Consider the following 141,428-nt stretch of genomic DNA (forward strand, 5'->3'; position numbering starts at 1 on the left):
GCCCAGATGGGCTCAGCTTGGAGTTTCTGCCTCTCCTGGTGGGGATTAAAAGGGGGAGTGGGTGGGGAGGGAAAGTGGCCACACCTCGGGGGGGGGGTGGGGGTGGGAAAGTGGCCACACCTGGGGGGTGGGAGGGTAGAAAAAGATAACAACTTAACTACAAATTAACTCACAGGTGTTTGTACTTAAACCCTTCATCTTAACAGATCTTAAAATCAATGATATTGTAGATTTGGAATCATAGCATCATTAAGGTTGGAAAGACCTTTAAGATCAAGTCCAACCTTCTACCCAGCACCTCCATCACCACTAGAGCGTGATGTGAAGTGCTACAACTACTCATTTCTTCAGCGCCTCCAGGGATGGTGACTCCACCACCTCCCTGAGCAGTCTATTCCAGCGCCTTGCCAGTGAGGTTATCTACAAACTATCTTTCTTCTCTCATGCTTTAAAAACTGTCCCTGACAAAACACAGAACAAACTCTGAGCAAAATAGGCTGACTCCTGAACTGTTTTTCTTCTTCTTTCCCTCTCCTGCTTCTCTTTTTCTTTTCCATAGAACGGTCTGGGTTGGAAGGGACTTCCAAAGGTCATGAAGTACAACCCCCTGTACAGTAAGCAGGGGCATCCTCAACCAGATCAGGTTGCCCAGAGCCCTGACAGGCCTCACCTGGAATATCTTCAGGTGTAGGGCCTCAACCTGGGCAAATTGTTCCACTACCCTCATGGTTGGGCTTGTTGATCTTAAATATCTTTTCTGACCAAAGCAATTCTACAATTTTATGAGCCCATTCTGTTCCAACATCATATGGATTCTATTTCTTCCATATCCTTGTTCTTCTTGTGTTTCAAGGATAATTAATACGCTGTATTTAGCTCTTATTTTTTTATGCAAGCCTCACATTTGCTTTCTTCTAGCGGTTTTGCTCCTTCCCTTTCCCTTTTGAATGTACTTCCACCTTTGGATTATTTCCTCTTCCTCTCCAACTTCACCTTCCTCTGAGCTGATCTCCTTGCATTCACTCCTTCCCTATATTGACTTGCACATTTCCAACTCCTCACCTGTGTCAATTCATTAATCCTTTATCTAACCACCTGGACACCTCCTGAAGGTGTCTTGTTCAAAGTCAGTGCATCTATACCTAAATGCATGTTGCTGCCTCTGAAACCACTGTCTGTAGCTGTGGTCTGAAGGGTTCCCTATACCACTGTTAGCAGACTGCATGCTAAAAAAGCGAGTTCCTCATTTTTGCATCAACTTGAGGTAGCTACACCACTGAGTTCCCCATTTGGAGAAGCCTTTAGAGGGCCTCTGCTGACAAGTGGAGGTTGACCCTTTAAATCCTGTAGGCATCCTTTTATAGCACTAATTTGTTCTCTATAGGTGACTCACCATCCCTTTGCAACCCTCAAGTAATCAAAACCCTCCCATTGTTTGGAGCTAACAACTGTTAAATAGTAGCTTTTAACCAGCCTTCCGTGAGTCCTATCGATGCACTGCATCCATTTGTTAGGAAATAAAGTTAAAAAGGCAATTTTAGATGGCACTGATTAAATTCTTTAAAGCAACAACAACAGCAAAAAAAACCCACCCAAATCAAACCAAACACTTGCCGCTGTAACACTTCCTATTTTAGCACCATCCTGGTTTAATTATGAGTTTGTAATTACATATTCTAATGAGAACTTTGCAATCCCTTGCCGTACACAACAGTGCCTTCTCAGTCACTGTTTTCAACACAGAGTTATCAAAATGTTCTCAGGATGTAATTAGTTTCTCTGTTTTCTTACGATTAAAGCCGCTGCAGAGGATGTTTCCCACAAATCTGCGATCTGAAAATGAACATGCTTAGTGCTGTGGATCCTATATCTGGAGATTCATTTGGGGCACACAGCCAAATCTGGCAGTTGTCTAGGATTTTAGCTTCATTGAGCAATCAGTTGAACGTTCATTCAGCGTGTTTCCCTATTTTGACAGCAAAGCAGCACAATCAACTGCTGCTTCTCTGACAGGAATCTCAAGCATGAACAGCCAAGAGAAGCTGTGGACACCTCAACCCTACAAGTGTTTAAAACCCAGCTGGATAAAGCTTTGAGCAACCTGGGCTAGTGGAAGGAGCAGGCTGAGAGAGGATGTCCTCCCTCTCTACTCTGCCCTGGTGAGTCCTTGTCTGGGGTACTATGCCCAGACTTGCTCCTCAGCTCAAGAAGGACAAGGACTTACTGGAGAGAGTCCAGTGGAGACCTGCTAAAATGATGAGGGGTCTGGAACATCTACTTTATGAAGAAAGGCTGAGAGAACGGATGTTGTTTAGACTGCAGGATATTGAGAGGACACCTAATTAGCACTGATCAGTATCGAAAGGGAGAGCACCAGGGGGATGGAGACAGACTCTTCTCAGTGGTGTCCAAAGATAGGACAAGTTCAATAGACACAAACTGGAACACAGGAGGTTCTATGTAAACATATGGAAAAACTTTACTGGGAGGGTGGGCAGAGCACTGGCACAGGCTGGTCAGGGAGGTTGTGGAGTCTCCTGGGGAGGCATCCAAAACCCACCTGGACGTGCTCCTCTGCTATTTACTCTGGGTGATCATGACTAGGCAGAAAGAAAAGACTAGATGGTCTTCAGAGGTCCATTCTGTGGTTCTGAAGTGGGCTCCTGGGGTCTCCTACATCATACGTAGGCAATGAGTCCCTCGTAGGTCTCTCGATGGTCTTTATTAGTAAGCGTGAACCACACCCAGTCTTGACAGGAGGTAGCCATTTTGTGGCACTCAAACTTTGGCTGTCTCCTGGAAATGAGGGCTGCTTTGCATAGAGATCTAGAGACCTGTTGTTCCAGAAGGTTCTTTTCATTCAGAAGGGAGAAGGGCTGTCAGACCACCCTGTGAATGAACAGGATAGCACCAGAAGGCCGTGCCAGGGGTGTTGGTTGAGCCTCACCCCCTGAGGCAGCACTCACTGTCACCTGAGAAGGACAGGGTTTGCAGCTGGGCTGATTGATGATTGATCTTCACAAGTGGATTTTAGTGGGGGAACAAATTAGATTTCTCTAATGGGAGCTCTGCCATTTATGGGAACAAGCTGCCAGTTTTCTGCTGGTATCAGAGGAAAAGACTGGTGCCAAGAAATGCTGCCTCCATTTAACAGGAAAGAACCCTGCACGATACATTTTCCTAATAGCAAAAAGCCCAGGCAAGGTGCAGGAGAGATAAAAGAACAAGCCAGACAAGTATTTACCTGTGCAAAGATACAAAGTCAGTCCAAACTATCAGCCTGGCTTGTGGACTGTTTGGAAACCAGAACATCTTCTTCAAGGCTCTCGCCACAGTCTCTTGTGTGGTGCTGAGCATCTTTCAGTGTAAATCTTGTAGCTCCGAGAGAAGTTTGAGGTATGCTGTGTTTTGGCCTGGTGGGTCCTTTTGGCAGCCATGCACAAACCGCTCCAGTACTTGTTTGGTAGAGTCACAACTGACTCAACAGGACCATGAAACAGTTGCCTCAAGCCCATCTTGAAATGAGCAAAGGCAGAAAAGCCAGACGACAGCCATGTGTTCCCAGGTTCTCGGATCAATAGTGCTGCTTTCAAAACTGCCTTTCCATAAAGCCTTCAGGCGCCTGCATGGTCCTGATAAATGAGATGCAAGTTTCATTTGAATCATTAATCTCCCCTGAACTGAGCTTTATGAAAATTGAATTCCCAGAGAGCCATGAGATCAGCCTTGCAGTAAGTTTCTGCCAGCAGGGACCTGCAGAATCTCAGTCACATTCTACAGAAACAGGTGCTGAGAACTCACAAGGACACGCATCGGGGAATCACAGAATGTTAGGGGCTGGAAGGGACCTCAAAAGATCATGCAGTCCAACCCCCTTGCCAGAGCAGATCATGCTGGAATGCATCCAGGTGGGTCTCAACTATCTCCAGAGAGGGAGACTCCACAACTCCCCTGGGCAGCCTGCTCCGGAGATCAGCTTCTCATCCCAACCCAGCATCACCCAGGCTTCCTGCCTTCACACTCTGAATTTTCTGGATGTTAAATCAGTCAGTGACAAAACTTCTGAAGGAATCCTGTCCAAAGACTAACAGATCAAAGTTAGCATTGCCAGCCACCTGGCTGGTCTGAAAGATTCCCTACACTTTAAGCATACTTTGTAGCTCCTTTTCCTGCAAAACAACTACAGACTTAGGTTTGCCTTCCAGTTGGTGAGACCACATTGGGAGTCTGAACTATCCTTATGCAAGTTTCCTTTGCATCCAGGTTTTTATTTATTTATTTTTAAACGAAAGCAGGCAGAGGGAGAAAAAGATTTTATTTCCAGACAGCAGATCATTTTATTTTAAGTAGTTCTGTGAGCCAACTAATTTTCAAGCTGTGCATCACACTTGTTAATGAGACCGTAGCACCTAACACTGTTCCTTCTCGCTGTTAAAGACTATCGGTTTTATTAGTGGCTCTTACAGCTGAGTTATTCCTATTTTGCGATCACGTGCTGCCAAAAAGCTTTAATCCAGAAATTTATACTTCCCCCCCTCCCCATAAGGGTAAGCCCTCATTATCTCCAGCTGCGCACCCAGGCAGGTGCCCCACAATTCAGCGCTGCCCCACAAAGCCTCCGAGCTGCCTTTCCCTGCGGGCTGTTCTGGCTGCTGCTTGGGGGACTCCGTGCCCAGGCGAGGGCTAAGAGTGGAAGGAAGAAGGCCTCTCTCGCTTTCCAGCGTACGCCATGAAGGGGCTGGGGGGCGTGGGGCCGCGGCTAGCGGACAGCCAAGGCTAAGCCCGGTCTGGGTCACGTCCCGCTCGCAAGTGGCCCAGCCTGGCCTGTCCCAGCCACCACCCCCTGGAGACTCCTGGCCTTTCCCCTTCACCGCCGCCCGCCCGGGGCCGCCCCAGCTCGGCCCCGCGAAGCCGCAGGAGGAGCCCGAGCCGTGGGCCGGCCCGGCGGGGCAGCAGGGGGAGCACGATCCCGAGCCGGGTGTAGGCGCGGGGCGAGCCGCGGCTCCAGCTGCCAGCAGCCGCCGCAGGAGCCGGGAGGGCGACAACTCGGTGCCGGAGGCGGCACGAAAAGCCCAGCGCAGAAACCGAGGATGCGGCGAACGCGGGCTTCGCCGCCTTCAGCCTCCGCTTAGCCGCGGGGCGCAGAGTCTCCGGCGGCAGCTGCGAGGCTGCGGCAGCTCCCAGGCTCCGGCACCCACCAGGCTCTGGCACCCGCCGCCCCTCGGCGCCGGGGAGCAGGAAGCGGCGCTTGGCCGGCGCGGCCGGGTCCCAACGCTCCCCCCACCCGCGCTCCCTCCCCCTCCCCGCCCAGCGCAGAGCGGGCGCCGGCGGCACGGGCCGCCGCGGGAGCAGCAGGCGCTGGCGTCGGATGCCTGCGCTACGCCATCCCGGTGCTGCCGCGGCCTGGACTCCGCGAGGAGCGCGGGCGAGGAGGCGGCGGACGATCGGCGGGCAGCTGCGGGCACTCCTTTGTGTCACAGGTCGGTATGGGGGAGCGACGAGGGGGCGTGGGGCGGTGGGAGGGAGAGCCGCGGGACGCCGGGGGGAGAGGGGAGCGGCGGGGCGGGCTGGGACGGGCTCCCTCCGGATACCCCAGTTCCTCCCGCAGGGCTGAGGCTGGTGGGCACTAAAACGTGCCCCTCTGTGCCCGGCCTATGCCCGCTGCGGGCATGGCGGGCGGGGGACTTGTTTGTGTTGGGCTGACTGAGGGTAGCCCTGGCAGGAGAAGTCCCAGAACCTCTCCGTAGGTCGGTGGTGGCGGGGGGAGGGGGAGCGGGCGGAGGGGCTCGGCCGCTTCTGCCGCGGGGCAGGGGATACTGGACCATTCCTCCGGGCCCCTCGCCCCCCGCACCTTCCCCGCTGCCGGTGGCTGGGAAGTTTCGGCCCAGGCACCGTTTGGCCGCCGCTGTTGATTGTTTATCGCGGTGAGGCGGCACCGAAAATAGGTCAGAAATAACGTCCAGCTCGTACCCGCCGTTAAAGTCCCCCAGCACCGGCCGAGGAGCTGGGGCAGGAGGAGGCGTTGCTGCTTTCTCCCTCCTCGCCTTCCTGAGAAGTAGTCGGATTCTCCCAGCGTTTGAAACTGTGCTTGGTTCTTTATTTATTTTCAATACCTTCTCCCCACCCCCCCAACCCCGTGGAAAGTTGCTGGCCGAGCGCTAGGAATAGCTCCCAGCTATTTCCTGGTGCGCGGAGGACGGCACTGGCGGTTCCCTCTTCCCCGCTCGCCCGGTGGGGCCGGCCGGGCTCTCTGTTCGCTCCGTCCGAGCAGGGCAGAGCCTGGGCTCCCAAACGCAGGCAGAGCGTTCCCATGCCTGCGGCAGGGCACTGCAGACGCTCGGTGCATGCTCCTGACTCCTCTTACCACCATCCGTAGGATATCTTCAGGGATGAATTAACCCTAGGACTCTTAACAGCATGATCAGTAAGCACACTCGTGGAAGTCATCTCTCCTTTCTGCCTTGTGTAAAGTCTTTCCTTTCTGTCTTGTGTTATTTTAAGCGTTTTTTTTTCCAATAGAACTTATTTGAAAACTTTTGATGATTGTATGTTGCAGACATATCACTTAGAAGGGAAACTGCATAGCATTACAGAATATAACAATGAGAATTGGGAAGATGTGCAGTCATGGTGATATAACTAAAGAGGTGTCCGTGCTGAAGTGTTTAAGCTCACTTCCCCATTCTTCCGGTTGCAGTGGGTTTTTCAGTGCGAAAGGTGAACAAAACTTCAGGTTGAAGTGTTACATTTTATCAAGTAAGTAGCACTAAATGTTTTGGTTTACTGGGTTTTGCTTTGTTTTTGAAGGAATCCAGACAGCTGGCTTCATGTTGGCTTTTGCATGGGCAAAGCCTGAGCTGAAAGGCACATGCCCCCCCCCCCCTTAGTTTGCTATGTTGGTAACAAGTAGGGAACGCTGCTGGTGTGATCTTTATTGCTCTGGAAGGGAATTTATTTACACATTCATAGTGGTGAAAAAACTGTTTGGCCTTTACTAGAGGTTAATTGCCACAATCCACACCTGATTCTCTACAGCTGTGTGACACTGAAACAGCCTTTTCAAGAGTTCTAGGTTTGTGGAAGAGCAAATTCAGTACTTGGGTATCCTTTTTATTATTCTGCTTAACAGCTCACTGCCCATTAGAACCAAACACTACTGTTTTGTAGGAAGCAAACAGTAATCCAGTCTCTGGCTGTATCTCTCTGAGTGCTTTAAATGAATGAAACACACAATCATCAGCTTGCTCCGTTTCTTCCATGTGACCGTGGCACTAGTCAGAGTCTGAGTACCTGCTTTTGGTATGTCAGAGCACAGCTCTAAATCTGAGTCAGCATTTTCCTTGGATGGACCAACTTGTTTTCCTGCCTCTCGTTTCTTCCCCTGTAAGCAGCATGAGTCGGTGCTTTGGCTTTCCTTCAGTATGAACGTGAGCTTGTTCTTGGGAATGGCTAAATTTCCCTCATGTGAAATAAAATCCTGGAAAACTGCAAGGACTGACTGATACAATATGTACAAATACTAATTTTGTGCCAGGCAGCCCAACACACTTGGTGATTCAATGGAATTCCATTGCTGTGGCGTTTAGTTGCAGGTTGAGTTCAGCAGAACCTCAGAAGCAACACCTCGAGGTCTGCTGGCGTTTCAGAGTTAAACTTCGGTGTCTCTTCTGAAGCCCCAGTGATGGATGTGCAACTGCTGCCTGGCACTCTAGTTTTGTGGTTTGAATGTTTCCTTTGGAAGTGCTTGGTTTCCAAAGCTGGGCCTTTTATATTTCTATCCCACATGGAAGAATCGGGGGATGCAATTCCCAAGCAGGGAGACGTGTGAAAGTCAAGATCTATAGGCTCTCTCCAGCATTCCCTGTTGACTTTGCTAGTCAGTTCTCCACTGAGGAAGACTCTTGACAAGTTCTGGGGGCTTGATTGTTGTGGCTTTATGACCTTGTGATCACCCTGTGACAGGATGTTTCTGTCAGTATCTCGCTCTCAGCATGGAACAGTCTCTGTGAGAGTGCTGGAAGTTATTAGGATGGGATATCTATGCTGCAGCCCTTTGGCTAGCTGTGGAGATGGATAGGAAAGCAAAGTCTGGCAGAGAGGGGGAGGCAGATCAGTGTGAGTGGCAAGCTTCTGAGCTACTGCAGTTAGAGATATGGGAACCCTTCCTGACCTCTGAAACTTGTGCTGTTAGTCCATTTCTTTGAAGAGAACCAACCTCAGAGGCAGGTGACTAAATGTGTTTTTTAATGTAATACTGAGTGTGATGATGCCTGACTCTCTTTTGGCCTGGGTGCTGTCCCCAACAAATGTAAAAGTTAAACTGCTACCAAAGGTGGAGCTCAGTGTGAGATTGCAGTAAATGATTGTGAATTCTTGTTGCTCTTGACCTTGTTTCAGTGTTTGAAGTTGTTGCTGATGCAGACCTTCTCACCCTAGCTTGCTAAATGATTCACATTATGCTTTGTGTTTTCTGTCTTGAAACCCTTCTGTTCTTCTTCAGCCCTCAGTCCTTACAGACTGTGGAGTAGGCTTGGCAGAATCTTGTTAACCAGGATGGAAGAGTTGCATTTTTTTGTTGTGTGGTGTTTCCCTCCCTCTCCCTGTGTGGAAGAATACAGTCTTGCTAGTGCTTAATTGTTTTCATGACAGGACAGACGAGTACCATCTGCATATTGACCAGCAATTGCTGGTGATGGTTATTTGTTTTCCCAGCCTGCTGTTGGATGCCTGGTGCTTCTGACAGGCCATCAGCTCATTTTGGCCATGTAGCCAAAATAAAGTATCCATGGGAAGTAGCAGCACATTTATTTTTCCTTTTGGTTAAACTATGACTGTAACTTTAGAGTGTCTTGAACGAATGATTTAATCTTGTGTTGCTTTTTTTTCTCTCCTAGTGAAAAAGCTTGGGAAATGTGATTTTTTTGTTTTTAAATGGAAAGGTTGTTTACATAGCAACCTTTAAAGGCTTTATGTGTAGGATATAGAAACACAGAGACACGGAACAATAAGGGTTTGAAGAGGCCTTTAAAGATCATCTAGTCCAACCCCCCTGTCGGAGCAAGCTCACCTAGAGCAGATTGCGCAGAGCAGCACCCAGGCAGGTGCTGAATGCTTCCAGAGAAGGAGACTCTACCACCTCTCTGGACAGCCTGTGCCAGTGCTCCACCACCTTCACAGGAATGAATTCCCATCTCCAAGTTTGCATGGAACTTCCTGTGGTCAATTTTGATGAATTTCCTTCTCCATGCTTGGGTGGAACGTTCTATGTTCAGTGTAGTGCCTGCCCTTCAACCTTTGAGTCGTGATCTGGCTGTTTTAAATCGGGAGCGAGAGACTGGGTTTGACTGGTTAAAGCCACTCAAAAGCCACTTCTTGTGAGCTTACTACAATCAGACTACACTTCAGAATAAATGCTACTTCTGTGGTTTTTCTGCCACAGCGAGGCAAAACAGTAAATTATGTCTTTACATTCTGTCAGCATTCATTCACTCTGCCTTTTCAGTGTGGCAAGATGCATGCTGTTACATTTGATAAGCATCTGCTGATCTTGGCCTTCTCTAGCATTTCACCAAGCACTTTTTGATCACTTTCATTCAGGAGATACACCTCAGAAAATGTTGTGCATAGAAACCGATGTCACTGTAGAAGTGTGAAGAGAGCAGTTAAATATTTATGCGTTCTGGTGGACAGCAAGGTCTGCATGGGACAGCCATGTTCTCTTGTGGCCAGGAGGGCCAATGGGATCCTGGGGTCTATCAAGAAAAGTGTGTCCAGCAGGGCTAGAGGAGGTTCTTTTCCTCCTCTAGTCTGCCCTGGTGAGACCACACCTGCAATACTGCGTCCAGCTCTGGCCTCGCCAATTCAAGAGAGACAGGGAACTGCTGGACAGAGTCCAATGGAGAGCCTTGAAGATGATTAGGGGACTTGAGCATCTCTCCTATGAGGAGAGGCTGCGAGCCCTGGGGCTGTTTAGTTTGGAGAAGAGAAGGCTGAGAGGGGATCCGATCAATGTCTATCAATATCTGAGGGGTGGGTATTGAGTGAAGGGGGCCAAGCTCATTTTGGTTGTGCACAGTAACAAGACAAGGAACAATGGATACGAATTTGTACATAGAAAGTTTCAGCTCAAGGCGAGGAGAAAACTTCTTTAGGGTGAGTGACAGAACACTGGAACAAGGCTGCCCAGAGAGGTTGTGGCTTGTCCTTCTCTGGAGCCTTTCAAAACCTGTCAGGATGCATTCTTGTGCAGACTACCCTAGGGGATCCTGTGCTTGTCAGTGGGCTTGGGAGTTGATGATCTCTGGGGGTCCCTTCCAACCTCTGACATTCTGTGGTTCCTCTCTAGCAAAAGCAGTTGGTATGTGGGTAATGTGGCAGTGTCACTGGTGTTTGTCTGTCCTACGAGCTGTCTTCCTCAAAGAACAATACCTGGAACATTTGTGGTAACAAGAGTGTAGAACAAAGGAGTATACAAGAGAAAAAGAAATCAGAAAGGGAGGAAATAAGGTTACCATAGTTTAGGGTCGGGGAGAAGTCAGGTGAGCAGACTTTGTTTACTTCCAGCAGGAAATCAGCGACAGCACTATTCTTGGAAAGAGCAGGCAGAGAAATGAGGAACAGGATGAAACCTCCCAGAGTTCAACTTAGAAGCAGAACAAATTGAAAATGCTAAAGCAGATTGAAATGACATGGCTTCTATTTCTGATTCGGTGGGTTCAGTTTCTTGTTTTGTTTAATGGATTTTTCTTGAGAAGTTTTGGATGCCTGAAGAAATTTAGTTGACACAGGAGCTGCACTAAAACTTGGTGCAGTGACAGAGCCAAGCATCAACTGGGGGAGCAAAAAGTTAATTCATGTGTCAGCTGGGGACGTCTCGGGCTGAAGCGTGCAGCAGCGGCAGGGACTCTTGAGCATCCTTGTCAAGCTGGAATTTTGTTGCAGGCTCAGCTCTGGTGTATTCCAGAACGCTGGCTCCTGGCCCTGCAACGAGCAGCAGCGACTCTCTTTTGTCCTGTCACCTCAGCACAGGTGTGCTAAGAATCCTGAACTTCCTATTTTGCAACAAGAAGATAAGGAGTCTTTTATCAATATTTCCTACAAAAAAAAAAAACAACAAAAGATCCCTCACTTTTGAATTGCATGGCTTCTATCAGGGGAATTGAAAGCATGTACTTCTTACTGTTGTGATTTTTCAAGGGAAAAGCTACACATTTGTTACCTCTCATCCTACAGAAACATATTTATGCAAATAGTTTGCCAGATCTCCGCTATTGAAACAAAACCTGTGCACACCACATCCCCAGCTTCTCAGAATTAAGAAGAATGAGCCTGCAGCATTCATCAGTGGTGCAGGAAGCCTGATGCTTGACTTCTGACATTTTGAAAGCATAAACTGGCTTGTTTTTCAGATCTAGCTCTCCTTATGATAATCACTGCCTTGTTCACCTGGTGTCATGTCATGAATCTGTCACAGAACCATTAAGGCTGGAAAAGACCTTTAAGATATCCCTATTAGTGATCATGACATGGATTACCTCTTGTGTACAGCATGTGAAGCCAGATAAGCTTACCAGACTTTTTAGCTATAAAATGTATTGAAATCTCTGTGTGCTTTAGAAGATTTTGTTTGGGGGTAAAGTTAACAAGCAAGGGTTTGGCATTTACTAATTTATTTTTTTTTAAGGTATCAAGAGTGGCTTGCAGTTTATCTTTTTATCTTCTTTCTATTTTAGCTCACGAGAGCAATGTGGTAGTATTTGCTCTTCTGCAGGTTTAAGAGGCATCATTCTAAGAGGCAGTACTTGCTTCCCAGGCTGTCAATTCAGTTGTCACTTGATGAGTTTTCTGCATAATGAATGTACATTTCCATGTATAAAAATTCCATCTAGATACTGTATTTAATGCTGCTGTCTTTTAGTAGTAGAGATGTTTGTTTATCTAGTGCTTTTATACTACATTATATATATATTGCTTGCCTGCCTATTTATGGGGCCCATCAAGCTTTCTATAAACGTGAGAAATATTTTTCTGGGCAAACTCTGAAATTCAAGCAGCTATGAGATAATTCCAGGGCCTATGGGTTCATCCACCTCTGACTTTTAAACCCCCTTCACCTTAGAGCAATTATTCAGATCAAAATGTGCCAAGGGAGGATGTTTGAAGTACCAAAACGCTGAGGAGAAAAACATAGATTTTACTGCTTTACCTGTGGCACAGCACAGCATAAAGGTTGTAACATTTGAGGTCAACACAAGGTGGAGGTCAGTACTTGGATCTGCAAGTTTGTGGCCATTCTGTCAGGCTGGACTTCTTTTTCTAGTGAAAGGTCTTGCTGCCGGGGTAGAAGTTCTATGCCACTGGGGTTTACCTGCTGCTAATTTTACTTTGCATGTTCTTAAGATAGGACTTCTGTGAAAAGTACATTGTGTGACTTGGAAATTAACTTGAAGGACAGCCAGTGCTACAAATGTTTGGTGTGAGGTAGGGCTGGTGACTAGGAGCTCTGATAGGTGTCCTTTTAGCTTGTGAAAAGTGTAACAGCTGATGGAGTTTAGGTGGGAAAATGAATTTTCCTGGCTGCTCAGTACGGGCAGCTGCCAGTTTGCTTTTCTCGGGCAGGACAGGAGGGAACAAGGACCTGGTTGAAAACAATTAAGTACTCCCTTTTTACAAAGGCTTGTAGTGGCAAGACGAGGGGAATGGCTTTCAGCTGGAAGAGGGGAGATTGAGACTAGAACAGGTGGCTCAGGGAGGTGGTTGAGGCCCCATCTCTGGAGATTTTCGAGGTGGGGTTCAACAGGACTCTGGGCAACCTGATCTAGTTGAGGATGTGGCTGCTGACTGGGTGGCCTTTGGAGGTCCCTTCCAGCCCAGATCATTGTATGATTCTAACCCATCTTATGCTATTGCAGGATAGTCGTTGAGCTTTCTTCCCCACGTATATTATGTTGTATTTAATGGGTATTTTACCTTTTAATTGTATCAAATGTGAAAGCAGCATGTAAGGAATTTAATACCTCTGAAATGTTAGTACAAGAATTGCTGACTAAATATGACAAGGAAATGGTAGGAGAAAAGGAGTGAAAATAACCCCAAAAGCTCTTTCATGTAAAACATTGCCCAAATTGTTTTAATAGCATTGGTAAAGACTCAAGGTAATCAAAAAAATCAGTTTCCTGCTTTAGTTTGATGGGGCCCTTCAAGTCTAGCCCTTGAAGCTCCTGGAGATGATGATTAGACTTGTTTTGTTTTGAATGTGTTCTTTGGAAAACAAAGCTATGCCATTTTAGGTTGGTGTCAGTTGCTTTCGCGGCTTCTCACCCATCACTGTTGTTCTGTCAGTTAAATGCCAGGCGGGGAAGGGGAAGGTAAGAGGGGCAGAAAGCTTTCAAGCTGCAAAGTAAACAATTGCAAAACTGGAATTTGATCAAGCTGTTTAATAGAGACTTGAGTAGTAATTTTTATTTTGGCACTGTAGTTTGGAAGGAAGCAGTGCCAGTGCTGTTAGGGTTGCAGGCTGTAGGGCTGGAGCAAGCTCGGGTGACCCTGTCTCGCTTGCTCTGTGACAAGGAGTGGAAGGGCCCTTCCTCAGCAAAAATTATTCCTGTTACCCAACAGGAGCATGTTTCAGGGTCTGTGTGGACAAAAAGCTCTGGAAGCTGCTCAGTTTTCAGTCTCCTGTGCCTCCTTTGGGAAAGAAACATCTCTGATTCAAGTTGCCAGGGCAGGTCCCAGGTGAGTGGCTGCCTCCCTGGGCAGCCAGGCCTGTGAGCAGGACAGAGCTTAGACTGGGCTGGTGTCTGTGCTTTGGGGCTGTGGCCCTCCCTAGGTGGAAGAAGTGCTGTCTCCTTCCTCTTTCAGCATTTCAAGTGCATCTGAGGAAGGAATAGAGGGTATTTTACTTAAGGAATGGGCAGTTTATCTTGCTCAGCTCTTTCTTTTCCTGTGCCAAGGCAGTGGCTTAAGGAGATGGGCACACTGTGGGGACAGCTAGCCAGAGCAACCGCTGTGTTCACCTTCCCTTCCCTGTCATCCTGATGGCACTGCTATTTGTGGCTCTGTGCTTTGAAACAGGATAAGGAAGGGATCTGATCAAGCTCTGCAAAAATAGATGATTCCAGTATGGTAAGTAATTCATTTTAAAATGCTGTCCCACGAGCACTGTGTTGGCAGTGTTGTGGGGGCGATCCACTGATGCTGCGAAGATGGGAATGAGCACCTGGGGCAGAAACTTCTGAAGCTGTTGCTGGTGTGGAAGACTTCCTATAGGTTCAGAGGCAAAGCTGGCTTAAATTCTTACCGTGTCCTTGCTTACATCTTCAGGGTTAGATGTTGATATTGGTGTACTCTCTCAGGTGTATCAGGGCAGCTGTTTGCAGAACTCTCCAGGATAGGTGAGATGCTGCAATGTAAACAAACCAACCCTTGCAAAGTAACCCCAAAATCCTTGTAAAGGTTTGCTTTGATGATGGTAGGTTGTTTTTTGCTCTCCACAACTGCCAGTGCAATTGCAGAGAAAGCTGTTTGGGGTGGGTGGGAGCAGGTCTGCAAAGGTAGCAGAGGGAAATCCTTCAATGACTTTGCTGTTGATATATTGTAATGTGCTCTTTTCTCCTGGTGCTTACTGACATAAATTCCTTCCTGCAGCATATATGCTGCATTGAGCACCTCCTGGGCTATCATAAAGTCCTCATAAATGTCTCCTCTGGAGACATTCAAAACCCACCTGGATGTGTTCCTGTGTGACCTGATTACTTAGAGCATTCTCTGGTGCTCCATCCAACTTAAGGCTGTCTCAACGTATTAACAAGTGTTGTCTCTCACAGATGAATTGGAAGTAAGTTGAGGAAGTAAGTGGGTGGAAGGGCCTGGCTAGATCACTTTGAGCTCTACACATCATACTCTATTTTGCTACTGCAGCAACAGCTCTGTCTGCTGAAAGAAGAATCATAGAGTCATTAAGGTTGGAAAAGGCCTCTAAGATCCTCAAGTTAACCCAACACCCCCCACACCCCTAAACCATGTCCTGAACTGCCACACTTGAATCTTTTTTGAACACCTCCAGGGATGGTGACTCCCTGGAAGCCTTCCACTTCTCTCATATCTAGAGAATCAATATGGGCTTCCACACATCCAACAGAGAACCATGAGGATGATTAGGGGACTTGAGCATCTCCCCTATGAAGAGAGACTGAGAGCCCTGGGGCTGTTTAGTGTGGAGAAGAGAAGACTGAGAGGGGATCTTGTCAATGTCTATCAATATCTGAGGGGTGGGTGTCAAGTGGAGAGGGCCAAGCTCTTCAGGGGGGTGTGGAGTGATAAGGAACAACAGGTTCAAGCTTCAACATAGAACAATTCACCTCAACACAAGGAGAAACTTCTTTTCAGTGAGGCTGACAGAACACTGGAACAGGCTGCCTAGAGAAGTTGTGGAGTCTCCCTCTCTGGAGACTTTCAACACCCACCTGGATGCATTCTTATGCAGGCTACCCTAAGTGATCCTGCTCTGGCAGGGGGGGTTTGGACTTGATCTCTTGAGGTCCCTTCCAACATCTAATGCACTGTGGTGCTGTGATACATGACTCCCATGTGTTTCTAAAATATATTTGTGTGAAAGCCTTAGTGCACCTTTTCCGTGCTGCACATGCAGCCTATCACCAGAGATGGTAGTGTAGAAACTACTGAGGAAGTGGGTTTGTGACCACTGAGCCCAGATCAGGTTTACCACCAGATTATCTCCTAATGTAACTTCGATCAGGCAGGCAAACTAAGTTCATAAGAGTACACAACATATCATTTGCTCTGACTTAATGCTTACTGTGGGGGGAAATAGGTAACTGGATGGCATAAAGCCTTCCAACACAAAGCAAACCTGTCAAAACTAAGCTGTAGTTACCACCTTGACCTCAGAGCAGATATTGGAACAAAAAGGCAACTCTGTAAGTAGTGCTCTGTTTTATTTACAGAGGACAGTAATATGGAATGATTGCCTCTTAAAAATAATCTATGGTTAGGTTTATTTTTCATCTCTCTTGGAATCAAAGCTTTATTTATTTTAATTTTTTTCCAGTAAGTTTGAGATGGGAATGGAAATAACTTTCTCTTGGATACTCTTGTGGTTCATAAAATATGGCAGAGTAATGTCTTTAACAGTCATAGCAGATGTTTTAATGCCCAATTCATTCATCCATGTGAGACCTATTCTTCATCTAATGGCAGTCCTTAGTACATGAGATTCAAAGAGATACTGCTTTCATCTTTTGTATAAGTAGGAGAATGAAGTGTGTGTTAAGTACCTTAAAGAAACCCTTCACATTTTGTGAGGAACCTATTTGCTTAGACTGAGTAAAATCATTTTATTAGGTTGGAAGGGAACTTAAAGATCATCTAGTTCTAACCTCCCTGCCATGGGTAGGGACACTTTCCATTAGCACAGGTTGCTCGTGGCCTCATCCATCCTGGCCTTGAAGACCTCCAGGGAAAGGGCATCCACAACCTCCCTGAGCAGCCTGTTCCAGTGTGTCACCACCCTTACTGTCAAGAATTTCTTCCTTATTTGCAATGTAAATCTGCCCTCCTCTAGCTTCAGTCCATTCCCTCTCGTCCTGTTGCTACAAGCCCTTGTAAGAAGTCCCTTCCTGGCTTTCTTGTAGGTCCCCTTCAGGTACTGGAAGGCTGTTCTCAGGTCTGCCCAGAGCCTTCTCTTCTCCAGGCTGAAAAACTGTAAATGTCAATGCCTGTCCCCATATCCCTCTGATCATCTTTGTGGCCTCTTCTGGATCTGCTCTAGCAGTTCCATGCCCCTCTTACACAGAGGGCACCAGAACTGGCCACAGTACTGCAAGTGGGGTCTCATGGCAGCAGAGTAGAGGAGCAGAATCACCTCTCTCCTCCTGCTGGTCACACGTCTTTGGATGCATCTCAGGACATAGTTGGCCTTCTGGGCAACCTGATGGTGAGTGGATAACTAAATTGATGATTTACACTGTCCACCCTCCTTGGATCTTAGCATGAGAGTTGTAGTATTTGGTTCGTTTTCTCTCCCTGAGCTGGTACACAGGAACAAACTGGGGCAAAGAGCTGGTAGCACATGTCCTGAACTGCCCCTGCTTCCCTGCTCAATGGTGCATTTTGCTAAGTCAGACTCAGAGGCAGTCAAATTTGTGCCAGTTATTTCATAATCTTTTAATCATAACTTCTGAAATGTGGGGTTTGTTTTTAGGAGAACTCTTTTGCAAAAGACAAATAAAGCAAATTGCTGATGAAACTGTTGCTCATGGAGAGGAGAAGAGAGTTGGTTTTTTTTTAAGCTTTTTTAGAGAGCCCTCAACACAGGAAGGGCATAGACCTGATGGAGCAGGAAGGCCACGAAGGTGATCAGAACACCACTGCTACAAGGACAGGCTGAGTGAGCTGGAATTGTTCAGCCTGGAGAAGGCTTTGGAGAGACCTAATAACAACCTTCCCATACCTGAAGGGGGCTGCAGAGGGACTGTGTGCAAAGGCCTGCAGTGCTGGGACGATGAGCAATGGCTTCAAACTAGAGAAAAGCAGATTTAGATTGGATGTTAGGAACATGTTCTGCACCATGAGGGTGGTGGAACACTGCAACAGGTTGCCCAGGGAGGTGGTTGAGGCCCCATCCCTGGAGATACTCAAGGTGAGGCTGGACAGGGCTCTGAGGCAACCTCATCGAGTAGAGGATGTCCCTGCTGACTGCAGCAGGTTTGGACTGGCTGACTTTTGGAGGTCCTTTCCAACCCAAACCATTCTGTGAGTCTATAATTCCGTGATGAAGTATTTTTGTTCAGTGGCTGAGGAAAGAAGACACTGAAGCCAGTGTCCAAACTGGGGGCAGTGATCAAGCGTGTGGGGTCTGTTTTGCAAGCAGCTGGCCGGGTGCTGTAGATGAATCCTCATTGTAGCTGTGGGATACAGGATCTTGTGCCTAATCTAGTGGCCATGAAAGGTTAGGAGTTGCCATCGTGGAGGGAAGAGGGCATACCAGTTGGGAAGCAGACTTACAACTGTGCTGCTCACAGAACTTTTCATGTTAAACTTTTTAATGAGGAAGCTTGGAAGTGACATGTCATTTGTCAGAGCAGACAAAGACCAATGCTAGGGTAGAAGGGAATAAGCCTAATAAATGTTCAAGATGAATTACTGTATCACATCCATAATCTATTAATAGGGGAGAAGAAAAGAAATAAATGCAACATATTAATGACTGCCATCCTCAGTGGGAATAATCAAGCTGTCAGCTCAAAGTAGTGAGTGTGTTGTTTTTATCAGTGTGCTGCATAGTGGGCCAAGATCCTGGTGCTAAATTTAAAGCCAAAAATGTAGGCAAATTTGAATTTTAATGCTTGATGAAGCTGGTTGTTTATCTAGCCTGTTAAAATGTCATAGATATCTCACATTAGCTGTGTTAGAAATGGTGAATCAAACCTTGCAGTGGCTGGCTGGCAAGTCATCTAGGCTTAGAGAAGCAGCCAAGAAGAAAACTAATAGTTGAGTTTTGCCCTGAGCCCTGGAATTAGGTCATTTTTTAAAAGCTGTATTTAAGTAGCTGTGGTTATTTACATGGATAGAATTATTTATGACTGGGAAGCTTTTCAAAAGAATATATTGAATAAATCTTGATCCTCAGGTGGCCAAGAAAGCCAACGGCATCCTGGCTTGTATCACAAACAGGGTGGCCAGCAGGAACTGGGAGGTGGTCATCCCCCTGTGCTCAGCATTGGTGAGGCCCGCACCTCAAGTACTGTGTTCAGTTCTGGGCCCCTTGCTATAGGAAGGACATTGAGGTTCTGGAGCATGGCCAGAGAAGGGCAACAAGGCTGGAGAAGGGCCTGGAGCACCTGGGCTGTGAGGAGGGGTTGAGGGAGCTGGGGGTGTTCAGGCTGGAGGAGGCTGAGGGGTGACCTCATTGCGCTCTGCAGCTCCCTGAAGGGAGGTTGGAGTGAGGAGGGGGCAGCCTCTGCTCTTTGGTGGCAAGTAACAGGAACAGAGGAAATGGTTGCAAGCTGCAGCAGGGGAGGTTCAGGCTGGATGCTGGGAAATACTTCTTCCCAGAGAGGGTTCTCCGACATTGGAATGGTCTACCCAGGGCAGTGCTGGAGTCACCATCACTGAGGGTGTTCAAGCAGCCTGAGGGCCTGGTGCTTGGGGACATGGTTTAGTGTTGACCCTTCAGTGCTGGGTCAAAGGTTGGACTGGATGAGCTTGGAGGTCATTACCAACCATATGTTTTCTGTGATTCTGTTAGGCAGCCTTTTCTGCTGTCTTTTTCTAAGTGATAGTCAGGTTGTCTTTAAAACTGTGGCAATGAACTGAATCACAGAATGCCAGGTTGGAAGGCACCCCAAAGATCTTTTGGTCCCACTTGTACCTCTCTAGATACCTCCACTTAAGGGCCAGGGGTTTCTGTTTGTTTCCTTGTTTTCCAACATGATGGTTATGCCATCCAAAATTCAATCAGCCTTTGTTTTCTACACCCTCACCTTTTTAATTACAGAGAACCAGGCTTTAGTTGTAGTGCTGGGAAGCTCAAGTCTTCACCCAAAACCCTGTGATGCCAGGTGCTGCTGCACAGCTGCAAAAGGCATTTTAAAGGAGTGCAAGAGGGCTGTGATTGATGGATGCAGTAGTCCAGGCTCTCTCTGCAGGAGATGCAAAGAGAGAGGTGAAATGACCAAAATAAAAGGCTGATTCTTTGCTGAATTAACACATCCAGTGAATTATGCTTCCCACCCACCCACCCCACCCCCCAGCCTCACAATAATTAAAACAAAAGAGGATATTGACTTGGATGAGTTTTGGCTGTCTGCATAGAACATATTTCTAATCACAGGCAGAAAAATTTGGCAGGTCTTGTACATGGGCTTGCCAAAGGCTAGGTTTACAGTCAGGTTGTGCTGTCATGCACTCCCAGAAAGCAGGTATTAGAAGCTGCCTTGCAGATCAGGTCAAGAGCTCTGTTTTCACCACACTGAGTTTCAACAGAAGGCTGTGTCCAAGAAACAGCTAAAATTGGACTTGGAAGATAGTTCTCAGGTAGGGGGACAAACCTGTGAGTCATCAGCACAGAGATAGATGGTGGCTGAATTTGCATTGGCAGCTGCTGGATCCCTTGAGCATAAAGGAGAAGAGGACAAGGGGAAAAAGGTTGGGGATGGAGGTGTACAAAGCTCCTCCAGAAAATTAGAAGGGGAAACAAAATGACCTGAAGACTGTGTTAATGAGCAGCTAGGGGGAAAAAAACCACAGAGGAAAACAAACATTTTGTTGTACTTTTATTTGCAGGGTTCTCTGGTTTTGTTTTTGTCTTCCAGCAGATAAAAATATTAAGTCTAAGGCTGGATCAAGTTCAATTACTCAGAATTTTGTATCTCTTCTCTCTGTTCAAAAAGAGCTTAGCCTTTTTTAAAAGGAAGCTGGAATGACACAGGCTGTATGGCAAACAAATGGAATCGGTGTTGGTGCCACTTGGGGTGGCTTTGTGGTGTTGGGATTGTACAAGGAGTTATTTGAGGGAAGGGCTGCTATCCAGAAGCATCTTGACAGGCTTGAGAAGTGAGCCAGTGCCAGCTGCATGACTTTCAACAAGTCAAACTGCAAGGTCCTGTGCCTGGGTTGGGCCAAATCCAGGCTGGGTGCAGAGTGGGTTGAGAGCAGCCCTGAAGAAAGAGACTTGGGGCTTTTGGTTGAGAAGCTCAACATGAATCAGCAGTGCCCTCATGCAGCCTAGAAGGCAAATTGTGTGCTGGGCTGCATCAAAGGGAGTGTGGCCAGCATGTCAAGACAGCTGATTCTGCTCCTTTGCTCTGGTCTGGTGAGACCTCACCTCAAATACTGCCTCCAGTTCTGCTGTCCCCAGCATAAGGAGGACACAGAGCTGTTGGAGTGAGTCCAGAGGAGATCCAAGGGCTGAAAACACCTCTGCTGTGAGCATATGCTGGGTTCAGAGGAGGTCATGAAGATGATCAGAGGGCTGGAACACCTCCCCTGTGGGGAGAGGCTGAGACACCTGGGGTTGCTCAGCCTAGAGAAGAGAAGACTCTGAGCAGACTTTATAGCTTCCAGTATCTGAAGGGATCTTACAGGAAGGCTGATAATGGTGTGTAGAGACAGGATAAGGGGGAATGGTTTGAAGCTGAGGGAAAGCAGGTTCAGCCTGGATCTTAGGAAGAAGCTCTTCAGTATGAGGGTGGTGAGACTCTGGAATGGGCTGCCCAGGGTGGTTGTGGATACCTCCAACCTTTGGGGGGTGTTCAGGGCCAAGGAGGGATGAGGGCTCTAGCTGAGAGGTGTCCTAGCCCATGTTGGTGAGGTTGGAGTAGATGGTCTCTAAGGTCTGTTCCAGCCTAGGATAGCCTGTGATTAATAATTTGTAATGTCACACATCACATTTTTTTAATGCCAGATAATGTCTTTTTTTCTTTCTTCACTTGTTCTGTTTTCATCTCTTCAAAGCTAAGGCAAAACCAGTTTATTTCCTGACTTGCCTGCAGAAGCTGTGACAGATTTAGTGTCTGTAGAAGACACTAAGTTCCTCTAAGAAGGGATAACTAAGTCTTCTCATTTGTTTGTGTCTGAAATCTAATGGTTGTCAGACAAAAGGGAGACTTGAGTTATTTTGTGTAGGGCTTTTATTTTAATGCCCTAATGGTTTAAAAACCACAAGGGACTGAATCTGAACAGGCAGTTCTGAGGTAGTGGTTTAGCAGGAGCTTCAAGGAGAGCTTCAGAACGTGAGGTGGTATTGACCTACTTAGGGTATTTGCTCTGAGAAAGTGGGTTCTTGGGTTTAAGGCCCTCCCTTGCATTTTGTCCTCAAAGGAGAGGGGGCACAGGATTTACTAGGAGGGTTTCATCTGACCTGTTCCTGTGAGTTTTCTCCCTGGGAGCTATGTAGGACTGCGTGGGGGCATGAGCTGTATTTGATGACTCAGGCCAGAATATCTTCCTACCTCCTCATCACTACATTGCTGCTGATGAGCTGAGAGTCCCACTGGATGGAGATCATGGAGGCTGGTGGGTGGGTGGGGGTGGACCCAAGTCCTCTGAGAGCTGGATTTTAGAATCCCTTAGTGGAGACAGTAATGGTTGGGTTGCCAGCTCTCCTGGTTGGTTCATCAGCAGATTCAACTTAACCCATGACACAGCTTTGCCAGGGCATGGACTTCATGAGATTTATAGAATGGGTTGGGTTGGAAGGGACCTTAAAGGGCATCTAGTTCCAACCCCACTGCCATGGGCAGGGATGCCTCCCACTAGCCCTGGTTGCTCAAGGCCTCATCCAGCCTGGCTTTGAACACCTCCAGGGAGAGGGCATCTACAACCTCCCTGGGCAAATCTGTTCCAGTGTATCTCCACCCTCACTCTAAAGAATTTCTTCCTGATCTCCCATCTGAATCTCTCCTCCTCGAGCTTCAATCCATTCCCTCTCATCCTGTCACAAGGCAGTGGTTTTTTTTTAACTTCATTTAGCAAAAGTAGGCATCAGACACTTGGAGAAAGCTGGAAGTTGAAGTGCAGGAACTGAGGGCACACAAGGATGATCCAAAGGCTGCAGCACCTCTGCTGTGAGGATAGGCTGAGGGTGCTGGGGGTGTTAAGGCTGGAGAAGAGAAGGCTCTGGGGGGAGTTTAGAGCTGCCTTCCAATACCTGAAGGGGTACTACAGGAAGGCTGGAGAAGGACTTTTCATAAGGGTGGCAGTAGGACAAGGGGAATGGTTTGAAACTGAGGGAGAGCAGGGTTAGACTGGATTTGAGGAAGAAGTTCTTCAGTATGTGGATGATGAGACTCTGGAGTAGGCTGCCTGGGAGTCTGTGGATGCATCCTGCCTGGGGGTGTTCAAGGCCAGGTTGCATGAGGCTTTGAGCAGCTGAGTCTAGTTGAGAGGCATCCCTGCCCACAGCAGGGAGGTTGGATTAGGTGATCTTTCCAGGTCCCTTCCAAACTAAGCCAATTTCGGATTGTAGAAGGCAGGGGCTGTTGCTGGGACCCAGGAAAAGAAACTGAAGACCATGAGCACTGAAAAATTCTAGAGAGAATGCTATTAGTGAAATATTTGTGTGTGTTTGTTTTTCAGTTCAGACAGGATGGTTTTGACAGCAGTAGTGAAGAACTGGAAGACTGGTTAATGAAGATACTAAAATGGAGTATCTAGCAGTGGAGGTAAGACATTCTTTGACCCTGTTGTGGTTTTGTATCTTACTGTCTTGCAGTTCCTACTACAAGGAGCTGGATTCATGGCAGTGTTGCCCAAGCATTTCTTGGGAGAACAAAGCTGGTTTAGGAGGTTTCTGTGCACCTCCATCTGCCTTTTCATTGCACTCTTGGGTGCTCTGATGCAGCTACCGTGAAGTCTCACTGAAATGATCAATTTAGAAACACAAGAGAGTCAAGAAACATTTATTTTCTTTTCCTTCTGATGGTCCTTTAAAAATCTGCTGTCCTGTGATGCCTTTTGTCCTGTGGCTTCAGAAAGAGGTGAATTTGGATAACCAAAGAAGTGGTGAGTTGGTGTGAGGAAAAGAGGGTCTGGCCAGGGTGTGAAGGAGGTTTTCCAACTGAAGAAGATAAATAAACACCTAGCATGTGAAAGAAAGTACATTGGTGGCCCTCAAGATGGGATCAAGTGGCTTTAGCTGACATTTTAACTGGTCAATGTTCAGTCTCAGTGCTTAAATACTTTGGAATATTGAAATGCTGTTTTGATTCTGCTGAGTAGTTCCTGGAATTCGTGAAACCACCTTGCTCTAACCTTCTGCTTTCTTCTCATTTATTATCAGATCTTGATAGGTGTTCCCTGTGCTGTGTTAAGCTCTGTTGCTCACAGGTAGTTAAGTTCCTCCTGAAGGCTGCTTCTGCTTCTTCCAGGCACACAAAGCAATAGCTTGGTTTGTGAATGCTAATTATATGCTTGAAAATACAGCAATGAACTCATTAAGTATTAAAATGAGCTGTGGCCATGTAATGTCATTGAAGTTAGTGAAGCTTAGCTGTAATTTCAAATGGAATCTGCACAAATAAATACTTTTAAAGGAGTTTAGCATTAGGTTTTTGTGTGGTTGGCATACAAAACATGGAGCCATTGTCCAAGTTCTGATTTGCCCCTTTAAAATACTTAATCACTGTTACCCTTTCTAGCATGGGTTTCAAAACAGTGTTTTCCTTGGTGTTCATGGATTCATCAACTGATAGAACGGTTTAGGTTGGGAAGGACCTTGAAGATCATCTAGCTCCAAAGCCTCACCATAGGCAGGGACACCTCCCGCCGGCCCAGGTTGTTCAAGGCCTCATCCAACCTGGCCTTGAGCACCTCCAGGGAGGTGGGCAACCTGTTCCAGTGTCTCACCACCTTCACTGTAAAGAATTTCTTCCTAATCTCCAGTCTCAATCTCCCCTTCTCAATCTTCAATCCATTTTCTCTTGTCCTATCACTACAAGCCCTTGTAAAAACGCCCTTCTCTTGTTGACAGGAAAGATGTTGACAGAAAAGTAAAGGCTGTGTTGATGTCAGCCCAGGGCTGGCTTTGCAGTTGCTGCTGGAGCAAGGGTTGGGTGCCCCTTTTTCAAATGCTGTTGCTCTGTTTCTGAACTAAAACACATGCTGCTGCGTTGTGCAGGTGACCCTGCATTGGCAGGGGGGTTGGACTCAATGATCTGCAGAGGTCCCTTCCAAACCCTAGCATTCTGTGATTCTGTGTTTGCTAGGCCTGCAGATAGTGCCTGCCCAGGCAGTTTTTAGTGGGCTGGCTGGGAATGTCAGCTTGACAGAGGAAGGAGGGAGTAGCCCCAGCTAGAGCCGTGCTAGGCACAATAGAAATGCCACAAGTTCACTGGACAGCCCTTTTTGGCAGCTGTGCTTTTCTTGGTGAGTTAACTCATTCATAAAATGGACCTTTGAACTTGTCTAATTGGACAATTTCTAGATTGTTCTGAGCTTTCCTCCAAGGGGCCTGAGGGACCTTGAAGCTCTTGGGAGTGACTGCTTGGCCCAGCAGCTCCTGCAGGAACAGATTTTCTTTCTCTCAGCAGTGGCAAACTGTTCAGGGCCAGGGTGCCATTCATTGTGCTGGGAAGTCAGAGGCATGTGATGTCTTCCTCCCTTGAAAATAAGAGTTTCATCAAATGCAACCTGCATGAGACTGCCCCATGGCATCCTCTAAGATGTTTGACTTTTTTTCCTGAGTGTTTTAAAGTGAGCTTCTTTCTGAGGTATTGGACAGATCCATCAAACAGCCCACAAGGGTCATGGTGGGTCTAGGATCTCGGGATCTCTGCTCTGTGGCAGATTAGGTTCCATGTGCTTGCATTTTGGTACCTGGTGTGCATAGAATCATAGACTGCATTGAGTTGTAAGGGACTTTTCAAGGCCATGTAGTCCAACCTCCCTGCAGTGAGCTGGAACGTCTTTAACTGGATCATGAAGCTCAGAGTCCCAGCTTGACCTTCAGTGCTTCCAGGGATGGGGCCTCCACTGCTTCCCTCATAGTGAAGAACTGAAATACTACAGATGCTGTAGTTTGGATCTTGCAAACTACAGGGCCCTCGATCTGAGTTCTTCATATTGTCCCTACAGCTTCAGCAGCAGAATTGCTCTTTCTCTGTCCCTGTTACTTCAGTAATGTATACTGTTTCTGGTTTTGTCAAGTGCACAAACAGTCCTTGTGTTGACTGTTAAACAAGAAGTTGATTCTGACCTTGGTTTATAACTATAAAATCTAAACCTGTGCTGTGGTGCTTGAAGCCTTCCAGCTTCTCTAGAGTGAGGACAGAAAGGTAAATCTTATCTTGAGTCATTTGCCAAGATAATTCAGTTGGTAGGCTGGAGGTAGCTCCTAAAGGTAACTTTGCATTCAGGTGACTGATATCTGCTGTGGCAAGGACTTTTGGTGCATGCTCCTGTGTTTGAGTCTCAGTTGTGCACTTGCAGCCCAGAAACCAAATCATGTCCTGGGCTGCATCAAGAGAAGCATAGCCAGCAGGTCGAGGGAAGTGATTCTCCCCCTCTACTCTGCTCTGCTGAGACCCCACCTGGAGTACTGCCTCCAGTTCTGGAGCCCCTATTACAAGAGGGATCAGGAGGTGCTGGAAGGTGTCCAGAGAAGGGCCACGAGGATGAGCAGAGGGCTGGAGCACCTCTGCTATGAGGACAGACTGAGGGAGTTGGGGCTGTTCAGTCTGGAGAAGAGAAGGCTCCGAGGAGACCTAATGGTGGCCTTCCAGTATCTGAAGGGGGCTACAAGAAAGCTGGGGAGGGATTTTTTAGGGTGTCAGGGAGTGATAGGACTGGGGGGGCATGAAGCAAAACTAGAAATGGGTAAATTGAGATTGGATGTTAGGAAGAAGTTCTTCCCTATGAGGGTGGTGAGACACTGAAACAGGTTGCCCAGGGAGGTGGTGGAAGCCTCATCCCTGGAGGTTTTTGCAGCCAGGCTGGATGTGGCTGTGAGCAACCTGCTGTAGTGTGAGATGTCCCTGGCCATGGCAGGGGGATTGGAACAGGATGATCCTTGAGGTCCCTTCCAACCCTAACAATTCTGTGATTCTGTACTGCCTGCTCCTTCACAGACACATTTGTAGTGGCTGCTGCTTCACAGACACCCAAATGCATGCTCAAAACTCTGGAAACAAAAGAAACCCTTAACCCATTCAGGTTTGAGCCAGGCTACCTTTTTTGTCTTCACTGCTTCTTCGTGGACTGATGTGCATGAAGGATAGAGTGGTTTAGGGTTTGGGGTTTGCTTACTCCTCAAACCAGAACAGTGCTTGCAAGGAGTGGGAAGTTTGAAGGCAAGTGTTTGCAAAAAGTGTAGGCTATTTTATTAACGTAGTTGAGTGCTGTTGAAGGAAAACCAGCAAAATCCAGACAAGCCTGTGGGATTTTAATTAAAGTATCAGCAGGCAGTTGTAAATTAGCAAGAATGTGCCAGTCTGTGGCTGCAAGGAAGACAGTGAGAAGTAACACTTTACTACTAACAGAGTGACTAAACATGGGGCATGTTGCCCTCCTTAACTCCTGCCTTCCCTCTAGAGCTTTACATAATCTGGGCAGGCACTTTCTCTGCCCTGCTTGGCCACACTGTAATTCAGCTCTCCCTGTCCTCATGGCAGAGCTGAGGCACTGCTGCTGCACAATCATTCTGCTTCAGCAAGGGCTGGAAGCAGCCTGTGCTCAGTCTCTCCTTGTTGGCAGTATTTTTCCATCTCCAGCCAAGTATCAGAGCTGAGCTGCAGTTTGTAGGTATCAGTGAGTGCCAGGATTGTATTATGCTGATGGTGTGTTGTGAAACTCCTCTGATAACAACTTGATTCCTTCAAGACAAAGATAGAAGTTACTGTGGGCAGGATTTGGTGCATCCTAGATTCTTGGTTACCCCAGGGGCTGTGTATTTAAGGAAGCTGTGTAAAATTGTGTATAGCACTGCTCTTTTGAAGGACTAGCCCAGGTGTTATCCCCAGCTTGTGTTCTAAACCAACTTTTGTTTTCTGTTTGTTTGCAGTAACTAAGGTGCTGACAAGTTTTGACTTCTTCATCCTCCTAAACATGAGTGAAGTTCAGGCTATGGTAGAATTCTCCGTGGAGCTCCACAAGTTCTTCAATGTGGATTTGTTTCAACGAGGGTAGGTGGTGCCTCCTTTCAAACGTCACACTGATGTTGGAAAGACTGTAATGGGTATTGTCCTGTAGTGTTGCTTCCTATTTTATTGGCTATTTTTATGGTGACCTGAGAAAATGTCTGTTCCATCTTGGAAAGCTGCATGCTTTCTAGGAATTAAATACTCAAATGAGTTGGTCTGAAACTTAAGTTGTTATAAAATATTTTCTAATTGGGGAAGAAGGAAGCTCTGTAGATTTAGAGGGTAGATTGTATTCTTATCCTTTATATATCTTATCCTTTACCCTTTCATATCTTAATTTCTGTAACCCTTTTACTCTGTCCTCATCGTAAGAAGGACACAAGAGCTGTTGGAGTGAGGCCAGAGGAGGGCTACAAAGATCATCCCAGGGCTGGAGCACCTCAGCTATGGGGACAGGCTCAGGGAGTTAGGGGTGTTCAGCCTGGAGAAAAGAAGGCTCTGGGGGGACCTTAGAGCTGCCTTCCAACACCTGAAGGGACCCTCCAGGAAGGCTGCAGATGGACTTCTCATAAGGGTGTCTAGAGACAGGGGGAATGGTTTGAAGCTGAGGGAGAGTAGGTTTAGATTAGATCTTAGGAAGAAGTTCTTCAGTATGTGGGTGGTCAGACTGTGGAATAGGCTGCCCAGACAGGTTGTGGATGCCTCCTCCCCGGTGGTTTTCGCAACCAGGTTAGATGAGGCCTTGTGCAGCTGAGTCTAGTTGAGAGGTGTCCCTGCCCATGGCAGGGAGTTTGGAGTAGATGATATCTGAGTTGCCTTCCAACCTAAGCCATTCTCAGATTTTGTTGGGAAGGTGATAGGTGTTGCTCTTGAATGATTTAAAACTCTTGCTGCCTCAATGAACTTACACCTTTATCAATTTGGCAGCGGAGAATTTCACCAGGTTCTGTCTTCATCTCACTCTTCTGGCCCTCCACAGTTGCAGACAACTCCATACTGCCTTATTAGACTCTCCTGACCAACTCTTTCTTACTCCACCAGGTCTCTGTAGAAGGTTTTTTCCTATTCCTTTCATTTGACATTACCTGATTGTCCCCAGCTGACTTTCTAAGGTCCTCCTTTCCCATGGCTGCATAGGAAATAATGCTTTGCAGCTGATTTTTTGAGTTATTAAAGATTGTTGGTCACCTGGCACTGTGGGACATTGCCCTTCTGTCAGTCTTCTAACAGATTACAGTGAAATTAGATTGTCAGTGCTGGAGTTGTTCTGTTTGTTTTGGGTGGGTGAGGCTGTGTCAGTGTTTACAGTCAGGGAACAATATAGATCAGGGTTGATTTATGATAGCTCCTTTTTCCAAAACATTGCAGAAGAACTTTGAAACATGGGGGTGTTTTTTTTTTTTGCTGGTAAGCTTCACTTAACTCAAGGCAGAGGGCAGTGGGGAAGAAGGTCATTATTTTTTGTAGGGTTGGGGTTTAGGTGGTCTTGTTTTATGTGTTTGGTTTATTTGAGAGAGTGAACTGATGAAGGTAAAGTAACAGGAAAGTTTCATTGCTTTGGGATGCAGATAGTTCTGCCATCTTTTATGAACCCTCTGAGGTGGATGTTTTAGAGAGGAGTGATACAAAGAAAAGGCGTCATTGAGAAGGAGCTCAGGAGAAACAGGTATAAAATACTCTTAGAGAAGCAGGTCCAGGTTGGACCACAAAGGTGATGAGAGGGCTGGAGCACCACTCCTGTGAAGACAGGATGAAAGATTTAGGGCTGTTCAGCCTGGAGAAGAGAAGGCTTCAGGGGGACCTTAGAGCAGTATTTCAATACCTAAAGAGGACCTACAGGAAGGCTGGGGAAGGACTGTTCAGAAGGGTCTGTGGGGATGGGATGAGAAGCAATGGTTTGAAACTGGAGCAGGGCATATGTAGGCTGGACATCAGGAGGAAGTTCTGTGCAATGAAGTTGCTAAAATACTGGAACGGGTTGCCAGAGGTGTGGGTGAGGCCCCATCCCTGGAGACATTCAAGGTCAGCCTTGATGTGGCTCTGTGCAGCCTGATCTGCTTGGAGGTGTCCCTGCAGAATGCAGTGGGGTTGGACAAGATGACCTTTGAGGGTTCCTTCCAACCCAATGCAATGTGTGAATCTGTAACTAGCTAGCCTCTGCCACTGCCATGTTGCTGTTGGTTTTCAGCTCTTCTTTTATTAAAGCTAGCTTTGCTCTAAATTTGACCTGAAGCTGGTAGTGCCAGAAGTGACCACCCATTATATTTGCTACCATTTGTTATCAAAGTGTATGCAACAAACCGTTTTAAGCCTCCTTTTTTAGGGAAAATTTGTATTTTTACTCTTCATTAGAAGAGGAGCGCTAAGGAAGGTTTAAGAGCTCTGGGAGAACACTGCATCTATTCAAATGACTACACCAAAAAAGCCCAGTCTGTGCTTTTTCCCCTTAAAACTGTAGCCTTTTTTAAATCTCAGAAATAGAATCAATAAGGTTGGAAAAGACCTCAAAGATCATCCAGTCCAAATAGGTGGGAGAGTGTGGAGTATGGGCAGCATGTTAAGTCTAATAGGGAAGGGCCTGACGAGAAGTCAGTATTTTTGTTGTCTTAACCTACAGTTCAAGTAATTCCTCAGAAAGCCAGTTGAGAAGCAAAGTGCAGCAGTGGAATTACCAGGGCTCTACTTGCCTTGTTTCTTTTTAGCTTACTCATTCAAAAACAGTAAATTCAGAGGGCAAGTTCAGAGAGGTGGGATGCTGACACCATGAGAAAAGTGATGTGAGCAGATGCTCTTTCCTTTCAAGCTGAACCTTTAACTCTGGGCAGGGGCCAGGAAGGAGAGGGGGCTTCCAGTGTAATTTGAAAGACTTGAGTAATGTGACTTAACTGGGTTGGACTTGATGATCTTTGAGGTCCCTTCCAACCTGGGTGATACTGTATTATTTCTGTCAGTTTGGGTAAGTTCTGGTATTGTTCTGTAGAACTCTCTTTGGTTTTTGGAGGCAGGCTGTAATAATTACATTGTCAGAGGAGCTCTTGGATGATGGATTGAGCCTGCAGGAAAGAAAAACCTTCAGCTTCATTGTCAGCTTCCCATTTTTGAGCTACCACTGTGCTTAGCATGGTTTGTCTCACCAGAAGCCAGGTGCAGAATTGACTGTGTCCTGCTTTTGTCTGGGATTGTGTGCATTCAAGCCTAGCCAGTTTAGCATGCCAGCCTCGTGGGGCTGGAAGCATAACGACCTTCTGAACTGTGGAAAAGAAAATGTTGGCTATTGCAGGTCATCACATCGGTGTGAGGCGGCTCCCGCTTTGAGGCTTGTTAGATTTTTATCTCAACTGGTTGGCTAAGGAGTGACTCCAGATTCTCACTCATTTGCTTATTGGAGACATCACAATTTCCAGCCTAAACTTCCTTCTGATCAGTTGCTAGTTTTGGGTTGTGGTTTGGTTTTTCTCCTAACAGCTTTGTCCTGTGCTTTGAACGATTTTATCAGTCCCAGTGTTCACCCTGATGTATTTTTAGGTGTCAGTCCTCTCTCTCTTTGATGAGACAAGAACTGAATCAGTTTGGTAATTTGAATTTGTGGCACATTCCCTTCCTCCACTCCCTATCCCAATACCCAATCAAAACCATCCTCTTCTCTTCCTGGGTTTGGAGCTGATGGAAGGAATCTGCCAGCTCTTGCATGCAACTGCAGCATGTTTTCTTGGATCTGTATCTGTAGTGACAGCATTGCCAGAAGCACTTAGGACTGTGTTTAGACTAACAATTAATTTGTACTTCAGGAATGAATCACTAGATGTGTTGATGTCCCTATATCTTTGTGGTTCCAGGGTTACTTCAGACTAGATTTAATCATGTCCTCTGGACCAGATGTTTGCCTTCGTGCCTGGGTTTTGAAGCTGTTCGAAACCTTTTTGTGTCCCCAGGGGCTGGAGTGCATTTTGTGACTTGGAGATTGGAGCCTGTGGTTTAGCTTTCTCCAGGAGACATCTAGGAAAGCTTTCAGCAAACTGAACCAGCATGCAGCAGACTGGGATCATTGGGGAAAGTGGCTCAAACTCACTTCACTGAGCAGGGTGTGTGGGCATGATCAAGATGCTTCAGTCTTACTGAAGGCATAATGGTGGCTACCTGGAGGAGGTGCTCTCTGCACCTACCAAAGTGGAGATTGGCATCCAGGCCACAGGCTGTGAGGAATACCACAGCCTTTTACAGGCAGCAGGGGGCAACACTATGGGTATGTGAGGTGTGAGCAGGTTTTTGACCTGCTTAGCTGGTTGGCACAGCTCCAGGATGAAGTGATGGAGCTCAGGGAAGAGGTGAGTAGGTTAAGAAGCATAAGGGATTCACTATTCAGTCTGAAAAGAAGGCTCCAAGGAGACCTTATTGTGGCCTTCCAGTACCTGAAAGGGATACAAGAAAGCTGGGGAGGGACGTTTTAGGGTGTCAGGGAGTGATAGGACTGGGGGGATGGAACAAAACTAGAAATGGGTAGATTGAGATTGGATGTTGGGAAGAAGTTCTTCCCTATGAGGATGGTGAGACACTGGCACAGGTTGCCCAGGGAGGTGGTGGAAGCCTCATCCCTGGAGGTTTTTGCAGCCAGGCTGGATGTGGCTGTGAGCAACCTGCTGTAGTGTGAGGTGTCCCTGCCCATGGCAGGGGGATTGGAACAGGATGATCCTTGAGGTCCCTTCCAACCCTGACAATTCTACGATTCTATGATCTAAACCAGCCTGTAGTGCAGACTCATCCAATATGGCTCATAGTATTTCACTTGAGGTCAGATTTACCTGAAGGGTAACTCAGGTTACAACCACATTATTTTCCTAACTGATCCTTTAAAGCAGACATTATTTTCTTTACTTGTAGGCAACTGTAACTGTTCTAAATGGAGAAAAAAGGCACAGAGCAAACATCTCATTCTAATACATGAGACTTATCTCTCTGTGGCTCCTTGTTTCTCATGTAGTTAAGGAAAGGTTTTTCCTGTGTCTGTGGTGATTTTGGTTGTTGGCTTCTTCTGAAAGTTGCAGAAATAGGTAATATAGTTAAATTGTAGATCAGTAGCATCCTTGTCCAGCTATTTCATTGTGTTTCCTTGTTATATAAGAGAAGCAAGCTGGCTTGAAAGCCTGTTTGCTCCTGGTAGCTCTGTTGGGTTATTCTAATCTGTTGTTACATTCAACTAAGGCTTCAGCTATTTTTCCAGTTTGAACAGCTGGAATGTGATGATAGGAATTTTTGCCCAAGCAGTGACTGGTCACAGAATCACAGAATGGTAGGGGTTGGAAGGGACCTCTGAAGATCATCTCGGCCAACCCCTTCGTAGAGCAGGATCACCCAGAGTACACCCAGGAAGACACCCAGATGGATTTTGAATGCCTCCAGAGAAGCAGATTCCAGAAGCTCTCTGTGCAGCCTGTTCCAGTGCTCTGCCACCATCAAAGGGAAGAGCAGCAGTCTCCATACACTTGAGAACCATTAGAGATACAAGGCTTCTGTCATGAGTTACTGACCAGAGCCTGGGAGTTCTGGGCATGTAGAGAGTTCTTAGATTCATGGAATGGTTTGGTTTGGAAGGGTCCTTGAAGATCATCTAGTTCCAACGCCCTGCCATGGGCAAGGACACCTTCCTTCAGACTAGGTTGCTCAAGGCCTCAGCCAATGTGGACAGGACAACTTGTTCCATTGTCTCACCACCCTCACTGTGGGGTGTGATCAGCTTGATTGCTCAATCTGGTTGTGAGCAGGCATCCACAACCTCCCTGGGCAACCTGTTCCAGTGTCCCACCACCCTCACTCTGAAGAATTTCTTCCTAATCTCCAGTCTAAATCTCCCCTCCTCAAGCTTCAATCCATTCCCTGTATGATCAGTTTAATGGTACTTCCTCTGCTGGGGATGGGCAAAAGTGGTCTTGGTGCTTTGCTTTGTTGGGGCCTGGGGCTGGTGCTTTGCTTTGGGGTTGGTGTTGGGGGCTGGTGCTGGTGCTTTGCTTTGGGGCTGGGGCTGGTGCTTTGCTTTTTGATGCTGGTTTTGTTGTTTTGTTTTGGCTTTTTTTATCTCTGACCAAAAGCTGTTTCCTGAACTCATTTTTTGCTGCACTGGCAAATCCTATGTCTGTGTCACTGTGCTTCCCTATTTATGTTCCCATTCAGATGCTGTCTCTTACTCCTGTACTACTTTAGCAGAAGGGCTCTTCTCTGTTTGCACAACAGACAGCTAGTTAATTTATCAGGTTTATTAGTGAAAGGCCTGTTCTGCCTACTTAAAATAATCACTAATGAGAATAACCTTTTAGTACTTTGTCAACAAGCTTGTTCCAGGGAACTGAAATGAAAATGGGGTTTGGATGTAGAACAGATGACAGTATTCTCTTCAGACACATTCATATGCACTGAGAGCACTGCATGCTTGGTGGGGTTTTTTTTTATCATCTAGTGGTGCTAATATCAGCTCTACATGGACAGTTAGAATATGTGATTTTCATAGAATCACAGAATCAACCAGGTTGGAAAAGACCTCAGAGATCATCAAGTCCAACCTAATACCTAACACCTCCAGGGATGGTGATTCCACCACCTCCCTGGGCAGCACATTCCAATGGCAAATTACTCTTTCTGGGAAGAACTTTCTCATCACCTTGAGCCTAAACTTCCCCTGGCACAGCTTGAGACTGTGTCCTCTTGTTCTGGTGCTGGTTGCCTGGGAGAAGAGACCAACCCCCATCTGGCTACAACCTCCCTGCAGGTAGCTGTAGAGAGCAAGAAGGTCTCCCCTGCCTACCTTTCGCAGGCTGGGAGACAGCAGAGGCAATTTTAGCAGTGTCTGTAGAGAAGTTTGGGATGTTTCCCTAGATAGAACATTTGCTCCTCTATTTCCTGCAATTGCCTGCTGGTGATTGTGAATGTTATTTACAGTCACAGCATTGTTTGGATTGGAAAACCCTTTAAGATCATCAAGTCCAACCTTTCTGCAACTCTGCCAAGTCTGATGCTAAACCATATCCCTCAGCACTGCATCTCTGCCTCTCTGAGGCACCTCCAGGGATAGGGATTCAATCACCTCCCAAGGGAGCCTCTTCCACCCTTTGAGAACCCTTTCAGTGTAGAAGTTTCTTCTAATACCCAACCTAAACCTCCCCTGGTGCAACTTGAGGCCATTTCCTCTTGTCTTATCCCTTGTTACTAGGGAGAAGAGACCAAGCCCCACCGCACTGTAACGCTGTTCTTCAAAGAGGTTGTTAGAATCATATGATTACAGTACGGTCTGGGTTGGAAGGGACCTCTGAAGGTTATGTATTCTAACCCCCTCTGCAGTCACCAGGGGCATCCTCCACTAGATTAGGTTGCCCAGAGCCTTTTTGAGCCTCACCTTGAGTATCTGCAGAGATGGGGCCCCAATCACCTACCCAGGCAACCTGCTCCAGTGTTCCACCACCCTCATGGCAAAGAACTGTAAGGGCAAGTTGCCTCTCACTTGTTCTTCTGTAGTGGGCTGTGGGTGCTGACCCTCCACCTTGATGTACATGTTTTTTGTATGTCAGCATCCTGAACTGAGCTGGGAATGCATTGAGTGCTCCTGAATTCAAACAAGTGGTTACTCCAGGTGCCACAGCCCTTGGTGTAGCGCTCAGCTGAAGCTGCAGTGTCCCAGCACTGCCAGATGATGAATGCTGATGTCTAACCTGGGACAGTTATGCCTTTCCTCTGGGTGGTGAGAGAAGTTTCCTGGTAACCTTCAGCTGTGAGCAGATAAAGCTTTTGTTTCTCTGCAGCTGTGTATTGTTTTTTCACCTGTGAGACGGCAAGTCTGGTGAGCTAAAGAAACTTAGCTTCATTTTAGCACAGCTCACACATTGCTGCAATTTCTGCTTTGGGAGCAGCCTTAGTCTGGTTTCCCCTGTCTGCATACATCATTATAATCCCAGTGTTAAATTCTTACCTTGTCACTAATCCTTTGTTGTGTTATCAGTAATATGCATGCACACACAACCTGCCAAAGCTGCATTGAGATGGTTTTAGATGGTTGTTAAAAGCTTTGTCTCTTCTTTTGGTAGCAGTTTCTCTGTGAAGTAGAATATCTGCTCTTCTGTCATGGGTGTTAGGAACGGAGCTTGGCAATGGTTGTTTCAGCTAAATGGAAATTTGTTGTTGACCCAAAGTAAACTAAAGTATGAACAGGAGCTGTAGGTTTCTATTTTTGCTCAGTGTGTCAGGTTCTTGGTCTGTTTGATTTTTGTTTTAAAGATCCTTGCAAAATAGTATCATGGCTTTACATCAGTAATGAGAGACAATGACACTACTAAAGCATTTTTGCATCACAGAACTGTTGTAGTTGGTAGAGATCTCTAAGATCAAGTCTAACATCAAACTAAGACTACCAGGCTCGTTAAACCCTGTCCTCAAGTGCCATGTCCACAAATTTTTTTGAACACCTCCAGGGATGGTGACTCCACCACCTTCCTGGGCAGCCTCTTCCAATCCCTGTCTGCTCTTGCAGGAAAGAGATTTTTCCGAATCTCCAACCTAAACTTCCCCTTATGCAACTTGAGGCCATTTCCTCTCATCCTATCACATGATACTAAGGAGAAGAGACTGACCCCCACCTCACTCCAGCCTCCTTTCAGGCACATAGAGAGAGAGCAATGAGATCTCCCCTCAGCCTCCTCTTCTCTGGACCAAACACCCCCAGCTCCCTCAGCTGCTCCTCACCAGCCCTGTTCTCCAGACCCTTCTCCAGCTTACTTGCCCTTCTTTGGACCCACTCTAGCCCCTCAATGTCCTTCTTGTAGTGAGGGGCCCAAAACTGAACCCAATATTCAAGGTGTGGCCTGACCAGTGCTGAGTACAGGGGCTTGATCACTTCCCTGCTCCTGCTGACCATACTATTGCTGGTCCAGGCCAGGATGCTGGTGGCCTTCTTGGCCACCTAAGCACATCCCTCCAGACAGTCATCAAGCAACACTGGACGTGAGGAGGAGGTTCTTCACCATGAGAGTGGTGAAGCCCTGGAATGGGTTGTCCAGGGAGGTGGTTGAGGCCCTGTCCCTGGAGGTGTTTAAGAACAGGCTGGATGAGGCTCTGGCCAGCCTGATCTAGTGTGGGGTGTCCCTGCCCATGGCAGGGGCGTTGGAACTGGATGATCCTTGTGATCCCTTCCAACCCTGACTGATACTATGATACTACTATGAACACCCCCAGGTCCTTTTCCACCAGGCAACTTTCTAGACACTGGTTAACAGATAAAAGAATACTAAATAACTTCCACTGAAGAGACTTTATCAGGTTCTAACAGAGATGATGTTGTGGGAGGTGTGTCAGGTTAGAAATGAGGTTATTGGTAAGACTGCAAAGGCACTAAGTTGCTTGTGAAGCTGAGTCCCATTGACAGCCCAAGAAGTTTAAGCTTCAGGAAGTTTGGCTTTCCTGTTGTTTGGTTTTTTTCCTGTTTCATAGCTGTATGTTTTTCCTGTGTGCAGACAGTTCCTGGTGTATGGGAGCAGCACTGACGTTTTCTGCTCCATGTGTGCAGTGCAGTCAGCTAATGTAGCATGAAAGAAAATACTGAATCAGAGGAGGAATTTTAATGAGGCTTCTTATGATTACACCATCATTTCATGAGAAATACTGCAAGAGATGGAAAGGTGTAATTTTTTTTGGTTTCCTGCATGCAGGGAATTGTCTATGTTTGGTTTATCTTTTAGTAAGAAGAAACTGGGACCCCCAACATGAGAGCCACGGCCCTGCTGGAGCAGGTTCAGAGGAGGGCCACAAAGGTGATCACAGGGCTGGAGCACCTCTCCTATGGGGACAGGCTGAGAGAGTTGGGGCTGTTCAGCCTGGGAAGAGAAGGCTCCAGGGAGACCTTATAACTACCTTGCAATATCTGAAGTGGACCTCCAGGAAGGCTGGGGAGGGAATGTTTAGAAGGGCCTGTGGGGATAGCACAAGTGGCAATGGTTTGACACTGGAGCAGGGCAGATGTAGGTTGGGTATGAGGAGGAAGCTCTTTAGTGAAAGTGGTGAAATGCTGGAACAGTTTGCCCAGGGATGTGGTTGAAGCCCTGTCCCTGGAAACATTTAAGATCAGACTCGATGTGGCCCTGAGCAACCTGCTCCAGTTGGAGGTGTCCTTGCTGACTGCCGGAGGGTTGGACAAGATGACCTTTGATGGTCCCTTCCTGCCAACTGCAATCTGTGAATGAAAACTGGAAGAGAACACTTTGAGGAGGAACACTTTTTCTTCCTCTTAGCTGTGACAGGAATGAAAAGGCTTTTTTTCCCTCAAATGAAAAAGGAACCTCTGCTGATGGTTGTTGTTGTTGTTGTTGTTAGCATATGATCAAAGGAACATTGAGGCTCAGCTCTGTGGTTTTCTCTGAGTCATGGACTTGAGTCATACTTTTACTTTCAAACTACACTTCTGGATGCCATAGCTTGCTGGAAATAAAGTGTTGTGAATTGCCTCCTGACACATAGCTTAGCATTGTGCTGTGATCTTTGCTTAGTGTAACACAGTCTGTACAAAGGGAGAGGAAAGCTGTCAGATGTGTGTCTCTCAGTTGCAAGATGAGCTCTGTTCCCCACCTTCTGGTTTTACAAAAATACAAATAGCAGTGACAGTGGTCTGAGGTTGGAGGGTGGGCTGTAAACTCAAGGGAAATAGAGTCATAGAAACACAGAATCCTAGAGTGGTCCAGGCCAGAAGGGACCTCCAAAAGTCATCCAGTCTGACCTCCTTGCAGTCAGCAGGGACATCCCCACCTACATCAGGCTGCCCAGGGCATTGTCAAGTCTCACCTTGAATATCTCCAGGGATGGAGCCTCAGCCACCTTTCTGGGCATCCTGTTGCAGTGTTCCACCACCCTCACAGTGAATACATAGAATAAACCAGGTTGGAAGAGACCTTCAAGATCACCGCGTCCAACCCATCAACCAATCCAACACCGCCCAAGCAACTAACCCACGGCACCAAGCACCCTGTCAAGTCTTCTCCTAAAAACCTCCAGTGATGGCGACTCCACCACCTCCCCAGGCAGCCCATTCCAATGGGCAATCACTCTTTCTGTATAGAACTTTTTCCTAACATCCAGCCTGAACCTCCCCTGGTGCAGCCTGAGACTGTGTCCTCATATCAAGTCTAAGTCTGCCCTTCTCTAGTTTGAAGAGTCTGTAGAGGAGAAGTAGTGCATAGACTTTGGGAGTTATTTTGGGGTTTTAGAAGTGGATCAGTTTCTGATCCCAGAGTGGATGCACTCACGCAGTTCCTGCTTGCTCTGAGGCCAGGGAGATTCCCACTGGAGTGCAGAAGAAAATTTGTCACTATGAGAGCAGTCAGACACGGGAATCATCTCCCAAGGGATGCAGCGAGTTCCCCTACATGGGGCATTTTTAAGACTCGGCTTGACAGGGTGCTGGGCCAGCTCATGTCAGCTAGGCTGTCACCTGGAAAGGTTGGACCAGATGATCCTTGGGGTCCCTTCCAAACTGGCATTCTGTGAGAAACGTCTGTGGGAGCTCCCCTCTCCATGTTAGGAAGAGGTCCCTTGAGCAGGAGAGGGCAGTGGTGCCAGTGTGATGTGCTGAGTGAGAGCTGCCCAGAGATTAGTACGTTTTGAAACCAAACCTCTGCTTGAACTTCTGCATTCATCTCGGCTGGCATCCCTGCCCGCAGGACACAGAGTTCTGACAGACTCTCTCACGTCTGTCAGCTGTAATTTCCCTAAGCTCTCCTGTGGAGGTGCAGAGCTCGCCTGGCAGTGCCAGTTTGCAGAGTTTCTGCCTGCTTTGTGCTGCCGCAGAGGCGCTGCCCTGAGGGCTGTGCTGCCTTTGCTGCTGGAGGTTGTGCTGCTGGATGGGTCCAGGCAGCAGAATTGCTCTGTGTGGTGGTGAAACTGGGGAAGGTGCAGCAGAGGGGTGAGAGTGAGTGCCTGGGAGGACAGAGCTCCTTAAATATGATTTTGTGCAAAAATCTCTCTGTTGTAGAAGTGCAAGCTCGTTTGCAAGACACCATTCCAGGCGTTTCTTTGTTGTGAGGAGAGGTGGGATTTCATAGAGTCAGTAAAGTCATCAAGTCCAAGGTTCTACCCCACCTCCCTGACCACTTGAGGTGTTGGAATTTCCTAGCTGCCGTCTTGCATAAGTGACAAAGGGAGAAATACAGAAAATAGAAGGACCTATTCCTGATCGTTACTGGGTGAAAGGACCCTAATCACCCCGAGAGTGCCAACTCTTTCTGTAGGAGGGAGGTGGTGATAGGCAACTTGCAGACATGCAGAGCAGCAGAGACCTCCAGCTTCCAGCTCCTCATGGAGAGCTTGGCTTCTTCAGTGGGTTTTACAGGGAAGCAGTGGTGGGAGGCCAGGTTCATAAGGGAAGCACAAGGATTCCATGCCTGTGCAAAGACTGAGGCTCCTCAGTGTGCATACAGAGTGCACTGTCCCTTCACCTTATGGATTCATAGAACGGTTTGGCTTGAAGATCATCCAGTTCCAACCCCCCTGCCATGGGCAGGGGCACCTTCCACTAGACCAGGTTGCTCAAGGCCTTACCTGGCGTGGGCTGGAACACATCCAGGGCAAGCTGTTCTAGTGTCTCACCACCTTCTCTGTGGTGTGTGATCAGCTTGGTGATCAGCTCTGCATTTCAGTCACATTCACTATGGTTAGAGCTTCTTCTAGGGACTTTCCCCCTTTTTCCCATCATAGTGGTCTGCCCTTCCCAATCTTCATCTCTTTTTTGCTTGCCTTCAGCAATTTCTTTCATGCCATTCCCAGATGCCTTTCTCCAGGCAACTTCTTTCAAATTCTTTTGGATACCATCTGAGGTTTGCTGCAGTGCTCATTAGAGTTTTCTCCAAACAAAAGCCTTTGACAAAAGTTAGGCTGTCGAGAAGGAAGATTTGTTTCTTTGCTCCTTTAATTCTTTCAGCCTTGTTGGACAGGTTCAGTGGGCACTGCATGTCCTTCAGGTACCCAGCTTGTGGAACCTGGCAGGAGACAAAGGAGCTTGGCTCTGTAGTCCATGCCCATGGGATTTGTTTAGTTAAACTGGCATCAAAAGTATAATTCTTAGGAGTTTGGATTTTTAACTTTGTTCTTTTAAGGGTCCTTTGTGCCAGGTACGAGATCAAGGAGATGTTAGGAGACCAAAGAGGGTTTTGCTGTAGGAGTTGGTTCTACTGTGGCAAAAATTGTCTATTCAACAACAGCAACTTTTTCCCTTTCATGAAGGGGTAAGGAGTGTTTGGGAGTCTTTTGGTTTCAATTCTTGAATGCCCGGCACCTTACTCTTCGACATCCACAAGCTGCTAGGATCCTCTTAAGAATGTGAGTTTTGGAGGTTTGAGAAACAGGTCTTGACTTCTGCTGACTTTTCAGTGCTTGCTTGGAACATTGCTCTGGTAGTGAGGGTGGTGAGAAACTGGAACAGGTTACCCAGGGAAGCTGTGGATGCTCCCTCCATGGAAGTGTTCAAGGCCAGGTTGGATGAGACTTTGAGCAACCTGGGCTAGTGGAAGGTGTCCCTGTCCATGGCAGGGGAGTTGGAACTGGAAGATCTTTAAAGTCCTTTCCAACCAATTCTCTGATAATGTTCTCTTAGTTTAGTCCTTAAGTTGCTAATGAATCCATAAATACAATACACAGTGAGCAGATCCACTTCTCTCAGTCTTTTTAGAGATGAAACTCTTGAAGTTGAGGAACAGAATAATGTGCAGGAATTGGCAGTACGATTTCACATTGTTTCTGAGCTTGGAGTCCCAACCTGACCTAAGTCCATGTCATGTCATGGAAGGCAGTGGCTTTGCTTTCTTCATTGGCTCTGAGGTCCTGCCTGTGGTAATAACCCCTCCTGGATTCAGGTGGATGAGTGTGTTGATGATCTGATTATTGAGCTCCTATTACAGGAAGGATCTGGAGGTGCTGGAAGGTGTCCAGAGAAGGGCCACAAGGATGAGCAGAGGGCTGGAGCTGCTCTGTTATGAGGACAGACTGAGGGAGTTGGGGCTATTCAGTCTGGAGAAGAGAAGGATCCAAGGAGACCTCATTGTAGCCTTCCAGTATCTGAAGGGGGCTGCAAGAAAGCTGGGGAGAGACTCAGCTCACCCTAAGGGTGTCAGGGAGTGATTGGACTGGGGGGGATGGAGCAAAACTAGAAGTGGGTAGATTCAGATTGGATGTGAGGAAGCAGCTCTTCCCCATGAGGGTGGTGAGACACTGGCACAGGTTGCCCAGGGAGGTGGTGGAAGCCTCATCCCTGGAGGTTTTGAAGGCCAGGCTGGATGTGGCTGTGATCAACCTGCTGTAGTGTGAGGTGTCCCTGGCCACGGCAGGGGGGTTGGAACTGGCTGATCCTTGAGGTCCCTTCCAACCCTAACAATTCTGTGATTCTATGATTTACTATACAGTTGCTGGAACATCATAATTTGTTTGAGGAGGAGGAACAAAGCCACATCAAAGGGGTTTGGGACTGCAAATTAGTCCTACTGCCTGACTTAAATGAATCACAAAACTACCTTGCTTGAAGGAAGAGAGATAGATGCTTCTGGTTCTGCAAGTATTTGTCTTTCTCAGTGTCCTCATAACATCTCAGCGCTGTGGTTTGAATCTGTGATGATTGGATTGTAAACATTGGACTAGAGGAGCTAATGTGCCTTCCTTGGATGGCATAGCTTTCTAGAGGGGAGATGATGAATGATGACCTTCATTTGATGCATCTTCCATAAGACCCAACAGCTCACCTGGGCTTTTTTGTCATGATTCTTTTGCAGCAGTGTCCATGGTGGTACCTGAATTTCCACCTCTGTTTAGCTCTGTGGTGTGTTAGCTATGAAAACAGAGATTGCCTTGCAGTGAAAGGAGTTGCCAAGTGAATTTCAAGGCTTGGGTCCTTGCTTGCTGACAGATGAGAGGAACAGAATTGCACAGCTGCAGAAATTAAAAAATCTGAAGGGGCACTAAGTGCCAGAAAACTACTTGTCAGACTTGTCTTCTGCTCTCCCATCTGGTGTGTTTGTTAAACCTTGCTGGCAACGCTAACATGTTGTCGCAGAGTCATAGCGTTGCTGTGGTTGGAAAAGGCCTCGAAGATCACCGAGTCCAGCCATCAACCTAGCGCCACCAGGGCCATTAAACCCTGTCCCCAAGTGCCATGGCCACACATGGCTTGAACAGCTCCAGGGATGGTGACTCCACCACTTCCCAATCCTTGACCACTCCTGCAGGAAAGAAATGTTTCTTAATGTCCAACCTAAACTTCCCCTGGCACAATTTCAGGCCGTTTCCTCTCCTTCTGTCGCCTTACACTAGAGAGAAGAGACCAACCCCCACCTCACTCCAAGCTCCTTTCAGGGAGTTGTAGAGGACAATGAAGTTCTCCCCTCAGCCTCCTCTTCTCCAGCCTAAACACCCCCAGCTCCCTCAGCCTCTTCTCCCCAGCCCTCTTCTCCAGACCCTTCCCCAGCTTTGTTGCCCTTCTCTGGACCCTCTCCAGCGCCTCAGTGTCAATGTCTTGTGAGGGGTCTGAGTAAAACCTTCTGCCTGTTTGCAAAGGGTGAACCTTTGAAGACTTCTCACCCTGGTTACCAGGAAAACCCAATGCCCCAGACCTTTGTTCTCAAGCCACTCAGTGGTTTAAAAAAAAAAAGTGGTATCACAGAATGTTATGGTTTGGAAGGGACCTCAAAAGATCATCTAGTGCCAGAGCAGGACCAGCTGGAGCAGGCCACACAGGAGCACACCCAGGCAGGTTTTGAATGTCTCCAGTGAAGGAGACTCCACAACCTCTTTGGGCAGCCTGTTCCAGGGGCTCTGTTGAATCAAGAATCTCAAATGAAAAATATTCTCAAGCTGAACAAATAAAAATCTAAGAGAATCCAGAAAATCATTAACCCTGAAGATGAGCTTCATGGAGCTCTGATGATTTACAGATGCAAGGTAATGTGCTATGAATTTCTTTCTTCTTCCTTGCAGTAATAACAGGAAATAAGAGAGGAACTAGCATTATAAACAGCCTACTATAAGCTAAGATAGATCTGATTAAATAAGAGCTAATGTAGTTCTTGGATGTTTATATGGCTCTTTAAAAAGGGGGGAAAAATTATTGGAGTGTTTCAGGGGTTTAATTAAATTTTCATAACCACTGCAGGAATTCTGTGCCTGTAGTAAGAACATGGGAAAAAGGCTTTTGCAATAATAAGGCAAAATCCTCCAGCTGCATTTACTTTCCCCTCTCTCCTGTCTGATGGACTTAATCCTCTTTCATAACCAGCTGCAGGGACTTATTTGAGGCATTAGTCTCCCAAATAATTCTCATCAAACTTTTGGGCTAAGAACTGGTTTGTTGATGTGTGTCTTGAATTGTCAGAAGTAATACCTGCCATGGAGGTGAAATACTTCTGGAAAGTAGTTCACTTCCAAGGGAAAAGCAGTGTGGCCAGCAGAGCAGGAGAGGTCATTCTGCCACTCTGCCCTGGTGAGACCTCACTTGGAGTACTGTGTAACTGTGGAACCCCCAACACAAGAGAGACAAGGACCTGCTGGAGCAAGTCCAGAGGAGGGCACAAAGATGATCAGAGGGCTGGAGCACCTCTTCTACAAAGGCAGGGTGAAAGAATTGGTGCCATTCAGTTTGGACAAGGGAAGGCTCCAGAGAGACCTTAGAGCTGTATTTCAGTATGTGAAGGGGACCTACAGGACAGTTTGGAAGGGTCTGTGGTGGTAGGATGAGGGGCTATGGTTTGCAGCTGGAGCAGGGGGAGACTTATGTTGGACATCAGGAGGAAGTTCTGCACAATGAGAGCGGTGAAACACTGGAACAGGCTGCCCAGGGATGTGGGTGAGGCCCCATCCCTCGAGACGCTCAAGGTCAGACTTCATGTGGCTCTGTGCAACCTGACCTAGTTGGAGGTGTTCCTGAGGACTGCAGGGCAGTTGGGCAAGATGTCCTTTGAGGGTCCCTTCCAACCCAATGCAGTTCTCTTTTTTACATTTGCCCCTTCAAAGCTCACTGCCTGTGCTGTATTATTCTGTGTCTTCTAATATTCTCTTCTTTGTTCCTTTACACTTTTATTCCCTTTCTGATTTGTGCTTTATTCAATGGCTTTTTATAGTCTTTTATTTATCTTTCCTTGCTCTTTTACTCCCTTTCTGATTGTCCCCTTTGCCCATTATTTGTCTGCTTGTGTCTGCTTTGTCATTCAGTAGAACACCTATGAATATTCTGATGACTTGGTGGTGGTGTTTAAAATAGAGCATTTGTGTTCCACACTCGTTTCAGATGCTTGAAACGTCAGAAGCATGCTCAGATTGCCTTGCAATGGGGCTGCTGGCATGTGTCACTACAGCCTTGTGACTGCTTGTGTGAAATGCTAAGTATCTTTGCTGCTTTTCAGATGGCTTTTCATAAATCCATTAAAGAATCAGCTGTGCAGAATCTCTAGTAGCAAGTGGCTCAGCTTGTATGACCACACCTGCAATGCTGTGTCCAGTTTGGGGCTCCCCAGTTCAGGAGAGGCAGGCATCTGCTGGAGAGAGTCTAATGGTGGAGAGCTATGAGGATGATTAGGGGACTTGAATGTCTCCTGTGAAGAAAGACTGAGTGCCCTGAGGCTGTTTAGTCTGGCAAAGAGAAGGCTAAGAGGGGACCTGATCAATGTCTATCAATATCTGAGGGCTGGGTGTCAAGATGAAGGTGCCAGGCTCTATTCAGGAGTGCCCAGGGCTAGGACAAGGAACAACAGGTACAAGCTGGAATGCAGGAGGTTCACCCTCAGCATGAGGAGACACTACTTTACTGCAGGCTGCCCAGAGAGGTTGTGGAGTCTTCTCTGGAGACTTTCAAGACCCACCTGCATGCTTTCCTGTGTGACCTGCCCTAGGTGATCCTCCTTTGGCAGAGGGCTTGCACTTGTTGCTCTCTGAGGGTCCCTTCCAGCCCCTGACAATCTGTGATTCTGTGTGACAGAGAGGTGTGGAACAGTAATGAAAGAGCGTGCTCTCTCAATGTTATTTCAATATTTTGCTGACTCAGCCTCTCACCAGAGCTGGGAGAGTTTCTGTTAGTGCAGGAGATCCCCAGAGCTCTCTGAGGCTGCGTGCAGAGTCACAGCTGCTCTTTGGTATGGTGAACAGATAAGTTTAGAAGCTGCCCCACAGGTGACCCAAGGTGAATTTTGCAGCCTGCCACATTCAGTGCTTGCTCTTGTTAATGTGACTGAGCGTGTTCAAGTGTGCAGTGAGCCCTCTGGGATGCAGGGAGCAGGAACATTCGGATGAGATGCTCCACGTGAGCCAGCAGTGTGCTTGTGCAGCCCAGAAAGCAAACCACGTCCTAGGGAATGTGGGCATCAAGGCAAGAGAGGGGATTCTGCCTCTGGACACTGCTCTGGTGAGACCCCACCTCCAGTACTGCACCCCAGCATAAGGATACACCTGCTGGAATGAGTCCAGAGGAGGCCCCAAAGGTGATCCGAGAGCTGGAGAACTCTGAGGATAGGCTGAGGGACCTGGGTGTGTTCAGCATGGAGAAGAGAAGGCTTCAGGGAGACCTTAGAGCTGCCTTCCAATAGCTGAAGGGATCCTACAGAAGGGCTGCAGAGGGACTTTTCCTGAGGGTGTCTAAGGAACAGGACAAGGGGGAATGGTTTGAGGCTGAGGCAGAGTAGAGTGGATATGAGGAAGAGGTTCTTCAGTGAGAGGGTGGTGAGACTGTGGAATGGGCTGCTCAGGGAAGTTGTGGATGCCTCCTCCCTGGAGGTGCTTTAAGGCCAGACTGGATGAAGCCTTTGGGCAACCAAATCTAGTTGAAGTGCATTCCTGCCTGTGGCAGGGAGGTTGGAGTAGATGATCTCTAGGTCCCTTCCAACCTAAACATTCAGTGATGATTCTGTGACTCTGCCATGCATGCTTCTGCCTTTCCTCTGCCTGGTGAAGGAACTACAGAAACGTTTCATCTGAGCAATAAATTGTGTTGTGAAGCTCTTTCAGGACACAGGTTTGCCATGGAGTGTCTGTTAGCTGGCAGGGTAAGTGGCTTTTCACAGAAGTGCTCCTGTAGCTACCTCTGCAAAGCCCCTCTGCTTTTTTATAATGCATGAGGTTATTATTATTTTTTAATAGTGGTTGACCCTTGTGACTCATTTGCACACATTACTGCCTGTGGCTCCATGTGAGAGCATTAGAAAGTCAAATAACCATTAATTCCTCCATTTCCTTTCTTGGTGGTGGCAAGAGACATTCTGGGTACTGATAAACCTCCTTCCTGCTCAGATTGCAATTTGTAGTTTTCAATAAGTGTGAGGAAAAAAACTTCCTTGAGTCTCTCTAGATGATGATCCTGGTGGCAAAAAGAAACTTAGCAGTTGTCAGAGAATCACAGAACTGTCAGGGTTGGAAGGGACCCCAAGGATCACCCAGTTCCAAGCCCTCTTGCCTTGGGTGGGGACACCTCACACTAGATCAGCTTGGCCAGAGCCACATCCAGCCTGGCCTTCAAAACTTCCAGGCATGAGGCTTCCACCACCTCCCTGGGCAACCTGTGCTAGTGTCTCACCACCCTCATGGGGAAGAACTTCTTCCTCACATCCAATCTGAATCTCCCCATTTCTAGTTTTGTTCCATTCCCCTCAGTCCTATCACTCCCTGAAACCTCGGAGCACCCCTGCCAAGGGAGGGTCACCTAAAGAAGGCCACACAGGAGCACATCCAGGTGGGTTTTGAATGTCTCCAGAGATGGAGACTGCACCACCTCTCTGGGCAGCCTGCTCCAGTGCTCTGCCACCCTTAAATTAACAAAGTTTCTCCTCATGTTTAGATGTCACTGTGTGACAGGTTGGACTTGATGATGTTTGAGGTATTTTCCAACCTTATTGATTTTATGATTCTATGGTCTCTTCTCTCGGGCAACCAGCACCAGAACAAGAGGACACAATCTCTCCTCACATCCAGCCTAAACTTCCCCTGGTGCAGCTTGAAAGTTGTTCACTGAGAATAATTGGCCAGTGGAATGTGCTGCCCAGAGAGGTGGTGGAGTCGCCACCCCTGGAGGTGTTCAAAAAGGGAGTGGATGTGGCACTTGAAGCCATGGTTTAGTGGTCATGAGGTGTTGGGTGACAGGTTGGACTTGATGATCTCTGAGGTTTCTTCCAACCTTATTGATTCTGTGATTTCTATGATTCTATGTTCAGTTTTGTCCCTGTTACCCCTTGTCCTGTCACTGGGCATCAGCAAAGAAAGCCTGGTCCCATCCTCCTGACGCCTACCCTATAAGTAACGACAGGCAGTTAGGAGATCCCCTCTTAGTCTTCTCTTTTTCATACTAAAGGGACCCAATTCTCTTTTCTCATAACAGAGCTGTTCTAGACCCCTAACCATCTCTGTAGCCCTGTGTACAGAGCATCTTCTGAGACAGATTTCAAAATCTTCAACATCTTAATGCAGCTTAATGGAAAAGATTGAACCTGCAGAACAGGTCTTGTGGGGAGTGGCCACTGGGTTTTTGTTTGGAGAAAAGGAATCTGAGGGGAGACCTCATTGCTCTCTTCAGCTCCCTGAGAGGAGGTTGTGGTAAGGTGTGTGTTGGTCTCTTCACCCTAGTAAGAAAGGATAGGATTAGAGGAAATTGCCTCAAGTTGTACCAGGAGAGGTTTAGGCTGAGTATTAGAAGACATTTCTTGACTGACAGGCCTCTCAAACACTGGACCAGGCTGCCCAGGGAGGTGGTTGAATCTCCACCCCTGGAGGTGTTTCAAAGAGGCAGAGATGTGGTGCTGAGGGACATGGTTTAGCCCCAGCCTTGGGAGTGTTAAGAGCATGGTTGGACTGGATCTTAAAGGCCTTTTCCAAGCAAAACAATTCTCTGATTCTAACAGGATGGAGAGAAGAGCTGGAGCAGAGTAGTAACTCCAGATACCTGTTCTTAAGAGGCCTGCAGTGAGGACACTGAGCTGCAGATATCCTTGAACCCTTCAGGAGTATGGTTATGGGTTTGCATCTGATTGTATTCAGGGGCACAGGAGATGAATGGGCATCAGCATGTTCCCATGTTAATTTACTGAGAGAAAGACTGCCTGGGCTGGGGTTGGCAGAAATGTCCTGGATATTTCTAAGCTCTCCCCTGGTGACTTTGGCTTTGCATGTGTGTGCTGTCTCACTCAACATCTCAAACTTTAAGCCTCTCTCACACGTTGTGAAGCAAAAGGAAAGGTACCTCTTGTGGGCTGGATGTGTAACTGTTTCAGGAAAAAGCTTTTAAGCAGGACAGCCAGAGCAAGAGAGCTGATGGCTATGTTCAGCCTCATGCCTGTGGCTGAGGGAAGTAAAGGTACATGCTGGAAGCACTTAGAGAAAGAGAGGTTGGCAGATTTTCAGAGGTATCTTGCAGATTGTTGGGGTTTTTTCCCCCCTTGTGTCTACCTCATTGGAAATGTAATAGGAGCTGGAAGATGCTGCCTTTCAGGGAAGCAAGCTGCTGCTGGCAGGGAGCTGAGCGGCAATGTCTCCCTGAGGTTTGACTCAGGAAAGCTCATAGCTGGAATATGCTTTATTCACAGATGTGTCTCCAGCTTGGTTTGTGTACCAACTCCCAACCATATGCACTTAGAGTCATAGAGTGGGTTGGGAGGGACTTTAAAGATCATCTACTTCCATCCCCCACTGGCAGAGGTGCCCTCCACTGGAGCAGGCTGCTCAAGGCCTCATCCCACCTGGCCTTGAACACCTCCAGGAATGGGCATCTGCAACCTCCCTGGCAACTTTTTCCAGTGTTCCTGTTCCCCCTTCTTGCTGTGTTGCCTTTTGGTCCTCGTGGTGAATTGCTGGCCCATGTTTTCTGGCTTTCCTTTAGCCTCTGGGATCACAGACTGATTGGAGGTGAAGGGATAGTAGCAAGTCAGAGTCCACCCTCACACTGAAAGCAGGGTCAGCACTCAATCCAAACCATGTTGCTTGGAGCTCTCTCCCCTCAGCTCTTGGAAACATCCATGGGTGGAGATTTCCCAGCTTATCTGGACAAACTTTTTCACTGCTTAATTATCCTTAAGATAGTTTCAACTCTTTACTCAGTCTCCCTTCGGATACTGTCCTTCAAGGTACTCTTATGTCAGCAACATGAAGGTCAGGCAGTTGTAATCTGCTCATTGTCCTGGCAGCATGGTGCCCAAGACTTGCTCCATGTCTTTGCCTGATACCAGACCTTGATCCAACTGTCAGTCTGCTGTTCATCCCAGCTCTGTTCCCTGCACTGCTGGTACTGCAGTGACTCATGTTAAGAGTCTGCTTCATTTGCTGCTGTTGCAGCCTAGGCTTTTTAAAATGCCAAACCATGGTTCTGTTACCAAAGGTGATCTGAATGCATCTTGCTGAACTATGAGGTGCTGATTCTAAGCATCATGGTACTACCCACCTTCAGTACTGCATCCAGTTCTGGTGTCCCCATTGTAAGAAGAGAACAGAGCTGTTGGAGAGAGTCCAGAGAAGGGCCACGAAGGGCTGGAGTGCTTCTGCTATCAGGACAGGCTGAGGGAGCTGGGGTTGTTCAGCTTAGAGAAGAAAAGACTCTGGGGGCACCTTAGAGCTGCCTTCCAATACCTGAAAGGCTGCAAAGGGACTTTTCCTGAGGGTGTCTGGTGGTAGGACATGGGGGAATGGTTTGAAGGCAGGAGCATCCTCAATTAGATGAGGTTGCCCAGAGCCTTATTCAATTTTACCCAGAGATGGACGGAAGATGAGGAAGGCAGAGCTTGGGAAGGGAGGGATGAGCTTTTTTCTTTTCCCATTTCTCTTAAAACTTTAGTTTTTCATAACTTGAGAAAGCATTTCCTGGTTTTCTGTTACAACTGCAGTTCCTTTGTGACTAAGAAGCCCTGTTTGAGTATCATAGCTCTTCATTTGCAGCTAGAGCCTTAACATTCACGGCCCTTGAAGATGAGTGGCAGTGAATAATGTAGGTAAATACTGTGTAGGAGGTTCTTTGTTTCTTATTTAAATATCTTGCTGCTGTTGAGTAATTGTTTCAAAGATCTAGGTGTCACATTATGATTTCATGTTTACATATCTGCCCCGAGCTGAACTCCTACAGCATTTTATTATTCAGACTAACAGGTGAACGTTTTGTGTTCTGAAGTGCTTAAAGCTGAAAATCTGCTGCGAATCAAAGGCACCCATTTCAAACAAACACTTCACCTTCATCTCTCCAGTAATCTGCTTAAAGAAGAAGCAGAGAACAGGTCTTGAAAGCAGTGCCTGGAAAGCTGCCCGCTAGAGAAAGATTCAGCACTGGCGAGGCCACATCTTGAGGACTGGGTTCAGTTTTGGGCCCCTCACTACAAGAAAGACATTGAGGTGCTGGAGCAGGTCCAGAGAAGGGCAACAAAGCTGCTGAAGGGTCTGGAGAACAGGGCTGGCAAGGTGGCCAAGAGGGCCAATGGCATCCTGGCCTGCATTAGGAATAGTGTGGCCAGCAGGAGCAGGGAGGTCATTGTGCCCCTGTACTCTGCATTGGTTAGGCCACACCTTGAGTCCTGTGTCCAGTTCTGGACCCCTCAGTTTAAGAAGGACATCGAGACACTTGAACGTGTCCAGAGAAGGGCAACGAGGCTGGGGAGAGGCCTTGAGCACAGCTCTGTGAGGAGAGGCTGAGGGAGCTGGGGTTGTTTAGCCTGGAGAAGAGGAGGCTCAGGGGAGACCTCATTGCCCTCTACAACTACCTGAAAGGTGGTTGTAGACAGGAAGGGGTTGGTCTCTTCTGCCAGGCAACCAGCACCAGAACAAGAAGACACAGTCTCAAGCTGTGCCAGGGGAGGTTTAGACTCAAGGTGAGGAGAAAGTTCTTCACCGAGAGAGTCATTGGTCATTGGAATGTGCTGCCCAGGGAGGTGGTGGAGTCACCGTCCCTGGAGGTGTTCAAGAGGGGACTGGACATGGCACTTGGTGCCATGGTCTAGTCATGAGGTCTGTGGAGACAGGTTGGACTCGATGATCCTCGAGGTCTCTTCCAACTTGGGTGATACTGTGAGCAGCTGAGTGAACTTGGGTTGTTTAGCCTGGAGAAAGGGGCTGAGGGGAGACCTGCGACCTTCTCACTCTCTAAAACTATCTGAAAGGAGGTTGGAGAGAAGTGGAGGTTGGTCTCTTCTCCTTAGTAAGAAGTGATAGGATGAGAGGAAATGGCCTCAAGTTGCACCAGGAATGGTTTAGGTTGGATATTAGAAAAAACCTCTTGATTTAAATGATGCTCCAAGGCTGGCCCAGGCTGCTCAGGGAGGTGATTGAATCCCCATCCCGGGAGGTGTTTGAAAGAGGCAGAGATCCAATGCCAAGGGACATGGTTTACTCCCAGCCTTGGCAGAGTTAGATAATGGTTGGACTCGATCTTAAAGGTCTCTTCCAAGCAAAACACTTCTAGGCAGTAATTTTTACTTATTCATAGTTATTTTTAGGGCAGAATCAAGTGTGTTTTGTTGCAGGTAAAGAATACACTGAACAAAGGGTGGAATAGTCTGCTTGTGATTAATCACTAACAATAAGGATGTCCTAACAGCCTTTTGCTTTCACAAATTGCATTCTAAGCATGAACAGTTCTATTGATTGCTTTCTTTGTGGCCCAGATTGTAAACAGTCACTTAATAGCAGCTTTAGGACACATGAATCTTGCTGCATTAAGTCACAGCAGTATCACATTGCACCTGTCTTCTGTGCTCACTTTTTATTTTGCCTTTGCCTTTCATTTTACCTTGTTACATTCTGAATTCATTAATCTACCCACATCCAGGGAAGTTGTTCAGCCTGAGATAAATTCCTGCTCTGCAGAGCTGTCATGTGGTTCTAAACAGGAGCTGTGAATTATGCAGATTTTGGGCATTTTAAAGTCTATTAAAGCAACCCAGTTTGGTAGGGTAGGGTGAGACAAAGTAAAATAGCTGGCATGGCTCTAAACTGTTGAGACATCCTATTGAATAGGAACTATAGTGACCAAAGAGAAGGGCAACAAAGCTGGGGAGGGGTTTGGAGCACAGCCCTGTGAGGAGAGACTGAGGGAGCTGGGGCTGCTTAGCCTGGAGAAGAGGAGGCTCAGGGGAGACCACCTTGCTGTCTACAACTCCCTGAAGGGAGGTTTTAGCCAGGTGGGGGTTGGTCTCTTCCCAGGCAACCAGAACAAGAGGACACAGTCTCAAGCTGTGCCAGGAGAGGTTTAGGCTGGATGGTAGGAAGAAATTCTTCACAGAAAGAGAGATTGGAATGGTCTGCCCAGGAAGGTGGTGGAGTCACCATCACTGGAGGTGTTTAAGAGGAGACTGGATGAGGCGCTTAGTGCCATGGTTTAGTTAATTAGATGGTGTTGGATAATAGGTTGGACTTGATGTTCTCAAAGGTCTCTTCCAACCTGGTTAATTCTATAGCCTGTGTTCTATACCTTGTTAGCCTCTTGGTAAAGGTTCACTGTGAATGCAGAAATGACCCTGTGACGCTGGTGGAAAGTATCTCCTTGCTGAGACTATTCTCTGTCGTTGCATGTGTCGTGTGGAGGTGAAAGGAGTCACTAGTTCAAAGTTGGGAGTCACAGCTGGCCCTGAGCAAAGGAGTACATCAGTGTACTGCATTGCATCCTTCTAGATTCATGTGGAGAAGGCTTTCCTCAATTCCTCACACTCTTAGAGAAGATGGCAGTGAAAACTTAATGTTCATTTTTATTGTTTGGTTGTGTTTTGGTTTTTTAATCCAATGCACAATGAGTACAAATGAACCTGAAGGGGGCCTGCAAGAAAGCTGCGGGGGAGGGACCTTTTAGAAGGGCTTGTAATGATAAGATGAGAGGGAATAAATTGAAGCTTGAGGAGGGCAGATTTAGACTGGAGATTAGGAAGAAATTCTTTCCAGTGAGGCTGGTGAGACAGTGGAACATTATTGCCCAGGGAGGTTGAGGATGCCCCCTCCCTGGAGGTGTTCAATGCCAGGTTGGTTGAAGACTGAGCAACCTGGGCTAGTGGGAGGTATTCCTGCCCATCGCAGGGGGTTTGGAACTGTATGATCTTGAAGGTCCTTTCCAACCCAAAGCATTCTATGAATTCAGTCACTGATTATGAATCAGTACAGAAGTGTGTGTGGAATCATGCTCAACCTGTGGGTTGCTGAAACCCAAATATATAATTATTTGTTTGCAAATGTTAAGCTGTATTCCCTTTTGCAAAAGGTAGGAGTTCCTTTGCTGTCATCTGTTATCTCTAGCAGTATCATTGTTTCATTATCTTCTGCTATCAAGCATTCTTTGATGGATAATTTTGACCAGATTGAAGTTGACTTGGTAATTTTATGGAAGGATCAATTTAATAATGCTTGGATTGATTAACTGTTAGGCTGTTCCACAGTTGCATCAGTTGCTAGGGAAGCTGCTTTGGTTGAAATGTTAGAAGCCAAAAACTTCAGGCTGGAGCAGGGTAGATTTAGGTTGGACATAAGGAGGAAGCTTATGGTAAAAATACTGGAACAGGTTGCTCAGGGATGTGATTAAGGCCCAGTCCCTGGAGTCATTGAAGACTTGATTTGGTCCTAGGCAGCCTGCTCTTATTGGAAGTCACTGCTGTCTGCAGGGGGATTGGACCAGATGACCTTGGAGGGTCCCATCTAGCCTGATACTACCTCTGAACCTGTGAATATAGCTTCTACAGTGCCAGAACTGGCTATAGCAGTCCTCTGGATTTACTGCATGATAGAGCCTTCTGTAGTGTAGCTGAGAGTGCTGAATTTTCATTCATACAGCTTCTGCAGTATCATTTATCAGGTGTCTCCCTAAATATTTGCTGTACACTGTGGGATTGTGGAAAGACTGCCTCTGTGCTGAGGCTTCCTTCTTCTACTCAGTTGCCACTCTTTAATCATGGAATCACAGTTTGGGTTGGAGTGGATCTCCAAAGGTCATCTAATCCAACCCCCCTGCATTGATCAGGGACATTCTCCACTAGATCAGGTTGCTCAGAGCCTTGTGGAGCCTGACCATAATTCTTAAGGATTAAAAAAAAAACCCAAACAGGATGAAGAGTCAAAATAAAACAATTTTGGGCTTCATAGACCTCCTTATATTACTACTTCTTCCCCTTCTCTCTTCCTGCCTCTGTCACTGTCTGTGGTAAATGAGGTGAACTGTGCCATATGTGTTCTAAAGCCTTACCTTCTGCTTCAGCTTTTACCAGATCCGGGCATCTATGAAAATTCCTCCAAGAATTCCACACAAATTAGAAGCCAGCTTGTTACATGCAACTGGTAAGTGCCAAGACTGAGCTCGTTGTCTTACCTTGCTAATGAAGGGAGGGAGGGTGCTTGTGGACTGACTTTGGTACAGCTAATAGAAGAGTGGGTTTCATTTTATTAACACAATGAAAATAAAATCACACAGGATCACAGAATGGTAGGGGTTGGGAGTGATCTCTGGAGGTCATCCCAGGGAGTCCAACCCCTCTGCCAAGGCAGGCTCATCTAGGGAAGGTCACAGAGGAACACATCCAGGTGAGTTTGGAATCTCTCCAGAGATGGAGACTCCACCACCTCTCTGGGCAGCCTGCTCCAGGGCTCTGGCACCCTTTAATTAGAGAAGTTGCTCCTCATGTTTAGGTGGAAGTTGTTTCATGATGACCTGCTGAAAAACTAGTTTCTTCTTAAAGAGGAAACTTGTTCTTCTTAAAAGTTGATTAGAGAATGTGGTACTGTTTTTTCTGGTGCTCTCTACAACTCCCTGAAGGGAGGTTGTAGCCAGGTGGGGGCTGGTCTCTTCTCCCAGGCAACCAGCACCAGAACAAGAGGACACAGTCTCAAGCTGCACCAGGGGAGGTTTAGGCTGGAGGTTAGGAAGAAATTCTACACAGAGAGAGTGATTGCCCATTAGAATGTGCTGCCCAGGGAGGTGGTGGAGTCACCATCACTGGAGGGGTTTAGGAGGAGACTTGATAGGGTGCTTGGTTGCATGGTTTAGTTGATTAGGTGGTGTTGGATAATAGGTCAGACACAATGGTCTTGAAGGTCTCTTCCAACCTGGTCTGGTCTGTTCTGTCCTATTCTATTCTCTACTCTATTCTTCTGTTCATTTGCTCTGCTGGTAGCAAAACCTGCTGATATCTTTTTATGGCTTCTGTTTTTGGTTTTTTTTTCCCTACTGATCTGCTCAATCACCTGCATATTGCAGGCTGAGATGACCAAAAGCAGATCTCTTTTAAACACATACCTCAAAAGAATGGGGAACTTCAGACACAGACCGTCAACCAGATGGCTAAGCCCGTTTTCTCCAAAGGGAAAACTCTGACAGGATCAAATCTTGATTTCACTCCCACTCTCTTGCTGTCTGGTGGCAAAGTTCAAGACAAATTCAACTTCATGCATAGCTTTGTCTGCTCCTTCATGTTTTTTTTCTTTTCTTAACCTGGCACTCACTTTGGGTTTCTTTGTCCAAGCAAACTGAACCTGGAGAGGCCTCTTAGCACTCCGTGGCCACACCTTAGCATGCGGTGAAAATGAGCAATGCAAGAAACAGTATCGCAGTATCACTAAGGTTGGAAGAGACCTCGAGGATCATCGAGTCCAACCTGTCACCACAGACCTCATGACTAGACCATGGCACCAAGTGCCATGTCCAATCTCCTTTTGAACACCTCCAGGGACGGTGACTCCACCACCTCCCTGGGCAGCACATTCCAATGACCAATGACTCTCTCGGTGAAGAACTTTCTCCTCGCCTCGAGTCTAAACCTCCCCTGGCACAGCTTGAGACTGTGTCCCCTTGTTCTGGTGCCTGGGAGAAGAGACCAACCCCCCTTCCTGGCTACAACCACCTTTCAGGTAGTTGTAGAGGGCAATGAAGTCTCCCCTGAGCCTCCTCTTCTCCAGGCTAAGCAACCCCAGCTCCCTCAGCCTCTCCTCACAGGGCTGTGCTCAAGGCCTCTCCCCAGCCTTGTTGCCCTTCTCTGGACACGTTCAAGTGTCTCAATGTCCTTCTTAAACTGAGGGGCCCAGAACGGTTGAAGCTTTGAGATGTCAGGTGGAATTCCTGGAACTGCAAGGATGAAAACCCTGCCAATCTCAGAACATATGATAGGAGATAACTGAAATCTCATTTTATATATTTTTTTGAGGCTGTTTTAAAGGTAACTCTTTAAGTAGGGCAATGATGTAGCTCCTGCATTTCAGCCAAGCTTCCCAAATGTTTCTTGGATTTGAGTGAAATAAATAGAGGATTCTTAGATTGCTCTACTTCAAAGGCAAAATTTAGTGGGGTTTAGGGAATTTGTCTCTGCTAAGAGGATCCCAGGCAATGAGCACCAAAACAAGAGGACCCAGTCTCAAGCTGCACCAGGGGAGGTTTAGTCTGGATGTTAGGAAGAAATTCTTCACAGAAAGAGAGATTGGCCGTTGGAACGTGCTGCCCAGGGAGGTGGTGGAGTCACCATCACTGGAAGTATTTAGAAAGAGACTGGATGGGGTGCTTGGTGCCACGGTTTAGTTGATTGGATGCTGTTGGGTGATAGGTTGTTCTCGATGATCTCAAAGGTCTTTTCCAACCTGGTTAATTCCATTCTATTGAGTTGAGAATAATGGAATTGTAGAATGTTAGGGGTTGGAAGGGACCTCTAGAGATCATCAAGTCCAAACTGCCTGCCAAAGCAGGATCACCTAGGACAGGTCACACAGGAACACATCCAGGTGGGGGTTGGAAGTTGCTAGAGAATCAGACTCCCCGACATCTCTGGATACCATCACAGTCAAGAAGTTTCTCCTCATGTTGAAGTGGAACCTCCTGTATTGTAGCTTGCAGCTGTTGTTCCTTGTCCTATCACTGGGTACCATTGGAAAGAGCCTGGCACTTTCATCTTGATACCCACCCCTCAGATACAGATAGGCATTGATCAGACCCCCTCTCGGCCTTCTCTTCTCCAGACTAAACAGCCCCAGGGGTCTCAGTCTCTGTTCACAGGAAAGATGTTCAAGTCCCCCAGTCATCCTTGTAGCTCTCCATTAGAGTCCCTCCTGTAGATCCCTGGCTCTCTTGAATTGGGGAGCCCAGAACTAGTCCTTTATAGATCACTCTCTCTTTGGTTTACCATGTAGATTCTGATAATGTTTGTGCCACAACAAAGTGAAGAGAAGGGTGCAAGCTGGTCCATGAAAGGGCAGTAGTTTGTCCTTGTGAATATGATAGGGCTTGGTCTTGCCAAGGAGCTCTGCCTTCCATTTGTTTCAGCTGCTTGCTTAATTTAGCAGAGCTGGCCACCAGCTCATAACTCGGCTCTCCTGCTCAAACAGCTATTTCCTACTGGCATCAGTGCCAGCTGCTGCAGCACCAGTAAAACATAGCTGTTTGTAGAAACAAGAGCTTTATGGAAAATGGTTGTTCTTAGGCTGTGCATGGACTGTCTGAAAGTGTCTCTTGCCTGTTGACCATAGGGGAGGCTGGAGGAGCTCACAGCTCTCTCTTGAGAATGATGTCAGGTACTTCATCCTGTACTTTTCTGTCTCTTCTTCTATCTTCCTCATACTTATCTCTCCTAAATCCTGTTATTTTTGACAGCCATAGTTTTCCTACTTCAATACAAGTCATGTTGCCTACTTCTAGCATTCCCAGGATCACACAGTAGTAGGAGTTGGAAGAGACCTCTGGAGATCATCCAGTCCAGCCCCTCTGCCGGAGCAGGATCACTTAGGGCAGGTCACACAGGAGCATGCCCAGGTGGGGTTTAAAGTCTCCAGAAATGGAGAGTCAACCACCTCTCTGAGGAGCCTGGTCCAGTGCTTTGCCAGCTTCAAAGTAAAGAAGTTCATTCTTGTGTTCAGGTGGATCTTCCTATGTTCATGTTTATGCCCATTGCCTGCTGTCCTGTCACAAGGGACAACTGAGAAGAGTCTGGCCCCATCTTCCTGACACCCACCCCTCAAATATTTGCGTTTCCCCTCTTCCACAGATTTTGATCTCTCTCTTGCTTTTATTGCCCCAAGTCAAATTTGCAGTCCTAATTTTCTCCTTGTTCCTTTGCATCTGCTGCCACCCCTTGCCCAGCCCTTCCCAGCTCTTTGTGAAGTCCCATGATCATTTAAATCCAGTTTTCTTCCATTTCTCTTCCTCGTGTCCTTTGGTAGCTCACTGGAGCTGCTTGGAACCCAAAATGAGTGGCATTACAGATGTGGTAGGGCAGGTGACTTTCTTTAGCTCCAACCTTTCGAAGGTTTCCTGGCATGCTTGAAATTTGAAGAGAGGTGGAGTCATGCTCGAAAGAAAAATGTATATATAGGAGGTTATATCAGAGTTGAGGCTGTTCTGATCACCAGCTTCTACCAGAAACTTGTGGCTGGTTTTCACAGGGAAAATAAAAGTCATAAACAAACCAACCCCAAACAAAACAAATGAACCAACAAAACCCCTAAGAAGAATAAAAAAAAGCAGGTTAGGAATCAGATTTCCATTTCTACAATGCAAGAATAAATTCATTTCCCCTCTGCTTTTCCCTTTCATTGCTGGGATTTTTTTGTGTGGATGGAAGCCTAGAGATAGTCTTGGCCAGTCAGTGCCTGGTTCATAGCTTCATAGGTTGGATGGGGTTGGAAGGGGCCTTGAAGGTTGTTTAGTCCCAACCCCTCTGCCATGGCAGAGACACCTTCCACTGGACCAGGTTCCTCAAGGCCTCATCCAGCCTGGCCTTGAACACCCCAGGGAGGGCACATCCACAACCTCCCTGGGCAGCTTGTTCTACTGTCTTACCATCCTTACTGTAAAGAATTTCTTCCTAGTATCCAGTCTAAATCTGCTCTCTTCTGGCTTGAATACATTCCTTCTCGTTCTGTCACCACACTCCTTGTACAAAGTCCCTCCCCAGCTTTCCTGTAGGTCCTCTTCAGGTAGTGGAAGGCTGCTCTAAGGTCTCCCCAGAGCCTTCTCTTTTCCAGGCTGAACAGCCCCAACTCTCTCAGCCTGTCCCCGTAGGGGAGGTGCTCCAGCCCTGTGATTGTCTTTGTGGCTGCCCTCTGAACCTGCTCCAACAGTTTCATATCCTTCTTATGCTGACTTAGTTGTCTTAAAAGCTAGTGGTGGTTCTGCCTTCTTGGCTTCCAATTTGACATCTCCACGTAGATGTGGCTCAGCCTGCTCCTGGCATCAGCTTTTCCTCTTTGCCTCCTCTCTGTCACTTCTGAGGATGCTGTTTCACATTACACTGCAGTCAGCAGAGCTGAGGGCTGCAGCTCTGGAGCTGGATGCTGCACAGGAAGTGGGACCGTGGCCAGGTCTCTCCATAACTTCTTTTGTGTCAGAGTGGAGTGGGAGTTCCCTTTTGCTGATGCCCTGTGGGGGGGTATTGGATTCTGTGCCATGTGAAACCTGCTCTGTCCTTCACCTGTGCAGATGGCACAGATGGGTGTCAGCTGAAAGTGGCATTATCCACAGGGGAATTTAATGTTAAAGACTGAGTCCTTGTAAGCATTGCATCCAGGACACCTAAACCAATGATGCACATGAAAGCTGCTTAGTGCAGGGGCATTGGACTAGATGACCTCTAGAGATTCCTTCCAACACAGTGCATTTTATGATTCTATGAGTGAGTCCAGAGGAGGGCCACTAAGATAGTGCAAGGGCTGGAACTCCTCTGTTGTGCCAGGGGAAGTTTAGGCTCAAGGTGAGGAGAAAGTTCTTCCCAGAGAGAGTTGCTAACCATTGGAATGTGCTGCCCAGGGAGGTGGTGGAGTCACTGTCCCTAGAGGTGTTCAAGAGGGGATTGGATGTGGCAGTTGGTGCCATGGTCTAGTCATGAGGTCTGTGGTGATGGGTTGGACTTGATGATCTTTGAGGTCTCTTCCAACCTTGGTGATACTGTGACAGGCTGAGGAAGATGAGGTTGTTCAGCCTGGAGACGAGAATATTCCAGGGCAACCTTATAGCTGCCTTGCAATACCTGAAGGTATCCTGCAGGAAGGCTGGGGAGGGACTATTTGTCTAGCAATAGGACAAGGGGGAATGGTTTGAAGCTAAGGGAGAGTAGGTTTAGACTGGATCTTAGGAAGAAGTATGTGAGTGGTGACACTGTGGAATGGGTTGCCCAGGGAGGTTGTGCATACCTCCTCCATCCTGTGATCCTGTGGTGATGAAACTGATGGGAAGGGCAGTTGCACTCAGTAGCTGCTGTGGAGTTTGCAAGTTCTGGGCCAATGATATCAATACCCGTTTCTCTTTCCAGGTGCAGATCTTGCCTTTCCTGCTTCCATCCATGACAACGTAGTTTGCAGCAAAACATTTCAGATCCTTTACAAAAATGAGGAAGTCTCTGTCAACGACGTGATGATTTTCAAAATCAAGATGCTGTTAGATGAGAGGAAGGTAAGCTGCCATTCACCTTGGCTAGACTCAGATTCTCAAATCTTCATGATGTACAGTTTGGTTTAATAGGAATTAGAGACCTGAAAAGGTTTCATGCATGTGCAATCTCTTTATAGATTGAAGAGTCTCTGAACGAAATGAATTTTCTGCTGACGTTAGATCTACACTTCACGGACACAGACTGCTCGTAAGTTTAAATGCAGAGGCTTTCCACTGAAGTATGGAAGATTTCAAGTGTAACAGATTTCCGTTGCAACCTAGAAGATTTCAATCTGAATCTAGAGGATTTCAATTGAAATCTGGAAGATTTCAACTTTAATGTAGCAGATTTCAATTTAAGGCTGGCGGGTTCCGCTGTGCGTGTGGCAGGTTCCGCTGTGCGTGTGGCGGGTTTCAGTTTAGATGTGGAGGATTTCAACCTAAATGTGGAAGATTTTGCTTTCAACATAGCTTGTATGAAAGCAACAATATATGTAAACTTGTTACACTGATTGAATGTGTTATTGTGATCATTTGAGGCTGTGCCTTTAAGGACAAACAGTGCTGGGACACTCTGGCTTAATGTTTTTGGTACTAGAACAAAAACATTCTGATATTCTAAACGAATTTCATTGGTGAATAGATAAAATGCAACTTTAAACTGTAGAGCAGTTGGAATTTTTTCTTTTTCCTCAGTTCAGTTTGGTTTGGGAGTTGGGGGAGTTTGGGTTTCAGCCTGTTCTCCCTGCCTGCTTCTCTGCGAACTGCTGGAGTTGGCCTTCAGATAAGCAAACACTAATCCTGCATGGGCTTTTGAAGCTTACTAACAACTCTGTTCCTTAATAACTTGCCTTTCTCTCTCTAACCCCTTTTTGGGGAAAAAAGGGAGGTAGGGGGGGAGAGAGGGCGTTACAGGTAGGGGATCCCTCCTGGGGGAGGGATTTTTGTTGTGTTATGTCTCTTTGCTGTGTATTTCTGTGTATATATTGTAAATGCCTGTATATATTGTGTTATATATAACCTGCTTTCCATATATGCTTGTAAATATATAGCTTTGCTCCTTCGACTGGGCTAGCTGTGGTTTCTTACTCTGTGGAGGAGGGAGAGCTAAGCCCTCTCTCAACCTACCACAGTTATACATAGATGTGACATGTTCATCTTGTATACACCTGAAGCTAGAACAGAATTCCAGTGCTGCTCTGTTAAGATTTCATAACTGATTTATCTCTTTCTGAGGGGTTTTGAACTACCTTTTTTTTTTTTTCCCCCTGAAGGAGATGCTGTTGCACTCTGAAATGCAGACCTAAGCTAAACTGCTTAGTGATTAATGTTGCACATTCAACAATGCTCATTCTAATTGTAAAGTTGGTTTGGTTTTCATTCGTTTCTAGGCCGGATGACCTGAGCACACTACAGCCAATTAGTAGCCGAACATTAAAGTTGCACTTTAACTTACGCCGGGGCCTTCACCATTACGTCAATGTCATGTTTGATTACTTCCACCTCTCTGTCATATCGGTTATAGTCCATGCTTCTTTGGTTGCTCTGCATCAGCCACTGATAAGGTAATCTCCTGTTAATAAAATGCAGATAAATTCTCGAGTGTCTGGGTGGAAATGTTCTAGAGTTAAGAGTCTCAGTACCACAGGGTGGTAGGGGTTGGAAGGGACCTTTGGAGATCGTTGAGTCATAGAATCAATAAGGTTGGAAAAGACCTCAAAGGTCATCAAGTCCAACCTGTCACCCAACACCTCATGACTACTAAACCATGGCACCAAATGCCACGTCCAATCCCTTTTTGAACACCCCCAGGGATGGGGACTCCACCACCTCCCTGGGCAGCACATTCCAATGGCTAACAACTATCTCTGTGAAGAACTTCCTCCTTACCTCAAACCTAAGCTTCCTCTGGCACAGTTTGAGACTGTGTCCTCTTGTGCTGGTTGCCTGGGAGAAGAGACTAACCCCAATCTAGCTACAACCTCCCTTCAGGTAGTTGTAGAGCGCAAGAAGGTCTCCCCTGAGCCTCCTCTTCTCCAGGCTAAGCAACCCCAGCTCCCTCAGTCTCTCCTCACAGGGCTGTGCTCCAGACCTCTCCCCAGCCTCGTTGCCCTTCTCTGGACATGTTCAAGAGTCTCAATGCCCTTCTTAAATTGAGGGGCCCAACTCCCCTGCTGAAGCAGGTTCTCCTAGATCAATGTTGGCTTACACTGTCATTTGCTCCCTCACTAAACTAAATTCACAGATTGTGTTTCTGCTGACAGTCTTTGTGGCGAGGCATGCCGATACACAATCTTTACTTTGCAACAGGGAACCATAGAATGGTGGAGGTTAGAAGGGATATTTCTCACAGAATGCCAGTTTGGAAGGGACCCCAAGGATCATCTGGTCCAACCTTTCTAGGTGACAGTCTAGTTAAAATGAGCTGGCCCAGCACCCTGTTCAAGCTGAGTCTTCAAAATGCCCCATGTAGGGGAATCCACTGCTTCCCCTGGGAGATATTCCCATGTCTGACTGTTCTCCTCTTGAGATCCTCTATTCTAACCTCCCCTGCTAGAGCAGGATTGCCCTGGTTGCACAGGAACTCATCCTGTGACCACTGCTGGCTCATGGGGAGTTTGTCACCAAATGACACCCCCAAGGCCTTCTCCTCCAGACTGCTCTCAAGCCACTGCTTGCCCAGCCTGGATTTGTGCTGATGGATCTTTGAAAACCAAAAGGTAACTCCAAAGTTGCCTTTTATATTTTTATCTCCACAGAATGATAGGTCATAGGCTGGACTTGATGATCTCAGAGGTCTTTTCCAGCCTCAATAATTCTGTGATCCCTGGCTGGATGAGGCTTTGGACACCCTGATATAGGGGGAGGTGTCCCTGCCTAGATAATCTTTAAGGTCTCTTCCAACTCAAGTTGTTCTATGATTTATCTCTACAGCTTAAACTTCCAGGAATATTGTTTAAATGAGGTGAGGTTTGCACTAGAAATAATGAGGAGAAGCTTGCACAGTCTCCTGGCACTGAGTCTGCTGTCTTTCGCAGTGAGAGATGGCAGTAGAACAGCTGAGGATAATGCTTCAGAAAGGGCCATGAAGACAATCAGAGGACTGGAGCTCTTGTCCTGTGGGGACAGGTTGAGGGAGCTGGGGCTTTTCAGCCTGAAGGAGAGAAGGCTCCAGGGAGACCTAGAGGCCTTCTAGGAACTGAAGTGGGGCCTACAAGAAAACTGGGGAGGGAATTTAGAAAAGCTTGTAAAGATAGAATGAGGGGGAGTGGATTGAAGCTTGAGGAGGGGAGATAAAGGCTGGAGATTAGGAAGGAATTCTTTCCAGTGAGGGTGGTGAAACACTGGAACAGGTTGCCCAGGGAGGCTGTGTGGAGGTGTTCAAGGCCAGGTTGGATGAGGCCTTGAGCAACCTGGCCTAGTGGAAGGTACCCTTGACAGGGAGGCTGGAACTAGATGATCTTTAAGGTCCCTTCCAACCCAAACCATGCTATGAATCTATGAATTCCTTAGATTTCTGCAACTAGCTGGAGACATGCTTTGAAGAGAACTGCTGGAGAAGCACCTCTGCCTTAGCACAGCACTAGAGTTAACTGAGGTATCTGGGCCAGCAGAGGGGTTTTAAGAGGGCAGCCCGCCATGCTAGGAACTTCCAGGATCTTACTGAGCATCTTTCCTTCTCCTACTTCTGAACAATCAAGATGTTATTATGCCTGCAGTATTTGTGTGATGTGTGTAGGTTCAAGTGATCATTTGTGCTTCCTGCAGTTTCCCTCGCCCAGTGAAGAACACGTGGTTGAACAGGAACGCACCAGCACAAAACAGGGACTCCGTGATTCCTTCTCTTGAAAGCGTGGTCTTTGGCAATAACTACACAAAACAGTTATCAGCTGATGTAAGAATCTTATCAGTTTAATATTTAATTGGGTTTTTTTTGGTTGGCTTTTTATTTTTTATTTTTTTTTCCAGAAATATTATTTGATTAAAAAATTAACTTTGTTAGTGCTGAGAAATGAGAAACATTGTTCCCAAAAGGCTGTGTTACAGACTTCAGGAACACACAGGTGGAAAGTTTACAGTGCTAAGTGCTTGGAAAGTTTACAGTGCTAAGTGCTTAACCACCTTTTTTAATATATTGTAATCCATGGAAAATTGCAAACAGTAGGGATGAGGTTTGTGAGAAGAGCAGCTGGGTTCACTGCCTTTGTGGTTATTCTGCTAACACTTCATTTATTGTGCAGAATTAAAATGTGCCTCTTCCCTCTTCCCTTCCCTCCTTTCCCCCCCTCTTCCCTTCCCTCCTTTCCCCCCCTCTTCCCTTCCCTCCTTTCCCCCCCTCTTCCCTTCCCTCCTTTCCCCCCCTCTTCCCTTCCCTCCTTTCCCCCCCTCTTCCCTTCCCTCCTTTCCCCCCCTCTTCCCTTCCCTCCTTTCCCCCCCTCTTCCCTTCCCTCCTTTCCCCCCCTCGTCCCTTCCCTCCTTTTCCCCCCCCTCTGCCCGTGCCTGCTGTCCCCCCCTCTTCCCTTCCCTCCTTTCCCCCCCCTCGTCCCTTCCCTCCTCTTCCCTTCCCTCCTTTTCCCCCCCTCTTCCCTTCCCTCCTTTTCCCCCCCTCTTCCCTTCCCTCCTTTTCCCCCCCTCTTCCCTTCCCTCCTTTTCCCCCCCTCTTCCCTTCCCTCCTTTTCCCCCCCTCTTCCCTTCCCTCCTTTTCCCCCCCTCTTCCCTTCCCTCCTTTTCCCCCCCTCTTCCCTTCCCTCCTTTTCCCCCCCTCTTCCCTTCCCTCCTTTTCCCCCCCTCTTCCCTTCCCTCCTTTTCCCCCCCTCTTCCCTTCCCTCCTTTTCCCCCCCTCTTCCCTTCCCTCCTTTTCCCCCCCTCTTCCCTTCCCTCCTTTTCCCCCCCTCTTCCCTTCCCTCCTTTTCCCCCCCTCTTCCCTTCCCTCCTTTTCCCCCCCTCTTCCCTTCCCTCCTTTTCCCCCCCCCTTCCCTTCCCTCCTTTTCCCCCCCCCCTCTTCCCTTCCCTCCTTTTCCCCCCCCTCTTCCCTTCCCTCCTTTTCCCCCCCCTCTTCCCTTCCCTCCTTTTCCCCCCCCCTCTTCCCTTCCCTCCTTTCCCCCCCCTCTTCCCTTCCCTCCTTTTCCCCCCCCTCTTCCCTTCCCTCCTTTTCCCCCCCTCTTCCCTTCCCTCCTTTCCCCCCCTCTTCCCTTCCCTCCTTTCCCCCCCTCTTCCCTTCCCTCCTTTCCCCCCCTCTTCCCTTCCCTCCTTTCCCCCCCTCTTCCCTTCCCTCCTTTCCCCCCCTCTTCCCTTCCCTCCTTTCCCCCCCCTCTTCCCTTCCCTCCTTTCCCCCCCTCTTCCCTTCCCTCCTTTCCCCCCCTCTTCCCTTCCTTTCCTTCTTTCCTTACCTTGTTGGTTTTTTTTAGGGTTGCAGTTTTGTTGTTTCAGAGTCTTTCCTCAGCCATGCCTATAATTTCCACTACACCCTCTGTGCCAGCCTGCTGCTTGCTTTCAAAGGCTTACACAGCTATTTCATCATGGTGACAAAGGAGCTCCCCTCTTCTCACCGGATTGAACTGGGTATGTTGAATTTACTGCAATATTTCACTTTCTTGTCAATATCTATTAACCCCACCCTTCTCCTACACTAAACTGGCATGGATTTCATACCTCTTGTGCATCTACAGTCTTTTTTACTTCAGCTGGAATAATAACTCAAAGAAACTAAATAAGTACTGTCACAACAGTAATAAAATAAGGAAAGAACAGCTTGAATCTAGGCAAACACATACATTTTTTTTTAATTGGTCTTAATTTGCCCTGCTGCTTCAAATCACTTTTCAGTGGCGAGAGAGAGAAAGTAATAACCCAGGCAGCATGCTGCAGTTGTTTGTTTGTTGTAAGGAAACATTGTATGTTTATATAACTATTGGAACTCTGCAAGCTTTGATTTGAGAAGGATATTACAATGGAACCTTGTCTGAAAAAGGAAAGAAAAAAAAAGACCTACAGGAAGAAATTGCTGCTTGCTCAGTTTGGAGTGTAACTTTTCAAACAGGCCTAAGACTTGGGGAAAGCTGTGAAGAGACAGAACTGCTTCTCAAAAGATGGGTAGTCAAAATATGCTTTCAGAGGAGGTGTTTCATAGAGTGGTCTGAGTTGGGAGGGACCTTAAAAATCATCCGGTTCCAATCCCCCTGCCATGGGCAGGGACACCTCCCACCAGCCCAGCTTGCTCAAGGCCTCATCCAGCCTGGCCTTGACAGGGAGCGGGCAGCCACAACCTCCCTGGGCAACCTGTTCCAGTGTCTCACCACCCTCACTGTAAAAAGTTCCTTCTTTATCTTCAGTCTAAATCTCTCCTCAAGCTTCCATCCATTCCCCTTCATGCTATCACTACAAGCCCTTGTCAAAAGTCCCTTCTCAGCTTTCTTGTAGGCCCCACATCAGGTACTGGAAGGCCGCTATAAGGTCTCTCTCCTCTCCGCTCTCTCCCCAGAGCCTTTTCTTCCTTTAGTAAAGTTAAAATGAAACTCCCAAAGGATGGTCTCGTAGAACAAAATTGAAATCCTGTGCCAGTGAAGGCTTCTAGGAGCTACAGTTGATAAAACCAAACTGCTTAAACATGACATGAAATGTAATGTATGGAAGATGTGCAGTACATTTCCCTCAGAGAGCCTGGCCCCAGCTTGTGAACTAGGAGAGTGGTGGGAGTGAAAAAGGAAACTACATTTTCATTATAAAGGACAACTTGGACTTTTTCCTCCTCAAATATATCTTGATAGTCTTGTAAAATTCCATTTAAATTCAAAAAGTAGGTATTTGGGAATTTACATCTATCATAGGCAAGGTTTATTGATTTATTATTTTTTTTCCCTTATTGTTTCATTTTATTGGTGTCAAAGCTAAGAACTGTGAGACAGTAAGGTTGGAAATTGAGTTATGAAAGCTATTTGATAAGGTGATGTGGTCAGGTAGTGATTCAGACCAAGTTTCACATAGATACTGCAAAATACAAAGCTTTTTTTTAAGTAATAGCATAGCTTGTTTGGGGTTTTATTTTGAGGGAGAGAATGCAGTACAGAAAAATATCAGAAACTGAGGCTTTTTCTTTATAGAAGCAGAAATACTGCTGTAGTTGTGATGAAAAGAACATTTGTGTGTCATTTATCTTAATGAAGATATAGAGGGGAACACTGCATGAAAGAAATGACTCAACTCCTAGTCTTCCTTTTAAGGGCAAGATATGATTTTTCCTAAATAGATAGGCTTGAGCCTTGATAATCTTGACACTTCAATGTCAGTGTCCTATCTGAAGGACATTCAATTCCCCTAAAGCATTCCTGGAAAATCCATATATCATAGGAGGAAGCTGTCCACTGAGTTACACAGTTCATAGATCAATAGAATAGGTTGGAAGGGACGTTAAAGATCATCCAGTTCCAACCCCGCTGCCATAGGCAGGGACACGTCCCACTAGATCAGGTTGCTCAAGGCCTTATCCAAACTGGCTTTCAACACCTCCAGAGAGAGGACATCCACAGCTTCCCTGGGCAACCTGTTCCAGTGTCTCACCACCCTCACTGTCAAGAATTTCTTCTTCCATTCTAATCTGCCCTCCTCAATCTTCAATCCATTCCCTCTCATTCTGTTACTGCAAGCCCTTGTAAAAAGTCCCTTCCCAGCTTTCTTCTAGGCACCCTTCAGGTACTGGAAGGCTGCTGTAAGGTCTTCATGGAGCATTCTCTTCTCCAGCATGAACAGCCCCAACTCTCTCAGCCTGTCCCCATAGGGGAGGTTCTCCATCCCTCTGATCATGTTGTGGTGTCCTCTGAATCCACTCCAACAGTTCCATGTCCCTCTTATTCTGGGGGCAGCAGAACTGGACACAGTCGTCCAGGTGGTGGTTGTATCTTTCAAACCTCATTGAAGTCACCAAAACCATTTTGAGACGTTTCAGTGGAACTTGAGTAAGACTTTTTGTCATTTCTGTGGGGAATTTTGCTTGCCTTTAGAAGAGAAGCCTGAAGAGAAATGGCCAAAACAAATCTCTGAGGAGAAAATGATTATTAACATTGACCATTCATTGTACATATTCAGCTGATGCTTTGTTTCCTGTGGGGTTGTTTTTTCCTTATGTATTTTTTTTAAAGCCTTTGCTGATATAATGACTTTGTTTTCTTATTTCTAAACTTCCATTTGTTTTCCTTCATTTATTTCAGTTATTTTGTGCATACATTGTTTGGGGACCATAGATATAACACATAGGACTAACAATGCAATTATTAATGATGCTACTGTTGCTCACCTCTTGCTAATGCCTGCCATTAACACTAATATCTCTGAAATCCATTAACAAGTTGTGTTTCTGTGATGTCTGGAAAGAGACTGAAGCCCTCAGGACCTCACAAAACACACAGCTGCATTGGGTTTTAATTTCTACTTAGGAATTCCATAGGTTTTAAATTTTTATTCAGGAACTGCATTGGTTTTTTTTTTTAATTATTATTGAAGAGTTGCATTGATTTTGAATTTTTATCTAGAAATTGAACTCGGTTTGGATTTTTATTTAGGCATTGCATTCAGGTTTTACTTCTTGTTTAGACCATTGCCTGGATTTTGAATTTTTATCTAGAAATTGCATTCAGTTTGGATTTTTTATTTAGGAGTTGCATTGATTTTGAATTTTTATTTAGGAATTGCATTCAGGTTTTAGTTCTTGTTCAGAAATTGCAATGAGTTTGAATTTTTAGCTAGGAGTTGCATTGTGCATTTTTAGATAGGAGGTGCATTGATTTTGAATTTCTATTCAGGAATTTGCATTCAGGTTTTAGTTCTTGTTCAGAAATTGCTGTGGTTTTGGGCTTTTTAGCCAGGGAAGGGGCCTGGGGGTTTTGGCTTTTTAGCCAGGGAGGGGGCCTGGGGGTTTTGGCTTTTTAGCCAGGGAGGGGGCCTGGGGGTTTTGGCTTTTTAGCCAGGGAGGGGGCCTGGGGGTTTTGGCTTTTTAGCCAGGGAGGGGGCCTGGGGGTTTTGGCTTTTTAGCCAGGGAGGGGGCCTGGGGGGTTTGGCTTTTTAGCCAGGGAGGGGGCCTGGGGGGTTTGGCTTTTTAGCCAGGGAGGGGGCCTGGGGGGTTTGGCTTTTTAGCCAGGAGTTGCATTCAGGTTTTAGTTCTTGTTTAGAAATTGCCTTGATTGTGCATTTTTATGTAGGAATTGCATTGATTTTTTTGAATTTTTAGCTAGAAATTGCATTCAGTGTTAATTTGTTTTTAGGAATTGCATTCAGGTTTTACTTCTTGTTTAGAAATTGCATTGATTTTGAATCTTTATTTAGGAGTTGCATTGATTGTGCATTTTTATGTAGGAGTTGCCTGGATTTTGGATTTTTATCTAGCAATTGCATTCAGTTTTAATTTTTATTCAGGAATTGCTTTCAGGTTTTACTTCTTCTTCAGACATTGCATAGATTTTGAATTTTTACCTAGGAGTTGCATTGATTGTGCCTTTTTATTTAGGAGTTGCATTGATTTGTATGCAGAAACTGGCTTCAGTTTCAATTTTTATTGAGGGCCTGCCTTGATTTTTAATTTTTATTCAGAAATTGCATTAACTTTGAATTTCTCTTTTGAATTTGCATTCAGCTTTAATGTTTAGGAGCTGCATTGATTTTTATTTTTTTATTATGGGATGGCATTGATTTTTGATATTTTTTTTTAACTTTCTATTTAGAAATTGCTTTCAGTTTTACTTTTTATTTGGGGATTGCCTTGGATTTTGCATCCTTAGACACTGCCCTGATTTTTTTTAATTGTCACTTAGAAATTGCTTTGGTTTCTTCACTTTTTCAAAGCCACTTCACTGTTATGTAGTGGATATTTTATGTCTGAAGTTTAGGTGAGCTTTGAGAAGAGAATCTCAAATCCCTTTTAAATCCCAGCAGCAGCCTTTTTGGGGTGGTTTTTTTTTTTGTTCCACAATAAATACCTCCTTCATTTTGTTTCCCCTGTTTGCTATTGCTCTGTCAGACAATTTTAAGCCAGGACAGTGGCTTTGCAGAAGCATGTGCAGACAAATGCTGGATTCATGAAGTGTAAATGAAGCTCTTACTGGTTTCAGGGCATAAAAAGAGCCCTGCTTTAATGTGTCTCACGAGTCATACCTCACCTAGAAACTACAGTAAAATTCTATGCTTTCGTGGTCTAACTGCACTATTTGCTAGGCTAGCCATAAGCTCTTTTTACTAACTATAAAGGCAAATGATAAATCAGAGATGAAAAAGTAAAAGCAAGGAGTGTAGTAACTAGTCATGTGTGTGCAATCCCTGTAACTAGCCAAGGCCAGCATGCAGGTCCTTTATGAACGCCTTCTCAGAAGAAAATATCCACGACCCCAGAGAGACGCCTACCTAGGTACGTTTGCAAAGCAGGTGATATAACCCCTCAGATTCTTATTAATCATATCAAATCTCTTCTGCTTAAATCATATTAAAATATGCCTTTGTGTTGTAAACAGGAGCACTGTTTTCCCTCTGCAGCTGTAGCGAATGGGTGCTGAACTCTGGTACACTGTCTGCAGAATTGAGTTACTTGTTTGTAGGCTAAATATATTAGATACTATTTCTGGGCTAAAGACAGATACTAAAATGAGAAATGATGACTGCTTTTTGGTTCAATGTTGGTCTGCTTTCCTGAACAGCTGAAGATTTCAGTCAGTTGTCACCATGTAAGCAAAATAGCTAAAAAAATGTAGCTTCATAGATTCATAAAGTGGTTGGGGTTGGAAGGGATCTTAAAGATCATCCAGTTCCAAACTTCCTGCTATGGGCAGGGACACCTCCCACTTCACCAGGTTGCTCAAGGCCTGATCCAACCTGGCCTTGAATAGCTCCAGGGAGGGGCCATCCACCACCTCCCTGGGCAACCTGTTCCAGTGTCTCACCACCCTTCCTGTAATTTAATTTAATTCCTCACAAGCTCAACTAGATGAATGCCTTTACTTCCTGAGAAATCTTTCAGGTGGTGTCTTATATCTCAAGGCATGATTCTTCCAAACACAACACAAGACATACTCAAAGATAAAGACTCTTCCAAACATGACACAAGACATACTCAAAGCTTAAGATGAATTTGTCCTTCTCTAAGTAGTTAATATTCCCTTTGAAACGTGTCCTGATGCTGGACAAAAGATGCCAGTGGTGCACAAAGCAGTTTGTGATGGGATAATGATAAAATGGCAGTGTAGTCTCACAGTAGGTCACCAGCTTGATCATCTCTTAACTGCACTTTGGTTTTGTTTTAGAAATAAAACAAAACTATTTGTAGCAGAGCCAGCAAAGCTGCATCAGATGTTTGCTGAGTTGAACATCACTGCTGTAGAATGTTAGTATTTCACTTCCTTTTGTCTTGTGTTGTCTCTCTTCTGTCTTTTTGATATAACATTGTAGTTTGGGATTTCCCATGATGCTGGAAAATGAGAGTTTGAAATGTTGTTCAAAGGCTGTTCTCACTTGCAGGGTGACAAACAAGAGAGGTTAAATAAAGAACAGCTTTATTTGAATAAAATAGACAATTAGAGGTCATAGACAATTAGAATTCCTCAAACAATTAAACAGTGGTACTTAAATTCCTGGAGCTTGCAAATCAGGTAAAAAACCTACCTGTGTTGTGTCTCAGAAGTAATTTTTCACTCAATGTACAATTTGTGTGGCAACACACCAAAAGTTGTATCATATCTTAAGCTGGATTCATAATGAACTATCAGAATAATTACCAAGTAGTAGTTAGCTAACAGAGGGGTAGGTAGCTTTGAAAAACATTGCTAAGCTTGCTTCTGAGAACTTCATGCACTTCTGCAATTTGCATGATGTCTCAGAACTTGGTGTTGTGTGAGCTCATTGGCTTGCCATGAAGTCTCTAACCCTGAGCATAATGGCTGCAATTAGTTGAAGATCCACGTGGACTGCCCACATTTAGGTGGTGTCATTCCAAGACAAGTTGACTAAATGTGCTGTTGCCATTCTGGAAAGCTTTATTCATTATCTGTATCCTAAATTTATTGTAGCAGGTTTCAAGGTGTGGTTTGTTGGTGCATGTTTCCATGACACTGTGTAGGTTTCTTCCTTAATACTGTGTTGCAAAAATGAATTGAAGGGTAAATAGTTGTTTGGAGACAATTGTAGGGTTTGGGTTGGAAGGGATCTTAAAGATCATCTGGTTCCAATCCCCCTACCATGGGCAGGGACACACCTCCCACTAGCCCAGGTTGCTCAACATCCAAAACTAGATGCTTTTTATTCACTACTGAAGATACAGCACTTCCCTTGTAAACTGTAGAGGGAAATCAAATCACAGTACCAAATTATTCTGTAATTGAGCAGATCCTTTAAGCAGAGCAGGAATGGTTAGCAAGGAGAAATGCCTTAGATGAAGGAATAGATCTGTTTTCTTCACAACTAAATCATTCAAGTTTCAGATCCAGTTGAAGCTGCCACACCATAGAAATTTGATTTGCTCTTAAACATTGAGAGAAAGGCTGATTAAAGAACAGCTTTGTTGGACTAAAATAGAATTTCTCAGACAATTTAAAGAGTGGCATTTATACTTGTGGAGCTTGTAAATCAGGTGAATGACCTGCCTGTAGAAAAATGGCGCTGGAAAAAGGCATCTCTGGAAAAATCTGAGGCAGAAGAGGAGCTGTGTTACTTCGGTTGTAAATGATGACATTGCTGCTGCCTGGATGACAAATAGATAAGAGATTGTCTCAATAGATAATTTCCAGCTGTAGAATCTAAATTACAGTATTTTCAAGCATAATTGTGAATGGAAAATTGGTAGCCTTGACAAGGTATCATGGTAAGTGATCATGATACTCAGTTGCAACCCATTTTTGAACGGCTCATGTTCTGTCCTCAATCTCAGAAGTGGCCAAGAAATTCTTTTAATGGGAGCCGATGATTTGCTTGATTGAAAGCCAACTGTGGCACCTAGGGTGGCTGCAGGTTTTATCTGTGGGGTGTAAAATGGGTTTGTGGGGCACTTGGGTTTTACTCTGTACGTTTTTTCAATGGCTCTATCCTCTCATCTTGCAGAAAAAATAGATGTAGAAGTTCGGCTTGCAGAATTGTGTGAAGAAGTGAAGGTACCATTTTATCTCTTGCTTTTTTGTTTTTCATGTGACATAGCCAGAAAAGTAGAGTAGGCTAATTTCATCTGCAACTTGGGAATGAGCAGTTTGGTGCAGTGATAATATTGACTGAGTTTCAGAATCACAGAATTGTCAGGGTTGGAAGGGACCTCAAAGATCAGCCAGTTTCAACCCTCCTGCCGTGGCCAGGGACACTTCACACTACGGCAGGTTGCTCATAGCTACATCCAGCCTGGCCTTCAAAACCTCCAGGGATGAGGCTTCCACCATCTCCCTGGGAAACTTGTTCCAGTGTCTCACCACCTTCATGCTGATGAACTTCTTCCTAACATCTGATCTGAACTTACCCACTTCTAGTTTTGTTCCATTCCCCTCAGTCCTCTCATTACCTGGCACACTAAAAAGTCCCTCCCCAGCTTTCTTGTAGCCCCCTTCAGATACTGGAAGGCCACAATTAGGTCTCCCTGGAGCCTTCTCTTCTCCAGACTGAACAGCCCCAACTCTCTCAGTCTTTCCTCACAGGAGAGTGTCTCTAGCCCTCTGCTCATCCTCCTGATTTGAAGCTGAGGGAGAACAGGGTTAGAGTGCATCTTTGGAAGAACTTCTTCAGTATGAAGGTGGTGAAACTCTGGAATAGGCTGCCCCAGGGATGCTGTGATTGCCTCTTCCCTGGAAGTGTTCAAGGCCAGATTGGATGAGGCCTTGAGCATCTGAGTCTAGTTGAGAGGCATCCCTGCCTGTGGAGGGGAGGTTGGAGTAGATGATCTCTGAGGTCCTTTCCAACCTGAGCCATTCTGTGATTCTATGAAATTGCTCAACTGTCTCCTACCCTTCCCTACTGACCTAGTGGCTTTGGCATGTCAGTAGTAGCCTGGAAGCTAAAGATTGTAGAAAGGTGCATTGCATGTAATAAAAATCACACTTAATTCTCTGCATTTATAATTTTGAGATGTTTGAGAGTATCAAATAACAAAGGTAGAAGATCAAACAGTAGTAAGTTGCACAAAATGAGATTCTCCCAAGTGATCCTCTCATCTGGAAGGATTCATCTTGATGCTGTCTCCTCCCTACATTAAGGAAGCATCTGTCTACTTCAGATATCTTGGATTTGTTTCCTCAGTTCTCCCCTCAGTCACAGCTAGCCCCAGCTGAGTAGCTAAACTCAGTGGTCACAGCATAGTTTCAAGCAGAGGTTTTACAGCTTTTTTGGAATGCTGTCCATGCTTTGTTGCAGACTGGGCCATCTGCCTAGCTGTTGGAGAACAGGAGCCTGACCTTCCTTGCTGTAGTAGTAGCTAACTGCAAGGACCTGGCTTTGAAAGGGAATGAGTTGTATCACCAGAGGTAGAGCCAGCAGTTAGCTCTCTGTAGGCAGCTAATGATCTTACATAATTATATATAAAAGCCAACAGCATTCTGGGCTGCATCAGCAACAGTGCAACACAAGCAGGACCAGGAAAGTGATCATCCCCATTGTGCTCAGCACTGATCAGGCCACACCTTGAGGACTGGTTTGAGTTTTGGTCTCCTCACAACAAGAAAGACATTAAGGTGCTGGAACAGATCCAGGGGAAGACAGCAGAGCTTGTGAAGGGTCTGGAGAACAGGGACCTTCAAAGGTCATCTAGTCCAATGGCCCTGCAGTCAGCAGGGACATCTTCAACTAGATCAGGTTGTTTAGAGCCTTGTGCAGCATGACCTTGACTCTCTTCAGGGATGGGGCTTCAACTACATCCCTGGGCAACCTGTTGCAGTGTTCCACCACCTTCAAGGTGCAGCACTTGCTCCTAACGGCCAATCTAAATCTCCTCTTCCCTCATTTCAGACCACTACCCCTTCTCCTATCACTGCAGGCCTTTGCAAACAGTGCCTCTGCAGCCTTTTTGTAGGCCCCCTTCAGATACTGGAAGCCTGCAATTAGGTCTCTCTGGGGCTTTCCTTTCTCCAGACTCAACACCCCCAGCTCCCTCAGCCTGTCAGCATAGCGGAGGTGCTTCAGCCCCCTGATCATTGTGGCCCTCCTCTAGACCCTGTCTGTCATGTCCATGTCTCTCCTATGTTGAGGATTCCTGACCTGGAGGCAGTACTCCAGGTGAGGTCTCAGCAGAGCAGAGTGGCAGAATCACCTCTCTCCATCTGCTGGCCGTGCCGCTTCGGATGCAGCCCAGGATGCCATTTGCCTTCTGGGCTGCAAGTGCACACTGTTGGCTCATGTCCATTGTGCATAAAGTGTCTGTAGATGTATAGGACCATATGAATGTTCTTGTGAGTTGTGACTGCTCTGAGGTGGAGAGGTTTTTATGATTGTTTCAAAGTTGGACTACCATAGCCAGGATTGATATTTCTGGTGCCCAATTCCTATTCCTTTCAGGCTCACTCTGCTTTTCCATGTTAGAAGACACAGCAGTTCCAACTCCAGTTATTCTTGCCATAAATGGAATTATTTTAGTTTAAGGTCAGGAGTTTCTTAATTTAATTTCACCCTGAATTTAAGGTCAGGAGTCCTCATTCTAAAAGGCAACCAGATAATACTTAAAGCAACATAGAGCAATCTATTAGGGTTGTAACACAGTTTAATTCAGTTCTGAGCCTTAGACAAGAGAGTTCTGATTTGGAAATGACTTTCTGAATGAAAATTCTCACTCAGATAAAGTACACTTTGTTTTATTATTACTGTTGTCTGGACTGTATGCTCTCATCTGTTAACCTTTTAAATCTTCTTCCCTGCTTTTAGAAAATGGAAAATCCTGATGAACTGGCAGAACTTATAAATATGAATCTTGCTCAGCTTTGCTCACTTCTAATGGCTCTCTGGGGGCAATTCCTGGAGGTCATTACCTTGCAAGAGGAGGTCACAGCACTGCTAGCACAAGAGCATCACACATTAAGAGTAAGTATTGACCCTGGCTTTGAGAGCTCTGGCATGTTCATGCTGCTGCTGGGACACAGTTGGGGAAATGTATATCAAAGTGAGAGTCCAGAGTCTCATTTTTCTAGTTTTAGATGAGAAAGTTGCAATCGTAAAGGCAGCTGTTGGACTGCATTTGTTAGCTTGTGTATCATCATAGAATAGAATAGACCAGGTTGGAAGAGACCTTCAAGATTGTGTCCAAGCTATCATCCGACACCACCTAATCAACTAAACCATGGCACCAAGCACCCCATCAAGTCTCCTCCTGAACACCTCTAATGATGGTGACTCCACCACCTCCCCGGGCAGCACATTCCAATGGGCAATCACTCTCTCTGTGTAGAACTTCTTCCTAACCTCCAGCCTGAACTTCCCCTGGTGCAGCTTGAGACTGTGTCCTCTTGTTCTGGTGCTGCTTGCCTGGGAGAAGAGACCAACCTCTGCCTGTCTACAATCTCCCTTAAGGTAGTTGTAGAGAGCAGTAAGGTCACCCCTGAGTCTCCTCTTCTCCAGGCTAAGCAACGCCAGCTCCCTCAGCCTCTCCTCACAGGGCCGTGTTCCAAGCCCCTCACCAACTTTGTTGCCCTTCTCTGGACACCTTCCAGCAACTCAGCATCTTTCCTAAACTGAGGGGCCCAGAACTGGACACAGGACTCGAGGTGTGGCCTAACCAGTGCAGAGTACAGGGGCACAATGACTTCCCTGCTCCTGCTGGCCACACTGTTCCTGATGCAGGCCAGGATGCCATTGGCCCTCTTGGCCACCTGGGCACACTGCAGGCTCATGTTCAGCCTACCATCAACCAGTAGCCCCAGGTCCCTCTCTGCCTGGCCGCTCTCCAGCCACTCTGACCCCAGAAGTTAGAACTTGTTCTTGAAGTATAATATAGAAAACATATAACTTGTGTTTACAAACCAGCTAATTCATCCATCTTCTGGATAAGAAATGCAGTTGAGAAGGCAAATTGCAGTCTGTGAAATGAGAGAGATTTGTGCAGGATGAGATATTGTTCTGCAGGAGCCATGGCTGCTGCCCACTTTGCCTTTTACTTCTCTGCTGCATTTAGGCTGCCTGCTGCATCACAACCCGAAGGGTACTCTCCTCTGAATTAAGAGTTCATTGCCTTCATAAGCTTTGGAAAGTCTCTTAAGTGGGATTTTAAGAAAGAAGAGATGTGAATATGTGTCTGTAAGAAAGCATCCAGTGAGTAGGAGCACAGAGTTGATCTGTATCTGGGTATATAGAGTTGCTGTGGGCTTGACACACAGCAAACCACAGCAATGCTGAGTCCCAGAGTGAAATATATCCAACTAGGAACCAAAATGTTTACTGTCTGACTTCACCATCTGTGCATTTATCTCACACACTTCTGATGATTTTAAGAGGTTATCTGGAGGAAGTTTTCTTGTCTAACCATGTACAGAGAGCTCATTCTAAGGTCTGTTGAATGAGAGTATATAGAATCATAGAATGGTCTGGGTTGGAAGGGACCTCCAAAGGATGCCTAGTTCAACCCCTTTGCAGTCAAGATGGGTCATCCTCCACTGGATTAGGTTGTTCAGAGCCCTGTTGAGCCTCACCATGAATATCTCCAGGGATGAGGCCTCAACTACCTCCCTGGGCAACCTGTTCCAGAGTGCCACCACCCTCATGGTAAAGAATTTGTTCCTAACATCCAGTCTAAATCTGCTCTTCTCTCATTTCACACCATTGTCCCTGATCCTATCACTGCAGGCCTTTGGAAACAGTCCCTCTGCAGCCTTAGGCCCCTTCAGGTACTGGAAGGCTGCTATTAGGTCTCTCTGGAGCCATGTCTGGGCTGAACAACCCTAGCCTGAAACTGGAAAAAAATTGAGCTTCTTTTATTATTGGCAGAAGTGGCTAATTGCTTTTTCTTCTTGAGTGCTGCAGTTACTGGATACTTGATTATCTCCCCAAACATCAGAGTCTGAAAAGGAGAGGCAGGACATGGGTAATCTTAAACTTAAACTTTTATTTAGGGCACGATAGCGAAGGGCAGGCAGGCTGGCTGGCTCCTTAAGAGTGGAGTAATATGGCACTGAGAGGGAAATTCCACCTGAGCCAGCTTCAAGAGAAGCAGCAGTAGGATGTTAATGAATTTTACAAAGGGTAATTTGCAAATGTGACACTTGTTTTCTGTACTCCCAAGACGTGAGGAGCTGGTGTTAATACTTTGCTAATGCATGTAAAGAAGATAGAGGTAAAGAAAGCATAGCTCCAGCAGGCTTCCCACACAGCACTGGAGCTGGAGCCAGCAATCCAGAAATTCAGTGAACCTCTAAAGTATAGGATAGGATAGACCAGGTTGGAAGAGACCTTCAAGATCATCACGTCCAACCCATCAACCAATCCAACACCACCTAATCAACTAACCCACGGCACCAAGCACCCCATCAAGTCTCCTCCTGAACGATGATGGCGACTCCACCACCTCCCCGGGCAGCCCATTCCAGTGGGCAATCACTCTCTCTGTATAGAACTTCCTCCTAACCTCCAGCCTAAACCTCCCCTGGCGCAGCCTGAGACTGTGTCCTCTTGTTCTGGTGCTGGCTGCCTGGGAGAAGAGACCAACCTCTGCCTGTCTACAATCTCCCTTCAGGTAGTTGTAAAGAGCAATAAGGTCACCCCTGAGTCTCCTCCTCTCCAGGCTAAGCAGCCCCAGCTCCCTCAGCCTCTCCTCACAGGGCTGTGTTCCAAACCCCTCACCAACTTTGTTGCCCTTCTCTGGACACCTTCCAGCAAGTCAACCTCCTTCCTAAACTGAGGGGCCCAGAACTGGACACAGTACTCGAGGTGCGGCCTAACCAGTGCAGTGTACAGGGGCAGAATGATCTCTCTGCTCCTGCTGGCCACACTGTTCTTGATGCAGGCTAGGATGCCGCTGGCCCTCTTGGCTGCCTGGGCACAGTGCTGGCTCATGTTCAGCCTACCATTGACCAGTACCCCCAGGTCCCTCTCTGCCTGGCTGCTCTCCAGGCACTCTGACCCCAGCCTGTAGCACTGCCTGGGGTTGCTGTGGCCAACGTGCAGAACCTGGCACTTGGATGTGTTCAATCTCATGCCGCTGGAATCTGCCCAATGATGTCAATTTTGAGCCTTGGTGGTTGATTTTAGATCCTGATTGCAGGTCTTGGTGTAATAATTTGCAATTTGCATTAAAAATCTCTTGGGGATTATAGATTTTCAGGGTTGGTGTAAGCTGCTTTTGGGAACCCTACAATGGTTACATTTCACTGGAGGAGTTGTCTGCACACATCACATGGTGCAGGCTTTCTGGTGGCTGAATTTAGTTGAGATTTGAGAGATGACCTTATTAATTCTTCTGAGACAGTATCTGTCCTTTCTGGAGTAAGATTTTTGTACTGTACAAAAGTCTCTTTTCCTAAATAAGCCTCTTTTTTTATTCTGGAAATTGCTACTCTGATGTGTTTGCTGCTGGAAAACTCTCTTCCTTTTACCTTCTCATCCTGCAGTATTTCTAGACTATACACTCCACAGGAAATTTCTCCCTGGCTAATTTTATTATTAATCTAAGATAAATTAAAGCTTTTAGGGAGTTGTTAATCTATCTGATTCAGATATTAGTGTTAGCAATGCCCCTTAGAAATGCCTGGCACCTGTATCATCACAGAATGTTAGGGGTTGGAAGGGACCTCCAGAGATCATCCAGTCCAACCCTCCTGCCAGAGCAAGATTACCTAGGGCAGGTCACACAGGAACACATTCAGGAGGTTTTTGGAAGTCTCCAGAGAAGGAGAGTCCACAGCCTCCCTGGGCAGCCTGCTCCAGGGCTCCAGCACCCTCACAGCAAAGAAGTTTCTCCTCATGTTGAGGTGGAACCTCCTGTGTGCCAGCTTGTACCTCTTGTTCCTTGTCCTGTCACTGGGCTCCACCAAAGAGCCTGGCACCTTCATCCTGACCCCCAGCCCTCAGATACTGATAGACATTGATCAGATCCCCTCTCAGCCTTCTCCTCTCCAGACTAAACAGCCCCAGGGCTCTCAGCCTTTCTTCATAGCACAGGTGTTCAAGTCCCTCAGTCACCCTCACAGCTTTCTCTTAGACTCTCTCCAGCAGGTCTCTGTCTCTATTGATTTGGGGAGCCCCAAACTCGAGAGAGTATTCCAGGTGTGGTCTTCCCAGCGCAGAGTAGAGGAGGAGAACCTCCCTAGACTTTGTGCACACGCTTTTCTTGATGCACCCCAGGATGCCATTGGCCCTCCTGGCCACAAGGGCACAATGCTGTGCCATGGATAATTTGCTGTCCACTGGGGCTCCAAGGTCTGTCTCCATGGAGCTGCTTTCCAGCAGGACAACCCTTTGTCTGTAGTGGTGCCTGCTGAAATGACTGTCACCCACCTTGCTTGTAAACCAGGTATTTCTGCTGGAAGTCTTGTTAGAAGATAAGATGATGATGCAAGAATATATTCATTATCAGTAATGAGTTCAATATATTTGTTTATCATGAGTATTTTTTACCTACTCTTTAAAAAAAATCTGATTTTTTTTAGTTGTTTTCCTCATTTAAATATTAAATTGATTTCAACTGCTTTGAATGTGAAGCACCCCATTAAAGAGACAGGAACACTTTAGGCATGCTAGAACATCCATCCATCACCTACATTAGCACAGCCAGAAGGTTGACAGCCCTGTTTTATTGAGGAGACTGCTGAATATGGTATTTTATAGTAGGAAAAAAAAAGTTTGAATGCTGAAGTAGTTCACCTCTTTGTTCCATAGTGACATCTTCTGGTAGGTCTGAACATGCTCAGCCTCAGGGGCTCTGCAGATGACACAAAGTTGGGAAGGGAGTGTGGGTTGAGATGCTTGAGGGTAGGAAGGCTCTGCAGAGGGACTTGGGCAGGCTGGAACCATGGGACAAAGCCAGCTGTATGAGATTCAAAAAGGCCAAGTGCTGAGTCCTGCACTGAGTCACAAGAGTGCTGTGAACAGGCTTGGGGCAGAGTGGCTGGAAAGCACTGGTGAGGCCACACTTTCAGGACTCTGTTCAGTTCTGGGGCACTCACTACAAGAAAGACATTGAGGTGCTGGAATGGGTCCAGAGAGAGGCAGTTCAGCTGGTGAAGGGTCTGGAGAACAGGGCTGGTGAGGAGCAGCTGAGGCAGCTGAGGGTGTTTAGTCTGGAGAACAGGAGTCTAAAGGAAGACCTCATTGCTTTCTAGAGCTCCCTGAAAGGAGCTGGTTTGGTCTCTTCTCCCTGGGAACAAGTGATAGGATGAGAGGAAATGGCCTTGAGTTGCACCAGTGAAGATTTAGGTTGAGTATTAGAAGAAACCTCTTGACTGAAAGAATTCATAGAGTGGAGCAGGCTCGCCAGGGAGGTGGTTGAATCCCCATCCCTGGAGGTGTTTCACAGGGGCAGAGATGTGGTGCTGAGGGCCACGGTTTAGCATCAGCCTTTGCAGAGGTAGAGAATGGTTGGACTTGATCTTAAAGGCCTTTTCCAACCAAAACCAGTTCTGTGAGTCTGTGCTTTTCCAAAATGATTCCTTTCAGTTGGATTAATCCTAAAAGATGAGAAATTAGAATTAAGATCTCCCCCTGCTCACTCATAGATGTGCAGACACTCCATAGATGTTCCATGGCAGTTTGTCTAGAAGTGATGGGTACAATTTCCTCCTGCAAAGTCATTGTGGAGTCAGCCCAAGTCGGTAGAGCCTGAGTCAGCAGCACCAGCTGGTACTTGTGGTTCTGCAGAGCCTGTTTAGCAGCCTCCTAGCAAATTCCCCTGTGCTTCCAGAAGTTAAGCAGTGATTAAACACAATCAGCTACTGCTGGCTTGTTGTTTGGGTGGTTTTCCTCTCCCTCCATAATATTGATTTATGTGGGGTTTTGGAGCTGGCTTTCAACTAGTTTTATACCATTGCTATTGGTCTAAGGGCTGTCTGGAGCTGGTAATGAGATTGTCTTCCACAGCACCAGAAATGATGAGCAAGGTTTATTGCAAACAAAATCCCCCAAGCCTTCCTTTTCTGTTGGAGAGGGTGGCAGAATTCTAAAGATCTCATCTTCATAGCTCCTGTATGTGAGTGCTCACTTCTGAAGTCCAAACCACCTGGCTTGCCTCCTGGGAAACACCTTTATGCTCGTTTCTTGACTTGAGCTACAGACATCTACTAACTGGGCAATATTCCTGCTACTGTTTTACTGCCTGATGGATTAGGATCTTTAATTACTTTTTCAGCTGGTGGTTTAGATGAATGATCAGCCTGCTCCCCATGCTCAGTTGTTCTAAAATACATGGTTTAACCTTTAAAATTCTCTCTATTATATCCTCTTCTACTCTGCCCTGGTGAGGCCACATTACATCCAGTTCTGAGCCCCCCAGTTCAAGGAGGACCTCAGGGAACTGCTTGGAAGAGTCCAGCACAGAGGCACAAAGATGCTGCAGGCAGTGGAACATCTCCCTGTGAAAATAGGTTGAGGGAGCTGGGGCTCTTGAGCTTGGAGCAGAGGAGCCTGAGGGGTGACCTCATTCCTGGTGATAAAGATGTGCAGGGCAGTGTCAGGAGGACAGAGCCAGGGAGGTCCAATGACAGGACACAAAGGGCAAGGGCTGCAAGCTGGATCGGAGGAGAGGCCACCTCAACATAATGAAAAGCCTTTTCACTGTGAGGGTGCTGGAGCCCTGGAACAAGCTGCCCAGAGAGGTTGTGGAGTCTCCTTCTCTGGAGACATTTAAAAGCCACCTGGCTGTGTTCCTGTGTGACCTGCCTTAGGTGATCCTGCTCTGGCACAGGGGTTGGACTTGGATGATCTTTCGAGCTCCCTTCCAACCCCTACCATTCATTCTGTTAACAGTCTTCTCTATTTCTGGGGAGAAAGGGTTTGGAATTAGCAGTGACAAAACCTTGTGTTTGGAAGGTAAAAGTGCTTAGAAAAGCCAGCTGGGAAAACCTGGGGGAGTGCTTAGGAAGAGGGATTCTAATCCCACACATGTTTGCACAAACCCCTAGCAGGATAAAGCAGACACTCTTTCGTCTGCAGGGCTGTTCCCAGCTGAGAGCCCAAGCTGCACTTACAAGAGAGGATTGAATGAAGTGGTTTTCTTTTTAATGCAAAATATTGTCCATGACAAAGCATAGATATTGTTATCACTGAGATTAATTTCATACAACAGTAAATTGAGTTCTGGGAGGTTGGGTCAGGACTTCTAGCTTCTAGTGCAGGTTAGAGGTTGGGGGTTTCATGTTTGTGGTTTGTGGTTGGGTTGTTTTTTCTTGAGCCCCATGGAGCAATTTTTTGCCAGCTTTTCTATTAAGAGGGGGAAAAAAAGGCAAAAGTAGAAGCTCCAGAACATAAATCTGTTAAAACTGGAGAGGAGCTTTTCATAGCTGCCTTCCAATACCTAAAGGGAACCTGCAGGAAGAAGGGTGTCTGTTGACAGGACAAGGGGGAGTGGTTTGGAGCTGAGGGAAGAGCAGGGTGAGACTGGATCTTAGGAAGAAGGTCTTCAGTACCAGGCTGCTGAGACACTGCAAAAGGGTGTCCAGGGAAGTTGTGGATGCCTCCTCCCTGGAGATGTTCAAGGACAGATCTGGTTACTCAGAACCTTGTCCAGCCTGACCTGGAATGTCTCCCGGGATGGGGCTTCAACTTCCTCGCTGGGCAACATGTTCCAGTGATCCACCACCTTCATGGTGCAGAACTCGCTCCTAACATCCAATCTAAATCTGCTCTTTGCTCATTCCAAACCCCTCTCCTATCACTGCAGGCCTTTGGAAACAGTCCCTCTGCAGCCTTCTTGTAGGCCTCCTTCAGGCAGTGGAGCACCACTTTAGGATTGTATAGTTCATTGACTTGAGGCATACAATTAAGTCTCGAATGGAGTGTTGATGGTTAGCATACATTTTGTTGCCATTTGCACCCAAAAGCTTTACATGAAGGATTACAAAAGGAATTACTTTTTGCACAGTAGTTTACTGTGGGCTGGAGAGTGTTCAATGAAGAATGTGAGCCACAATTCTCTGTATTTTGGGGCTGTCTAGTGGGTTTCTACTTCAGAAGGTAATTCCTCAAGCACATGCAGAAGTGTCCATCAAACAATTGTTCCCTTCCTTCTCATTGAAATATCTCATAATATTGTTGTGTGTTATTGTTTCAACTGGGACTGATTGGGATGATTGATTAACTGATTGATTCCTTGGCAATCAGATTTTCAGCAGGCAGCTGAATTTCATATAATTCTCCCTCATCCAGTGCACAAATTAAAACTCTCATTTCGGTCTCTAGCCTTGTCTGTGGCATCCTCTTCCCTCCTACTCTGCCTCAACATGGGAGAAAACAGAAGTTCTAACCTTGCTGGAGAACAGCCAGGCAGGAAGGGACCTGGAGGTGCTGGTTGATAGTAGGCTAAACATGAGCCAGCAGTGTGCACAGGTGGCCAAGGCGGCCAATGGCATCCTGGCCTGCATCAGGAATAGTGTGGCCAGCAGGAGCAGGGAGATCATTCTGCCCTGTACTCAGCACTGGTTAGGCCACACCTTGAGTCCTGTGTCCAATTCTGGGCCCCTCAGTTTAGGAAAGATGTTGAGTTGCTGGAAGGTGTCCAGAGAAGGGCAACAAGGCTGGGGAGGGGTCTGGAGCACAGCCCTGTGAGGAGAGGCTGAGGGAGCTGGGGTTGCTTAGCCTGGAGAAGAGGAGGCTCAGGGGAGACCTTCTTGCTCTCTACAACTCCCTGGAGGGAGGTTGTAGCCAGGTGGGGGTTGGTCTCTTCTCCCAGGCAAGCAGCACCAGAACAAGAGGACACAGTCTCAAGCTGTGCAGGGGGAAGCTTAGGCTTGATCTTAGAAGGAAGTTCTTCACAGGCAGAGAGATTGGCCATTGGGATGGGCTGCCCAGGGAGGTGGTGAGGTCGAAGTCCCTGGAGGTGTTTAAGGAAAGCCTGGATGAGGCACTTAGTGCCATGGTCTGGTTGATTGGATAGGGTTGGGTGATTGGTTAGTCTTGGTTATCTTGGAAGCCTCTTCCAACCTGGCTGATTCTGTGATCCTGTGAGTGCTGGTGGATTTTCCCAGACAGAGTGAATGTGACATAAAAGAAGCTCTGACTTTGTTTGGCTCTTGCAGGTGCGCAGGTTTGCAGAAGCATTCTTCTGTCTGGAGCATCCCAGGCAAGCTGCCCTTGCCTATCAAGAGCTAAAGTAAGTGGCACAGTACCCAACATGCTTATCTTGTGTAGCATTTTAGTGTGAGAGACTTGTGTAAAAAGTTAGGAGAAACTTGGATTCCAAATAGTGATGTGAAGTATTTTTCATGGCAGATAGGAAATCATTCAATAACTACTAAAGCTATTCAATAACTATTGGAAAAGCTTCTAACAGAGGCAATTAGACTGCTGCTAATTTCTGTGAAGGTAAAAAGAAATAGTTCTGCTTTCATGTAGGACTACCCTTTTCCTTTGTTTTCAGTGCTCAAAGTCATCTACAGATGTGTGCAGCTATCAAAAACACTTCCTTCTGCAGCTCTCTTCCACCCCTCCCTATTGAATGCAGTGAACTAGATGGAGATATGAATTCCCTGCCTATCATCTTTGAAGATCGATACTTGGATTCAATTACTGAAGGTAAATGCACCTCACAGTGCAGCTTTCCCTTTGAAGAAAGGAGGGAAAAAGTACCTGAACCCTGAGTATGCTGAAGATTTGTACTTCTTGCTGCTTCAAAGGGAATGTTTATTAGCTAGGAAATCATAGGATGGCAGGGGTTGGTAGGGACCTCCAGAGATCATCCAGTCCACCCCCTCTGCCAGAGCAGGATCACCTAGGGCAGGTCACACAGGAACACATCCAGATGAAAGCCTCCAGAGAAGGAGACTCCACAACCTCTCTGGGTAGCCTACTCCAGTGCTCCAATAACCTCACCATAATGAAGTTTCTCCTGATGTTGAGGTGGAACTTCCTGTCTGCTGGTTTGTATCCACTGCCCCTTGTCCTATCACAGGACACTAGTGAAAACACAGGACACTACTGGCCCCTTCTTGACACCCACCCCTCAGATATTTACAGACATTGATCAGACCCCCCCTCAGCCTTCTTTTCTCTAGGCTAAACATCCCCAGGTCTCTCAGCCTTTCCTCATCACGCAGATGCTCCGTTCCCTTCATCATCCATTGGACTCTCTCCAGGAGCTCCCTCTTATTCTTGAACTGGCTATCCCAGAGCTTGATACAGTGCTCCAGATGTCATCTCTCCAGGGCAGGATAGAGGGGGAGGAGGAATGTCTCTTTGGGTTGAGTTTTGAGGGTTTGTTAGAGCTCTGTAATTAGTGGTTTATAGCTTCAGTTACCTGCATAACCTTGTTGTGAACAATCCTTTTTCTTCTTCTTTTTTCTCCTTGTTTGTGTTTTGTTTTGGTTTTTTCCTTTTGATGCAAGATGTGGATGTACCCTGGTTGGCAGGCCAGAGTCTTCCAAGGTCAGAGTCCAATAAACTGGAGAAATTTGAAGCTGAAGAAAGTTTTGTGGCTGGTTTTACCAGCCCAGAACTGAAACTCAGGCCTGCAGGTGCCTCCAACCTTTGGCATCCAGAAAGTGAAAAGGTGCTGACAAAAGCTTTGAAAGGGAAGAACGAAGATGCAAATAAATCCAAAGTGAAGGTTACTAAGCTCATGAAAACGATGAAACCTGAAACCACAAAGAAAGTTGTGAAGCAGAACTCTAAGGACTCTGTGGTCTTGGTGGGCTACAAATGTTTGAAAAGCGCAGCACTGGAAGATGCCTCTAGAGGCTCAGAAGGCAGGCCTTCATACAACGCTAGTGAAGGGCTGGACCCTGCATTAGGTGGAGTTCCTTGTGATACAAAGACCTGCAGCAGGCAAACAAGTCAAAGAGAACTTCCATTTCTGCCATCTGGATCTGAGGAAAAGGCTGCCAAGATGGAAGGTGTCCAATCGGGTCCTCTTAGCCCTGTGCACTGTGAAAACGTGGCTGGTTTTGCTAGACTCGCTGTCTCCCAGACTGGTTCTGGAACCGTGCAAGCAGATAGTGCTCTGCAGCCCAGAGGTACACTTGAAGGTTGTCATGGAGGTCAACCAGCTTCCTCAGGAGTCAGGACAATTGAGGTCAAACCAAGCACTAAGAACCCCTATGAAGGGGGGAAGGTCACTGTGCACATCGGGTCGTGGGCCGAGCTCCCGCAGGACGGAGCGCAGGCAGAGAATCTGCAGGTACCAAATATCCAGTCTCTGGAATCTGGAAAGAAATTGACTTCAGGAGAACAGGAAGCACTGCTTGAAAAGGAAGATGTCCTCCCCCAGAGCAGTGACATCTTGACAAAAGCGAAGAGCACTCAGGCTGCTGCTGCCACCAAGGAAAGTCAGCTTTCGGCGAGCGCAGATGGCGCCAAGCTACCGGACGTCAGCGTGACCTGCGCCTCCTCCAGGTTTTCAGATTCAGGGGTAGAAAGTGAGCCAAGTTCCTTTGCAACTCACCCCAACCCTGACCAGGTGTTTGAAAATGCTCAAGGGCAAAGTGCACATAATGGGGAGAGAGCCTTTCCTCAGCTTTTCCTCAAGCCAGACTGTGCTGTGAAAGCCGCCCTAGAAAGCCATTGCACTGAGAGTACCAGCGCTGTGAGCGAAATCCAGTCGTCCCTGACATCCATCAACTCTCTGCCTTCAGATGATGATGAGCTGTCACTTGAGGAGAATTCCAAGATCTCTGTCGTCCCTGAGTGCCAGCTAAGCAACAGTAAAACTGTGCTGGATCCCGGAGCAGCTGACTTGCCAAAACGTGGTGACGGTAACCAAACCAACAGCGCTTTGCAGCCGGAGTGTGTTGCAGGGCGCTCGGATCACAAAACTCTGTCTGCACACTCCTCTCTCTCAGGAACAAAAGATCTTTTACTCTTAGCTGTGTCAGACGAGGAGGCATCTGCTGATGGGAAAAGTTACAGCCCACGGGCAGAGCTTGGCACAGCCTGCAAGGATGCTCAGGGTCCTGAAAGGGAGCCTAACGCTGCAGAAGAAAGAGTTAAACCGAGTTTGGGAGCTGCTTGTGTGGGTGAGCAGTCTGCTGTTTCAGGTTCTTCATCTGTGAATGCAGTGTATGAGGTCGGAAAAGCAAATGAAGGAAAACATATTGAGCCTTTAGAACTGCAGGGGACAGCTGAAGTAGCTCGAAGTGACATTGGGACAGAGAATCCTTCTCCAACCAGCAGTACTGACATAGTAAAGCAGGGGCTTGTGGAAAACTATTTTGGCTCTCGAAGCAGCACGGATATTTCTGATATCTGGCCTCTGGACAACAGCAATCCTGTCAGCCCTCAGAAGGAAACATATGAAAAACAAATGATTTGCTCTTCCCAACAAGATGAGGAGGATGAGGAGGAGGAGGATCAAGAAATGATTGAAAACGGGTATTATGAGGAAACAGACTACAGTCTGTTAGATGGAGCTTCCAGTGCTGAGCAGGATCATGGCTCAGCAGAAGGCAGAACTCTGAGATCTGAAAGGATTGACAGTGGGCATCTGCCAGATGGAATCAGTGTGCCTCCTGTCTGTGCTCCTGGCTGTCTGTCTTTCCCTTCTTCTCTGAGAGACTCTCCTTGCAATGTCATCTGTTCTGCACGGAGTAAGTCTGATGCAATTACCCAGCAGCCAGGCAGCACATACTACAGCTCAGCTTCAGCTGCTTCCTGGTATGAGAGCTCTCCAGAACCTCAGATGTTAGCGTAAGTGCTTGCTTCAAACAAAGATTTTGCTTCTAGAAGTGGTGGGACTATGGGGGAGAAGCATGGTTAGAATGCCCCCAGGAATGTGGCTTGTGGATTCCACATGCTCAAGTAGTATCCCCTTTGAGCTGATCAGGTAGAAGAGGTTTTAGCACTGAATTCCCTCTGCTGTGAGCTTGGCATTCCCTGTGGTTTGGCAAACTGCAACTAAAGCACACATGCATTCTTTTTTGTTGTTCATTGTGTTCATTTAGAAAACAAAAAAATAACAATGGTTTGGTGGTAAAGTGATGTTTGGAGTATAAAAAATGGTGTTTTATGAAGTGGAAACTCTGAAAATTGCCAGCATGGGGAAATGTGCTTTGAGTTTAAAGCCAAAACCATCCTAATCAGTCCACCTAATCAGTTGAAGGAAGCAGATGTGCAGTGGGAGCCAAGGTGATGGCCCTAGCTCTCAAGCTTAACCTCAGGCAGCCAAAGTTGCACACCTCAGAGACCACAGGGCTCTAACACACAGTGCACTGCAGTTTGGGTGCTGCAGCTGAGGGAATATGGGAGGTAGCAGCCTAATGGGTTGCAGTGCAGGTGGCTATCAGAAAGCAGCTTAGAAGAGAGGCAAAAGCAAGGCAAATGTTAAACAAGAAGAAAAGCTTTAAAAGTTGTGGTTAGCAGCTGAGAACAGGAGGAAGGTTTGAGCAGTGCTGGGGTAGAAGAGAAGTGGACAGAGAAGTAGCTTCTGAAATACTGGAGGGTGGGTACTGGTGTGGAATGGGAGGGATGGAGAGCAGAGACTGTTTTTAGGCTGTTTTGAACAATGAGAGTGAACTCAGAGGAAAATCAAGGACTTGGCCTTGGGAAGAGCAGAGTCTGGTGGAGCGTGGGATAAGTGGGATTGCAGAGGGCACCATCTGCTCTGCAGAGAACCAACCCTTGGTACATTCGGTTCAGAAGAGATACCTTGAGAACAAACTAAGTCACTTCTGCTGCAGAGTGATAAGACCAACTGCCTGCAGTGGCTTCTGTTGAGACTGACTTCACTGAGGCTTGTTCTTGCCAGTTAGTGAGGAATGAGCTAAAGATAAAACTGGGGAAAGAGAGAACAAAAAGTAGAACAGGAGGAAAACAGCGAGCAGGCAGAGGAGGACGGGACACAGCGTGGTGCTGCGAGGGAGAACACAGGACTGAGAGATTAAGGAGGGGAAGCAGCATCAGGTTTGAAGTGCTGCAGGGAAACTGATAACACAGTTAATGAGGTAGGAAGGTCCTATACAATAAAACTAAGGGAAGGGGAAGAAAGGGAGGAACACAAGGAGCTCCTAGCATGTAGGGAGCTGTTAGAAACCATACAGTGTACATCCTCAGAGGTCTGCATCTGGGTTCTTGTGAATCAAGTATCAGTTATTCAGCCTACTGGGGGGACTTCTGGTGAGCACTTACAGCCCTGGCTCCAGCTCTCTGCTGACCTAGGAAATAGCTTTTAAGCTTGACAAGAATTACCAAAAGTCAGTGAAAATCTCTGCTCTGACTTGGGGCTGGTTTTGATTGCTGGAATGTTGTTACTGCAGTTAAGCAAAGCTGTTGCTTGCTGAAGACCAGAGCTAACCCAGGGTTTTCAGTGATTGCAGAGACACCTCAGAGTCTGCAGAGATGTTCAAAGTTGAGAAGTCAGTGGAGCTTGGTGGATGGATCTTGTTACAGAGGAAGAAGGGCTGTAGGAAGCTGCAATAAAAAAAGAAAAGGTTTTGAGGAACTAGCTTGAAGATAATGATTGGATAGATCTGTTTTCCTCTGGATCAGTTACATAGAAGACAAAGCAAAAACCAAGTAGAAAACTCTATCCTAGGAGATCCTGTGAGTAAATTTTGATGTATTATAAATGTGGTTTTGTTCCAGTTTCCAGCAGGCTAAAGAAGAATTGAAACAACTAAAGCTTCCTGGATTTATGTACAGTGATGTTTTCAAACTGGCTTCTTCAATACCTTATTTCAGTATGGAAGAGGATGACTGCTCAGAAGAAGGAATACATCTTATAGTCTGTGTCCATGGCCTGGATGGTAGGCTGGGGAATGTGATACTGATGGAGAGAGCAGTTCAGATTGCTCCTTGGGTTTAGCTCTTGTCATTTCAGCTCTGAAGGGAGCCTTTCTGGGATAGAGTCACTGGAGGGAAATGGGAACTTGACTTTCTGCTGCTACATCTGCCAGCCTGTTCCACAGAATCATTTACATTCAGAATTTTATGTAACATTTGTCTCTAGTAAGATTTTCATGCACATCAACTCCTTTTCTCATGGAATTATAAAAGAATAGTTTTGGTTGGAAAGGACCTTCAAGGTCACCCAGTTCCAGTGCCCTGGCATGGGCAGGGACACCTTCCACTAGACTCAGGAGCAACTTGATGGAATTCTAGAATCCTAGAATGGTTTGGGTTGGAGGGAACCTTAAAGATCATCTAGATCCAGCCCCCTGGCATGGGCAGGGACACCTTCCACTAGACCAAGGAGCAACCAAATAGAATTATAGAATCCTAGAATGGTTTGGGTTGGAAGGGACCTTCAAGATCATCTAGTTCCAGCCCCCTGGCATGGGCAGGGACACCTTCCACTAGACCAAGGAGCAACCAAATAGAATTATAGAATCCTAGAATGGTTTGGGTTGGAGGGGACCTTAAAGATCATCTAGTTCCAGCCCCCCTGGCATGGGCAGGGACAGCTTCCACTGGAGCAGGTTGCTCAAGGCCTCAAGTTCACAGTAGATTCATGTCCCGTTTTTTTTCTATCAGATAGGTGTTTGTCCCTCTTATGCTAATAGAATGGAGTTACTAACAGCCCACTTGTATTCAGAATTTCAGATGTTAGAATGTCAAGGAAAATAAACCAGGTGTCTATTCTTGGGGGAAAAAATTAGTAGTTGCAAAATGCAGTCAAGTGTTTATAAGATTTTTTGAAAGGGTTAGTTTGGTGAATCACAGAGGTTGGAAAGCATTTTTGGAGACTGTCAAGTCCACAGAATCACAAATAGTCTGGGTTGGAAGGGACCTACAAAGGGTCATCCAGTCCAACCCCCTCTGCAGGGGCATCCTCCATTAGATCCAGGGTGCTCAGAGCCCTGTCCAGCCTCACTTTGAGTGTCTCCAGGGATGGGGCCCCAACCACCTCCCCAGGCAACCTGTTCCAGTGTTCCACTACCCTCATGGTGCAGAACTTGTTCCTAGCCTCCAATCTAAGTCTGCTCTGCTCTAGTTTGAAGCCATTGCCCCTGGTCCTGTAACTGCAGGCCTTTGTAAGCAGTCCCTCTGCAGCCTTCTTGCAGCTCCCTTCAGGTACCGGCAGGCTGCTATTAGGTCCCTGTTCCACCTCAAGCCATTCTGTGATTCTCTGATCAATGGTTTTGTCTCTCTTGTTTTGAGCAGCTTCTTGAACTAACAATGCAAGAAAACACAAGAGAGCAATAGGATTCCAACCCCTGTGATTCTGTGACAGTATATTGGGCTGGACCAACACCTCACAGCCACTTCATTCACTTTTCAGCTTTCTAAGTTAATAAATAATTGAAATTAGAGAACAGCTCTCTGGGGCTTTTTTTTTCTTCCTCAGGGCAGAAAACAGCCTTTGTTGAGTTCTTTTAAAAGAAAACTCAGAGGTATTCCTTTTTGCTAGTGTAGATATTAGCATGATAGAATGCTAGGGGTTGGAAGGGACCTGCAGGTGTTCAGGTTCTGTTGCATGCCTCGAAAGGATGCCAAAGTTACCTTGGCCAGAAAATCTGTTGTTCAAAAGCCTCACCTCTTTGAAGTCATAGAACAAATCCACAGAACTAGAATTTATAGATTCATAGGATGGGCTTGGGTCAGAAGGGACCTTGAAGATCATCTAGTTCCAGTCCCCCCACTGTGGGCAGGGACACCTTCCACTGCAGGGACACCTTCCACTAGAGCTCAAGACAACTTGAAATGCTGAATTCTTTATACAACTTGTGTCCTATTAATAAGAGGTTTGACTCAAACCCTTGTTCTCTAATTAAGGCAAAAATGCTGCTCTTCAATCAAAAGAGTGCAAGGTCATTGCTGTAGATGCTAGGGACATGGTTTAGTGGTGACCCAGCAGTGCTGGGGCAAAGGCTAGACTGGGTAATCTTGAGGGTCTCTTCCAACCCAAAGATACTCTGTGATGTGTTGGCTTAGGTACCACTCTCTATTTATCTGCCAACAGCCCACTCTGCCCTTTGATTCCACCAAAATATCTACAACTTGCCCTTATTCCTCACTCCTTAGGCTAGCTTTGAGTTCTTTCATTGGCTTTTACCACAACTAATGAAGTTTTCAGGACTGTGGTGCTCAGGGTTCTGTGTATCTGTGGGATGCTAAGAGCAGGGCTTTCTAAAGCCATGTCTGTGTTGAGTGTCATTTTTATAGCCCCATTTTGTCACCACTTTTGCCTTGGCAGTTTAGCTTCCTGCAGTTTAATTGGGGCTGAGAATATCATTGGCTGTGTTTAAATATAAACCTGGTTCATTTGAGTCTGCTCAGTGCTTTCAGTGCCACTTCACAGTCTCTAACTCTTGCTTGTTTTTCCTTTGAAGGTAACAGCGCAGATCTAAGATTAGTGAAGACTTACATTGAGCTAGGGTTGCCTGGAGGGAGGATAGACTTTCTGATGTCTGAAAGGAATCAGGTATTTGCCACCAAAACTCAGCTCTGCCAAGCTCTGCCCAGTGCACCTCTTCAGATGTGGCTGTCTGGTGGCACTGTCACCTTGCAGCTCAGCACATTTCTCTGTCTCTGATTGTTTTCTCGCGCCATCTGTGATTGGATTGATCTTGTGGCTTGCATTGAAGTCATTACAAAACTTAGGGTGGAACTGAAGGTAAAGATCTGAGGAGTGACATTGATGTGTGCTGCTATCTCCTAAGTTTCCACTAATCACTTAGGAGTGTAGGTAAAATCCCCTCTGTGTTAATGGTGGAAATGGTGCTGGTGAGAAGTGGCGTGGCAGGAAGGGAGAGATGTTACTTCACACCACCGGAGACGTGCAGAATGCCTGCCTTCCCTCAGTCTGCTGCTGTCAACTGTGGTCAATGTTATTGTTTTCAGATGAGGTAAATATGAGAGAAGAGAGAGAGAAGAGGGCTTTGGGTGTGTGTTAGGCCTGCTTCAGGGATGGATTAGAACAAAGATGCTCTTCAGGAGCTCAAAGAAAAAGGTTCATCTAGCATTTTCCTGTGGGTGCTTTGTGACACAGACTGGGCAGGCAGCAGGCCCTGCTTTCTCCTCTCCAGCCCTTTGCATTTTGTCAGTCAACAGTTGTAAAACTTTATGGTTTGAGAATTCCACTGAGGACATTTGGCCTAGTAGCTACTGTCTGGAGTTTGCTCCTTGAATGTTTTCACTTCCAGTTTCCACAGCACAGAGCTGAGATTAATGCAACAGTTCGCACCCATCAGTAACTCAGCTGCAAACAAGGACACTTCAACAGATCCCTGGATTGGAGAATAAAGGAGTCAATCATTCCCCATTTTCCACTTCAGTTAATTAAGTATTTTATAAACAGGTGTAATTGCTCCCTCAGGAGGCAGCTGAGGGAGGCTTAGTCCATCCAGTATTACTGAGGATCACATGTCAAACACTTTCTGGCCATCCATGGACCATGAGGTCCTTCCCTGCCCACTTTCAACCTTCTTGTCATTTAAAATAGGAAGATCAGAACCAGACAGGGCATTTTCAGGTGGATGTGCACTATGGACTTGGAAAATGCTCCACTGGTATTATCTGTCCATTCCTTGCTTTCCTGAGACAGCTGATGATACAGAATGCAGACATGTTTGGGGCTGGTTTCCCCTGATTTACATTTCTTGCCATTTTATCACCCAGACATGCAATAACTGTAAGATTCTTCTCAAATCCTGGTCAGTTCTGGGTTTGACTGTGCTGACTATTTGGGTTTATCTACAAACTCTGACATCTTACACCTTTCCCCTTCCCAGATTGTTTATCACTATGTTGAACACCACAGAGTTCAGCACAGACCCTTTGGAACTTGTGTTGAGATGTTTTAGGCAGCCTTTGCCTACCTCTGTCTTTGATTTCTGGCTGGTGATCACCCTAGAGAATCAGCTATGAACTGGGAATAAGGCTTTACAGAGTGGTTTTGTTGGGACTAAACAATGCTAACAGAGATTGTTTCTGCTCTTGCAGCCATTGTCTCATTTTTATTTCATGGGCAGTCTGATTTAGTTGTGAATATGCAGTTTGCTCTCCTGTTTCACTGCAGATAAGGTTATGTAGAGAGGAAAGCTCAGAGGTAAGGCTGGCTGTGTCATGTTCAGATTTGGGTAGCTGTATCAGCAGACAAAAGGCTCTTGCAGCAAAATGTGTATCACTTCATCCCATGTTCCAAGACAGACAAAAAAAGGGGGTGGGGAGGGATATAATAAGCAGGTGTAGTGTTTGTGTTCAGAGTTAATGTGGATGCTTGTGTTTGGGTGCTGCTGATCCAAAGAGTGGGGGGTGAGAATGCAGAGTGATTGCAGGATGTGCTTTGCTGCAGTAGAAAAGAGAGTCACTGGATTGGGTTTTTCCTTCCTTTTGTTTTGCAGAACGATACCTTTGCCGATTTTGATTCCATGACAGACCGCCTTCTAGATGAAATTATCCAGTATATACAGATTTATAACCTCACCCTTGCAAAAATCAGGTAATGTCCCTTCTGCAAACCACTGACAGGAATGAAACTGGAGCCCAGGCTTGTTCTGAGAATGTCATGCTCAGGAGCAGGCCCAAAGAGAGAGGGGAAAGTAGAAATTCAGGGAGTGGGGAGGAGGACAAAGAGGGGAGAGGGTAATCACTATTGAAAGAAGACTGAACAGGGTTGTGAGCTCTCCTAGTTCTGTTGGTGGGGTTAGGGCAGAGCTCAGCACTGCATGGAAGGAGCTGCTGCCCTCTGCTTCTTCATAGATTCATAGAATAGTTTGGGATGGAAGGGACCTTCAAGATCAGCCAGTTCTAACCCCTGGGCATGGGCAGGGACCCTTCCACTAGCCCAAGTTGCCTCATCCAACCTGGCCTTGAACACCTCCAGGGAGAGGGCATACACAATCTCCCTGGGCAACCTGTTCCAGCCTCACTAGAATGAATTTCTTTGTAATCTCCAGTCTAGATATGCCCTCCTAAAACTTCAATCCATTCTCTCTTGTCCTATCACTACATGCCCTTATAAAAAGTCCTCCCCCCAGCTTTCTTGTAGTGGAAAGCTGCTCTAAAGTCTCCCCACAGCTTTCTCTTCTCCAGTCTGAACAGCCCCAACTCTCTAAGCCTGTCCCCATAGGGGAGGTTCTCCAGTTCTGTGGTCATCTTCATGGCCTCCTCTAGACCTGTTCCAACAGTTTGGTGTCGTCCTTGTGCTGTGGGCACCAGAACTGGATGCAGTGCTCCAGGAGGGATCTCACAAGAGCAGAGCAGAGGGCCAGAATCACTGCTGGGGTCCTGTTGGTGACGCTTCTTTCAGTGCAGCTTTTGATAGTATAGAGTAGCATAGACCAGCTTGGAAAAGACCTTCAAGATCATCAAGTCCAACCTATCACCCAACACCATCTAATCAACTAAACCATGGCACTAAGTGCCCCATCCAGTCTCTTCCTAAACACCTCCAGTGATGGTGACTCCACCACCTCCCTGGGCAGCACATTCCAATGGCCGATCTCTTTCTGGGAAGAATGTCTTCCTAACATCCAGCCTGAACCTCCCCTGGTGCAGCTTGAGACTGTGTCCTCTTGGTCTGGTGCTGCTTGCCTGGGAGAAGAGACCAACCCCCACCTGGCTACAACCTCCCTTCAGGGAGTTGTAGACAGCAAGAAGGTCTCCCCTGAGCCTCCTCTTCTCCAGGCTAAGCAACCCCAGCTCAGTATCACAGTATCACTAAGGTTGGAAGAGACCCCAAGGATCATCGAGTCCAACCTGTCACCACAGACCTCATGACTAGACCATGGCACCAAGTGCCACGTCTTGAACACCTCCAGGGACGGTGACTCCACCACCTCCCTGGGCAGCACATCCCAATGACGAACGACTCCCTCAGTGAAGAACTTTCTCCCTCAGCCTCTCCTCACAGGGCTGTGCTCCAGGCCCCTCCCCAGCTTTGTTGCCCTTCTCTGGACACCTTCCAGCAACTCAACATCTTTCCTAAACTGAGGGGCCCAGAACTGGACACAGGACTCAAGGTGTGGCCCAACCAGATGCTAGCTTCTCCTCAAAATCAACAGGAAGTGTTCTCTGTACCAGGGCTGCTCCACAGCTGAGACAGCACCTCTTGGGTTGTGGCTTTTGATGGATATTTTAATTCTCTTTTTTTCCTTCCATGTATTGTTACAGTTGGGCAGATTGTTTGCTAGCACAGAAGGGTGAGGTTTTACTGTGTCTGCATTTCCAGCATGAGCTGAATGAGCAGAGTTGGGCCACAGAAATCCTCCAATATCCCTGTGGTACTTCAGGATCTTAATTGATCTCTGGTATTGCAGAGATGACAGCATTGCCACCTGCTGTTGAGAGCTGCAGCCCACCAGTGCTGGTATCTGAACCAAGCTTTTGTCTAACAGTTTTCAGAACCCTTTCTGAAGGGTTTTGCTTCTCCTCCCCTTTCATTTTTGATTTGAACAAATCCCTTAAAAGCTTCATAAATGTCTGGAGTGCATCAATAAAAGCATGGCCAACAGGCAGAGGGAGGTTCTCCTGCCCCTCTGCTCTGCATTGCTGAGACCACACCTGCAATACTGTGTCCAGGTCTGGGCTCCCCAGTTCAAGAGAGGCAGAGACATGGTGGAGAGAGTGCAACAGAGAGCCATGAGGATGACTGGGGGACTTGAGCATCTTCCCTTTGAAGAGTCTGAGAGCTCTGGAGCTGTTCAGTCTGGAGAGGAGAAGGCTGAGAGGGGATCATTGATGTGTATCAATGTCTGAGGGGTGGGTGTCAGGATGAAGGTGCCAGGCTCTTTTTGGTGGTGCCCAGTGATAGGACAAGGAATAACAGGTACAAGCTGGACACAGCAGGTTCCACTTCAACATGAGGAGACACTGCTTTACTGGAGCCCTGAAGCAGGCTGCCCAGAGAGGTTGTGGAGTCTCCTCTGGAGACTTTCAAGACCCATCTGGATGCATTCCTATGTAACCTACCCTAGGTGATCCTGCTCTGGCAAGGGATTGGACTCTGTGATCTCCAGAGGCCCCTTGCAAGCCCTACCATTCCATGATTTGTCAGTTAAACACTGCAAGCTGTGGCAGAATTCCTGAGTGCAGCAACTGTGAACATCAGTTGGTAAAAGCACCCAGGAAGACCATCCACATGTGCTGAGACTGGAAGGGAGAAGTAATGTAGTAGCCTATTCTGTCATAGACATCTCTAATTGTGTCAGATTTTAGGAGCTCAGAAGTGGCTCTGCCATTGCACAACCCAAGGTCTAAAAGTCTTCTTTGGGCTCGAAATGGGAATCTTCAGAGGCAGTAATCCTTGACTGGGAAGCATTTAAAGGGAGACAGAATTTTTTTAGCTCAGTATCTTACCCAGGTGTCAGCAGTAGCTTTGGTTCAGCTATTTTTTGGTTGGTGAATTTAGTCATAGAAAGCAAATAGGAAGGGTGACTTAAGGGTTGTAAAAGTGTGGCATGGTGATGATCCAGCCACAGTTGATTCATAGAATGGTTTGGGTTGGAAGGGACCTTCAAGATCATCTAGTTCCAAGCCCCCTGCCATGGGCAGGGACACCTCCCACTAGCTCTGCTAGAGATTTTGGGAGGGTTGGCTGTTCTCTCCATTTCTTGAGATTGTATTTTTAAGACAGGAAGACACTTTTTTTTTTTTCCCCTTCAAATTTTGAGTCTTATCTCTACTCCATCTTCTTTAAGACAGAGCCTAGGATGCCGTGGTCCTTACCTCAGCAGGGATCTGTGTGCAGCACTGCAAAATACCTGCAATGTTGTGGTGTCCCTTCTAAAGAAATGCTTTATGCAGCCTTGGGAGTTTGCTAGCAGGCCCCTCAGATGAAGTCATAATTACTCTTAGATACACAAAGCTGGACTCCCATCCATCTGCCCCCCAGAGAAACAACTCCATGTAGTATTCTCCAGGCAGACAAATACTCCTCTGTTGCCTGACTCAAACTGATCATCACTTATCTTGGTCCAGCTGTTAAGCAGATTTGAGATGTTGCTTCTATTTTGAAGTAATCAGATCCAGTTAAGTAGTGATTTTTCTCCTTATAGGATTACATTTGGAATCCTTCTCCACTCAGCTGTCTTCTCAGTGGCTCTCACAGAGTTATCATAGTGAGTGCCAGTGCTACCAAAGGAGTGGTTTATTCACTCACACCACAGCTCACCAAATACTTCCTAAGAGAAAGAAATGCAGAAATAATCATAGCATGGTCTGGCTTGGAAGGGACCTCCAAGGGTTGCATAGAGCAACCCCTTCTGCAGTCAGCAGGGACATCCTCCACTAGATCCTCCACTCAACCACCTCCTGAGCAACCTGTTGCAGTGTTCAACCACCCTCTGGTGCAGAACTTGTTCCTAACATCCAGTCTAAATCCTCTCTAGTTGGAAGCCATTGTCCCTCATCCTGTCCCTGCAGGCCTTTGCAAACAGTTTCTCCCCATCCTTCTTGTAGCCCCCTTCAGGTACTGGAAGGTCACTATTAGGTCCCCCTGCAGCCTCATCTTCCCCATGCTGAACAACCTCTGGTTTGAGTGGGATATACACCCAGAAACCATCTGGGGGTTTGAGTGGGAGATACAGGTGGAAGGAGAGTTTGTTTTCATTAGCTCTTGAAAAGTGATGTGTAAAGCAGCTGCAGAGGAGCTCAGCAGCACGGCTGCAAGGAGGCTGGGAGCTGTGCACAAGCTGCGTTTTGTGTCACCGAAAATCCAAGCTGTTGAATGAAAACTTGATTACTTTTCTCCCTCTGCTCTTCCAGCATTTTATGGCACCAGTTTTATTTTCCTCTGTTTGTTGTTTTCTGTTGTGTTTTTCCAGCTTTATTGGACACTCCCTGGGTAATTTAATAATCCGGTCAGTGCTCACGAGACCTCGGTTTAAGTATTACCTCACCAAACTCCACACCTTCCTGTCTCTCTCTGGACCACACCTCGGTACCCTCTACAACAGCAGTGCTCTTGTGAACACAGGTAAAGTCTTCCTTCACTGCTGTCACTTGAAGGGGGAATTTTTGTCTTCAAAATGAGGGTGGGCTGCACATTTCTGCATTGCTTTGGTGATGAGGTGTCACTGTCCTAAGATGAGGGACCTCAGAGCTGCCTTCCAGTACCTGAAGAGATCCTACAGGAAGGCTGGAGAAAGAGTTTTCATAAGGATGTCTGGCAATAGGACAAGGGGGAATGGTTTGAAGCTGAGGGAGAGCAGGGTTAGACCAGAGCTTAGGAAGAAGTTCTTCAGTATGAAGGTCGTGAAACTCTGGAATCGGTTGTCTAGGGAGGCTGTGGAGGCCTCCTCCCTGGGGTAGTTCAGGGCCAGGTTGGATAAGTCCTTGAGCAACCAGCTGCAGTTGAGAGGTGTCCCTGCTCATGGCAGGGAGGTTGGAGTAGATGATTTCCAAGGCCCCTTCCAACCTAAACCATCCTATGAAAGGTGTGCACCCCATAAGCATTTTCCAGTGTATTTAGAATAGAGTAAACCAGGTTGGAAGAGACCTTTGAGATCATCCAGTCCAACCTATCACCCAACACCATCTAATCAACTCAACCATGGCACCAAGCACCCCATCCAGTCTCCTCCTAAACACCTCCAATGATGGTGACTCCACCACCTCCCTGGGCAGCACATTCCAATGGCCAATCACTCTCTCTATGAAGAATTTCTTCCTAACCTCCAGCCTAAACTTCCCCTGGCACAGCTTGAGACTGTGTCCCCTTGTTCTGGTGCTGCTTGCCTGGGAGAAGAGATCAACCCCCACCTGGCTACAACCTCCCTTCAGGGAGCTGTGGACAGCAATAAGGTCTCCCCTGAGCCTCCTCTTCTCCAGGCTAAGCAACCCCAGCTCCCTCAGCCTCTCCTCACAGGGCTGTGCTCCAGACCCCTCCCCAGCCTTGTTGCCCTTCTCTGGACACCTTCCAGCAACTCAACATCCTTCTTGAATTGAGGGGCCCAGAACTGGACACAGGACTCAAGGTGTGGCCTAACCAGTGCTGAGTACAGGGGGAGAATGACCTCCCTGCTCCTGCTGGCCACACTGTTCCTGATGCAGGCCAGGATGCCGTTGGCCTTCTTGGCCTGCTGGGCACACTGCAGGCTCATGTTCAGCCTACCATCAACCAGCACCCCCAGGTCCCTCTCTGCCTTTGATTCAGGTTTCCTATTACACCACGAATTTAATTCACTTTTCGTGTACTTAATCTGCAAAACAATTATGTAAGATGCATTAAAATAGTTCTCCTCCAGCCTGCAGCAGGTTTCTGCAGATGTTTGCACTTTATGTTTTGCTAAAGATGAAATGTAGCACAAGAAGAACTTGAGCAGCCTGGGCTAGTGGAAGGTGTCCCTGCCCATGGCAGGAGGGTTGGAACTGGATGGTACTTAAGGTCCCTTCCACCACAAACCCTTCTGTGACTCTATGGCCTTGTAGAAACTGCTGACTTCTGAAATGGATATTGGAAAATACTTCCAGGTGACCTCAACATTTTAAATGAGAACTTGTTTCTGAGAGTGCCACCTGCCTCAGAGAGCCCAAAGCTGCTAACACAAATACTGCCTAAATGAAACCCATGCCCATGAAGCTCTTCAAAAACCACTCTCAAAATCATGAGTTACTTTGTTTAGTGCTGGTTTATTTGTTGCTTGTTTTGTTACTCTGTTCCATGTGAAAATGAGGAGAGGAAAAAAATGTTAAGAGAAATGGGCAGGAGTTGGTGGCTCAGTGGAGTTACTGTTGGAGTTAATAGAAGCAGGGGCAAGATGAGAGCCCTTGGAATTTGGTTGAAATGGTGCCACTTGTAGCCCCTATTACACCACCAGGGAGGTGGGCTTCAAGGTAAAGATATCTACAATGTAATTCACTGTGGGCACCTCTTAGACATTTAACCACAGAATGGGCTGGGTGGGAAGGGACCTCAGATGTCATCTAGTCCCGGCAATGGGCAGGGACACCTCCTGCTAGAGCACAGAATCATAGAATTGTCAGGGTTGGAAGGGACCTCAAGGATCAGCCAGTTCCCCCTGCCATGGGCAGGGACACCTCACACTACATCAGGTTGCTCACAGCCACATCCAGCCTGGCCTTCAAAACCTCCAGGGATGAGGCTTCCACCACCTCCCTGAGCAGCCTGTGCCAGTGTCTCACCGCCTTCATGGGGAAGAACTTCTTCGTAATGTCTAATCTAAATCTCCTCTCCTCTTGCTTGGATCCATTCCCCCCATCCTTATCACTCCCTGACACCCTAAAAAGTCCCTCCCCAGCTTTCTTGTAGGCCCCCTTCAGATACTGGAAGGCCACAATAAAGTCTCCTTGGGAGCCTTCTCTTCTTCAGACTGAACAAACCCAACTCTCTCAGTCTTTCCTCACAGGAGAGCAGCTCCAGCCCTCTGCTCATCCTCTTGACCCTTCTCTGGATGTGTTCCAGCACCTCCAGATCTTTCTTGTAACAGGGGCTCCAGAACTAGATAAAGTGCTCCAGGTGGGGTCTCATCAGAGCAGTGTAGAAGGGGAGAATCACCTCCCTCACCTGCTGGCCACATTTCCCTGCTGCCACCCAGGCTGGGGTTGGCTCTCTGGGCTGCAAGTGCACACTGCTGGCTCACATTGAGCTTTTCATTCACCAGCACCCCCAAGTCTTTTTCTTCAGGGCTGCTTCCAATATCTTTCAGGTATTTGAATCTGTGACTGAATCTCACCTGAATCACCCCAAGGTGGTCTTGCTTTTAGAAAGTGCAGTTTTGCAGGATGCAGACAGGGAGGGCTGTTTGCTTGTTTATGTCACACCAGCAAAGCCCTTTCAGTTCAGTCAAGTTAAAGCTCTCAGAGGAGACTCCATAATATCTTCAGTGGAAAAGTAAGGACTTCTGGAGGAGAGTTAAACTCTGTACAAAATGTCCTTTCTATGCAGTAGTCTCCCTCTGTATTTGAAGCTCTTAAGATGGTAGAAGATGCCAAGATAGTAAATCCTGGGTGCTGAAGTCTGAATGACTGTTTTGTGTCACTGCTAATAAATTGCAATCTAATCAATAACTATTTCTCTGAGAGCTGAATCAACACTTAAAGACATTCTTGAGGCTTATGAGGGCTTGCTTGCCTGCTTTTTTGTTTTGCTTGGGGAGGGAAGGAAGATTATCTGGGTTAATTAATCTCATTGACTAATAAAGAGGGCACAGCATGACAGACAATGTTCTGCTGTGGTGTTCCTCCAAAGAAAATTCTGCTTCCTTTTGTCAGGTTCTCTTTAATGAATCCAGTTCTGTAAAGTGATGTTTGGAAATCTGAGAATCACAGAATTGTCAGGGTTGGGAGGGACCTCAAGGATCAGCCAGTTCCAACCCCCCTGCCATGGGCAGGGACACCTCACACTACAGCAGGTTGCTCACAGCCACCTCCAGCCTGGCCTTCAAAACCTCCAGGGATGAGGCTTCCACCACCTCCCTGGGCAACCTGTGCCAGGGTCTCACCACCCTCATGGGGAAGAACTTCTTCCTAACATCCGAGCTGAATCTGCCCTCCGCTAGCTTGGATCCGTTTCCCCCAGGCCTGTCATTCCCTGACACCCTCAAAAGTCCCTCCCCAGCTTTCTTGTAGCCCCCTTCAGCTACTGGAAGGCCACAATAAGGTCTCCTTGGAGCCTTCTCTTCTCCAGACTGAACAACCCCAACTCTCTCAGCCTGTCCTCATAGGAGAGGTGATCTGAGCATCAGAGTGGTTTAAGAGCCTGAAAACGATTACGATAGAGTTTGTGTGTTGCCTTTGTGGCTAAGTGTGTGAACTTTGCATATTAGCCTCAGATTTAATGAGTTTTCATCTTTTCTTGTGGCCCTTTACTGATGTTGTACCTAACAATGCAGGACTGTGGTTTATGCAGAAATGGAAGAAGTCTGGGTCTTTATTGCAATTGACCTGTCGAGACCACTCGGATCCACGCCAAACCTTTCTCTACAAACTCAGTAAAAAAGCAGGTAAGCTGGGGGGGATCCTTGCTTGGGGGATCCTTGCTTTGGTACTTTGTCTTTGAAAGGGCACCATGTAGAAATGGGAGCAGGAAACCTGGAAGTAATTCGAATTGTAGAACCACAGAATGGTCTGGGTTGGAAGGGACCTACCTCCAAAGCTCATCCAGTCCAACCCCCGCTGCGGTCTGCAGGGACATCCTCCACTAGATCAGGTTGCCCAGAGCCCTGTCCAGCCTCACCTTGAATATCTCCAGGGATGGGGCCTCAACCACCTCCCTGGGCAACCTGTTGCAGTGTTCCACCACCCTCATGGTGCAGAACTTCTTCCTAACATCCAATCTGAATTTGATCTGCTCTCATTTCAAGCGGTTGCCTCTTGTCCTATCACTGCAAGGACATCCTCCACTAGATCAGGTTGCTCAGAGCCCTGTTGAGCCTCACCTTACATACCTGCATGGATGGGGCCCCATTTCTCTGCAGTATTTCTGTCATTCTCAGAAAAGACTAAGTGAATTCTGTAATTTATAAACTGAACAGTTACAGGATCTGACCATGAATCCTGGGAAATGAAAAGTCAGGCTTGCTGCACTAGTGCCAAACTCATTAGCAGCAGTGCAGGGCTGGATCAGATCTAGCAAGGACATGATGTAAGAACACATTAGGACATGGTTTAATGGCTATAGTGGTGTTAGGTCAGTGATGGGACTTGAGTATCTTAGAGGTCCTTTCCAACCAGAACAATGCTGTGGGAGATTCCCACAGAACCTTTCAGGCTGCTTTTCAGTACAGCTCTTCCTTTACTTACCCCTGAACTGTTGGAGCACTCTCTGGCTTTGCCAGAGCAGTTGCCTTTGTATTTACCTGTCCATGGCTACCACACTCAGAAGGAGCTGTTCCAAGGCCCCCATTGGGTTTGGCCTGAATCAGATGTGCAGCACCACAAGTCTGATGAAGCTTTTTAGAGAAAACCTAACAACTAAATGTCTTAAGGACTCTAATTCCCTCGTGGCTGAAATCTGAGTTTAATTATAAAGGTTTAATGATCTTTGGGGAGTTGGGTAGACCCAGCAGGTGTCCTTGAGCTGGGCAAGCCTTACAGTGAAGCAGTACTGACAGAGGCACCTACACTAGGCAGGCTCTGCCATGTGCTTGGTGATGCTAGAGTGATGGTGATGAATCCTGATGCAGCTGTGATGGTGACTGAAATATCAGTGAAGACAAGGCACCAGCCACCTTGAGGTTTCTTTAAGCAATGTGGAGGCTTTACTGCCTTCTGCCAGACAAAACCCAATCACTCCTCCTAAGAATCAAGAGGAAGGGCTTGGAGTGATAGGACGAGGGGAAATGGATTGAAGCTGGAAGAGGGCAGATTGAGACTGGAGATGAGGAAGAAATTCTTGCAGTGAGGGTGGTGAGACACTGGAACAGGTTGCCCAGGGAGGTTGTGGATGCCCCCTCCCTGGAGGCGTTCAGGGTCAGGTTGGATGAGGCCTTGAGCAACCTGGGCTGATGGAAGGTGTCCCTGCTCATGGCAGAGGGGTTGGAACTGAATGATCCTTAAGGTCCCTTCCAACCCAAACCATTCTGTGAATCTGTGAAATGGGAAGCATCACAACTGGGTCATGCCTCTGTATCACAATATGTGCAGAGGAAAGGAAGCAAACATTTTGTTGCTCTCTACCTCTAATTAATGCACTTGGGAGGTTTTTTTGCCTTTTAGTGCAAAAGGCAATGTAATAACTAGGTGCCAAATTTCAGTTGTAAAATTATTAATGATGATAATATATACAATAACACAACGGATACTGATTCTATTTCTATGCAGTTCTATGTCTATATAATTATATTGCCATATGTTTATATTTTCTATATTAGTTATATATTACTTCTATATTATGTTAATGTTAAGGCAACCACCAACAGAACAAGAGGACACAGTCTCAAGGCACACCAGGGGAGGTTTAAGCTGGATGTTAGGAAGAAGTTCTTCCCAGAAAGAGAGATTTGCCATTGGAATGTGCTGCCCAGGGAGGTGATGGAGTCACCATCCCTGGAGGTGTTTAGGAAGAGACTGGATGGGGTGCTTGGTGCCATGGTCTAGTTGATTAGATGGTGTTGGGTGATAGGTTGGACTCGATGATCTCGAAGATCTTTGCCAACCTGGTTAATTCTATTGTATTCTAATTATATATGAATATATTAATCATATTAGAATATGTTAATCATTTGGTATTAATTGTTGTGGGATTTGCTCTCAGGGGTACCTTTTTCTCTTTTCCTGTAGGTCTTCATTACTTCAAGAACATTGTGTTAGTTGGATCTCTGCAGGATCGTTATGTCCCTTATCACTCAGCTCGCATTGAGATGTGTAAAACAGCTTTAAAGGATAAACAATCAGGTAATCTATCACAGAACGGCTTAGACTGGAAGGGACCTCAGAGATTATCTACTCCAACCTCCCCACCATGGGCAGGGTCACCCCTCAACTGGTCTTAGCTTCTCAAGGCCTATCTAACCTGGCTTTGAACACCCCCAGAGAGGAGGCATCCACAGGCTCTCTGGGCAACTTGTTCCAGAGTCTCACTGACTTCTTCCTCAGCTTCAGTCTAACCCTGTTCTCCCTCAGCTTCAAACCATTCCCCCTTGTCCTATTGCTAGACACCCTTATGAAAAATTCCTCTCCAGCCTTCCCCTGGAAAGGAAACAGAGCACTCAGGTGAAACCTCCAAGGTCTTACATGGATCTCATTGAATTTTGGGTGCTTAGCTGAGGCATCTCTATGACATATTGAGACCCTGGGTTTACTTTATGATAATGCCACAGGGGTGAACAGAATCCTATGGGAATGCTGTGAACAGTAAGACACCAAAAAGAGCCTGGCACTTCCGTCCTGACACCCACCCCTCAGATACTGATAGACATTGATCCCCTCTCAGCCTTCACCCCTCCAGACTAAACAGCCCCAGGTCTCTCAGCCTTTCTTTATAGCAGAGATGTTTGAGTCCCTTCATCATCCTCATAGCCTCTGTTGGACTCTCTCCAGCAGATCCCCGTCTGCAGCACAATTCATTCCAGCCTTACAAAGACACAGCTTTTACATAGTCTGATAAGTGAACACCAACAAGCACGTCCTGCCTATAAATGTGTGAACTCTAGAATGCGTTCCTTGAAATCATTTTCCCACCATTTCTGGGCAAATCAAACTTCCTGCATATTCTGTCTGCCCAGAATAGCATCACAGCACCTCTCTCATCTCTCTGGGATCACAGAATGTTAGTTAGTTAGACCTCCAGAGACTAAGGTAATCTGCACAGGAATGCATCCAGGTGGGTCTTCAAAATCTCCAGAGAAGGAGGCTCCACAACCTCTCTGGGCAGCCTGCTCCAGGGCTCCAGCACCCTGACTGTAAAGAAGTTTCTCCTCATGTTGAGGTGAAACCTTCTATGTTCAAGCTTGTATCTGTTGTTCCTTGGCTTACTACTGTGCACCACCGAAAAGAGCTTGGCCCTCTCACTTGTAACCCACCCCTCAGCTATTGATAGACATTGATCAGATCCCCTCTCAGCCTTCTCCTCTCCAGGCTAAACAGCCCCAGGGCTCTCAGTCTCTCTTCGTAGGGCAGGTGCTCAATCCTTCTGAGCTCAAGGTCCAATAAGTGTTATGTGTGCCTTGGGAATTCATTCAGCTTCCCTTTTTCCTCCTCCAGGACCAATTTATGCTGAAATGATCCAGAACCTGCTGCTGCCAGTTCTGCAGAACAAGGACTGCACCTTGGTTCGTTACAACGTGATCAACGCGCTGCCCAACACGGCAGACTCGCTGATCGGCAGAGCCGCGCACATCGCTGTCCTGGATTCGGAGATCTTCTTGGAGAAGTTCTTTCTCGTTGCTGCCCTCAAATATTTTCAGTAGAAGAAGACAAACAAACAAACAAAAAATTCAAACAAACAAAGGCATTGTAAGCAACTTGGTTTATTACCTCATTAACAGATGAAACAAATAATGTGTGGTATCAAAAGTCTAGCTGCAGCTGTATTTTAAGAGATATTTATACTTTTTATATGGAAGATAATTTATATCATCCACACTTTAGGGCTTTTTAACATCAACTTTTACTTTCTAGGTAATGTGGCTGTGCAATATTATTTTTTTTTTGGGGGGTTTAATTATTATTATTTTCCTGTTGTTCTTTTTACTTTTTCTATTATTTTGGGTTTCTTTCTGAGTTTTGGGTACCTACGTTGATTTGGAGATTCGAAGCGCAGTGGCTCGGGGACGGGGGGTGGGGGTTGGGTTGGTTTTATTTCCCCGGCTCTTAGGGGCGACAGAGGTCAAATGTTCCTTGGTTCCGTTTCTCCAAGAGGCTTCAGAGGTGGAAATAAATCAGAATTTCAAATTCTAAGGAGGTCTTAAGCGTTCATTTGTTGCATTTTGAGCACTGTGGGAAGTTGAAACTGGAAACACAAGGAGCTGCTAAAATACTGGAGGGCTGAGGATTGCTTTGATCCGTGGGTCTGCCAAGACTTCACCACAGCTTAGCAGCTTCCTACCAAGTCCTTCTCCTCATTGGTAAAGAGTAGCCTGTGGGAGTAGAGGTTTTTTTCCTACTGATCTCAGAGCCATGGTAGTTTACACGCTGAGTTTTCTTACTGGAACACTTTAGTTATCAGAAGCAAATGGCAACTAAGGATCTTTGAATGTTCAATGATAGCTGCCTTCCAGTCGCTGAGGTCGGCAGACGGCTGCTTTCCTCCGCCAGTTCTCCAGCTCAACCTGGACAGTTCTACAGAGCCTTCCTTCTCTCTGCGTCAAAGAAGTAAACGGTAGAAATTCCTGCAATACTTTTATGAACTCTGAGCAGTTTTTAAACCTTGTTCTGACCTTTTCTGGAGTACAAAGCGTTGTAAATACAAACCAAGAACGGGACAGTGTTGTAAACTTTCCCTTGTCTGGTGACACAGACAGGATGGTTTTGATATACAGGAATGTCCAAGGTCTGCTGACTTTCTACTGGTGCTGCACAGCGTTAAAGTAGGGGTTCTCCTTCCTTCCCTTTTCCCTGTCGGGGAGGGGGAAGAGCGAGTTGTGCATTCACTAATTGTTTGGGGGGTTTTTATTTGCCAGCTTAGAGATCTGTTGTACAATGCATGTTTCTTTTTAGCCTCGTGTTATTGCATCTGCTGTTAATAAAATGAACAAACGGCTTTAATGGAAGCAATTAAAGACAGCAAAACCTTCTGCTAATTACCAAAATACTGGGGAGGTTTGGTTTGCTGGTGGTGGTTGTTGGGGTTTTTTTGTGTGTATATAATTAATAACTTTGTATTATTTGAAATGAACAGAGCAATAAGAGTTTATAATGAAGTGATTTTCATTTCCTTGTGTAATACAATCTTTGTCCTATTATTCTTTTCTTCCTCCTGCTCAGAGGAGCAGCTACAGCTTGGCGATGGAGGCTGTAGCCAGGTGGGGGTTTGGTCTCTTCTCCCAGGCAACCAGCACCAGAACAAGAGGACACAGTCTCAAGCTGTGCCAGGGGAAGTTTAGGCTGGAGGTGAGGAGAAAGTTCTACACAGAAAGAGAGATTGGCCATTGGACTGTGCTGCCCAGGGAGGTGGTGGAGTCACCGTCCCTGGAGATGTTCAAAAAAGGCTTGGATGTGGCACTTGGAGCCATGGTTTAGTTGTCAGGAGGTGTTAGGTATTGGGTAATAGGTTGGACATGATGACCTCTGAGGTCTTTTCCAGCCTTACTGATTCAGGAGCTGGATTTTGCATTTTTACAGCTGTACATTAAATTAAGGCTGGGGGGGGGGGGGAGGGAGGGAAGTTTTGAAGACCCACAACTTATTTTGAGGTAGAAGAGTTCCTGATTAATTTCACCCTGCTATTTCATCATCACCATTTGAGACTGCACTTCAGAGGGATTGTTCATGGGCTCTAGATGAAGTCATGGAGGAGCTGAGCTCACTATGACTTAGTGTCTGCAGATGGCTGGGTGTAAGTACTTTGAAGGTAAGGATTTCATGATCGCTTTTACTGTATTGGGCAGGATAAGATCTGTGAGGCTTTTCTTCCTGCTGCTTTTGGGCAGAAGAGGCTTTTTTTCCTTTTCCTTGCATAAACCACCACTGTTCCTCTTTATTCTCTCAGATCCAGAGGGCCAGCATCTTGCTGTTAGAAGTGAAAAAAAAAATCCCATTATGTTTGGTCTTTTAGTGTTCAATTAACCTTGTTCTAAATAGCTGAGTGGGGAAATGTCACATAGAAGGCAGTTAGTTAATCACTTTCTGTGTGCAGGCACTGCCAGATGCTGTGCAATAAATCTACTCACTAGAAGAGAGTAGATTCAGATTGGGTGTGAGGAAGAAGTTCTTCCCCATGAGGGTGGTGAGACACTGGCACAGGTTGCCCAGGGAGGTGGTGGAAGCCTCATCCCTGGAGGTTTTGAAGGCCAGGCTGGATGTGGCTGAGAGCAACCTGCTGTAGTGTGAGGTGTCCCTGGCCATGGCAGGGGGGGTTGGAACTGGCTGATCCTTGGGGTCCCTTCCAGCCCTGACAGTTCTGATTCTAATGAAGTCAGGGGAGCATTGCTGGTGCTAATTCAACCATAGAGATTTGCTTTCTTAAACGCTTCAGCTGTGAACGCAAAATGCCCTTTTATACTCCCCTGTCTGCTGAGCTAAAATCCTCTCCTGCAGTTGAGCGTTTGTGGGCAGGGTGATTTCGATTCTGATCTGTGGAGGGAGGAGGGGAGCTGGGGAAGGCGAAAGCAAACGAAGGCAAAAAGCAAACGCTGCCCACATTCAAAACATGAAGTGGAGCTAATTGACCGGGAGCTCAGCTCTGTGAGCCGGGGCAGGCTCCTTACAGCTACCGAGAAGCGTGACACAGCCTTTAGCCGGTGCGGCCAAAGCGCTGCGGCCGCAGGCGCTGCCCTGCCAGGAGCCTCCTTTCCCGCCGCTGCCCTTGAGCGAGCGCGGCCGCGCTCGCGGGCGGAGGCGCTCGCCCCGCCCCTGCTCCCCCGCCTCCGCCATTTGCGGCTGCGCCGCAGGCCCGCCATGCCTCTCGCGTCGGCGCGGCCATGGCTCTGCGGCTGCTGCTCGGAGCGCCCGGGGCAGCGAGTAAGAGGCGGGCGGAGAGCGGGAGGGGCCTGGCTTTGCGGTCTGAGGGGTTCCTCAGTTCCTCCTCCCCCTTTGCTCAGGGCGGGAGCGGCGGCTGCCGGCGCTGTGGGGCTGCTGGAGGGCGCTTAAGATGGCGGCGGGCGGGCGGTGAGCTGCGCCGCTCCAGCCCGAGGCATCTCCTAGGGGCGGGGGGAGGGCCGCGGTTGTGTTCTCCCTGCCCTCCGCCCCCGCCGTGCGGAGCCGCTTCCCCCCTGGCTGTTTTGCCTGCTGCTGCTCTCTTTCTAGATACTAGCGGTGCTCCTGATGGCTGACTGCTGTTAAACCTTACTATTGATTGCAGACGTTCTGCAGCGTGGTACATCAGTGTTTTCTGATGTCAATGTTCCACACATCAGTATTTTTCTAGATACTAATGTTTTTTCCTGATGCTGCAAACTTCTTGCTATCAAGCCTTACTGCTGACTCCGGAAGTTCTGGAATGTTACATCCATTCTGATATCAATACTCTCCATATTGGTATTTTTCTAGGTATTAACGTTTTCTCCTGATACTGCAAACTTCCTGTTACTAGTCCTTACTATTGATTTCAGAAGTGCTGGAATATTGGCCACAGCAACCCCATGCAGAGCTACAGGCTGGGGTCAGAGTGGCTGGAGAGCTACCTAACAGAGGGACCTGGAGGTAGTGGTTGACAGTAGGCTGAACATGAGCCTGCAGTGTGCCCAGGTGGCCAAGAAGGCCAATGGCATCCTGGCCTGCATCAGGAACAGTGTGGGCAGCAGGAGCAGGGAGGTCATTCTGCCCCTGTACACTGCACTGGTTAGGCCACACCTTGAATCCTGTGTCCAGTTCTGGGCCCCTCAGTTTAGGAAAGATGTTGAGTTGCTGGAAGGTGTCCAGAGAAGGGCAAGAAAGCTGGGGAGGGGTCTGGAGCACAGCCCTGTGAGGAGAGGCTGAGGGAGCTGGGGTTGCTTAGCCTGGAGAAGAGGAGGCTCAGGGGAGACCTTCTTGCTGTCTGCAACTCCCTGAAGGGAGGTTGTAGCCAGGTGGGGGTTGGTCTCTTCTCCCAGGCAAGCAGCACCAGAACAAGAGGACACAGTCTCAAGCTGTGCCAGGTGAGGTTTAGGCTGGAGGTTAGGAAGAAGTTCTTCCCAGAAAGAGAGATTGGCCATTGGAATGTGCTGCCCAGGGAGGTGGTGGAGTCACACCAGCACTGGAGGTGTTTAGGAAGAGACTGAATGTGGTGCTTGGTGCCATGGTTTAGTTGATTAGATGGTGTTGGGTGATAGGTTGGACTCTGATCTCAACGGTCTCTTCCAACCTGGTCTTGTGCTGTGCTGTGCTATGCTAAGCTAATATTTCTTGCTATTAATATTTTGGATGCTGATATTTTTCCTGAGACTGCAAGCTTCTTGCTCTCAAACCTTACCACTGCTTCCAGAAATTCTGGGATAATGTATTCTGCTGTTCTCTGATGTTAATATTCTAGACATTAATATTTTCTGAGCTTTAATATTTTTCCTGATACTGCAGACCTTCCACTGCCAAACCTCACTATTGATTCCAAAAGTTCTGGAATATTGGATGCTAATATTTCCTGCTATTAATATTTTAGATATCCTTATTTTCTAGGCAATATTTTTTTCTGGTGCTGCAGACCTACTGCTGTCAAACCTCATTATTGATTCCAGAGGAATACTACATCTGAATGCTTTCCCTGACAGTAATATTCTATATATTAATATTTTCTAGTTATTAACTTTTTTTCCTGCTGCTGCAGACTTGCTGTCAAGCCTCACTCCTTTCCAGAAGTTCTCTTTCTTTACTGTTCCTGTTCTGTGTCTCCTCTATGAGGAAACTCTGGTGGTTTGCTCATAGAAGAGCTGAGGCTGGAGGACAAATGAAGTTAGCCTGCATACCATGGTCTGTGCACCACTGCAGGAGACTTGGCTGTTGTGGATCTTGGCTGTGCAGCATCTGTAGCAGCTTGGAATTTTCCTCTCCTTTCAAAATCCAGCTGCAGACTTAATAAACTGGATGACTTTGTCACTTCTCATAACGGCTGAGGGAGCCCAAGATTGGTTTGTAGAATGTGGTTTACTGATAGCTGTTCATCTCATCTTCTTCAGGGGTACTAAAGGTTGGACTGTGGCCACCTCTGTGTCAAGAAGACAAGATCTTGTCTTGGTCAACAAGTTCAAGTATTGCAAACAGGGAAATGGATGTTAGAATAGAATAGACCAGGCTGGAAGAGACCTTCAAGATCATAGTGTCCAACCTATCATCCAACACTACCTAATCAACTAAACCATGCAACCAAGCACTCTATCAAGTCTCCTGAACACCTCCAGTGATGGTGACTCCACCACCTCCTCGGGCAGCCCATTCCAATGGGCAATCACTCTGTGTGTAAAACTTCCTCCTAACCTCCAGCCTAAACCTCCCCTGGTGCAGGGGGAGGTTTTTGTTTTGCTGACTGAGATAATTTCATATCAGTGCCTTGATCTGACTTTTACTTGAACTTGGGTGTCAGCTTTGATTTAATTTTTTGGCTACTCTTCCAGCTTGCTGAATGTCAAGATGCTTGGCAGGAGTAGGGAGATCCAGTGTATGCAGAAGGATGAGATTCTTCACTGCTGATGCTCCGTTGTGGTGTGCTCAAAGCCAAAACAAAACACCCAAATGATTCCTTCGGGCTGTTGGCAACATCTGGCAGGCATCACACAGTAGATGTAGCTGGGGGGTTTAATGTTCAGGTTGTGGTAGTTCAGAATCCATGAACATGCTGGTTCTGGGAATACAGCTGGATTGTTGGCTGGTGAGTCAAATCCATGCTGCTTGAGAGGGTGTCCTGATGCTCTTCAGCAAGGTACAGTAATGGTTCTTCTGAGTGCCTTGCACCCAGGTAGGTACAGAGAGGATTTGTGGCTGAATCTTCCTCCTTCAGGAAAGTCAGAGCTGCATAAGGCACGTGTCTCCACAGCTGAAATGGTTTTAGAGGGTACTTTATGGGCACTGTGGGCATTTTAACCAGCTGCAGCAGTATCAGGCATTTAGAGAAACCTTCATAAGGAGCTTTGGACTTGTTTATGACTCTGGAATTGCAGCTTGATGTCTGTGCACTTCCATCTTATTACTACTTGAAAGAACTTGAGCATGGCTATTAGTAGGTTGTCCTATGTGCAGACCTACATTTCCATTAAAACAAGATGTTAGCAGGGCTTTAAAGGGAAAAAACCCAAAGTTTATGCTTTTAATTCAAGCTGAAGTATGTCCAGAGAAGGGCCACAAAGGATGAGCAGAGGGCTGAGCTGCTCTGCTGTGAGGAGAGGCTGAGAGAGTTGGGGCTGTTCAGTTTGGAGAAGAGAAGGCTCCAAGGAGACCTTGTTGTGGCCTTCCAGTATCTGAAGGGGGCTCCAAGAAATTTGGGGAGGAAATGTTTAGGGTGTCAGGGAATAATAGGACTGGGGGGATTGGATCCAAGCTAGAGGAGGGCAGATTCAGATTGGATGTTAGGAAGAAGTTTGTCCCCATGAGGGTGGTGAGACACTGGCACAGGTTGCCCAGGGAGGTGGTGGAAGCCTCATCCCTGGAAGGTTTTTAGGCCAGGGTGGATGTGGCTGTGAGCAACCTGCTGTAGTGTGAGGTGTCCCTGGCCATGGCAGAGGGGGATTAGAACTGGCTGATCCTTGAGGTCCCTTCCAACCCTGACCATTCTGTGACTCTGAGATTTGCGTGCAGTTATATAATTGAACTTAGAATGGGCTCAAAGTTTGTCCTGCTGTCTGAATTCCTTTCCCATCATAAGGGAAACCCAAGTATTCTCTACCAGCATTCTGGGAAAACTGTTACTAAGGGAACAATATTTGGTTTTTTATAAAACCTTTTTGCTCTTTTTGGGTTTTTGGTTTGTTTTGGTGTTGTTTTTTTTTCTTTTCCTTTTTTTGTGACTCAAAAGCTGCTGGAAATGAGCCAAGAGCTGTAAATCAGCAGGCCTCTTGGGGGAGGTTAGGACTTTTCTCTGGGAAAACAGAACGTCCCAGTCTGTGCTAGCATGATTACTATCCAGAGTCTCAAATACAAGGAGATAACAGTGAAGAGAAGTCACAGAGTCATCAAGGTTGGAAGAGACCTCAAAGATCATCAAGTCCAACCTGGCACCACAGACCTCATGACTTAAACCATGGCACCAAGTGCCACATCCAATCCCTTCTTGAATACCTCCAATGATGGTGACTCCACCACCTCCCTGGGCAGCACATTCCAATGGCCAATCTCTTGCTGGAAAGAATTTCTTCCTAACATCCAACCTAAACCTCCCCTGCATGGGGTTGTTGTGACCAAAGTGCAGCACCTGGACTTGTTGAATGCCATGCCATTGGACTCTGCCCATCTGTCCAGCCAGTCGAGGTCTCTCTGCAGAGCCCTTCTGCCCTCTAACAGATCAACATCTGCTCCCAACTTGGTGTCAGCTGCAAATCAAAATGCACTGTTTATGTGAACTGAGTTACACAACTAACACCTTTTTCCTTTTGCCTGCCTATGTTTCCAGGGCCAAAAATAGCTGTCTGTGCTGATTTCTGAAGTGTTTGTGAGTTGAATGTTTAACCACTATTTGGAATCTCTTTCCTTGTCCTCTGCTGTCTGAAGTGAGGGGTTTCCAGAGGTGCTCTGAGCAGTCACAGAGCTACTTGGTGTTAAGGTCTCACATGTATGCTGCACCTCTGTGTTTGTTTGATAGGGGCATCGCTGCTTGGCAGCTCTCTGAGGAGCACCAGCTCTAAGGCAGGAGGAAGACCTGAATCTGCCAAGCAGCCGCTCAGGAAACCGAAGCACCCAGTGGGACGATTTGATGAACCAGAGGAGTCCAGTTTAGAGAGGGAACCCCTGGAAAGTAAGTCTTGTTCAAAGCTGCAAGCCATGTTCTAAAGGCAAGACTGGGAGCTGGAGGGCTGATCTCGGTTTGAGAGAAGGGGGTGGGCATTCAGCACTCCTCAGGTTCACTTCCAAAGCTTCAGGGCTCTCATGAAAATAGCAGGGCAGTGGGCACAAGCTGGAGCCACTGGCATCCGAGGGGAAAAGTCTTCAGAACCAAGCTGATCAATCACTGTTAACAAGTCACCTGAAGAATGTGACCCCTCTTTTGGAGACAGTAACATTTTCCTGTATGTCCTGACCTAATCCCAGCCTTGCTTTGAGCGGGTTTGGGGCCAGATACCTGCCACAAACCATTGCATGACTCAGAAATGTCACTGCTGCTGGCCTGTCCTGCAGCTGTAAGTGATGGGCATAAACTCCTGAGGACAGCAGCTAATTTTACTGTTAGCCTGCTGTCTTGGCCTGTTCTCTTTCTTACTCATGCTCTGTTCCATGCTGAGCCTTTCTCTTAGCCTTGCAGTGTTGTTTTGAAAAGCAACAACAGGTACTGAATTTGCTGTGCCCCTCTGGGTTGGGGCCCAGGAAGACCCTAACTAACTGCTCTTTGTGTTGCTTTCCTGTGGCCTTAGTGGGGCTGCATTTACAGAAGCTGTTGAGATTGAGGCACATGCATCACTGCTGAAGTCACTACAAGCATGTTGTGTTTTGTTTTCTTAAGAGAACAACAGAACTTCTTTCTTACATTTACTGACCCATCTTGAAGTTCTAGTTCTCTTGCTCACCAAGGTGTGATGTTCTGCTGCTGTTCACCACTTGTGATAACCCCTTTCTATTAATTTCAAGGTGTCTAGGACAAGCTTTTTTAATAGATCAATGGATTGCTACAAATATGCAGGTGACAAAAACCACTGAAAAATTACAGTCTCATCTCTGGAAATGGTTGCAGGCAGTCTCAGATTGTGACTCACTTGAGAACTGACTCAGAGTTGGAGTTATTGTGCAAGCAGCTATTTAATTCTTGGCCTTTTTACTCCCAGGAACAGAAATGCCCTCACTGCTTGGTTTTGAAATAAATGCTTAATGATCATCTTTTGCCTTTCTTCTTGAGGTGGTCTGCATTTAGATCAATCCTCAAGGTTTCTTTAGGCTTTAAATTTAGCTGCACCTGGATGTTTTTGAGTCCTAACACCAGCAGTTGTTTGTTAGGAGTGCTGACTGCCTGGTGTGTAATTAGGAAAGGAGAGTTTCCATCTGGCTGTTTGAATTCCCACAGCTGTGTGGCTGTCGTGAGGAGTCTTTGCTTCTGCATCCACTGTCAGTGCAGCAGCAGTGCCTGGAAGTTGGGCTGGTGACATCCACAGAACAACATGAGATGTATTTGTGCTCCTCATTCTGCCAGAGGTGCTCAAATGCTGTTCTGTCACTTCTTACTAGGGAGAAGAGGCCAACACCCACCTTGCTTCAGCCTCATTTCAGGGAGCTGTAGCATGAGGTCTCCCCTCAGCCCCCTTTTCTCCAGACTAAACAGCCCCAGTTCCCTCAGCTGCTCCTCACAAGACCTGTTCTCTAGATCTAGACTTAGTGAGCTTAGATTAAGTTTTAGAGGATAAAAAAAATTCTCTAAATTTAGCTGTTTGGGATCTTCTGTGACTGTAGTATCTAGTCTGGTGTTGATAGGATAGAATAGAATAGACCAGGTTGGGAGAGACCTTCAAGATCATCACGTCCAACCTATCACCCAACACCACCTAATCAACTAACCCATGGCACCAAGCACCCCATCAAGTCTCCTCCTGAACATCTCCAATGATGGTGACTCTACCACCTCCTCGGGCAGCCCATTCCAATGGGCAATCACTCTCTCTGTGTAAAACTTCCTCCTAACCTCCAGCCTAAACCTCCCCTGGTGCAGCCTGAGACTGTGTCCTCTTGTTCTGGTGCTGCTTGCCTGGGAGAAGAGACCAACCTCTGCCTGTCTACAACCTCCCTTCAGGTAGTTGTAGACAGCAATAAGGTCACCCCTGAGTCTCCTCTTCTCCAAGCTAAGCAACCTCAGCTCCCTCAGTCTCTCCTCATAGGGTTTGTGTTCCAAGCCCCTCACCAACTTCCTTGCCCTTCTGTGGACACCTTCCAGCAACTCAACATCTTTCCTAAACTGAGGGGCCCAGAACTGGACACAGGACTCAAGGTGTGACCTAACCAGTGCAGTGTACAGGGGCAGAATGACCTCCCTGCTCCTGCTGGCCACACTGTTCCTGATCCAGGCCAGGATGCCATTGGCCCTCTTGGCTGCCTGGGCACATCAACATGCTTTCTTCTTCAGCATCCATGAAAATGTGGTGTTTTAAACAGAAGAATTTTGACTAAAGTTCAAGCTAAAATTAAAACCTTGAGTGCTTAAAATGAGATCCCCCGAGCAAGCACAGGAAAGTGACTTGGTGCTTCAGATGTAGTGAAGGTGCAGACAGCATACCTGAGGGACACAAGTTCTTGCTGTGAATCCATGAGAAACTGGGGGGCTTTAGTGCCTGTGGGCATGGAGTTCCTTTTATTATTTGCATAACTGAATATGATGATTAATGTTGCTGGCTGTAGGCAAATAAAGGAAGCTCTGAAATGACTTTTGCCTGACTGTGGGTTTGTATTTGGAAATGAACCTGAGAGTCAAACGTGGCAGGCTGAGAGAGCTGGAGCTGTGCAGTTGGGAGAAGGCTCTGAGGAGACCTAATTGTGGCCTTCCAGTATCTGAAGGGAGCTACAAGAAAGCTGGGGAGGAACTTCTTAGGGTGTCAGGGAGTGAGAGGACTGGAGGGAATGAAGCAAAACCAGAAGTGGGTAGATTTGAGTTAGATGTTAGGAAGAAGTTCTTCCCCATGAGGGTGGTGAGACACTGGCACAGGTTGCCCAGGGAGGTGGTGGAAACCTCATGCCTGGAGGTTTTGAAGGCCAGGCTGGATGTGGCTGTGAGCAACCTGCTGTAGTGTGAAGCGTCCCTGGCCGTGGCAGGGGGGTTGGAACTGGCTGATCCTTGAGGTCCCTTCCAGCCCTGACAATTCTGTGGTTCTGTGACATTGCCTTTGTCAGCCTTCTAATGGTGTGTGGGCATTTCGATGAACTTTCTCTGTTGTTTTAGAGTTCCCTGATGGTATCAATCCTGTGACAAAAGAGAAGGGTGGACCAAAAGGCCCTGAACCTACGCGGTACGGAGACTGGGAGAGAAAAGGTCGCTGTATAGATTTCTAGTGTGTCAGTCTGTCTGTATTGCTGCTGTAATGTCTCTAGTTGCTGACCAATAAAGTATACAGAAAAGTCCCACCTTGGTTTGTCTGGAAGCTTCTGTCATGCTTGTGATGGGTTTTCTGAGGGATGTTGAGTGAAAACCATGCTGCAGCTCTCATTTTGGAGCTTAATGTGCTGTAGAACTTCTTCCAAGATCCTGTCTGAACTATTCTGCCTTGTCCTGTCTCTAGACACCCTTATGAAAAGTCCCTCTCTAGCCTTTCTCTAGGCTCCCTTCAAGTACTGGAAGGATACTTCAAGGTTCCCCTGGAGATTTCTTCAGGCTGAACAACCCCAGCTCCCTCAGCTCATCCTCACAGCAGAGCTGCTCCAGCCCTTGGATCATCTTTGTGGACCTCCTCTGGCCTCGCTCCGACAGCTCTGTGTCCTTCCTTATGCTGGGAACACCAGAACTGGAAGCAGGATTGGAGATGGTGGAAGGTTTGCAGTTCTTGAGCCTGAGTGCTGTTCATCAGAAGCAGAGCCACTTCTGAGGAGATCAGTGCTTGGCTAGTCTTAGCACTAAGCACAGTGGCACCATCGTAGGAGGCTGGGGCTTCTGTCCTCTCTGTGGAGACAGAAACCCCATTTTTCTCTCAGACTGGTCTCTGTAAATGGCATGGTGGAAGCAGGGACTTCACTCCAGGTAGGTCAGTTGGTGGTTGCAGGGGTGCACTGTGTGTGGTTCTGAAGCACTGTTCATACAACCTAGCTCATTAGATGCTCTTTGCATTGTCTTTTCCTTGAGAGATGAGATGCCTGTTTGAAATCTGACTAAATGCTGCCCAGGGAACAAAAACTTTGCTTTCTGACACATGGTTAAAGGGTCCTGAATGACAGTAGATAGCCTGATGTTGCAGGGCTGAAAACTAAAAGTCAGTCTGACTGAACTCAGTTCTTCATTCAGTAAATGCTGTAGTAGAGTCTAAATCTACCACTTGTGTGGGTGCCTCTTAATAACAATAAGCTGTTATTATTAGAATGTGTGAGCATAGCCTTTGCTTCTCTGCAAGTTCTTTCTGAGGGCCTAGGCAAGTGGATCTGTAGTCTTCAACTGTACATGTTTTCTTCATCCCTTCCTGGTGTTTTGCTGATTTTCCAGCCTCTCCTACTCTACACATTCCAACTCACCTAGTTATGATCCCTTTGAGCTGCTTTTGCTACACCACCACAGTGAGAATTGAAACTGAGGATGGATTGAAGCTTGAGGAGGGCACATTTAGACTGGAGACTGGGAAGAAATTCTTCACAGTGAGGGTGGTGAGACACTGGAACAAGTTGCCCAGGGAGGTTGTGGGTAGCCTGTCCCTGGAGGTGTTCATGGCCCGGCTGGACGAGGCCTTGAGCAACCTGGGCTGGTGGGAGGTGTCGCTGCCTGTGGTGGGGAGTTGGAACTGGATGATCTTTAAAGTCCCTTCTAACCCAAATCATTCTATGAGCCTATGAACAGTTTATTGGAGAGCCCAGGGCTGTCTCCTGTTTTCTGGCCTCATTTATTTTTTCCTGTGTGGATGGTTTAGGTTTTTGCTGTTGTACCTGAATGGGAGTTGGCTGTACTTGATGAGCTGTTTTCATTGCTTGGGCTCTATGTAAGAGTGTGGCTTTGCCCAGCATCACCTTCTGCATGATTTTATTAGAGCAGTAAAAGTGTGTTACTCCTGATAGGAATGCTGGAACAGGGAGGTGGTTGAATCCCCATTGTTTAAAAGACACAGAAATGTGCTGCTGAGGGACATGGTTTAGCACCAGCCTTGGGTAGAGTTAAAGGAATGGTTGGACTTGATCCTAAAGCTCTTTTCCATCCAAAAGGTTTCAATCACAAATCTGTGCAACCTCTCCAGAAGTCACTCAGTGTGCAGCCAGTGAGGCAGCTTCTGGCTTACTGGCACAGTAGGCATTTTACTGAGAGGGAATCATGCTGCTTGTGAGTGAGTCGCTGCAGCGATGCCCTATGGAAGCACTGATTCTGTTCAGTTACACCTTCACCAACCAAGTACCTCCCTGAAGAGCAAAAGGAGTTCTACCAAATCTTGGTGTTCACAACAGCTGTTAGCCAGTGGTGATGACATTTTGACTCTTTGCTTTTCTGGAAGTTTCCCTTCTGCAGTATGGTTTGGATATTGGCACTTGGTCTGCATTCATTCCTGGTTCATCCCAGTTTCCTTTCTGCAGCATGGTTTGGATATTGGCACTTGGTCTGCATTCATTCCTGGTTCATCCCAGTTTCCTTTCTGCAGCATGGTTTGGATATTGGCACTTGGTCTGCATTCATTCCTGGTTCATCCCAGTTTCCCTCTACAGCATGGTTTGGGTATTGGCACTTGGTCTGCATTCATTCCTGGTTCATCCCAGTTTCCCTCTACAGCATGGTTTGGGTATTGGCACTTGGTCTGCATTCATACCTGGTTCATTCTAGTTTTCCCTTCTGCAGCATGGTTTGGGTATTGGCACTTGGTCTGCATTCATTCCTGGTTCATCCCAGTTTCCCTTCTGCAGCATGGTTTGGATATTGGCACTTGGCCTGCATTCATTCCTGGTTCATCCCAGTTTCCCTCTACAGCATGGTTTGGGTATTGGCACTTGGCCTGTATTCATTCCTGGTTCATCCCAGTTTCCCTTCTGCAGCATGGTTTGGATATTGGCACTTGGCCTGCATTCATTCCTGGTTCATCCCAGTTTCCCTCTACAGCATGGTTTGGGTATTGGCACTTGGTCTGTATTCATTCCTGGTTCATCCCAGTTTCCCTTCTGCAGCATGGTTTGGGTATTGGCACTTGGTCTGCATTCATTCCTGGTTCATTCTAGTTTTCCCTCTGCAGCATGGTTTGGATATTGGCACTTGGTCTGCATTCATTCCTGGTTCATCCCAGTTTCCCTTCTGCAGCATGGTTTGGATATTGGCACTTGGTCTGCATTCATTCCTGGTTCATTCTAGTTTTCCCTCTGCAGCATGGTTTGGATATTGGCACTTGGTCTGCATTCATACCTGGTTCATCCCAGTTTCCCTTCTGCAGCATGGTTTGGATATTGGCACTTGGTCTGCATTCATTCCTGGTTCATTCTAGTTTTCCCTCTGCAGCATGGTTTGGATATTGGCACTTGGTCTGTATTCATTCCTGGTTCATCCCAGTTTCCCTTCTGCAGGGCAGCAGTTTGGTTTCTCTGGGTAATTGACATTTTCAAGCTAGCTAAAGATCTGCTGGGTCAGCCATCTCTAAACTTGCAGATAGGCTGCTTATTAAAATACTTCTGCTAAGGCTTTGCCTCTGCAGTTGGTAGTGGCTTGGAAAACACTCATCACACACCACCTTTCCAAACAGGAAGCAGAAATTTTAATTGGAAACTTCTGCCTTTTCTGCAGCATTATTAATAGGCTGAACATCTTAATTAGTGAAGAGACAGCAACACTACCACAGTTATTTGCTTCATCCTAAATCTTCCTCTCCTTACCCACGGCTTGCCACGTGAGCTCATTATCTTCTCCTACCAGGCTTTACCCTTCCCAGCACGCATTACCTAGTGCCACTTCCTCACATTCCTCATTTTCAATTCTAATTGTCACCTTCAGCACAGTCTGCAGCTGCAGTTCTCCCTGGCTGCAGAACTTCAGGGTTTGGCATGCAAAGAACCAGCCTTGCTTTTCCAGGCTCTTCTAATTACCACCTGCCAAACCGCTGAGTATTTGCATCATGTGGTTAGGGAATGTGTCAGGAAGGGGTAAGAAACTGAACATTTGGGGTGAAGGAACAGGCAACAGCAGAAGAGTGAAGGCCAGGGGCCTTTGGATTGGTCTGGCAATCTGGTGCTTGCCAAAAAAAAAAGAAGCTCTGGTAACAATTAAGTCAAGAATAAGACCCTGTGGTGCTGCAGCAGACTTGGTAGGGTTAGGTAACAGCTGGACTTGATCTTAAAGGTCTTTTCCAGCCAAACTGATTCTGTGAGTCTATGGTTCAGTGAAATCTCTTGTGGCACCTATCAGAAGTGATCATGGTTTGCATGCAGGAACCGATGCAGTGATAGCATAGGGCATAAACCATCATTTCTGGTCTGTTTTCTTGCAGTGTCTGCAGTTAGGAAAGAAGCACTTCAGCACTTTTTCCCTGCTGTCTTCCTGCTCTTCCCAAATGATTAATATGAGCAATTTACTGGGTTACAGCATTAGGGGAAAGTGATGGCTTGTGGCATAAGGCATTAGATGAGCCAGAGAAATGTTTTTATCAGAAATACTGATGGAATCTATTCTTGTAGGTCTGTGTTGGTGTAACAGTGTAAAGCAGCAAAGGTTGGAATCCATTTTCTGTTACATTCCTGTGAGACAAAGTAAAAAATCTCAGCTTTTATAAGCAAATCCTTGCAGTGCTGTAGCACAAATCCAGGCTGGGCAAGGAGTGGCTCGAGAGCAGTCTGGAGGAGAAAGAGCTGGGGGTGTCAGTTGATGACAAACTCCCCAGGAGCCAGCAGTGGTCACTTGCAGCCCAGCAGGCAGCTGTGAGCTGGGCTGCATCCAGAGCAGGGAGAGCAGCAGCACAGGGAGGGGATTCTGCCCTTCTGCTCTGCTGAGACCCCCTGTGGAGTACTGTGTCCAGTTCTGGTGCCCACAGCACAAGAAGGACATCAAACTGTTGGAGCAGGTCCACAGGAGGACACACAAATGATCAGAGGGCTGGAGAAACTCTCCTATGGGGACAGGTTGAGAGAGCTGGGGCTGTTCAGCCTGGAGAAGAGAAGGCTCCAGGGATACCTTAGAGCAGCCTTCCAGTACCTGAAGGGCCTAGAAGAAATCTGGGGAGGGAGTTTTGACAAAGGCTTGTAGTGATAGGATGAGAGGGAATGGATTGAAGCTGGAGGAGGGCAGATTTAGACTGGAGATTAGAAATTCTTTCCAGTGAGGGTGGTGAGACACTGGAACAGATTGCCCAGGGAGGTTGTGGATGCCCCCTCCCTGGAGGTATTCAAGGCCAGGTTGGATGAGGCCTTGAACAATGTGGGCAAGTGGAAGGTGCCCCTGCCCATGGCAGGGGGATTGGAACTGGGTGATCTTTAAGGTCTCTTCCAACCCAAACCATTCTGTGATTCTGTGACACTTGCTGCTCCCTTGAATTTTCTTTACTAAAAAGCTGGATGCTGTGCTTCTGCAGTAGATTTTTCTCTCTTCAAGTTGAACTTGTCTCTGCTAGTTTGCACAGATTTGGTGCATTGTTAAAATGATGAAGCCTTTATTGTCTGAAGGAATTGCTCTGTAATTACTTTATTACACAATATATAAAGCTGCACTCTGGATTTAAAACGTTTGCTCTCTATTGCCTGGTTTGGAAAGTCTGTCTTTCAGTGCTGATTTGATGAAATCAAACCACAAAGGTTTATGAGATAATTGGATCAGAGTGAAATTACCCTTTTTGGTAGCAGATGTTGGTAAAGAACCTTAGACTGTTGTTATAAAACTTTACTACTTCTGCAGCTGACTGCAATACATGATGACAAATCCCAGCTGGTCTGTAGTGACATTGATTTTTCTGACACTTCCTTTGGTGTTGCTGTTTACAAAGGATCACAACACCGTGTCCTGAAGTGTCAGGAAAATGGCAAAACTCTGCTTGCTGGAGAGAAAAGCGTTTGGAAGGTCTGGAGGTTTTTGGTGATGGTTCATGGCACTGAGCATGTCAGAGCCTAAGGCAGTGAGTGGAGATGGGTTTCTGTGTGCTGATGGTGACCACAAACTCAAAACACTTGTGGTTACTGTCATGCTCTTCTAACATGCCATGTGAACATACCTCTGCTTAGCTGGTGGTTGGTGGGTTTTGTCAGACCAGCTGAGATGTGCAGCTTGCATTCTAGCCTTGGTGTGGTTCTGCTCCCTCTTACATCTTGGTAACTGGTGGTAGGACGTGGTCTTCCCAGGGACTTCTGCTGCAGAAAAGGTGCCCCAGTAGAAACTGCATCAGTTACAAAATCTGGTTTTGACAGATCCTGAGGAAAGCTGGAGCAGATGAGGTTCCCCATGAGCATAAGGATAAACTTTTTCACTATGAGGGTCACAGAGCCCTGGAGCAGGCTGCCCAGAGAGGTTGTGGAGTCTCCCTCTCTGGAGATCTTCAAAACCTTCCTGGATGCATTCCTGCATGACCTGTTCTATAGGTGGTCCTCCTTTGGCAGGGGGGTTGGACTCAATGATCTTTCAAGGTCCTTTCAAACCCTTCACATTCTATGATTATGTGACTGTTTAAAACAAGGGCTGTGAAACGTGGATCTGAGGTTAAAGTTCTGTTTCCCATTAATGTCTTACACCTCCTCTAGATCCAGTGTCCCTGTTGCCTTGTTGATTGACATTGTCTCCACCAGGCAAGAGGCAGGGCATCTTTCTGCCCCTCTTTCCTCACTGGGGCATAACTTGGGTCTTTTTCCCAGCCACTGATTTTCACAGAGCTCGCAGGAACTTAATTACCTTGGAAAGTCCTCTCTCCCTGACACCTTTTCAGAATGGTTTGAAGTTAGTCACTGGCTTCTGAAGGGCTGATATTGGCCACCCATGCTTTGGAAACCAAGCTGCTGAATAATGTTGACCATATGTGTTTTCCTCAGAAGTACTCAGCAGCCCTCTGCATTTTTTTTATTTCACTTTGAGGACAGATTCTTTTTTATTTTTCCTTAAAGAACATCAAAAGTGCCAATTAAGGCTTACAGCAGGAAGATGCTGGCATGCATTTTCCAGGCATTAAGCCTCCCAGCTATAGTCTTGGGCCTGTAAATGATCACATGTTTTCATGTTGCCATTTCTAGAATCACAGAGTGGTTTAGATTGGAAAAGACCTTTAAGATCATTGAGTCCAACCACTATTTAACTGTACCAAGGCTGGTGTCCCTCAGCACCACATCTCTGCAGCCTTTAAACACCTCCACGGATGAGGATTCAACCACCTCCCTGGGGAGCCTATTGCAGTGTTTGAGAACCTTTTCAGTCGAGAAGTTTCTTCTAATACCTAAACTAAAGCTCCTCTGTTGCAACTTGAGGTCATTCTGTCTTGTCCTATGACTCATTACTAGGGGAAGGAGACCAACCCCCACCTCACTCCAACCTTCTTTCAGGGAGTTGCAGGGAGCAATGAGATCTCCCCTCAGCCTCCTTTTCTCCAGACTAAACAACCCCAGCTCCCTCAGCCCCTCCTCACCAGACCTGTTCTCCAGAACCTTCACCACCTTTGAACCCTTCTCCAAACCCTCTCCAGCACATCAGTGTGTTTCTTGTAGTGAGAATGTTCCAAGCAGCTCTTTAAGGGTCCTTGCTTAAGGAATGAATTTATAAGAAAGCTGCCATTTCTGGCCATCAAAGCACAGATGTCATGTCCAAAATCAGGTGAGCTGTGACAAGAGCTGCTGATCAGGTTGGTTCTAGAAGCCAGATATTGAACTGTTATTTACAGTGGGACTCTCTGCTAATCAGCTGCTTTAAAATTAAGTCACTTACCAAGCCATCTGTGCTTGCTTCTTAATTAGTTGCAATGGCAGGAGGTGGTGCTTCTAAAAGGTAATCTGCCTCAGTAGGGGGAAATCAATTCTTCTTTACAGATGAGGAAGGAACTTCTAATTGTGTCCTCTCCATTAACTTTAAAAGCTGTGTGAACAGCTGTCCTAAGGCAGACACCATTATTAGATAGATGTCAGCTTTGTGGTGGTGACAGCAGACAAGGTGTCAGTGAACATGAGGTGTGAAGCTCTCTCTTCCTGCTTTGGGGGAGGGTTGCACTGGGGCAACAAGGCCTGCAGTGCTTTTGCTGCCTGAGCCCTTCCCAAATGCTGCTGGCAGGGAAAGAGACATTGTGGGCCAGCTCTTGGGCATCATGGAAAAGGGAGTTTGCTTCCCTAAAATAAGAGGAAGAAGGCTGGTGCTAAGACTTCAAATTCTTTCTGCCTACCCACCTCCCAAACAAATGCCTAAAGCATCACTTAGCCAAGAGGGTGACACTAAATATATTTATGTTGGGGTGACAGCAAGCCACTTACTCCAACCCTGAGAGTTTGGGGGAGTTTTTTCCCCTAACAAGTGAAGGGTGAAGTGCAGCAAATGAACAGCTAAGCTGTCTTCATCCAGTGTGCTGCTGAGAAAGAGGCAGCTAATATGAAGATAAAACTGTCTGGAAAGGGAAAAAAAATGAATGTATTTGCTGAGCAAACCTTTGGTCTGTGTGACTTCCTCGTGAGAGGTGGAAGAACAAAGAGTGGTGTGTTCCTAGCTTCCACTTGAATGCCAGGCAAAATTTCACCCTCTCCTAGAAGATGTGAGAACAAATGTTGCTTAGCTCAGGAAACTGTCTGCTTCTAGCCTGTTCTTTTCCCCCAGGGCTTTTCCCTTGCAAGATCTACAGTATGTGTGTGTGTGTGATCTTGAGAGGTTTCTCCAGATGTTTCTCTGCAGTGTAATGATAGATTACCATTTGGTCAGGCAGGACTGTTGCCTCATCTTCCTTGTTTATGTTCATAGAATTTTTTTTTCTCCTGGTATTGACAGTTTCAGCTCTTTGATTATTGCATTACAAGTTATTTACTCCTACTTTTAATTTTTGCCATCCCTGAAGCCATGTTTTGATAGATTACCTAAGTTCCTTTAGAGTAGTAACAGGATATCTGACAGAGTTAATCACAAATCACAGAGATTTCTCCCTCTCCCTTACAGAATGATAGAGGTTGGAAGGGATCTCTGGAGATGATCTAGTCCAACCCCCCTCCCAAAGCAGGTCCACCTAGAGCAGGTTCCACAGGGTGGCATCCCAGTGGGTTTTGAATAACTCCACTACCCTGGAGACTCCACTACCTCTCCAGTGCACAGGAACATGTCCAAGTGGGTTTTGAGGGACTCTAGAGAAGAAGACTTCACAACTGGTCTGGGCAGCCTGGTCCAGTGCCCTGCCACCCACAAACTGAAGAATTTTTTCCTTCCACCTCCTGTGTTCAGGTTTGTGTCCACTGCCCCTTGGCCTGTCCTTGGACACCCCTGAGCTCCATCCTCCTGACACTCACTCTAAAGTACATAGATATTTCTAGTCCCTTCAGAGTGACTCCTCCAGTAGCACCAGTTTCCCTAGAAGTTTTACCCCTGAACACAGACTCATTTTAAGGCCTCCTTTAATTGGGCATTGTTGAAGGTAGCTTAGCTGTTGTGTTGTTAAACAATTCACAGAGCATGGGGCTGTGTCCAGTCTGTCCAGTATGGGCATGCTGGTATCCTGGGGAAGGCCCAGAGCAAGTCACTTACATGATTTGTACAGGTTGATGGCTTGGTTTGCCCAGAGAAACCCAGACCTAAGGTAGTCAGCTCTGAGTGGCAAGCAGGTTGTTGGCTTACCTGTGAATGACTGTGGGTAGAAGCCTCTTGGAAATGGCTCTAAGGTTTGGGTAAGTGAGCTTCCCAGAACAGTGACATCATCAGTGGCAGCTCAGATGCTGGACCTGACCTTTCCATTTGCTCACTGATGCAGTTGCTTGTTATAGGGAGAGGTAGCTCTCAAGAGGCAGGCAGTTATCTTCTGGTCCCCTGAGCTGAGATTTATTCCTCCTTAAGAACAGAGATCTTGGAGGTGTCTAACCCACCACTGCTTCAGGAGATGTGCTGTGTCCTGTCCTCTCGCTCAGGAAGACCTCTGATGGGAGAGCACCTGGCAGGGAGAGGCCACATTACAGTGTGAACAGGTGCAGGAGGGCAGGCACGTAGGCACTTGGGCAGCTGAGGACCAGATGGTCCTTCCTGTAAAAGCAAGTGTGAGTAACACCGGCAGATCACAGAGCCTTGCTGTGCTCCACAGACCCTGCACGAGCAGCAAAAATGGAATGCTCCAAGCAGGATGTGGTGCTTTGCAGGAGGCCACAACACTCCACAGTACAGGGAAGCAAGGGAAGGAAAAGTGTTCCATTTCTCTCTGTTCTTGCAAAGGAGGGGAGAGGAAGGGATGTGTGGAGTGTGCTGGTAGCTGAGCTAACCCTCTGGGTGTGCCTTGCTTAACTCATGGTTACAAATTCCAGTACTTGGCTCTTAAAATGCTTTAGTTTGGCTGTGTTCTGGCCCACAGCCTCATATACTTAGGGGCTGAAGAGAAGAAGCTGTGCCAGGGCAGAGGCACCCAAGCAGGGAGAGGGGGATGCCTAGGAAGGGGTCACAGCCACGCACCAGAGAGGTGGTGTGGGAGCGCCTCTGTTGCCTGCACTGCATGCACGGGGCTGTGGTCCCTGGGCACTGGCAGCAGTGAATGGGCCAACCTTGGCTGTAACTGGGGAGGGAAGGCAGGAGGAGGCTTCTCCACCTGAACTGCCACCAGGCCCAGGCTAAACTACTGCAGGGGCTGAACTCTGAATCCAGGTTTCTGGGGTCCTTCCTCTCCTTCCTGAAAGGCAAGGTCACTAACATCTAACTGACCTTTTCTCTTAGCCTTTTCCTTGTTGCAGCAGGGCCTGCAGCCTTGATCTGGCAAGGACTCCTGCAATTCATAAACACCCAGCTGACAAGGAAGGCCCTCTACATGTCCATCAGTAGGTCCCTCCTCATGTGCCTCCTTTAGCCTGAAATGTTCTGAGCTCTTGAAACTAGCACCACATGGAGGTAAGTGCTTGTCCTTTCACTAAGAATGGTCCTGACCTACAATACTGCATATATTTCAAGTCTGGTCATGGAAAAGTTACTAATTTATCTTATATCATAATTAAAGTTTCAGTTCCTTGGGGGTTTTTTGTGCTCTTCCATCTCAGCTTTGAAATAACCCCAGGGTTTTCCCTGTCACAGCAGTGCAGTCTGTGGGAACAAAAAAGGGTTGGGTCCTTTCAGGCTGTGCTGAAACAGGGGACTGATGACAGAGCAGCATTGTTTCAGACCACTGTGGCACTGGAAAACATGGTTTGTTATCCATGAACAGAGGAAAGAACAATTGCTCCAGGTCTTTGGGAGAGAATTAGTACATGGAGCTTGCTTCATCATCTGCTGAGTGCTGGAGAGGGTATGGAATGAGGGGGTGAGTGGGGAAATTTGGCAAGAAACCCTTCTAACATCTTGGGCTGCCTGGTCTGTAGGAAACTCTCATACAGCCTCACTTGGGAATAGCAGCCCAAATTTCACATTGGAGTCAACAGAACCCTTTCCATTTGCTGTGCTTCAGCAGCCAGACACGTAAAACCTTAGAAGTGGTCTGGAGGTTGTGTTGTTCCTCGACACTTTTCCAAAGCCTATGTTGTGGACTGGATTTTGTTGGGGTTTTGGTTTTTAATGTAGGTTGTCTCTAAGGAAGATGCCTTATCAGAGCCAGTTGTAGTATGAATCACTGAATCATAGAATGGTTTGGGTTGGAAGGGACCTCAAAGACCACCTAGTTCCAACCCCTCTGCCATGGGCAGGGACACCTTCAGCTAGCCCAGGTTGCTCAAGGCCTCATCCAACCTGGCCTTGAACACCTCCAGGGAGGAGGCAGCCACAAGGTCCCTGGGCAACCTGCTCCACCCCCTGTAGAATAACTTGCACTCTTCTTTGTCAGTATCCAATGCTGTCCTCTCAGGACTAGAGAAGCTCTGTAGGCTTCTAACCGGGCTGTCCTCTGAACCACCATGGCAGTGTTAGGTCGTTGATTGGACTCAATGATCTTAGAGGCCTTTTCCAACCCTACCAATTCTATGAATGCTTTCAGCCACTGTACAGCTAGCAGCCTGGACTCCTAGCATTTCCTCCCAAGTCCCAGGCATGTGGTTCTCCTCTCTGGTCTTTTTTGGCAAGACAAAATGTGTATGTTGTTCCTCTCCATGGGAGGAAATTATTTCAATAACAGCCTCCCACACAGAGCTGAAGCTGAAAAGTGTACCCATTTCTAGAAGATGACTATCTGCATCCATTTGCATAGCCTTGATTCATGTGTCTATACCTGATACAGAAATGTTTGCAGATTTAATCCCTGTGGAGGAGGTTGGCTCCTCACAAACCCACTTCACAATGCATCAAAGCTTGGTAGAGAACAATTCCAATGAAACAGTGTATGTGGCAAAATGACATCAGGTAGCTAATGGTGTTTCTTAGAGAGTTTGGTTAGTTTGTGAGGAGAGGCTGAGAGAGCTGGGTTTGTTCAGCCTTGTCCACTGCCCCTTGTCCTGTCACAGGATGCTACTGAACCACTTTGAAGTAGTAACACAGTATTTTTTTTTCTCAGTTTTACCCTTCCTGGAGATTTCTTTTGGAAGGTCTCCCCTCAGCCTTCTTTTCTCCAGACTAAATAACCCCAGTTCTCTCAGCTGCTCCTCCCCAGACCTGTTCTCTAATCCCTTCACCAGCTTTGTTTCCCATCTCTGGACATGCTCCAGCACCTCCATGTCTGGTTTGGAGCAAGGGCCCCAAACTGAATCCAGTACTCAAGGTTTGGCCTCCCCAGTGCTCAATACAGGGAGACAACCAGTTCCCTGGTCCTGCTGGTGGCACTGTTCCTGGTGCAGGCCAGGATGCTGTTGGCCTTCTTGGCCACCTGGCCATCATCAGGCAGCAGTAAGATTTTTTTTCTGTTAACTGCTGTGTCTCCTATTGATTGTTCTTGGTAATATTTTGCACAAAGTCATCAGGAAATATGCACCAGGCTGTCTTCTACAGCCCCCCCCAAACTGGTTTGTGAATTAGGTGCACTAAGAGTGCTGGTCTTCAGCTTAAGAGATACAGAAACTAAGCCACATGTGGTATTTTAGTCTCAGCCAGAAATGGGATCAGAAGTGGGAAAAATCTCCTTACCTTCCAATTCTGCTCCCCTGAGCAGCTCCAGGATGAGTCATGCCAGAATCTCTCCAGTATCTGAGAGAGCTTGATGCTGGAAAGGGCCAGCAAAGCAAGAGAGCTGCTCTCAAGTGCAGGAAGCAAGTGCTTCCTTGAACCTCAAAATCCATGCCATCTTCTAAAAATAAATACAAAGCAGATAGTTCAGAAAGAACAAATACTTCCGCCTGGAGTTCAAGCTCCAGGGATGCAGGACATGATTATAGAAAAGATTCTTTGTGAGTGCTTCACCTCTCTAGATCTGGTATCACTTTAAAAAGAGGCCAGGACATTATCTTCATCTTATAGATGGGGAAATAAAGCCCTTGGAGGCCATATGACTTGGCCAAGCTAGACCTGAGTCATGCTGCATTGGATCAGACCCATTTCATCCAGACAAAAATGCTTTCCCTGCCTACAACCACCAGACACATCACAGGGAAGTGGAAGAAAACCCACATTCCCTGTGCTGACAGCTCTGCCTCTTTACAATACAGTACAGGGAGAAGGGAGGTGGATGCAATTGGTAAATTAAATCTTCACTCCAAAAAAAAAAATGCCATAGGAAATGATTTTCTTTTTTCCTTTTCCTTTTGTATGCTACAAGTAGGTTATGGAAATGTGTGCTACAGAAAGAGAGATGAAAAAGCTCAGAATTGTAGTTTTGAATTACACCATCAATGTCATGCAAACCAGCCTGAAATTAGAGAGCCACTTAAAGAGCTTAGTTAGGGCTGTCACATCTCATGAAGGACATGAAACCTCGTCTTTAACTATTGAAATGCAAAGAGAGAAAGTCACAGAGGGTATAAGGAGCTTGTGTAACACTGACAGGAATAAATTTCAATCCTGGTGTGACATTCAGGGAAAATCTGCTCCATGGTTATCTGAGGCACAGGCAGTGAGATTGAGCTGAAACTAGAGGAAGCTGTAAAGTGTTTGCAGCATTTTTGGCTTACAGGGAACTTCAGAATCATCAGGGAGACAGAAAAACCCTCTGCTGATCTTGGGAGATTTCATGGAAAACAGCCCCAAAATAGAAATGGAACACGGTATTTATTGATGTGCAAGTCCTGTCAAACTCTCCCATGGGAACAGCAGAGGAAGACACCTGTCCAGCAACAGCTTTCCTTCAGATGCAATCTGAATCCATTTGTATGGTGCATTTTCCCTTGGTTAGAAGCCATCCTCTGATGGTGTCTCTGCTGAGTGAGCTGGAGGGGTTCAGCAGCACATCTTAGCACTCCACTTAGCATTTCTACTGAACACCACAGGGTGTCCAAAGGCTGACATTCTACATAGCTGCATGATGATCATAATTGAACAACTGCTGCATTTAGGTAAGGTCTAAGATGAGTTAGAATGATAAATACCAATTAATAGACAACAGTTAAAAGCACATAAGCTTTTCATTTTAATTTTACTATTAATGAATAGCTTAATTCCCCTCCCTGGATGTGTCTAAGGCCAGGGTGGGTGAGTCCTCAAGCAACATGGTCTAGTGGAAGGTGTCTCTGCCCATGCAACTAGATGATCTTTGAGGTCCCTTCCAATTCAAACTATTCTATGATCAAGGCCCTCCTGCTAAGACTCAAAGATCACACTGCAGAGAAAACCAGAATTCTTACCTGGTATTGAAGAGCTGTCATGGACATGAAGGCTCTGTCTCTGTGGGTATTGGAGAAGATTCCTATCAGCCTACCCAGCAGTAAGAACACGCAGAGATAAAGTCTGACCTTGGGCGTGCCACCTCAGCTGATGACTCGGAGATGATCTGACATCAGCAGTTGTAAGGACAACATTGCTCATGACAAATTGTCCTTTGGAGAGCAGGTAATGATGTCCTGCCTGCCCCTAGACTGTTATTAAAAGTGCTGTATGAACAACATTCTGAGTTGTCCTGACACACAAAGTGTTTGAGCATTCTGCTGGACAGCTTATTGCAGTAATTTGCATGTTCCAAGTCATTCCTGCAACTGCTCCCACTAAGAAAGGATGCACAGCATCCCAGAACAGAAGCAGGGCCTAGCAATGTACTACAGCTACCAGCATTGAAGCAGCAGTGGTTACAGCATCACTTAAAAGGTTTCCTCTCCCTTCCTGCAACAGGAGAGGTACAAGTGCCAAGTGCTGCACTTGGGTCACAATAACTCCAGGAGTGCTCCAGACTTAGGCAGAGTAGCTGGGAAGTTGTCTGGCAGAAAAGGACCTGGGGGTGCTGGTTGACAGCTGGCTGAAGATGGGCCAGCAGTGTGCCCAGGTAGCCAAGAAGGCCAACAGCATCCTGGCTTGGATCAGTAGTGTGACCAGCAGGAGCAGGGAAGCGGTTGTCCCACTGTACTCAGCCACACCTCAAATACTGTGTTCAGTTTTGGTCCCCTCACTACAAGAAGAACATTGAGGGGCTGCAGAGGGTCCAGATGAAGGGCAACAAGCTGGTTGAAGGATCTGGAGAACAGGTCTGGTGAGGAGCAGCTGAAAGAACTGAAGTTGTTCAGCCTGGAGAAAAGGAAGCTGAGGGGAAGCCTTCTGGCTCTCTGCAACAACCTGAAATGAGGTTTGGGCCAGATGGGGGTTGGTCTCTTCTTCCTAATAACAACTAGGGAAGGTTTAGATTGGAGATGAGTAAATTTTTTTCCTTTGCTGCAAGAATGGTCATGGATTGGAACAGGCTGCCCAGGGAGGTGGTAGAGTCATCATCCCTGGAGGAGTTCAAGAATTGTATGGACATGGCACTTTGGGATGTGGTTTCATGGCCACGGCAGTTGACAGTTGGCCTTGATGCTCTTAGAGGTCTTCTCCAACAGAAGCAGTTTTATGATTCTATACAACTCCATAGGATGATGGTAGGCTGAACATGAACCTGCAGTGTGCCCAGGCAGCCAAGAGGGCCAGTGGCATCCTGGCCTGCATCAGGAACAGTGTGGCCAGCAGGAGCAGGGAGGTCATTGTGCCCCTGTACACTGCACTGGTTAGGCCGCACCTCGAGTACTGTATCCAGTTCTGGGCCCCTCAGTTTAGGAAGGAGGTTGACTTCCTGGAGCGTGTCCAGAGAAGGGCAACAAAGCTGGGGAGGGGTTTGGAACACAAGCCCTATGAGGAGAGACTGAGGGAGCTGGAGTTGCTTAGCCTGGAGAAGAGGAGACTCAGGGGTGACCTTATTGCTCTCTACAACTACCTGAAGGGAGGTTGTAGACAGGCAGAGGTTGGTCTCTTCTTCCAGGCAAGCAGCACCAGAACAAGAAGACACAGTCTCAAGCTGTGCCAGGGGAGGTTTAAGCTGGAGGTTAGGAGGAAGTTTTACACAGAGAGAGTGATTGCCCATTGGAATGGGCTGCCCGAGGAGGTGGTGCAGTCACCATCACTGGAGGTGTTCAGGAGGAGACTGGTTGGGGTGCTTGGTGCCATGGGTTAGTTGATTAGGTGGTGTTGGGTGATAGGTTGGACGTGATGATCTTGAAGGTCTCTTCCAACCTGGTTTCTTCTGTTCTGTTCTATTCTATTGACCGGAAAGGGTTAGTTCTACTGCTCCAGGCATTTACTTCACAGAATCAGGTACTGAAATCTAAAAAAAGAACCAAAACAGTGCTTGGTAAATACTGATCCTCTTCAGCAGACTCAACATCACATGCAAGACTGGTTTTTATTGTGTGTGTAAATATATATATATATATGATTTTCCAGCCTAGAATCTCTCTGCTTTCTTTTTTATCCATTATTTTATAGTACTTAGCAACATGTTTCACCTTTATCAGGAGACAAATCCCTCCCCCCAGTGCCTTGCAGTGCATCCTGGAACTCTGCATGGGAGTAAAGCCTGAAAATAGACCATGCTGCTGCACTTCAAAGGGCTTAGAATATCTGGCAGACAAGTGACATTAAAGAATGCAAACTGGAAATTCAGAAGCAAGAAAGGAGTTATGGAAAGCAGATCTTGAGCTCGCAGCCCAACAAATGGGCATTGCATGGGTTGCTTTTAGAAAGGAGGCACAGGACTTGTCTTTTTGATCACTACAAACAGGCTTCCCATCTGCCCTGTGATTTTTCTATGATCAAGCTTTCCCTTTTTCTCTCTGGAACTTCTGCATCCATTACCTAGCTGGGCTTTTTGCTCGAGAACTTCTCCCTTTTATTGCCTAAATGAAAAGATGATGTCACGTTCAGTAAATTACACATGTGGCTTTTAATATCTGTGTCAGAAGAGTTCCTTTTTCTTCCAGAACAAGATCTATGGTTCCCAGATTTTCATCAGAATGAAATAAACACACACAAAAAAAAACACCCCAGTAAGAAAACACTCCAGGGCTGGTGATATTTGGCAGAACGTTGAACATGGACTCATCAGATGGATTAAGTCTGTCATAACAGCAAATCATTAAGCCATAAAAGAGAAAGAATTGATATGTTTTCCAGAGATAAAGGCTGGTTTTAAACAATCAAAATCATACTGCTTTTAGAAAATCCCTCTTGCTTTACTGTACTAGTGCTCTGAGCAGGACATCAAAGTCCTGGAGTAGGAGTTACTCCCCCTCTACTCTGCCCTAGTGAGGCCCCACCTAGAATACTGCATCCAGAGCTGGGCTCCCCAGTTCAGGACGGGCAGGGATCTACTTGACAGGGTCCAACAGAGCGCTACAAGAAGGGTCTGGAACACTGCCTTTTGAGGAAAGGCTGAGAGACCTGGGGCAGGTTAGTCTGGAGAGGAGAAGACTGAGAGGGGATGTAATAAATGTCTACAAATATCTGAGGGCTGGGTGTCAGGAAGGGACAGGGGCAGCCTCTGCTCACCCGTGCCTTGTGACAGGACAAGGGACAATGGATGGAAACTACAGCACAGGAGGTTCCACCCCAACATGAGGAAGAACTTCTTTACTGTGAGAGCCAGAGAGATTGTGGAGTCTTCTTCTCTGGAGACTTTCAAGCCCTGTCTGGATGTGTTCCTGTGTGACCTGTGCTGGATTCTATGGTCCTGCTCTGGCAGGGGGTTGGACTTGAAGATCTCCAGAGGTTCCTTCCAATCCCTAACATCCTGTGAGCCTGTGACTGGCAAAGATGCTGAAGAGATAAAAGAACACATAGGCATTGCAATGTTAGTTTCTCTTTTTGATGACATCAGATGTATCTACCTGGGTCTAGGTCAGCAAAGACAACCATGGCAGAGAAGGAGTAGCCAGTGCCACACAGCACAGCTGAGAAAGCAAACAGCTGAGGGGCAAAGGACCAACACAGATTCTGCACTGAGAGAGAAGCCCTTGTGGAATGGCAATGCAGTTACAAGGGAGTTTCCACACCAGCTTCTCTATTCCCTGAATGAACCACAGACTGAAAACTTGATCTGGAGGGGATTCTGAAGTCAGCTTGAAGCTGAAGCAAGCTCAGAAGCTGGAGGCAATCCCAGACAGGCAGATGCCTGGCCAGAGAGATCCTGTTCTCTTGCACGCTCTGTGTAGGGCCATGCTGCTCTCTTCAAGAGCTGTGAATTCCTAGCTAGAGCTCAGTCTCCTGACATCACACTTCTGCAAGGGCAACAAAGCTGGTGAAGGGTCTGGAGAACAGAGATGGTGAGGAGCAGCTGAGAGAGCTGGGGGTGTTTAGTCTGGAGAAAAGGAGGCTGAGGGGAAACCTCATTGCTCTCTACAGCTCCCTGAAAGAAGGCTGGAGTGAGGTGGGGGTTGGTGTCTTCTCACCTTATGAGGTGACAGAATGAAAGGATATGGCCTGAAATTGTGCCAGGGGAGGTTTAGGTTGGATCTCAGGAAAAACTTCTTGATGGACAATGTTCAGGCATTGGAACAGGGAGGTGATGGAGGTGTTCAAGAACAGAATAGAATAAACCAGGTTGGAAGAGACCTTCAAGATCATCACGTCCAACCCATCAGCCAATCCAACCCACCTAAACAACTAAACCATGGCACCAAGCACCCCATCAAGTCTCCTCCTGAGCACCTCCAATGATGGTGACTCCACCACCTGTGGACATAGCACCTCAGGATGTGGTTTAATGGCCATGGTGGTGTTAGGCTGACAGCTGGACTCAATGATCTTAGAAGTCCTTTCCAACCCGAACAATTCTATGATTCCTGTCCAGTACAACTGCAAGTTTTGTACACAAACCAAAGAAAAGATCACAGCAACCAACACTGACTTCATGATTCGAGGGGCAGCCACCCAGAAGATATTTTTAGCTGCCAGATGAAACCACTGTCTTGTGAGCACATCCAAGTGTGTTTCTCCTCAAGTGACTGATCACAGAAGGGATGAAGAAAGATTCTCTTTTTTCCCCCTTTTCTACAGTAAATCATTTTCTCTCATTTCTTCAGTATCCAGTGGCTGAGGAGAAGAATGTTTTCCTGCAGATATGGGCTCAGCTTGTGAGTGCTATGGACATCTTTTTGTTGATAAAAGCCTTCCTGCTCACTAAAAATATCCAGCTTTTGAAGTAGAAATGATCCTTCTTCTGCATCTCTGGACTTCAGAGAAGCTCAGAAGCCAGTTGTGATTTGCTATGACCCTACCTCCTTGGACTCCCCCAGTATGAAATTATCTTGAAGGAGAAAAAAAAAGGCAAAATTGAAGTATTTAATGTTCCTCCTCAACCTTTCTACTTCTCTGAGGAAGAGTCTACTAAGACAAAAATAGGTAGCATTGGCAGGACCACTGCAGGCTTTCAAACAGATGAGATTATTCATTGCTCCTCACCATAAGGGGCATTTGCAAGCTGCACACAGATTTATTTGTATTCGTGTTTAAACTACAGAAAAGATGAAAGAAAAAGATACTGTCTCAAAGGAAAAGAACATCTCAAAAGTCCTGTATAGAGAGAGTCTCTTCTGTCTCCAGCAGTCTGAAGCTTGTAGTTCAGCAGCTAGGCTTTAACCTGCACTCTCTGCAAGTTCATGATTTCACTGGGGCAAACACAAAAATGGGCTACAGGAATCACAGTTCCTAGTGTTGAGGAGCTAAAATTAAAAATCTGTTCCATCTGAAGCCGAGATCAAAACCTGTCCTAGCTTTGGTGCCTATCCTGTTGTTTACCCCATCCACAAAAAGCTTCTAAGCTTGAAAGACTACCTCGTGCCCAGGAGCACATGGGAGAGTAATACCAGTGGAGATCAGCTGTCCCTCTTTGTATTTTCTTTTCATATTTCTCCCTAATCTTTCAAATTTATCATTTCACAGCTGATTTTACATCTGATTATTGCTTCTCTTCCTGGCTAGATATCAAGGGCTACTGATACCTAAGGCTGGTATTCTTATCCTCAAAGCCTGAGTGAGCCAAATGCATGACTCACAAAGTTCCATCTCACAGTCCCTCTGTTCAAAAAAAGCCCAATCTTAGATAAATGGAAATGAAAAGACTCATGCTGAAACATACACACAGCCTTAAATAGCTGAAAATCTGCTGGGAGCTTGGGAAGTGCAAAGCATTTTCATTTTTAAGATCTCTTCCATGCTTCCACTGAAACCATGTGGACCTTCCATTTCCTTCTGCGCTACACCTACACTGTCCTGCATGATAATTCACATGAGAATACAGTGGCCAGATACATGTAGTAGTTTAAAACACAGTTGTATGTATGCACAGTAGCTGTACAGCATGGGGGTGTGTGTTCTTTTCTGAGCTGACACAACTATGACTGACAGCAGAGCTCAGTGAAATGTTTTCAGCTGTTTGCATCCAGCTGTTTAATTGATAGGTACCTCCCACGTACTCATTTGTATCTGTAATTACAACACGAATTTACTAACAGCTCTCAAGAAAACATAATTGTTGGTGAAGTGTCATCATGTGCTGGGATGTCACCAGATCATTAGAGAATCATAGAATAGGGGTGTTTTGGAAAAGACATTTAAGATCTTGACTCTAACTATTATCTAAGTCTGAGGCTAAGCCATGTCCCTCAGCGCCACGCTTCTGCCTCTTTAAAACACCTCCAGGGATGAGGATTTAGCCACATCCCTGGGCAGCCTGTTCCAGTCATTGAGAATCCTTTAACTCAAGAAGCTTCTTCTAATATCCAACCTAAGCCTCCCCTGGTGCAGCCTGAGGCCATTTCCTCTCATCCTATCACTTGTTACTGTGGACGGTAAACTGACCTCATTCTAATCTTCTTTCAAGGAGTTGTAGAGATCAATGAGGTCTCCCCTCAGGCTCCTTTTTCCAGACCAAACACCCTTAGTTCCCTCAGCTGCTCCTCACCAGACCTGTTCTCCAGACCCTTCACCAGCTCTGTTGTCCTTCCCTGGACCTGTTCCAGCACCTCAATGTCTTTGTTGCAGTGAGGGCCCCAAAACTAAACCCAGTCCTCAAGGTGTGGCCTCAGCAGTTCTGAGTACAGAGGGTGATGCCACTTCAGAAAAGATGAAGGTCCTGTTCTCGTTTTAAGAGTTTCTGTCTCAGTTTGCTGGAGTGCAGACACACCACCATCTTTTGGGTTCAGTGCATTACAGATAATCAGCACCTACAGAAATTAGGCTGGGATGTCATAATGTCAATAATTCATCCAACACCAGCTGCTCAGTCCCTGCACAGAAGGAAGAACCAAGAAATGTGAGGAAAAATTTACTACCT

At 46.8% G+C, this 141,428-nt stretch overlaps 3 protein-coding genes across 3 annotated transcripts; all 3 read left to right on the forward strand.

The window, feature by feature from the left end:
* The first annotated feature begins 3,626 nt into the window (after window positions 1-3,626).
* On the forward strand, window positions 3,627-27,556 carry LOC128898016 (basic salivary proline-rich protein 2-like). Its single transcript, XM_054168957.1, has 4 exons — window positions 3,627-3,731; window positions 4,819-5,480; window positions 23,098-23,183; window positions 27,518-27,556. Exons 1-3 carry the CDS (start codon window positions 3,627-3,629, stop codon window positions 23,147-23,149), a joined length of 819 nt encoding a protein of 272 aa, XP_054024932.1. The 3' UTR covers window positions 23,150-23,183; window positions 27,518-27,556.
* On the forward strand, window positions 27,518-108,751 carry FAM135A (family with sequence similarity 135 member A). The gene is made up of 20 exons (XM_054169661.1): window positions 27,518-27,638; window positions 54,781-54,860; window positions 60,806-60,945; window positions 61,062-61,132; window positions 62,316-62,489; window positions 64,693-64,819; window positions 66,333-66,486; window positions 71,237-71,314; window positions 73,993-74,042; window positions 76,783-76,938; window positions 86,070-86,143; window positions 86,411-86,565; window positions 87,375-89,670; window positions 91,564-91,724; window positions 94,251-94,342; window positions 96,264-96,361; window positions 100,686-100,837; window positions 104,715-104,825; window positions 107,104-107,217; window positions 108,526-108,751. Exons 1-20 carry the CDS (start codon window positions 27,562-27,564, stop codon window positions 108,729-108,731), a joined length of 4,566 nt encoding a protein of 1,521 aa, XP_054025636.1. The 5' UTR covers window positions 27,518-27,561; the 3' UTR covers window positions 108,732-108,751.
* A 3,129-nt stretch (window positions 108,752-111,880) lies between these two features.
* Window positions 111,881-120,135, forward strand: SDHAF4 (succinate dehydrogenase complex assembly factor 4). The gene is made up of 3 exons (XM_054168025.1): window positions 111,881-111,942; window positions 116,684-116,836; window positions 119,954-120,135. Exons 1-3 carry the CDS (start codon window positions 111,903-111,905, stop codon window positions 120,061-120,063), a joined length of 303 nt encoding a protein of 100 aa, XP_054024000.1. The 5' UTR covers window positions 111,881-111,902; the 3' UTR covers window positions 120,064-120,135.
* Window positions 120,136-141,428: the final 21,293 nt, after the last annotated feature.

This window comes from Dryobates pubescens, chromosome 2 (assembly GCF_014839835.1).
Source record: "Dryobates pubescens isolate bDryPub1 chromosome 2, bDryPub1.pri, whole genome shotgun sequence".
Taxonomy (NCBI): Eukaryota; Metazoa; Chordata; class Aves; order Piciformes; family Picidae; genus Dryobates; species Dryobates pubescens.

Bases quoted from the DNA above. Each gene is read 5' to 3' on its own strand.
- LOC128898016 (XM_054168957.1), top strand. From the start codon at position 3,627: ATGGTCCTGATAAATGAGATGCAAGTTTCATTTGAATCATTAATCTCC. The intron at 3,732-4,818 runs GTAAGTTTCTGC...CAAGTGGCCCAG, and splicing joins GCCATGAGATCAGCCTTGCA to CCTGGCCTGTCCCAGCCACC. The intron at 5,481-23,097 runs GTCGGTATGGGG...TTTGTTTTTCAG, and splicing joins GGCACTCCTTTGTGTCACAG to TTCAGACAGGATGGTTTTGA.
- FAM135A (XM_054169661.1), top strand. From the start codon at position 27,562: ATGAGTGAAGTTCAGGCTATGGTAGAATTCTCCGTGGAGCTCCACAAG. The intron at 86,566-87,374 runs GTAAATGCACCT...TTTTGATGCAAG, and splicing joins CTTGGATTCAATTACTGAAG to ATGTGGATGTACCCTGGTTG. The intron at 91,725-94,250 runs GTAGGCTGGGGA...TTTCCTTTGAAG, and splicing joins CTGTGTCCATGGCCTGGATG to GTAACAGCGCAGATCTAAGA.
- SDHAF4 (XM_054168025.1), top strand. From the start codon at position 111,903: ATGGCTCTGCGGCTGCTGCTCGGAGCGCCCGGGGCAGCGA. The intron at 111,943-116,683 runs GTAAGAGGCGGG...TTTGTTTGATAG, and splicing joins CGGAGCGCCCGGGGCAGCGA to GGGCATCGCTGCTTGGCAGC. The intron at 116,837-119,953 runs GTAAGTCTTGTT...CTGTTGTTTTAG, and splicing joins AGAGAGGGAACCCCTGGAAA to AGTTCCCTGATGGTATCAAT.